The 144,179-nt window shown below is 43.2% G+C and overlaps 2 protein-coding genes across 2 annotated transcripts in view; one reads left to right on the top strand and one right to left on the bottom strand.

The window, feature by feature from the left end:
• Window positions 1–34,861: 34,861 nt before the first annotated feature.
• Window positions 34,862–139,595, top strand: sgip1a (SH3GL interacting endocytic adaptor 1a). The gene is made up of 25 exons (XM_056276475.1): window positions 34,862–35,006; window positions 35,770–35,814; window positions 87,483–87,546; window positions 88,333–88,357; window positions 89,001–89,057; window positions 89,802–89,849; window positions 92,008–92,190; window positions 95,619–95,630; window positions 98,556–98,567; window positions 101,169–101,193; window positions 101,322–101,359; window positions 102,255–102,273; window positions 103,748–103,822; window positions 108,735–108,815; window positions 109,666–109,740; window positions 116,506–116,624; window positions 116,749–116,875; window positions 122,675–122,734; window positions 125,386–125,497; window positions 125,785–125,940; window positions 128,192–128,327; window positions 131,953–132,155; window positions 133,801–133,865; window positions 137,555–137,719; window positions 139,462–139,595. The coding sequence occupies exons 2-25, from the start codon at window positions 35,805–35,807 to the stop codon at window positions 139,482–139,484; spliced, it is 1,890 nt and encodes a 629-aa protein (XP_056132450.1). The 5' UTR covers window positions 34,862–35,006; window positions 35,770–35,804; the 3' UTR covers window positions 139,485–139,595.
• A 4,328-nt stretch (window positions 139,596–143,923) lies between these two features.
• insl5a (insulin-like 5a) overlaps window positions 143,924–144,179 on the bottom strand; it is a 2,830-nt gene continuing 2,574 nt past the window's right edge. The window contains exon 3 of the mRNA XM_056277840.1: window positions 143,924–144,179. This exon is cut by the window's right edge and continues 81 nt beyond it. Coding sequence (XP_056133815.1) covers window positions 144,109–144,179 — 71 coding nt within the window. The 3' untranslated portion in view covers window positions 143,924–144,108.

Raw genomic sequence — 144,179 nt, 5'->3', positions numbered from 1 at the left:
TCCACACAACAGTCTTCCTTCTTCAACTTCCACCATTTGATCTTCGGCTGTGTCTTCACTCGCTTCCTCTTCTTGGTCTCCAAAGTCATCCTACAGACCAGATGCAGATACTCCTGGCCTTACTCCCCTTCCACCTGGTCTCTTGCACACACAGTATGCCTACCTTTCTTCTTTCCATCATGTCAGCCAGCTCTCTCCCTTTACCAGTCATAGTGCCAACATTCAAAGCTCCAACTCTCACCTCCACATGCCTACCCTTCCTCCTCTCTAGCTGCCTCTGGACATGCTTTCCCCCTCTCCTTCTCCTTCGCCCAACAGTAGCATAGTTTCCACCGACACCCTGCTGGTTAACAGTACCGGTGGCGGTCGTTGGTAACCCGGGCCTCGACCGATCCGGTATGTAAGTCTTATTTATGATCCGCATATTTGATTTGGCAAAGATTTTACGCCGGATGCCCTTCATGACGTAACCCTCCTCATTTGTCCGGGCTTGGGACCGGCAGTAAGGATGTACTGGCTTGTGCATCCTCAGTGGCTGGGTTATTGAGATAACATTATATTTAAATATTCATTCTGTGCATTTACCCCTATTAAGTAATCGCGTTTGCCACGCTCCGCCAGGAGTGAGGGGCGGGAAATAAACTACAATGTATCAGATTCGTCGCCCGTGCACGGACACCGTATAACCAAACATTCCGCGGGCTTCTTCTGAGTTTGCCGCCATGTGTCTCTCAGGAGGTTAGCTAGGCTAGCTAGCACCATAGCAACGAAATACGCCCGGCGAGATTTTGCGTCACTTCCGCCCGTGGCTAACCTCCTGAGAGACATGGCGGCAAATTCAGAAGCCCCCGAAATGTTTGGCGGTTATTTTTGCGTCACTTCCGCTCGTGGCTGCAACGCTGCAGACCGGAAGTCCATGCCTGTTTGTTGCGGTCGCAGCCACGATGACCGCAGCAGATTCCAATTAGATGCAATTAATTAATCAACCAATCCATCCATCCATTATCTGAACCACTTATCCTTATCTCAGGGTCGCGGGGATGCTGGGTCAAAATGCCAAACAATAAATACAATATGTCGCCTGCGTTGAAGTTGGATTAATCTGATTTACTACAGGTAGGACCGTCTCAGACAGTCGGGCTAACCCTTTCTTGCAGAGCTGATTGTGTCTGTTGTTGCCAAGAAAAAAAAAGGTTCCTTTAGTTCGTAGCTGTTAAACCTGATCTGCAGGTGTGTGCAACGTGCTCCAGCACCCCCCCTCCCTACACACACCTTGGATCGTGACAGGCACAGGAACCCGTATCGACCAGAACAGTAACGATGAGTGCACACAGTTGACAACAAGGAGATGTATGAACAAAACAAAAGTTGATTTGCTGGAGGAGGAAGACGGCAGCACGTGTAAGGTAACGTTGCGTTTCGTTTGGCCGCACTCGGGTCTCAAAGGAAAGGCGAGTGATTGTCGACTTCCTCGTTACGCAACAGTATTGGGTTTCAATATGGTGGTTTGTCAAGGGAAATGACTCGAGTTTTTTGATGGATGATTAAACGAGGGGCCACGGGGGGGGGGGTGAATGATTGAGCATTTTACGTTCAATTTACCTGTGTATGTTTGTTACTAAACTAAATGCAAGTTTCTGTCGTGAGTGCTTTTCAGTCAGACACATGCATGCAAATAACTGAAAGTGTAAGCGCGAGATAGAATGCACGAGTCAAGTACTTTTTTAATTTATTTTTTTTACTTAAGCCTACTTTTCCTTTTGTGTTTTTTTTAAATGAGGCTTGGTGTCTTACATCTAATTATTTTTCTTTTGAAATATATGTGCATCTGGTCGTGGTGTTTTGTGCAAATGGAATCAACAAATTATTTATGGTGCTATATGAGAAATCATTGCATTTGCATATTATCTCTGTTTAAGCAGATGATAATGGGATGCCAGTCAATGAGCACATCTGACTGTCCTGTGGTATGGCTTAAGAGACCTTTGTAGCTCTCGGGCCTTATTACCCAAACCAGAGGTCATGGCCTGTCGCTGGGAGTGCCTCATAGAATAACATCTTTCTGCACAGGGTTCGACAGCCAAACATCTTGGACCCATGGCATAAGTCAACTGATGGTAGCAAAAACAAAAAAGCTTTTCACTTTATTCGACCCTGTGATGGCCTGGCGGCCTGTCCAGGATGTCTCCCCGCCTGTCGCCCAGTGACTGCTGGGATAGGCTCCAGCATCCCACCGCCCCCTGAGTGCAGGATAAGCGGTTCGGATAATGGATGGATGGATGGATTTTATTCGACCTCGTTTGAAGGCATATAAGCGGTGACATGTGGCCATCTGTCTATTGAGGCTACAAAAACTTTGCAAAAACTGCGATGCGCTGTATGTCATCATTGGAACAGAACATTTAAGATGACAGAAGGAACAGAAAAAGAAATTTAGTCAGCAGTTTTAACATGAAAACAACATTGTGGAATGCATGTTGCTGGACTCCACTAAGTTGCCTTTCAAACAAAAATGGTGTTTGCTCAGCTGTTCTGAGCACTTTTAGAATTGTCTTATTTCATCGTAAGGTTGACAGAAAGCTAATAACTTCTGTCCCTAGAAGCATAGTGGGAATTTAAAGTGGTAGATTACCAGAAATGACTCTTGACTGCGTGCTCCCCGGTGACCCTCTTTTTCTTTAGACGTTCCATATTTCCTTAGCACTAGGGACTCAAAGTGGGCTCAGTGTGAGGTGAGCTCCATCTAAAATCAAATGTCAACAGACCCCGGTGTTTCTCTTTACATATTGATCAACCCAGATTACGGGTCTTCCTGGATCAAATTATGGATCTTCTTGATTTTATGGATCTTCTTCTTCTGGATCTTACGGATCTTCTTCTGATTATGGATCTTCTTCTGATTATGGATCTTGTTCTTCTGATTATTGATCTTCTTTTTATGATATTGGGCTCTGTGGTGGGTTCAAAGTGAAGGCTAAAGTCTTGTCTGATAGAGACAAGACCTTTCGTCTCCTTCAAGTGGGTCCCTCTGAATATGTTAGATAGTTTGGATATAGATCTGGAGAGAGAGACTCGCCTTGTAAAATACCTGGCATAGATGACATGCATACATCTGTATAGATTGCTTATGTACATATCTCCTGAACATTTTACCCATCCGATAATGTGTACTGTTATTGTCATGGTTACATAATAGACCGAAGAGTCCTGCTTGCTTTGATAAGAAATTGCTGGGCCCATTGAATTATGCAGTACCTCATCCAGCCTTATGAGTAACAACAATTAGATTTCCCATTCAGCAAGATAAAAGGTTTATCCCAATTTGAATATTTTAATGGTGTTTTTGAACACTTATTTCTCCATAATAAATTGCTTATGTTTGCGAAATTGGTTGCTGATGAGTCCCCGGGGTTTTGGTGAAAGGTGGCCAAGTTGTCCGTGGGAGGTGCAGGTTGCAGTGGACTTGGGCGTTGTGGCTCACCCCGGCAGCTCTCTTGGCAAACCTCGACAGCCGTTCACAAAAATCCAGCAACCTCCCAAAATGTATCACGCAACACCGAGACCAGTGAGAGAGTGACTTGAAATCTAAACGAAGTGATATGAAAGCAATCACTGGAGTCCCAAGTCATTGCAGGAGGGTGGGGGGAAAGGGAGGGAGGTGGACAAGAGCTCTGTTCTGGTGGTCTGCTGTGGCTGAGTAATTATGTTTAGGCGCCGCTGTTCTCCAGTCGTTCTCCTCAGGTCGATCCATCGTGCAGGGTGACTCAAGATGTCTGACACAATTGAAAAACAATTGCCATTTTTGAACATAACTAAGCTGCTTGATTTATTGTGCTGAGTGCATTACATAAGAGGCTGCTTGATTTATTGTGCTAAGTGTGTTACATAAGAGCCATGGTGTTGATGTATGGGATATGAAATTGGAACTACAAGGCATCAGCATTTGATGCAATTTGTCCCCGATCAATGAACCAAGTTTTTTTTTTTCCTGTTGCGGAAGTCCATAAATCAGGTGCTGTTGTAGTGGAATGGCACATGGAAACCCACATGCATTCTGAGTTTGGCAGGCTTATATGCATGTGCATAATTATGAAAAACACCTTTTTTTTTTACTTTTAAAGCAACACGTGTTGTGGCCATAGTAGTAACAAATGAAGACACTGCACTGATACACAATAGTAACACGTGCTGTGTTGGAGAGTTGACTTGTGATTTTGTTCTCCACAGTTTGTTTATTTATAATTAAAAACCCAAGAAAATATTAGATTAATCTTTCAGCTTCGCGACAGTAAGGCGTGAGCATCCCAGCGGTCTGCTGCATGTGGGAGTTCACGTGGAGGTTGAGGAATATATCGGAAAATTGTGGGGGACCGAGGCGAGGGCCAAGTTTGCAGGGCGTAATGAGCGAGCAATGACGTCTCAGTTTTGGGTGTACTTTGAGAACTGAGTCTGGGAAAATTCCTAGCCTCCCTTTTCCTGTGTTAAGCTTTGAAAACCCCCCAATTCTAGCATGAACAGTCAGCAGGTCCCTATCTCTTGCCTGTGTTAGGAGTCTACATTATTCTCATGTTACACCCACGAGGGAGAAGGTGTTGAAAAGGCTTGTTAATAGGTGTCTGGAGACGTAGATGTAAATCTCTGAGCAGCTGGGCAGTTCCATGTAAAAAGATTATTTGCAAAATGATCTGAACAAGCGCTTCCTCCAAATTTGTACCGTGCTTTTTGAGTATTTCAAACATTTCTGTGAATATATTACAGACAGAAGAGGGGCATGTTTTTTTTTTTAAGTAGGTTGAAACCACCTCAGACCTGTTCAGACCCCGCAGGTTGAAAGTCAGGAAGAGAGGAGATACCATATATACCATATATACAATACTGAAGATACCATATATACAATACTGAAGGTTTACTTAATTTTTTCAAGTTCAGTATGTACCAGCAAGGTGAAAGGAGGGCTTGCAAGCTACACACTCACAGGAGCTGGCTCATGGTCATGGATTGCTGTCTTTACAACGGGACAACTCGAGAAAAGTAAATTGGTTACCGTCGTAGATCTCTCACAGAAGCAAGCAATTTACTTAAAACTTGGGATTCAGAAGTGATGTTATTTTTTCCTGTAGTTAAAGACGAGAGTCAACTAAGAGTGTCATCTAGCCCAGGTCAGAAAAGTCTCTTCTGGGGTGTCTGGGTAGTATAGCGGTCTATCCCGTTGCCTACCAACATGGGGATCGCCGGTTCGAATCCCCGGGTTACCTCCGGCTTGGTTGGACGTCCCTATAGACGCAATTGGCTGTGTCTGCGGGTGGGAAGCACTAGCGCCTCGTCTGGTCAATCGAGGTGCCTGTTTGGGGGGGGGGGACTGGGGGTCCTCCCATGCGGTACGTTCCCCTGGTGAAACTCCTCACTGTCAGGTGAAAAGAGGCAGCTGGCGACTCCATGTGTTGGAGGAGGCAGCCCTCCCCAGGTTGGCAGAGGGGGTGGAGCAGCAACCAGGACAGCTTGGAAGAGTGGGGTAATCGGCCGGATACAATTGGGGAGAAAAAGGGGGAAAATTAAAAAAGAAAAAAAGAAGAGAGTCAACCAAGAGTGTTGCCTAGCCCAGGTCTGAAACGTCTCTTGATATTAGAGCGAAGTAGTAGTAAGGAATTAAGGATTTGGTGATGGAAAGGTTAGCAAAACAGGTTTGTGACTGGGATATTGCCGCTGTAATTATATGGCCCGACAAGGGAAACGAAGCGGGGGAAGGGAACAAGCATCACTCACCCCGCTGACAACTGTCAGTGTCTTGGAGGGGGGAAAAAAGAACGTTATTCGGCTGCAGCAGGTGTCTGTCTTAGTTTGTATGTGTATAACCTTTGTTAAGTCGAATGTTAGTTGGTAAGAGTGTGTTGTTGATCAGCTTGCTTGGTTAGCTCCGCAGGGGGAGGAAGAAGATGAGTCACCCATGCGTTACACCGTAGATTATTCATCGGGGAAGCCTGGTGCTACACTGTGGGGAGGAGTGGAGTATTTTCCCAGCCTGTCGGGCCACCAGCCAACAGGCCTCTCGGATGGCAGACAAACCAGTTTGACAGTCGGGACAGTTATCGCCCAGATGATCTGTCGCCCTTGCAGATGTTAACAAGCCATGCTAAGCAAACAGTGCGCACACGGCTTCAGGCTTTAAAACTACAGAAACGACGTTCTTCGGCCCGGGCTGGACAGCCGGCTAACCAGCTGTTCAGCAGGCCAAGTTGTAAACGGTCAGCATTTCAGCAATGCCATCAATCAGTGCTTATGAACAGACAGTCATCAGTATCGGCTGTCCTGAGCATTGCTCAGGTAATGGCATTAACTGCAAAACTTTGATTTTTAAACCACCGACATGCTTCAAAACCAGTTTGGAAGCAATACAGCATGTGCTACTTTTAACACATGCAGGCTATGGTAATGCATGTCAGATTGGTATCTGCCCCAGGAAAGTAATCGTGCTTGTTGGCAATTGTTTACTATGAGAGTTGAGCTAAAAGTTTGAATGCCGTTGGAAGTGGCACGTTCCCAACTGAGGAAAAGTCAAAAGTCGACTTTAATTCACGTCGAGTTTGAGACAAAAAAAATAAAGAAGTAAATGTTCTTTAAACATAAAATGGCATTTCATCTCTGGCATCGTCGGGCTGGTGTGTCTTCTCATTTTGGATGTGCGATTCTGCGAGTGTCGCAGAGTGCTGCTGTAGAAGTGCCTCATGCTCACATAAGACAGTTTACCGGAAGTGTGTGTTAGGGATTTAGGTGAGCTGTTCCAAAGTGGTGCATGCGTGGGTTGACCGAACCCCTCAGCGAGCAGAAGAGGAGAACATATGCTTTTTATTTGATGCTGGCGTTTGTGTGAAACAAGTCAGCGATGAGTAAGGAATAGCAAGGCATGCTGTGCCCTCTACGTAGGAGTTGGTAGTGTGTGTGTGTGTGTGCGCGCGTGTGTGCGTCCATGCTTAGAAATGTGTGTGGTGGTGTATGGATGCTAGTGCACATTTAGAATCTTAATATTTGTGTATGTGTGCACTTGCATGTGTGTGTATTTTGTATCTCTAGCTGCATTCAGCCAAAGGGAAGTTGGTGCCGGTGTGGTGGAGAGGCCTTTGATGTGTCAGTGCCGTCTGTAAGTGTGTAGGTGTACCCTACGTTCACACGCTGCACAGCGTGCTTCTTGGTAGACCTCGAGACGGCATGGACCAGAAGGGCACCCCAATAAATAAATAAATAAATAAATAAATAAATAAATCCTGTCTACATCACACAGCAATGCACAGAGGTGGACCACAGCTACCAACACCATGCACCAGTGTAGAGAGCAGCACAAAGTAAGGAAGGGGGATTAGAGGTTTGTTTTTTTTATCTTTTCATCTGTTTCTTAGTATGACCAAAAAATGTGAATGTCAAGGGCAGAGCTGATGTAGTTCAGCAGACTAAAATAACGTACTTTTGCTCTTAACAAATAGGCTAACACATTGTAATAATAAGATCTGCATCACAAGAGTTAGCTTAGCTTCTCGAAGGAAGGTACGACTGCATGCATCCCCTCCTCACCTCCTTCATACATATTGTTTTCGATCGCATATTGTTAAAAATGGCCATTCCCCACATTTTTTGCCACAACTGCAGATCCCCGTGTCAGTGACTTATCATTCTTTCCCCTCCATATCCAGAGAGTTGGGTATAGCTGGAATGAATCAATTCCTAGATGGACTCTGAGCTGGTGTCCGAACTCTAAGATAGAAGATCTACACCTGAATCTAGCCTACGATCCTCTCTGAAGGTCTAAGGATATGTGAGAAAGGTGAACTTCTTACCTATTCATTTCTGTTTTGTTGTCCCTTGTTTTCACCCCAGTTTTTCACTGGGAAAACAGTTCATCTATAGCTCAGGCTCATTCCTTATCAGCAGCCGGGCTGTGATATGGTTTGACAATATGAAAGATTTTACTATGAAACCACTAGATTGGAGGCTAAGTTTTATTCATTTTATAAGCTGCAATCCTAGTGATCTTTGTTTTTGTTTAATTTGCACATAATGAGACACAGGGAAAAAAAAACACTGACCAAAGATTTAGCTGAGACGTAATGGAGTTGCCATGGCAACTGCAGAGCTGTCTCGTCGTCAAAAAGAAAACATGGTTGAATCTTAGTTTTAGCTTTTGATGTTGTAATATCCCGTACTAAATTGTCCCTAGGTATGCTGGGATAGGCTACAGCATCTCCGAGACCGTGAGAGCAGGATAAGCGGTTTGGATAATGGAATGGAATGTTGTAATATCCGTTGGTAAGGGTCTTCTACAGCATCAGTCTGCCATTTCTGTTGTTTAGCTGCAGCAGCTGCACTTCTTCAAACTCATTGCATCCTAAATTTCCCTTATGGGTGTGGTGATGTAAAATGTGTCGCATAAATTTTCCTTGAGAAGTCATACCTAATGGTAACCATGAAAAGGCAAGTATTAACCATTGATGGCGTGGATATTTGTGGATTTATTATTGTCTTAAATACACCAGTGACTATCAAAACGGATATTTTTTGCATGTAAATCTTCAGGATTGTAGTTTTATGTTTTGCAATCCCAGCTACCGGGGTATTTTTTGATGCTTTAGAAAATCTCTCTATTTGGGAGCTTGGGGTTGTGCAGAGGACTATTATGTAAAAGTCCCAACACTGAGGTCCTTAGTTCGAATCCTGGAGTTGGCTCGAGCTTGGTCGGGTGTCACAAGGATTGCCATTGGCAGCAGTCCTGGACGGGGAGCCAGCATGGGGTTTTCTGTCTCACTATTGCAACTGCGGGTAGATCTGGGGGAAATAGAGCAGGCCTGTGTTACATAGCCCTGGAGAAACATGCAGCTTGCAAGTGAAAAGAAGTGGTTGGCTGGCGCCACATGTATTGGAGGTTGCATGTGTGGAAGTCCTCACTCTTCCCAACTACTATAGGGGTTGGGCAATGATGGGACCATGTGTATCCAGATGGGTGATAAATTAAAGGAAAAACCAACATTAAGTGTGTTAGTAAGGTGTTGGTCCACCACAAGCCTCCAGAACAGCTTCATTGCTCCTTGTCATAGCTTCCACAAGTTTCTGAACTCTACTGGAGGGATGAACACCATTTTCCCAAATGACATTCTCTCATTTGGTGTTTTGAATGATGGTAGTGGAGAGCGGTTTAGCACGTTGGTCCAAAATCTCCCATAGGTGTTCAACTGGGTTGAGATCTGGAGACTGTGAAGGCCATAGCAGATAATTTACATCATTTTCATCCTCATCAAACCATCCAGTGACCCCTCGTGCCCTGTGGATGGAGGCATTGTCATCTTCCTATCAGGATAGAAATGTTTCATCGTAGGGTAAAGATTATCAGTCAGAATAACTTTGTATTGATTTGCATTGAAGGGGACAAGTGGACCCACATCATGCCAGGAAAATGCCCCCCACAGCATAATAGAACCCCTGGACCCCCCCCCCCCAAGCACTCAGATGGGTGACAAATCAAAGAAAAACCTGTGTGTGTATATATATATATATATATATATATATATATATATATATATATATATATATATATATATATAACTTCTTGTCCTGCTGTCGGGGTCGCGGGGATGCTGGAGCCTATCCCAGCAGTCATTGGGGAGCAGGCAGGGAGACACCCTGGACAGGCCTCCAGGCCATCACAGGGCTATCTATCTATCTATCTATCTATCTATCTATCTATCTATCTATCTATCTATCTATCTATCTATCTATCTATCTATCTATCTATCTATCTATCTATCTATCTATCTATCTATCTATCTATCTATCTATCTATCTATCTATCTATCTATCTATCTATCTATCTATCTATAAAAAATAAAGGGAACACATAAGCAATGCAATGTAGCTCCAAGTCGATCACACTTTTGAGATATCAACCTGTCCAGTTAGGAAGCAACACTGATTTGTGAATCAATTTCACCTGTTGGTAAATTGTCTAATTTCCCAATTTGCAAGACAACCCCTATAAAAGGAATGGATTTGCAGGTGGTGGCCACAGACCATTTGCCTGTCCTCATCTTTTCTGGCCGATCTTTGGTTAGTTTTTCATTTTGCTAGTGCCCTCACCACTAGAGGTGGCATGAGGCGGTATCTGCAACCTACAGAAGTTGCTCAGGTAGTGCAGCTCATCCAGGATGGCACATCAATGCGTGCTGTGGCAAGAAGATTTGATGTGTCTCCCAGCACAGTGTCCAGAGCATGGAGGAGGTACCAGGAGACAGGCCAGTACACCAGGAGACGTGGAGGGGGCTGCAGGAGGACAACAACCCCTCAGCAGGACCGCTATCTGGTCCTTTGTGCAAGGAGGAACAGGAGGAGCACTGCCGGAGCCCTACAAAACGACCATCAACAGGCCACTAATGTGCAGGTTTCTGCTCAAACAGTGAGAAACAGAATGCATGAGGATGGTATGAGGGCCCGACATCCACAATTGGGGCCTATGCTCACAGCCCAACACCGTGCAGCCCGATTGACCTTTGCCAGAGAACATCTTGGTTGGCAGATTCGCCATTGGCGCCCTGTGCTCTTCACAGATGAGAGCAGGTTCACACTGAACACATGTGACAGATGTGAGAGAGTCTGGAGACGCTGTGGAGAACGTTCTGCTGCCTGCAACATCCTCCAGCATGACCGGTTTGGCGGTGGGTCAGTGATGGTCTGGGGAGGCATATCCTTGGAGGGCCGCACAGACCTCTACGTGCTAGCCAGAGGTACCATGACTGCCATTAGGTACCGGGATGAGATCCTCAGACCCATTGTCAGACCATATGCTGGTGCAGTGGGCCCTGGGTTCCTGCTCATGCATGACAATGCTCATCCTCATGTGGCCAGAGTGTGTCAGCAGTTCCTGTATGTCGAGGGCATTGATGCTATGGACTGGCCTGCACGTTCCCCAGACCTGAATCCAATCGAGCACCTCTGGGACATCATGTTTCGTACCATCCGCCAACGCGATGTCGCACCACAGACTGTCCAGGAGTTGACCGATGCCCTGATCCAGGTCTGGGAGGAGATCCCTCAGGAGCATGCCCAGACGTTGTAGGGAGTGCATACAGGCACGTGGAGGCCACACACACTACTGAGCCTCATTTTGAATCGTCTTGAAGAATTTCCACAGAAGTTGGATCAGCCTATGTTCTCATTTTCCACTTTGATTTTGAGTATGATTCTGAATCCAGACCTTAATGGGCTAATGATTTTGATTTCCATTGATCATTCTTAGGTTATTTTGCTCTAAACACATTCCTCTGTCTAATAAATAAAGATTTTCCGCTGAAATATTTCATTCATCGAGGTCTATATTGTGTTTTTAGGTGTTCCCTTTATTTTTTTGAGCAGTATATATAAATTTAGTCTGTTGCCAAAACATGACAATAGACTTCTTTCTTTATGATGATGGTTACAGGGCCATCTATTCTTAAGCAAAAAAAAAATCAGATAAAGGAAGTTAAGGAAACAGCTTTGAGTTTTCATTTGGTTGAATAATGGTAAGTTGGATTTCACACCGTTTTTTCTTGTATACCGGAAGTAATCTATGATTCAAGGAGAAAGCTCCTTTTCTATACGTACATTCCTTTGGGGGCTCTGGATCAATGTGCCGTGATGAGTATCACGTTTTCATGTTTAAACCTTTCTGATGGCTTATATGTCTGACTCTTTCCGCTTACTGCTGCTCCCCAATGGTGTCAAATGTACAAGAGTTGCCTTGAAGCGCTGCACTGCTATTTTAATGTTTTAGGAATTATGGCTCAGTATTAACTGCGTCATTGAGAAGCCAAGTCGGGCTCCTAGCAGCAGCACCGTCACCACATAAACCATATTAGCAACATCCTCGTGGGTGTCCTGCCAAAATAGAGCAAGCCAGTGAATGAGCCTTGGGAGGGCAGATGGACTGGGGAAGGTTTTTTTTTTTTTACCTTGTTTCAACTTATTCAGATATGGCTATCTATTTGCGAGGTCTCCTCCTGTGATTCACAATAGTAGTATGTAATCTGATGGCGGTCCTTTTCCATGGAATCATTTTACCAGTCAGACAGATGTCGAACCTGAAATCAAATCTTTAACCATAATCGGCGATGGATGGAAATATGTTTAGATGCATGTTTATCATTTCGGATGCACAAAGAACATAGGAGAGAGAGAGCGCAGTGTACTCGCCAGTGCTACTTCTGCTCCCTGGAAATTTTGCCACGCTGAAAACCCCTACAGTGAGTTCATCTGACTCCATTCTGTCATCTCTGCCTGGCTGTCCAAGCCAAGACCACTACTCACAGGAGTGGTCAATTGAGACTGCGCTAGAAAGTGTTTATAGATGTGAGCTGATTGTATAGCAAGATGTGCTGTGTTTATTTAGGCTCAAAGCCCCATGTGGAAATGGTAATTGGTGTGAGTAAGAGGCGCACACTGGACTGGTGTTGACATCAGGGAGACCGCAGACCAGACTGGCGCAGTATCAGAGGGCTGATCTCATCTTTTCCATCTCCTGTCCTGGGGCTAGAGGAGAGGACTTGGGGTTACAAATGGGGCTGGAGGAGGGGGGGCTAGCTCTTGGGCTCTAGAGGGGGTTGGAGCCAGGCCTGGGGTTTAGGAATAGGCTTTGGATTGGACTCGAGGTCAGAAAACAAGCCAAGATGTCACTGGGCCTCATTCACTATTATTTACGCTGAAATTATTTTACTTTGTGCTCAGAAAAAAGTGTGCACACAAAATTACAGCCAGATTCAAGACACGTGTAGACCAGCTAGTTTTTTGTTCTTACCCACATGCGTATTTTGGATCATTCTTAAATGATAGGTGTGTGCCCACAGTTTTCTCTTCGAGTGTCAGTCGGAATGTGTTTATTTGCTATTTGCAGTAAAACTACGTTGGAATTTCAAAGTGCAAGAGCTCAACAAGAAATGGGTAAAACGAGATTACAGGACAAGACGTGACATGGATGCCAAACAACATAGTAGATGATAAGAGACATTACTGTTTTATATAAACTCACGGATAAACTGGTTATTATGGTAGTACATGGTTAAAGTCCATGTACATGATGCTTAGAATAACATTTATTTAGACTACGCACATTGCTGGGAAAGAAACTGCTTCCAAAATTAGTACTAAGAGTATTTGTTAGAAAGATTATGACCACCCAGGATATATTAACCACACCCCGATTTCTCTTTATGAGAGGGACCCTGTTTCAGGCTCAGAGCAGGGCACAGAGATAGAAATGTGTAGGAGGGGATTCTTTTTTTTTTCACTTGTTTTTATTGAGTTGTCACAGATATTATTATTATATTATAAAATATTTTTTTAACGACTTCATTAACACTCTCCCAATATAACCTTATCTTTGAACAATTCCAGGAAATATGCCAATGGTCAGCCTCCATGCTCCCACACAGCGTCCAACAGTTATGTAGCAAGTTACCTGCTATTTATTTTGGGTGTTATGAAAAACCAAGTTAAATTCTTCCAGCAGAATTCCCTCCATACTAGTGAGTTTGTGGATGTACATTGTGTCTCACAGATTCGATACCATTCTTCCTCTAATTTGAATCTTTAATTTTGGTTCCCATTTTGCTGTTACGTATGTAGAGCGTTGATTCCCCCTGCTTCCCCCCAGTGCTTGGTAGAAAGCAGAGATGACCCTAGGCTGTTTCTATTTGTGTGCATCCACAATCCCCCCTATCATATTATTTGAAGTTTCACCTGTTTCCAACCTTATATATTTTGTAAAGTAGTCCCTTAACTGCATGTATCTCAAAAAATCTTTGTTTTCAAGACCATACTTCACCTTTAAGTCTTGGAAGCTCATAAATTCATCATTTTCTAAAACTGTACACATTGCTTTTATGCATTTTTATGCCCATTCTTTAAATATTGGGTCATATTCCCCTGGCTTAAACTTTGAGTCATATGCAAGTCACCTCGGTGTGCGAACCCCTCTTTTTGATTTATATTTTTCTACTATAATAGTCCATATTTCTTGTGCAAATGCTACTTTTGGATCCATAACATGTTTCAAAGTCCATATCAAATATTTTTCTCCCACCAAGAGCTGGGTCTGGGTCTGGTTCTGTTCTTCCCTTTCTTTCTATCGAGACTCATAGTCGGGTCTACACCAACAGGTCAGGGGTCTGAGTTGGGCTGTATAAAATATTCCCTAAGATTTGATAAAGCCATTCCCCCTTACTTTTTGTTAGTTGAAATGTCATGAATTTTATTCTTGGCTTGTTGCTATTCCAAAATGACTCTAGAGATCATCTTATTCCAGGCTATGAATTTGTTTTGGGGAACATTAATTGGGAAAGATTGGAATAAATCTAGAGCTTAGGTAGGATGTTCATTTTATTTGTTTGTATTCTGGAACTGACCCCTGAGTTAAAGGGATGGTTTACAAGATGGTAGTGAGACCATGTATGAGACCAGCAGGGCAGGGCAGAGCTGGTGCCCTGCCCTGCCCTCTTTAAGGGTTCAGATAAAACAGGACAAAAGCAGAGGTGTTAGCTTCATCTTAAAGGCAAGGCAAATTTATTTATGTCGCACATTTCAGCAGCAAGGTGATTCCAAGTGCTTTACATAAAACATAAATGGCATTAAGAGAAGCAACATAGGACAATAAAAAGACATTTAAAAACAAATAAAAAGGGAGTAAAAGTTACAGTGCAGTGTAAGATGGAAATAAAAAGCTTCAAGTTTTGTTTAATAAAAGGCAGCGACAAAGAGGAAAGTCAGCCTAGATTTAAAAGAGCTGAGAGTTGTAGTAGACCTGCAGTTTTCAGGGAGTTTGTTCCAGATACGTGGTGCATAAAAACTAAAAGTTGCCTCTCTATGTTTAGTTTTTGGCTGTGGGGACAGAAAGCAGACCTGTCCCAGATGATCTGAACGGTCTGGATGGCTCATAGTGTAGCAGAAGATCAGAAATGTATTTTGGCCCTAAACTGTTCAGTGCCTTATAAACCAAGAGCAGATTTTTAAAATCAATTCTTTGACAGACAGGGAGCCAATGTAGCGACCTTAGCTCTAGAGGGATGTGATCCACTCTTTTGGTTTTAGTAACGACTCGAGCAGCAGCCTCCTGAATCAGCAGCAGCTATTTGTGATTTTTATTTTATTTTTTAGAAAGACCTTCATAGACACTGTTACTGTAGTCGAGTTGACTGACGATAAATGCATGGACAAATCTTTTCAAATCCTGCTGAAACATAAATCCTTTAATTATTGATATATTCTTTACGTGATAGTAGGCAGACTTTGTAATTGTCTTAATGTGGCTATATAAATTCAGGTCTGAGTCCATGACTATACCAAGATTTCTGGCTTGGTTCATGGTTTTTAATATAACTGATTGTAGCCAAGTGCTGACTTTTAGTCATTCTTCCTTGGCTCAAAGACAATCACTTCATTTTTATCTTTGTTTAATTTAAGAAAATTCTGAGACATCCAATCATTTTGTTCAAAGCACTTAGTGCTTCTATGGGATTATAGTCTCCTGGTTATATGGTTATGTAAATCTGCATGTCATCTGCATAATTATGGTAACATAGTTTGTTGTTTTCCATAATCTGGACTAGTGGGAGCATAGAGATGTTAAACATAAGTGGCCCCAGAATGGAGCCTTGGGGAACTTCACATGTCATTTTTGTATGCTCATATTTATAATGACTTATAGACACAAAGTAGCCCCTGTCCTTTAAGTAGGATTCAAACCAGTTTAGTGTTGTCCCACCCAGTTTTCAAATCGGTCCAGTAATATGTTGTATTCAACCATGTCAAATGCAGCACTGACATCTAAGCCCTCATTCTGAAGGAAACCCATTTCTGCCTGGTGATTTACTGGCCTTTAGTCTACTGATTACAGCTTCCAACTCCTCAACTGTAAATTGTGACATAATGGTATCCTTCTGTATCTCACCAATAGATGGCAGGTCAAGTGAGTTAAGAAAATGTTGATTTTTAATTAAATATAATGAACAATTTTTTGACACAGGATACAAATCCTCTACACCAGACTCGACAAATTAAAACAAACAACCATACAAAAAAGAACTACAATATAGTTATTAAAATCACAATAATCTCACAAATAATCACAAATCACATAAATGCAATAGTCTCTCAAATACATTAGTCTCACAAATAATCATAGTCACACAATAATCACAATGGTCACAGCTCAGCTTTATAATTGTGTAAAAAGTCCTTTTGTTGACCAAAATTTATCTAATCTATTTTTAAAAGAATTAACTGAAGGAGTCTGCACCACATCCTCTGGAAGTTTTTCCCATGCTCTTTCAGCACGAATTGTAAAGAAGTTTTTTTCTCTTTTCAGAGTGACTCTTTAACGGGAATAGTTTTAAGGAATTCCCTCTTACCTATTATTCCGAAAATAGACAACAGGCTCAGCTGTGAAATCATATATTTTGTGTACAGGCTTATAGACTTCAGTCATGTCTCCTCTATGTCTCCTGTATACTAGAGTTGGTAGTTGTAAATTTCTTAACTTCTCTTCATATGACATCTCTTTCAGACCTGGGATTACTTTAGTAGCTCTTCTCTGAACCTTCTCAATTTTTTTCTATATATTTTACTTTATAAGGACATCAGACCGAGCTTGCAAATTCAAGATGAGATCACACCAAGGATTTATATAATGGTAAAACTATTTCCTTACACAAATTTAGAAAAGTTCTAATTATCGCCAGCATAGTTTGCTTTTTTAAGTTTTTCAGAAATGTACATGTGAAATTCAATTGAACTATCAACCACGACACCTATGTCCTTTTCCTCTTCTACTTGCTGAACCATTAAATCTCCAACTTTGTATTTAACCCAGTTGGCACTTGTTTTCCCAATGTGTAAATGTTTGCATTTTTCTGGATTCAATTTCAGTAGTCACCTATCACACTAGTTACTCATTCTATGGAGGACTGCTTGAAGATGGGCTGTATCAGTGTCCTTATTCTATATATTTTCATATTGTCCACAAAAAGGTATGAATCAGATTGTATCACACTTGGTAAATCATTTATATAGACAACAAAGAGTACAGGGCCTAACACAGAACCTTGTGGAACTCCAGAGGTCACCGGTTTCCATTTTGAAGTGGCCCCATTTACCACCACCTGCTGTTTCCTTTTATGTAAAAAATCCTGTATCCAGCCTGTAACTCTGTCGTCTATGCCATAGGATTTTAATTTTGACAACAGTCTTTTATGAGGAACTTTATCAAAAGCTTTTTGAAAGTCCTTTATATACAATCAACTGACTCCCCTCTAGCCAAAGCTGCTGACCACTTATCAAGAACGGTGAGAAGCTGAAGTGTAGTTGATCTTCCAGATATAAATCCATACTGCGTGTTACTAAAAAGTCTGTTTGATTTGGAATAGAGTTTCTTGTAGTACTTTTCAAACGTTCTTTCTGTCTCATCTGGCTCATGTAATAATTGATTGGTTTGATGGTCCAATATTTTAAGAATTGTAGTAAAGGCCTGCTGTTTACACAAGTGTCTGGCTAGAAGTCTAGTTGCTTTTAGACCTGTTTCATAATATGTCTGCTTAACAAATCTTGCCTTTTTTTTAACTATATCTCCCCTGAGGATCTCATCTGTCTCCCCCCTTGTTTCCTTAATTTGTTGTAATACCAACTGATCCTCTTGTGTTTTTGTTTTTTCTCCAGTTCTCTCTGTCTACTTTGTGTTTGTATGTGTCGGGCCTTTTCTGTGATGTTGTCAGGATGATCAGCTTTCCACAAATAACTGCCTTCACAGCATTCCACAGAATGACAGGGTCCACATCCCCATTATCATTCTCTTTTATATACCTTTTTATCTTGTACCTTATCTGTTCCACATTTGCCCTATTATTCAAAATACCCACATTGAGCAATTGAGCAATGGAATAAAAAATAAAAATACAGTATTTATTTTTTTCTACTATTTCGGGTCAAGCTGATCGCATTATGATCTCATACATCTACCATGCCGATTTTACTCTCTGTGACCCTGTGACTTTCAATTAGGAGGCAATTATTAATGGGAAAAAGTGAAGCATGGCCCCTAAAAGTATATAAAAAAGCCGCAGTGATTAGGGCTCCTTCATTGTGGCTAGGTAATGAATAAAGAAAATTAGAAGGTGTCATATTCTGATATAAAAATTGAGAAATAACCGCTTGCTGGCAGAGTGGGAGCAAGACATTTTTTCCTATTTGATATTGTTTATTATCACTATCAAACTTAATATTATTACAAACATAGGATGAATAATTTATTAAATGTATAATTTGTAAGAATCGTTTACAATTTTAGATATTGACTGTTCAATTTTAACAGTGGTTCTAATATGCTGATTCATTTATACAAAATTTGGTTGTGTAAATTTTCAAGACTCTGGGGCCTTAAGGGTTTATGCATATGAGTGGTCTGAGGCAGTTCTAAATTTGTTTGTATAGGAAGAACATATTAAGAAGTTATTGATAAATCTCGAAGTTTTGCTCAAAACATTTACGAGCAGGGTTTAAGCACAGATTTTTACATATGCACTGTTGGAGAATGGTTGTGAATAAATTGTTCATATGGACTATTGAACACTGGACTGTGGAAAACTAGCAATGAAACCATAATGCTACCTTTTAAAGGTTTTGTTGGCAGACCAAGTCTTGCTTGGTATAGAATGTCTTGAGGTTAAGTCAACTTATAGTCCACCTACCTTCGTGTGTGGCTAGTGCAAGGCCTAACAGACTTGGACATCATCTTAATAAATTATATATCTACTCACTATCTTGGCAAATCAATAGTTTACCAAGATTGTTAGTAGTTGCCAGTAAGCATCCCAGTTGCCATGCTACAGTGCATACGTAAAACTGTCCAAAGAGAGAGGTGTTATTTCCCAAGCTTCCTACCCAACAACCCTGTCTCACATATAAGGTTCTGATTCCAAGAGGCATCGTATAACCCAAATAGCATCAAACTAAACAAACCAAATTCTCCTTTTAGTGGTAAATCAGCCCACAAGTAATCAAGAAACTGTTTCTAGATTAATTGAAAGTGTGTGCTTTGTATACCAGTATGACAGCAGTGTGTGAGACTGGTATAATGAGGGACTGGCCGGGTTGTAAAGCACTCGACGTGGCAGTCTCTCACAGCCTTTTCAGTCTGCATACCTCTCCTTACTGTTTGCTGGAGTGTTGTTTTGTGTTGGCTTTACTCCCTACTTCTGGATTGGTTTGTTTGTGTGTCCATGTAATGACCATGCCTAATCATAGTCACTCATCAAGGCAGATTAGGATGGGGTGGGGGGTGGTTGAAAGAGGGCCACGGCTGCAAAGTGCAGGAAATGACACAAGGCCTTGGGCCATGAGACGTGACAGTTGGCACATAAGCCAAGGGAAGACTATCTTGAGGGACGGCTAAGTCACAGACTGAGGAGGTTTCTTCAAAGTTTGACAGAAACCCTGTGCTGCATACAGAATACTAAACAGGTCGCACAATGGATAATTACCCATCTTTTATCCTTTTCCATACTTTAAGTTTAGCACTGAACAGTTTGCCTGTGGAAAATATGTATAGTAATGTGTAGTGTTTGGTAGTATTGACTGGTGGATGTTAGGGGAATTTGGCTCATCTGGGAAGATATGCTACCTAATTACAAGATCAAGTCTTGGCACTAACATAAGACTGGATACACACTACAGGATAATTAGCCTGATTTGAGGCCCAGTTTGCCCCTCTTGAGAATCGGGGGGGGGGCAGTCCCAATATGAGATTGCTCGGAACCGCTTATCTTCCCAGATTGTCCTGTAATGTGAAGCATTTATGCAGTCAATCTTTAGTCACCCAGTCTACTTGCAAGCCAGTCAGGGCTGCCCTGATAATATCAAATATGCTTGAAATTTTTTACGAGAAATCTGCCGTGTGAGGGAAACCGAAACTCATAGTAGCCAATGAGAACGGAGCTGACTGAGAGCTCAACAATAACAGTTCAGCTTTGTTTAATTTCGAGTGCCATACATGTTTCAACAAGTTCAATTCAACTCAGTTGATGTAAACAACAGAGTTTGAAGTGAAAACAAAAGTTCAAGTTAAAAATTAACACCCAAAATGTCCAAAATTATTAGTGGTTGATCGCATTGCTGTGCTCCTTCTTGGTTCAACTTGCTGCAATGACGAGCCTACTTAGCATAGGTAGTAATACCCAGCTAGCGTAACTGAGATAGATCATACATAGATGATGGGAAAACCTGTGCACAGTCTGAGAATTTTTTTTTTGCACTTGTTGAAAGAACATGTTTGAGACTCATATTCAGTTGCTTGGCAAGTAGCCATTGCAAAGCTCTGTCTACCATTGGTCCCATGTCCAAAATCTCCCAAATGAAGCCAGTGAGTAAATTGATATAACGAATATGCACAGCAGAAAAAAAAACTGATAAAAATAAGACCCACAAAACAAAGCTGAATTATCCTGTACTTATGATGCTTCGTCTTGGCCTAACCATCTAGAGTGTGTTCTGAGGACAGAGAGAAAATGATCTGTGAAATCTGTCTTTATGTGTGCGGCCTCCCACATTTTAAATATTGGTTAGGATTTGAAGTGTCCGGAGCGTCCAGGTAGCGTAGCAGTCTATTCCATTGCCTACCAACACGGGGATTGCCGGTTCGAATCCCCGCGTTACCTTGGGCTTGGTCAGGCGTCCCTACAGACACAATTGGCCATGTCTGTGGAAGGGAAGCCGGATGTGGGTATGCGTCCTGGTCGCTGCACTAGTGCCTCCTCTGGTCGGCCGGGGCACCTGTTCGGGGGGGAACTGGGAGGAATAGCGTGATCCTCCCACGCGCTACGTCCCCCTGGTGAAACTCCTCACTGTCAAGAAGCAGCAGGGGATTCCACGTAGCGGAGGAGGCATGTGGTAGTCTGCAGCCCTCCCTGGATCAGCAGAGGAGGTGGAGCAGCGACCGGGATGGCTCGGAAGAGTAGGGTAATTGGGGAGAAAAAGAGGGAAAAAAATCCAAAAAAAAAAAAAAAAGGATTTGAAGTGTCCTCTAGTGTTAGCCCAGCCAAAGGACCATACCATATCTCCATTTGAAAAGTTGTTTCTCAGCAGCTCCAAGACAACATAGAAAACAATGTGGAAGTCTCATTTTGTACGGTCTTTGCCTATCAAATGCCATTTATGCCATTTTGGAGTGTATATTTATGAGGGTGACACAAAAGAGGGTGACAGGGTTTTATAACTGGGGCAATTAGATCAGAAGTCAGAGAAAGGTCTTCAACATTGTGACGAAGATGACTGTCGGCCCTTAGTGCACTTATAACCATGGATTTTGTTCATGCTATAATGTGAATTGGCTGACGGTGATGTCTGAGCAATAAGTTTCTCGCTGATGATTGGACCATAGTGCTTAAGCTGCAATGATCATCACCTCATTTTAGCTTGGGTTTAATCAGTGCAAGGTCAAATGCTTCTGGGCTTTCTCTGTACTTGAGTATGATTTGCATTCATAGGTGTTTTTTAAGGGTCCCATTATCAGCGCCCTAACCTAAAAAAAAGGGGGAATAGATGAACTTTAGTAATGTGTAATTTATTTTGTTTTGAAATCTGAAATCTGACGTGTCTTCTACTGTACTCACTTCTAGACTTTGCCTGTTCTGTCCCAAGCCTACTTCCATGCCTTTCTTTTTGGAGTTCAAATTGAGATGAGAAAAAAAAAGGAGGTTTGGGCCATGCCGTCATAAATATAAGAAGGGGCAGGCCACAAATTAATTTTAATGCTATTTGTCCTTGTGTCAGGCGATATGAAAAATAATCATAGGGAATTTGACGTGATATCAATGTGTGACCACCTGCTTACATGTAAAAATACCATAAAGAAGAATCCAGCTGAGGTTTATCATATTGAATTATTTGAAAATGTGAAATATGATATCAAGCCAAAGTGAGTTTTCAAATAATAACCCCTCAAATGTTCCAGACCTCATTTTGTGAGATTTTAGGTCATTATCATTAATTTCAGGAACAACATTTTGCATCACCATAGGACGATATCCAAATGTCATCCCGATACAATACTATTGAAAGACAGTAAACGATAATATTGAATTAACGCCCATGATTAAATTGTCATTCGATTCAGTTGTCTTGGTTTTTCATTTGTTAGATCACACTGGGCAAATTTGCAGCTAAGTGTTGTTTTCATTAATCTGTTTGGATGTGTCTGCACATCACCTGGGCGCCTGTTCTTGCAGGCGATAAACGCAGTTGTTGAATCTGTGAAGAGCTGACTAGAGATGGCATCGAAAAATTATAAACCAGGAGCACAGCTGCCCCCCGCAGGTGATAAATATGCGCAAAGATAGAGAGAGAGAGAGAGAGAGAGAGAGAGAGAGAGAGAGAGAGAGAGAGAGAGAGAGAGAGAGAGAGAGAGAGAGAGAGAGAGAGAGAGAGAGAGAGAGAGAGAGAGGAGAGAGAGAGAGGAGAGAGAGAGAGAGAGAGAGAGAGAGAGAGAGAGAGAGAGAGAGAGAGAGAGAGAGAGAGAGAGAGAGAGAGAGAGAGAGAGAGAGAGAGAGAGAGAGAGAGAGAGAGAGAATAAAATGGATAATTTGTCTATGGTTTTCATTTGGGGTCAGGGTTTTTTTTTTTGCTTTCACACACTCGTGCCCACTTCCCACAAGTGTCTGCTGTCTCGGAGGTGTCAGACACATTCAAGAAACAACAGCATAATGAACCTTGGTCGAACCCTGAATAATAATTGCCGTCTCTTTAAATGCCAAGGCGACTGCTGTACTCATAGAAATGTGTGTTTTGCTGAGATAAGTGCCGGGGAAGCTGCAGGAGAGAAGGCTTGAATGTGAGAGTGAAATTAAATGTCAGTGTCACCAGTATCAGTGCTGCGACGCTCATGGTAAATGGTTGCAGCTTAGGCTGTGAGGGACTGTCATAGCTAATAATGGGATTAGCATTGCCCTGAGAACATCACGGGGATGGATGAACGAGTGTGAATCTGCCGTGTGACTTTGAATTCACCGTAGATGTTTAACAGTGGTCCTCGGAACAGGCGGCCCGAATCAGACTTTTGTTACAAGTGAGATGACTTCCTGTGGTCACCGATATAGTATTATCCCCGTGTAATTAAGCCATTATTGCCACTGATGTGTCAAAGTTGTGACTGTGTGTGAAGTTTATAAGACAAATTTTCCCGTAAGATAAGTTTTCCCATCACATGGTGTCTCATTCGAGCGAGCAGGTGTTAAAAAGAGGCCTGGGGAACAGGAGGGTTGGTGAAGGACTGGGTGAGATGGCTAGTTAGAGTCAGGAATACTCAGTCATGTCCCATGGAGGTGTGTGTGTGTGTGTGTGTGTGTGTGTGTGTGTGTGTGTGTGTGTGTGTGTATGGGCTGTCATTACAACCCTACACTACACTAGCCAATTTCATTGATCGGTAGTGTCATTGATTAGTAGAACGGAAACCCACATACACGTGACCTTCTGTGGCACAACTGGTCATCACTGGCTGAGAGGTGAGAGACTGAGGGCACTGTATTAAAATAGACAGCAGATGGCGCCAACAGCAAATGTTATTGCTTTGCATTCATGCTGGGTGATAACTCCATATTTTGGTTTTGATGTGACTGCAGTTTCAGTCACATTAGTTGTCATTGTGGTTACTGTATTGATTACCTGACCTCCAAAAGAGAGCATATGAAATAAATCATACCTGAAATTTATCACCACTGTTCAACGCAAACTTTGTAGTATTAACACTGCCAAAACATTAAAACCACATACACGTGGGGAGTGAAGGCGAGTCCATCTGGTTCTATCCCACAGAAGAGCTCCTGTAGCTCAAATTGCTGAGAAAGTTCATGCTGGCTATGATAGTCAGGTGTCAGGACACACCGTGCATCACAGCTTGCTGTGTATGGGGCTGTGTCGCTGCAGACCGGTCAAAGTGCCCACGGTGACCCCTGTCCACCACCGAAAGAGCCTACAATGGGCACGTGAGCATCAGAACTGGGCCATGGAGCAGAGGAAGAAGGTGGCCTGGTCTGATGAATCATGTTTTCTTGTACATCATGTGGACGGCTGGGTGCGTGTGTGTTGTTTACCTGGTGAAAAGATGGCACCAGGATGCACTATGGGAAGAAGGCGAGCTGGTGGAAACAGTGTGATGCTCTAGACAATGTTCTGCTGAGAAACCTTGGGTTTTGGCATTCATGTGGATGTTACTTTGAAACGTACTTCCTACTTAAACATTGTTGCAGACCAGGCACACCCCGGTATGGCAACAGTGTTACCTGATGGCTTTGGCCTCTTGCAGCAGGATAATGCGGCCTCCCACACTGCACACATTGTTCAGGAATGATTTGAGGAACATGACAAAGAGTTCAAGGTGTTGCCTTGGCCTCCAAATTCCCCAGATTTAATTCCGATCGAGCATCTGTGGGATGTGCTGGAAAAACAAGTCCGATCCATGGAGGCCCCACCTCGCAACTTACAGGACTTAAAGGATCCGTTGCTAGTGTTTTGGTGGCAGATACCACAGGACACCTACAGGGGTCTTGTGGAGTCCATGCCTCGATGGGTCAGAGCTGTTTTGGTGCCACGAGGGGGACCTACACAATATTAGACAGGTAGTTTTAATGTTTTGGCTAGTCAGTGTATTATATTTTATATCTTTGCCGTTCCCTCCCCTATTAACTTGATCTGGTTCCTGTTGGTGTTTTACTATTTTTATTTTTTTTTAACAAGACAGAAGTGGTTAAGCTGTACTTAAGGCTCAGCGTTTTCGGTTTTTACCGATTTTCACCGAAAAATACCCGGATTTTTTAGATCGGTTTAAACTGATTATAGTCCGATTTTCTCCCGGATTTTTTGTATACTTTATTTTTTTTCAACCGATTTTCACCCGTTTTTTTAATATTCAAAATAAACACCGATAAATTCATGGATTTTTTTTTGTTTTTTTTTGGAAAAATAAAAACCGAAAACGCTGAGCCCTGGCTGTACTACATACAGCAGCACAGAGTACATACCGTAGATAACCTGGCAGCAAATAAAGACATCAACCGAAAGTGAAGTTTTGATAGTTTTATGACACTGAAATATACCAAAAACACTGGTGTGACGGTGTAACCTGCATGCATTTTCAATGCTCATCCAATTTTTTTTCCCTTTATTATCATTATTGCACATTTCTTCCATTATAAAGTGAAAGTGAAGTGTCTACTCTGTGTGTGTGTGTGTGTGTGTGTGTGTGTGTGTGTGTGTGTGTGTGTGTGTGTGTGTGTGCGTGCGCCTTTGGCTTCGCTGCCGTGAAGTCACAGTCACCTTGAACGTCCAAGTAGTCTAGATTCCACCGTGCTACATTATTATTCTCAGCAGGCCGGGCGCACGTGCGCGTCGGTGCACAGCCGTCCTTTGGTGTATGCGTACGTCTGTCCTCTGAGCCACGCAGTCATTCACAGTCCTTTGTCTCTCCTCTCCTTTTCCACCGTCTCCCTATTTTCCTTTTCCTCCAGACTCCGTCGTTCTCATCCGTTCGTTCCTCCTGATTCCTCGGTTTGACCGAGAGCATCCATGGAGAGAGCTGTAAATGGCTGAGGAGCTGTGTACCGGGTGGTTTCGCATTGTTGCAGGTAGGAGCATGTCCCCCTCACATTTACCCAGCGCTCACGGCTCAAACTGCAAGAATGTAAAGAATGTCAACTTCCCCTTTTAAACAAGGATGTGTGTGTGTCTTTCACAAGAGTACATCGATGGGAACTCTATACTACTGCTATGTTTTTGTGTGTTTGTGTGTGTGGCGGTGAACGTGCAAGACTTCTTCAACTTCTTCTCTTCTTGCATCCATGCGTGAGGACACGTCTCTTTGCGTGTCTTTTTGTGCATTACACTGTGCAAGTGTAATTTTGCGTGATGTGTTTGCTTGCATGCGTGTTTGAGAATGAGTTCGTATGCCTGTGTGTGTGTGTGTGTGTGTGTGGATGAGTTCATATGTGCTTTGTGGTGTGTGTGTCCTTGAAGAAGGCGCTGTCCTGAAAGAGAGCAGGCTCTCTTTCGGTGTAAGAAAGATGGACAGAATTTGTGAGGGAGGAAAAAGAAAGCGAATAAGGTGTTGTAATCCTACAAGTCGCACAAAGGTTGTTCATGGCATTTCATTTTCGTTTCCACCTTATTCTCTGCTCATATACCCACACACAAATTACTATGCATTCATTTCTGTCTTATCATTTCAGTTTTCAAATCTCAGTTGCAGCACAGATATTTGAAGCTGAGGCTCCATCCGTTTTAAAAAAAAAAATTTTGTTTTGTTTTTTTGATTTTGACCCGGGCAGCATGGTGGCGCGGCGGTTAGCGCAGTCGCCTCACAGCAAGAAGTTCCTGGGTTCAAGCCCCGGGGGTCGTCCCGAGTCATCCTCTGTGTGGCGTTTGCATGTTCTCCCTGTGACTGCGTGGGTTTCCTCTGGGTGCTCCATCCGGTTTCCTCCCACAGTCCAAAGACATGCAGGTCAGGTGAATCAGCCATACTAAATTGTCCCTAGGTATGATTTTGTGCGTGTGTGTGTGTGTGTGTGCGTGTGTGTGTGTGTGTATCAGCCCTGTGGTGGCCTGGCGGCCTGTCCAGGGTGTCTCCCCGCCTGCCGCCCAATGACTGCTGGGATAGGCTCCAGCATCCCCGCGACCCTGAGAGCAGGATAAGTGGTTCTGATAATGGATGGATGGATGGATTTTGACCCCTTTTTCTCCCCAGTTGTATCCGGCCAATTACCCCACTCTTCCTAGCCATACTGATCACTGCTCCACCCCCTCTGCCGATCTGAGGAGGGATGCAGACTACCACATGCCTCCTCCGATACATATGGAGTCACCAGCTGCTTTTCACCTGACAGTGAAGAGTTTCGCCAGGGGGATGTAGCACATGGGAGGATCACGGTATTCCCCCCAGTTCCCTCTCCCGCCTGAAGAGGCACCCCGACTGACCAGGGGAGGTGCTAGTGCAGCGACCAGGACACATACCCACATCCAGCTTCCCATCCGCAGACACAGCCAATTGTGTCTGCAGGGACACCTGACCAAGCTGGAGGTAACACAGGGATTCGAACAGGCAATCCTCATGTTGGTAGGCAACAGAATAGATCGCTACGCTACCAGGATGCCCCATCCATCAATTTACTATACCACTTTTATAGGTATGAATAGTGGTGGCAGCAGAACCTAAATCTCCCTGCCAGCTTCCTCCAGGCCGTCCTGGGATATCCTGAGGGATTCCCAAACCAGCTAGGAGATATAATCCTTCCAGTAAGTCGGCGTGGCTCTACCCAGGATCTCTTTCCAGTCAGTCAAGCCCAGTATACTTCCAAAAGGGAACATCATTACCACATGTCCAAACCACCTCAGTTTGCGCCCTCAATTTGGAGGAGCAAGGCTCTATTCTGTGGTTGTCACTGATGGCTGAGCTCCTCGGCCTTTTTTAAATGATTACGACCCCCCCCCCGCCCCGTCCTGCCTGCAGAGAAATGATGATCTCATAGTTACGTAATTCTCTTGGTCACTAGTCATAACTAGAGAGTGTGGGTAAGGGTTATAACAAAGGTTGACAAGTAAATCAGAAACCCTCTTTTATAATCCAACTCCCTTTTTGGCAACATGCAATACAGCGCTCGCAGTACTGCAGCCGATGGACCAATCATTCGTCAGTCTCATTTTCCTCTTACCCAACCATGTTAGCCTCACGTAGCCAGCCGAAATCTCGCGAGCTCAGTTGTCGCCATGCGAGATGTAGTCTGTAAAACAACCACTTAGAATCCGGCTTCAAGCTGCCGGACTCGATAATCAAACCATAGGGGGAGTGCTTTAGACCAGTGGTTCTCAACCTTTTTGGGGTCCTGGACCCCCTGCGTATTTTTGATCTACCCTGAGGACCCCTCCACCTGATCTTGGGGGAGGGGGGTTGCAATTTGTAGAAACAGTAGAAACTGCATTTTAAATTGCATTATAGCATTTATTCACTCTTTGGGGCAAAAATAAGAGCTTTCAGTTGTAACTTAGATATAGTTAACAAAACAGAATTCTTATGCAGTAACTTTAAGATATATGCAACAAAACAGAATATGTATTCAGTAACTTTCAGATATATGTAACAACAGAATTTTTATGCAGTAACTTTTAACAATGCAAACGGGAGCGAGATCTCTTATTAAAATACAATAAATTACACTTGTGAAACAGATGTAATTAGAGAAAAAAGTCCTGTTACCCTTTATAGTTTAGGTAGATAAAGGTCTCAGTCACATTTGAGTAAAATAATCCTATTTCTATAAATGTCATAGGATCTTTTTTTTAAAGATATTTTATTTTCACAGACCCCTTGCAATTACACCACGGACCACTAGGGGTCCGCGGACCCCCGGTTGAGAAACACTGCTTTAGACGATGATGTCAGTGAGCAATTTGATGAGTTGTTTGTTAACTTTTTTCCTCATTCACTGCTTTCTTTCACTCAAATTTGATTTTGTTGGTTTGCACAAAACACAACAATCAAGTACATAAATACATCTTTCACAAGGAAAGAGAGAGAAAAAAAGAGGATGTGCTAGTGAGGCAAGAAACCCGAAGAGGGCTTGTAATGAAGCCTCACCATATCAGTAAATTTTAATCATGACAAAAAAAAGAATAAAGAATAAATAAGAAACAGGAAAAACAAACACACAAACAAAATAAAAGTAAAAATTAAGATTAAAAAAAGAGGAAGATAAAAGCAGATGCATAGTTACGATGCAGATGCCATGCAACTAATTAGCCAACTGAGCACAATTTCTCTTTTAATCTCCTTTTAAAGATCGGTAAGGAGAGTGAGCTGCCTACTAGATGTAACTGGGCATTCCACAATAAAACACCTCTGGATTTCATAGAATACTGCCCTCTGGTGGTGTGACAACGGGGAACATGCAAATTGTTTGCTTGTCTCGTTGAATAAGAATGAAAATGAGAATTTTTGCAAAAATATTGTTGGAAGTGGTCTGGTAGAATGTAGCCTTGATATTTCACCTTGTAAATGAAGATGCATGTTAGCAGGATGTTAATATCAAAGGTAGTTAGTATTTTAAGTTTAAAGAACAGAGTTGAGGACTGATTCCTGGGCTTTGAACTTGTAGCTATTCTAACGAACCGTTTTTGAATTATATGGAGTTTATTTAGATATGTGGGCTAGGTACTGGCCCATACAATATTGCAGTAAGTAAGGTAAGAATATACTAGGCTATAGTATAAGTTAACAGGCAGGATCTGTTGAGAACATTTGCCTTGTGCTCTGTAATGTACCCTTTACACAAAATTTTGCTTTACAAAGACTTAGGTGTGCTAATGAACCAGCATTAACAAAACTTTTGACAAATGTCACTGCTTGTCGATTGCTGCACCTAACTCAAATGGACCCATCATTAAATTTATTAGCTGCAGCTATGTTTATCCTGCTATGCATACATCACTTGGTCCCAAGATCAGCCTGTAACTTGTTTTAGAATGTAGCAAAATTACCAAAATTGTGTAAGGTTTAGTTGAACGTTTTGATGATAGGGAGTGACAAAAAACCCAAGGATTCACATGAAATATACCTGATTCACGTTTGATTGTTTTTTTCCCCTAAAATATCTGCCTCAAATTGGCTTAACATTTATAGAAACACGGTTTACACCTATCATTTAATAATTTCAGACATATTTCATTTACCCCCGGTTCCTTTTTCATTCTTAAGTTTTCCATCTACCTCAGTAACCTCCACTGCCCTCTTATGAGGGATGCCATTCGTTCTTGACCCATTGTCAGGTTAGGTTCTAGAGTTAAATATATTGTTGCTATCACAAGGAAACTGGCTGTTACTCATATCTCTCTGGAGATATTCATGACAACAGTTGGCTAACATGTCTTGTCTTCTCCACTAGTTTTCTTTCGCCTACTTTTGATTCACCCTCAACCCTTTTTCTTCTCTCAGCACCATCTTTCTCTCTTTTTGATTCACATTATTAAATTAGCCAACTTTCATCATAATAGTTTGTTTTGCTTTTTTTATTTTTATTTTTTTAAACGTTTTTTTTGCACTGTTATCGAGATACATTCATGCAGTATGATAAAATTGCCCAGCTACTACACTTGGAATTGTGTTGATATATGAGAGAAATTTGTGTCAATGGGGATGGGCCTTATTGTTGATAGCGGGATTCAATGTTGGCCCAAACCTTTATGGGGCCCTAAGCAAAATTTTATTTGGGGGGGCCCCCCCACCGCCTTGGCGCCGCCAATACTATTGACTATTGTCATGCTTGATAATTCGCATGTCTACTGTAAATCTAACAAACTCATTATCAATTTTATTAGTGTGTGCTGTGTTGTTTACATCATACCAGTCAACCTGACATGTTTTGACCCTTCTATGATTTTTGATCTTAAAAGGTAGCAAACTCACAAGAGTGATATGGTGTTAATTTGCACTTTAATATTCAAAGTGATACCAAGTGGCATGCTGAACATAGTGTACTGAAAAGTAACAAAATAAACCATTGACATAATGGTCAATTGTAAGTTTGCCATTGATGTAATATATCACAGAAAAGAAAAATTTCAGACTCTCTTGTGGGACATTTCAAGCACTCCTGGGGGGCCCTCTGGTGGTCACGGGGCCCTAAGCAGGCACTTAGTTAGCTTTATGCCTTAGGCCAGCCCTGGCGAGGTTAGGTGTTGGCAATTTAAGAAAAATAAATATGAATCTTAGTGGGCTATAAATGCATGATTTTGTAATGAAATAAATGTTTTGGTCATTGTTAGAAAAACAGTTTGCCAATATTACTTCAAAATGTAGCTGTTCCCCTGCTCGTATCATGCTTGAGTTTGTACATGACATCCATTTGTCAGGTGTTTCAGTTTTATTGGTGTGTACTTTTGTCTGTAGGAGGCACCAATATGTCGTCAACGCCAACAACTGCTTCCACTTTCATTCCCGTACTCCTCCATTATTTAGCTGGCTTGGTAGCAGTGCTAATCCATTCCATTCTACACATGTAGACAGACAATTATTACTAAATGTACTACTGATGTGCAGATTGTATAGTAGTAGGAGTGTGTGTGTGGGGGGGGGGTCGATTCATTGTAAAATTGTATTACTGAGCGATGGTGATTTTAATGTTGCTGCATTTCCCCTGATTTGTAATGCTGAGACACAGTGAACAGATGCTGTGAAGAGGTTTGAAGGTCTGTCAATATTTTAGATTGTAATTGTTTGAATCTTTACACAGAGAAGCATACGCATAACATGTATGATGAAGACCCTCTCATGGTTGTGATTAAAAACCTTCGAAAAACGTTTGTACACACTATCGCCACTCCCTCTTTTCATCCACTCTCTAGCTCACTCGACCAGCACTGCTTTCTGTTGCTGCCCGATATGAGTCAACCATGCGCATGGGTGACTCGCATCTACGGCTGAGTCAGATTCGGCAGCGATAGTGTCAAAACCAAAACATTATGTATTCGGGTGTGAGTCTTGAAAGTAAACGAGAAGTTGATCGTATTTCGCAAGCCAGCAAATCATTCACTGCTGATCTCGGCACAGGAGAACTGGAGGAACACTGGATGAACCAAAAATAATTCACCTTATTCACCTCGCTGTCACATGGAAATGCCATAGTCTCCAATATCAAAACTCCACTATACGGTCTATTCCGTTGCAACACGGGGATCGCATCCCTGTGTTGCCTCCGGATTGGTCGGCATCCCTGCAGACACAATTGGCTATGTCTGTGGGTCGGAAGCCGGGTGTGTGTCCTGGTCACTGCACTAGCGCCTCCTCTGGTCGGTCAGGGCGCCTGTTGTGGGGAGGGGAAACTGGGGGGAATAGAGTGATCTTCCCATACGCTACATCTCCCTGGCGAAACTCCTCACTGTCCAACGTTACCCCTAGCTTGGTCGGGCGTCCCCACAGACACAATTAGCTGTGTCTGTGGATGGGAAGCTGGATGTGGGTATGTGTCCTGGTCACTGCACTGGCACCTCCTCTGGTTGGTCAGGGCGCCTGTTCAGGGGGGAGGGGGAATTGGGGGGACTAGTGTGATCCTCCCATGCGCTATGTCCCCCTGGCGAAACTCCTCACTGTCAGGTGAAAAGAAGTGGCTAGCGACTCCACATGTGTCAGAGGAGACATGCAGCCCTCCCTGGATTGGCAGAGGTGGTGGAGAAGCAACCAGGACGGCTTGGAAGAGTGGGGTACTTGGCCAGATATAATTGGGGAGAAAAAGGGAGAGAAAAAAATCCGCTATAAAAATACATTACCAAGAGCAGGATTAATCAGTCACAGCTGGAAATCGTATCGCTAGCTAGTACAATAAAACATTTCCCATGACTGAGCTATGTTTTCTTACTTTGTTTTATGAATGAAAGTCAATCAATAGAGCAGCCATTCACCTTGACTCATTTTATGTCATGAAAACTGCAGCGGTTAAACATATTTAAGGTATTTTAATAAGGGCTTGGAAATTATGATAGCCTGATCGCTGCCATTTCATGTCAAACTTGCTTGCTTTCATGCAAGGGTCCGCCTAAGAGGCTGTGCATCCACAGACTGACGGGCAAAACGTTTTTATTAGCTAGATTTTTTTAGCCTGAGCGCTGCATATTAAAAACTTTTCGGTTACACTTTATTTTAGGGGGTCGGAGGGAGTCGGAAAATATCTAATAATTTCCTAGTAATAAGGTGTATTTATCACGTAATGTCTTAGCAATAAGGTCGAAATTAACTTGTAATTTGGGTTAGGGTTAGCTGTAAAATTACCTGTAAATACTACCACCTTATTACTAGGAAATTACTAGATAGTTTCAACCTTATTTCTAAGACATGATAATTACCATCTTATTACTAGGTAATTTCCGACCCCCTAAAGTAAAGTGTTACCAACTTTTTTTCTATATTGCCTATTTAATTGACTTGGGCACTTGGTTTTAAAATGGCGGGAAAAACACTGGCTGTTCTGTCCGTGTGTATGTATTTCCCTTCTCCCAGTAAGTGGAAAAAAGGGGCGGTTTGTCACCAGGGCTGAACACCTGAGAAGGGGAGATGCGTACGCCTGGTGGAGATCTGTGCTCGTCTAGTTCTATTTGAAAAACTGCAATATGTGTTGAACTGGCATTAGAGTATTTTTGTAATGTCAAATTTGGAGGTACCTGCAGATTCCCAGTCCTAGTGTGAAGGCCACAGCCATGGTGAACATGTAGTCTTAGATTTGGCAAATGTTTCCTCTGGTCCTTGCTAAACACTAGAGTGCAGTGCAGGACAGTCGGCACCTTTTCTGGCAGGGCAGAGGCAGGAGAAGGGATGATGTGCGGGTGTGATTATAGAAGGGAAAAGCATGTGTTAGCTTAGACAGGGAGAGGATGACAGAGAAGACAACGAATGAAGGCCGAACTGGAGTAAAAGAAAAGGGGAGAGATGAAATGATGGGAGGAGGGAGAAGACGCAAAATGACAGGAGTAGAAAAGAGCAGGGAAGTCACCGTAGGACATAATGTGGGAGAGGGAAGCAGGGGAAGGAACAAGGAGGGAAAGGGAGGACGATGGTAGGTGGGGGCAGGGGGACTCCTCTCAGAGAGCATCTGCTGGGTGTTACGACAGAGGGATTTACAGGGGGAGAGAGAAGGGGGGGCTATGAAGGGAGGGAGAAGGGGAGGGACAGAATGATGGGCAGAGGAAGTATGGTTAAAAAATAAGGAGAAAAGGGGAGGGGAGTGGCTGAATAGAGACAGAGGTGTGTGGGGGAGCTACAGGAGATATGAGAAAGAGAGAGAGAGGTGCAGAGGGAGGGAGCCGCTGAGAGACACTCGCATGGGCTTCAGCATGACTTGGGAGAATGCACCCGGCATAGTGAGACACACAACTGTATGTGGTTAAGGCATGACTAACTCTCTGTACACTGCCTGTAACCAAGACAAATAATATATCACTATTACTATTTGTCCATTGAAATGTCTTACATGTTTGTCTTTACACCCTGTGTAAGCCTCCACTGCTGTAACCTGAGTTTCATTTCATCTCCACATGAGAGACTCCTGTTGGCATGACATTACAAGTTGTCATGGAACATTAAGGGTGATGCTAATTGGAGAGATTTGGTTACAAGATTTGTGTTATCAATAAAATATTAATCATGATTTATTTAATTCTCACAATAAAAACATGTAGCCTGTACAATGTTAAAATAAAACTCAAATTCTGTAATACCTACGTAATATAAAATGATCAGTCTGTATAATTAGTCATGCCATCACGTTCACACGCGTTGTTATTTTGAAGTCTGGGCACATCATTTAGGCTGTGCAGTTTCCGTTTTGTTTTGTTTTTACTTCCCTGTTTTTCCACAGAAAACGCAAACAGCCTCTCTCTCTTTCTCTCAACTCTTTGTCTTTGCTCCATTAGTGGTCATGCCCTGGCCTCTGGTTCCCATCTACCCTCTCATATAAAATTAATCAGCATGCACGCACACACACACACACACACACACTCCTGTCTCTTTCAGGGTAGGCAGTTATTGGCCCCTCCTCGTCTGTGGGCCGCAGCTGTAGCCCGAGTTACCATGACGTCACGCTGATTGATCGTTATCCTGAGAGGAGAGCGAGAGAGAGAGAAACTGATAACATAAGGGAGGTGGGACACAGAAACAAACAGGCAGACATGCAGTGAAAGGAGCCAGGATAAGAACGGGGCACGCAAAAAAAAAAGAGAGAGAAAGGACTACAGTGGCTGCAGGGGGGGGATAGTGTTTGTGCTGCAGTGTGTAGACGGAGGCTTTCCACAGTGTGAATTTGTGTGTTTACGGGTCTCCTCACCATGAGTTGTCAACCTCACGCACACCTGCTCGTTATTCTGCCTGTGAGAAAGTAATTCATGGGGGTCCATCGCCCGGCAGGGTCGGCACATTGAGGTGGCATAAGGTAGGGGCTAGTGTTTGTGTGTGTGTGTGTGTGTGTGTGTGTGTGTGTTCTCTACATGTTTGTCAGTGTTTGTCTCTATTTGGGTATGTGACCATATTTCTGAGTAGTTTTGTGTGTATTGTCATTTCAATACAGAGATAGAGAGAGAGAGAGATAGAGAGACGGAGATAGAGAGAGATGGGGAGGTTACTTGTCTAGCATTCTCCTGGGCCCTATAGTGTCAGGAGATTCAAGCTGTAAGCCGTGTGACTCGACAGAGAGCGTCAGGGATTGGCTGAGCCCAACTGTGACCTCAGCAAGCTGCTCCCTCCCTCCCTCTACACTCCACTCCCCCCCCACCTCCCCGTGCCACCACTTCTCCCTACCTCTCTCTCTCCGCCTCCCTCCCAACCACTCTTCCCCCTCTTCTTTTTTTTTTTTTCCTCCAAAAAGCTTTTTCTCCCCCCTCCTCTCAGCATCCTCGGCTGATTGTGCGGGTTAGAGCCGCAGTAGCAGCAGCAGCAGCAGCCATAGCAGCATCCATGGCTTAAGCCCCAGCTCTGATCGGCAGCTAGCCCAGCAAGCCCCCCCCCCCAACCTCCTCTCTCACTCCCTGGGCTAGTTGACAGGCGACGTCTGGGGGTGTTGGAAGCTTGCAGTTTGCCAGGGCGTTAGCCACACACACGGCTACTCTGCTGTTATCCAATCTACTGTATCTTTCCAATATTTATCAGTAACCAGGGGCTTCTCCTTTTCTGCCCCCTACCTCCTGCTTTCGTTCTAGGCTCCTTGGAGATAGAGGAATGCAAATCTGCAACCATGATGGAAGGTAAGATGTGATTCTTTTCATTTTTTTCCCCCCCTAATTCAGAGTTATTGTCCTATATGTTGTTGTCCCACTATGCCTCATCTGCTGGTAAATGTGTGTGTGTGTGGGCGCGCGCACATTGGGCTGTGTGTTTGGCAGCTTCAGATGTCATAAGCTGCCCTGCTATTTTGAGTGCATGCATTCCGGTGACTTGCATGTCATTCTGAGGGAAGGGCACAGTCATTTAGTATCTCTGGCAGAGATTCACAATGGCTAGGCTAATAAAACCGTGTATGTGCGTTTGTACGTCTTGTGTGTGTGCGTGTGTGTGTGTGTGTTTTTTTTTTTCTCCAACCGCCCCCCCCCCTTCCCATCGTAAAGGATTATTTGGATTTGTTGTGCAGGAGGGCTTATGTGCCCAGCTGGCTCACTCATATAAATTCTCTTTGTATGGTGTACCCTGACACACACACGGTGCATTAGGTATTTGTGTGCTGTTCACACCACAGTTGTGTTCAGTGCACACACACACACATATATATATATATATATAAATTGAGATCCATCTGTGTCGGGCTGAGAGCGTGAAAAAATACATTCTTAATTGTTGAAGTTCCGTGTCGCTTTAATTGATGACATCATGCGGGGCAGGCTAGAAATTGAAGGATGACTCCATATCTCCTCAGCAGGCAAATGAAAGCCTCCATCTATCCATCTCTCTGTTTAATCTGCCATTTTGCTCTCCAGTCTTCCCAAAATTCACATATCCGTTTTAGCTCTTGTGATCAACCTGCCCTTAAACACTCTTGCATTTTCTGGTTGGTTTTAAAGTCCATGATAGAGAGGCACGGAAATGGGCGATATTCCTTCTAGGCCAGTAGATGGGAACATCTTTCGATACAAATCTATGTCAAAGGATTTGTGTTGGTGGCGCTTGTTGAGGAACTTTACCATCCACGGTGAAATACATTTTCGCATGCAACATTAACTTTTGCTATATTGTCCAATGTGCTTAACTTAAATGAGGAAGGGAATGATTTTTGTGCATTGATTTTTTTTGCAAGAGAAAATTTCAGTGGACATTTTCCAATAGTGTGCAACGTCGATAGTTGAACTGGGTGATTATCATCGGCTGTTTTCAGCTGTGTCTGATCTATATCTGCTACAGGTCTGGTGATGCTATCCTAGGGGTCCGTTGGAGCACTGTGCGTCTCAATGGAGATGTTATAGAGGTTATGGTTATGCAACTATAGCCAACATTATAGTTTCCACAAAAAAAAGCAACCAAAATGATGTGATGTTGTTTTTGAGTGCACGATAAACACATCCACTCCCCCATCATCCCTCTGAAAGTTAATGTTTCACCATACCATTACTGAGCCGGCGTTTAGCCTCGCAGCATGCTGGCACCTCTGCTGGGCGTCAGTTTCCCCACAGATTTTAGGCACGGCTGCTCAATTCACCAACAGTCTTATAACGATTTTTATTGCTATCTTTGGTGCTTTGAATGCGGGCAGCGTGATATATCAGCAAGTGTTGATTTTGTCCATCTTTATCTAGTTTTATGGGCCATACACAGACACTCATCACAGTTATGCTTTTCTGTAGGTGATTGCAGGTTTGGACGCATTAGGTTGGAGTAGATAACGTAGAAATTAAACAAATGGCATTCTCATTACGTTAATTAGCCGGGTTATCTAATGTTTAGAATATAGAATAATTGAGGATGCTGTCTAATGCATGTTCGCCCCTGGGGCATCATAAGAATATGTACAGCTTTATTGGCTGTTGCTATCATACACGAGAAAGTGCACTTCTTATCCATGATCATCACAAGTGTGATGTCACAGCCATTGTCAATCACTGTCACTTTGTGTCAGATCATTTCCGAGATCATGCAGACCCATCAGGTACAGGCACAAGACATAAATGAAAAATAGTAAATTAGCTCTCTCAAGGTGATAGGTACATACAAATACCATCACCAACAGATTATGACCAGCTTCACCTTTGAAAGACTGCGTTTGCTTTCAGGCTATGGCTCCAGGGCTTCCTCCATCATATCTGCTTACTGTGTGTTTTGGAGGCTAAAGGCTAGCTCCTCCTTATACTGTATTACATGCACTGTTGGTGGGAAACCGTTTTTTTAAGGGGGCCGGGCAATAATGGAATTTCGTGGGCCGCTCTGGTGGCCGAGCGGAATAAACCGCCGTTCTTGCAGTCCGCTCGTCATGTGGCTGGGAGGTTCATATCCCAGACTCGCTGTAACCGGTCACGGCCAGAGCGTCCACGGGGTAAGGCATTCATTAGGCCACCCTTACCCGAGGGATAGTGGGTGTAGATCGGTGTAGTGATCGGGGACTCATCGTTCTCCAGCGACCCCTCTGGCCCACCCGGGCACCTGCAGCCAAGCAACTGAAAGCATTCTCCCTACGCCTCCTTCGCGGCCTGAAGTTGATGCAATCCATGCGAGGCTTCAGCGTGTAAACTAGCGAGAGCAGCCGACACGAGTTTGAAGGAAGCTGATGTTACGACTATCTCCTTCCTGTGGAAACATGAGCCAGGGGAGTTATTCGACAAGAGTTCCGGTCATATGCCAGTGGGTTAATCGGGTGGGATAAGGGGAAAAACTAGAAATAAATTTATTAAAAAAAATAATGGAATTTCATGATGTAGTTTGATGCACGATTTCGGTTCACAGTGCAAAATCAGAAATGCAGTCGCCTGATCACAAGCACAGCCAGAGGTACTGACAGGGGCAGAACATTGCCAGAGAGAGTCTTGCATGTCCTTGAGAATAAGCTGTCCTATAGACTAAATCCAAGGTGTTTAGGCCGGAGGTTCTGTTTTCTTTCACAGCAGGTAGTAAAAATGAGTTGCTGTCTCTGAGCCTCTTCTTTCCTCTCTCCTCCCACTCCCTCCTTTCTTTCCCTCACCTATCGTGGGAGTGATCTCCTGCCATGCCGGCATGTGTCATGGGCCAGGTGTTAGGTAACAGTTGCAGGGGGGAAAAAAGCGACCTTCTGCTAATAGTTTCCCTTCCATTAGAATGGCGGGCACAGGCTTAGCGTGGTCTGAGTGAGGGCTGGATTACAGTCAGGTGTTTAAAATTGGAAGCTAATCCTGGCTAGTACTGCTTTTTAAAGGCCCATGCTGCCCATGGTTGTCTCTGGGTAACAGCTGAGGTAAAGGACATCTATGGACACCTATTTAGTTTACATGTATGACAAGTGTAATAACAAAAAAAGTCCCTGGGGTGATAAGTATATTATTCAAGGCAAGGGGAACACAGTAAATAATCTGTTAGCATCAGGGATGGCCCTGCATGTGTCTAACTCTGCATCCAGGATGGCTGTGGGGCCACAGTGTGTTTGCTTGGCTTGTAAGTAGATCCTGGTTGAAGTAACACATCTCTGTTGTTCTGTACTCGGGATGGGCGCTTGCACTTGTGCGGGGCTAATTTTACTCACCGTTTAGTCAGTTAGCCTCCAGCTAACCATGCAGACAGACCGTTTTTGTTGGGTCTTGAGCCAAGGAGTCAAAGGTTGTTGAACTTTTGACATCACACGAGTCCCCTTGTCATTTAACATGTCCTTTTTATGGCATTTTCTGTTCAGTATTAGAGGAACGTTTCTAAGATCAGTCTCATTTCCCGCAGTACCCGTGTCCTGGGTATTAGCTGTGTGCATGGGTGTCTGCTGCTTTTTCCTTCTACCTTCTCGCCACAGGAATCAGGCTTCTGTAGGGCGGCGCGGTGCTTAAAGCTGGCCTTGGTTAAACCCTTTACATGAAATGTTACAAAACAGAGGTCAGAGAGGACATTCAAGGGCTCAACCTCATTTCTTAGATCTTAAGATATCACTTTATCTGACTACACCATCCAGTTATTTTCACTCCCACATCTTTATAATTGTGGCTGAGGTCGGAAGGGACTTTTTGGTCCAAAGTTAAGTGATGTGAGGTAAAGTTAATAAATTGGCTTTATTGTTTTAAATTTCCCTCCGACTGTCCGCTGTGTTTGTCGGCTGCGGTAAAGGATCCTGTAAGGATTCACGCGTAATTCTCAAGCAATCAATGATGTATTGTTTAGTGGAAATGTGCCTGACCATCAGAGAAGGTTGAGATCTGGCTTAGCTCACCTGTTCTCTAAATATTTTATGGATGTGAGTTAGGCAATGGGCAGAGGTGGAAAAATACAACCATAAGGTGTTTGTATATTCCTCCAAACAGTTGTAGATGTTAGTACACATTGTTAGTGCATTTTGGAGGTCCAGTTGTTTATATTGAGGAGTATAGTTAGGATTTGCACATGGGGTTATCCATAACTCATTATTGCTGTTATGACATGAAATATTACTGTCTCCAAACAAATCAACTTTTCAGTACCTTAAGCTGAATCTCCATCTGGCTAATATTTCTGTCAATGCAGATGTGTTGAATGTTTACTACCTTGCATCAGGCTCCATGGAAAATACCCAGCTTAGAAACTGTCATGAAAACTTTAATTTTAACTCAGCAATACCCACTGTGAGCACAGACATGATTTCCCTTGTTATTAGGGAAAACAGCTTCTCAACCCACACCCATGTTGTCTACCACTAATAGTACCAATTAAGGGCACAAGGTTATAGTTTTAGAAGCTTAACATTAGAACATTACCTTTCTATAACCTGGTATTACCCTCATATGAGGGAGGGGTGGTACTGAGGCTAGGACACTTCTGGTGCCATCCTATATCCATACCAGAGACTCAACGTCAGATGAAAATACATGGTTGCATAAACACACACACACACATGCTAAACTAACTGCTAGCCCATGCAGACCAGCAGTTCCGACACTCATCCTGGCTGGTGTTTGCTCTCTTGGAGAGGGAATCTTTTTTCTTTTTCTTTTTCTTTTTTTTTGATATGTTAGATATGTGTTTTTGTACTTTTGTAGTTTTTGTAGTTTTTTTGTTGTAGTTTGGACATATGTGTTCTTGTAGGTTCTGGATATGAGTTTTTGTCTTTGTGTTGCACTGCTGTGGGCTGGGGGCAACGATATTTCGTTTCATTTCATATACGCAAGTATATGAAATGAAATGACAGCTAAATGTTCCTGATTCCTGACATACACCCTCACTCAAATTCACATGCACATACATCATCATACAGAGAATTCACATGCACATGCATCATCATACATAGAATTCACATGCACATGGACCATCATACATACAATTCTCATGCACATGCATCATCATACATATAATGCACATGCACATGCATCATCATACATAGAATTCTTATGCACATGCATCATCATACATAGAATTCTCATTGAGCAGACACAGCATGCTTGTAGACAGGTGTTTGATCATCATAGTCCCCAGTTGCTGACTGCCATGCTGTTATCCATTTTCATCGAACAGGCCCGTTGAGCAGTAGAGGTGGGTGGTTGATAGACACAAACAGAGAGAGAGGCAAACGTGATGGTGGAGATAGTAGTGTCAGGGGTGCTGGTAGCTATACAGGGAATGCCTGCACTCAAGCAGAATATGGGTAACAGATGTGTTGGTGTTGTGCAGTAGAGCTTCCCTTATTGAAATAATCACTGAGTCCTATACATTGTGCATCAACATGGTGTCTCCAAATCAAGCTGAAACGCCCATACAAACGTGTTCCAAAAACCACCTTTAATGGTCTCGAATACCAGCACTTGAGATCATTTTAACCGGAAATTTCACAAGGAAGGTCCTAAGCATTTGCACAGATTCAATGGACAAGTTGGACAGACAACAGACAAGATTACTGATGACATCAGAAGGCTTTTAGGAGAAATTAATCCATGTCACCTGTCTATACAGATTCATTCCAGTCATCCAGATAGTGAAAGATCCCGCAGGGATTTAAAGCTATTCACCGGACGTTAGTTTTCAGTGTGAAGACTAGCATCTGACATTCTTGGAGACAAAATAGTGTGTGACATGACAGTTTTCTTTGCACATACTAGCATGCCACACAGAGGACTTTTTGAATATGTCAAAGAAGAAACGGGTCCTTTGTGGCATCATTCTGGTTACTTTCGCAGAACAGACATGCAGAGATTCAGGAAATATGGGTGGGGGAGGATATGTGCTTAGATTAAATTGTACTTTGTTTTGTTCACATTCTCTTCCACCCTATGTTTATTAACACGACAACACCCTATCATTCTCACACGGGGGACTCTTTATTCTGTATGCGATGTGTACACACACACACAGTCTAAGCTTATGTAGTGGTGTCGTAGATACAAGCACAGATAAACAGACATGTATATGTGTGATCCAGTGATAGCTGATGAATGATAAGAATCATCGTCTGCAGGTTGATGGAATCAAACAGCTGATGACAGAAGGCTTTGACAAATGTCTTTCCAGCACATGTCTACAGTCAACTCGAACAACGTGAAACACTTTTTGCCTTTGGCTAGACTGTGTCTCAACCTGTGTGAAGGTGCAATGACACGGGGAAGCTGTGAAAGTATGCAGAAGAAGATAGGTGAACCACCACAGGGTGTGTGAAAATACCATTTACTATTTCTTAGCGTTGTGAAGTACACGCTGCCTAAGTCTGGCTGTTTTTACCATTGGCTTTCATCACATAGTGTAACTATCTGTCCACATAGAGCTTGTGTCATGCAAAAATGTAAAAAAATTATTTGGTTGCTTTGAATGAAGTTCAAAGTATTGCAGTTAATATTGTCTGTTTCATAAGACGTCACTGTTCAGGCTTCCTTTTTTTCTCCTAGATATTTAAAAAAAACGGGATGGGAACTCTACTGTTAAGTATCAAAATGAATTCATAACATTGCTTCCCTTGCTCAAATGCCGACATTTGACTTAATAAAGTCTTCGTACTGTGCAACACGTTAAGAATATTCACCAGTTTCTGCAGTATGTCCTGAACTAGCGTGGACATTCGACTCATTCGGAGATTCACTTTTAATCTTAAAAGCAGCCCATTTCTGGCATCTGAGTGGCGTGGCGGTCTATTCCGTTGCCTACCAACACGGGGATCGCCGGTTCAAATCCCTACGTTATCTCCGGCTTGGTCGGGCATCCCTACAGAGACAGTTGGTCATGTCTGCAGGTGGGAAGCCGGATGTGAGTATGTGTCCTGGTCACTGCACTAGCGCCTCCTCTGGTCAGTCGGGGTGCCTGTTCAGGGGGAGGGGGAACTGGGGGGAATAGCGTGATCCTCCCACACGCTATGTCCCCCTGGTGAAACTCCTCACTGTCAGGTGAAAAGAAGCGGCCAGCGACTCCACATGGAGGCATGCGGTAGTCTGCAGCCCTCTCCAGATTGGCAGAGGGGGTGGAGCAGCGACCAGGACGGCTAGGTAAATAGGGTAATTGGCCAAGTACCACTGGGGAGAAAAAAAAAGGGGAGGAATACAGATAGACCTTCATCCTGAGAAAAACTGGCATGCTCAAACTTAAAATAATGATGATGTCTTGTGATAAGAGTTCAGCCATTTCATTCGCAATCTTTTCTAATACTGGTCGGCATGTCTTCCTCCCTGTACAGCTGGAATAGAGGCTGAAATCACAATGGAAAGTGTGTTTTATGTTTTGTGTTCACACTGCTGTGAAACAATTCTGATCTGTGTCCAATTTGAGGAAAAACCTGGGTCGTTTCACATTTAAGGTGCTGTATGAATGTGTCTCAAGCAACTTTTCTTTTTCCAATGGAAAATGGTTTTAACCTGAAAATGCCCATACAGGGATTAAAGGAGCCCTGCTGGCAGCCCCTACCGGTCATTTACTGTTTTTGGTGTGATTTGATTTGATCAGTGGCTAATGGATTACTCAGGAAAGCTGTATAAATATCTGTGTATCTGTGTTACCAGTGTCACCATGACATTATCTGCTTAGATGCTCCTGTTGCATGACGGATGTTTACAACAGGAATGGTTGAGTCCCAGGCCTATTGATGGATCTGGCCACATGTGTGCCGGCTACAGATAACAAAAGATAGTTCATTATCCAGATATTGACCTTCATGTTGCTGCAGATAAATACCCCGCTTGATTTCTAAACTATGTCAAAGTCTTGCGACTGATTGGACTTTGCTATCTGTTTGACTGCCTTTTTATCACCGTCTCTCGCCACCATAAGCATGTGGTCAGGTCACAGCCTGTGACCCTGGATTAGAAGGTCTTTTTCTCCTCTGAGACACTCGCACACGCAGGCAAAGGAGATAGTGGTTCGATGGCGGTGTCTCCAGACAGCGGTGATGGAAGCGACATGGTAGCTTTGAGAGCGATCCACAACACCACATCAGGAAAAAAAAGAAAAGAAAAAGAGACAGACGGGCTGAGAAGCTGCAAAGTAAATGCGGAGAGAGCGAGAAAATGAGACATGTAATTGGAGGAAGGACAATAAGCTCGGCGGAAAAAGACCTCGGGAAAACAGTCGGGAAGAATCGGGTAAACAGAATGAGGAGAGGGTGTGGAAAGAATACAAGATAACGTGAACCGTCCAAGCAGAGAAGAGATGGCTAGAGGGGAGGGTAAGACGCAGTGTAGAGACTCAGGTGCAGAGATAGCATGAGAGCAGAGGAGATAAATGGGAAGAAACGATGATAGCGTCACAATGCCAGCTGAAGGGGAGGGAGAGAGTGAGAAAGAGGAGAGGATGAAGTGATGCACTAAGGAGGAAGAGAGCACTGTAGTCATCGCTTCCCTGAATTGCAGTGTCTCTGTTCTGTTCAGTCACTTCCTGGCTTGCATGACACCGCTAGCTTTTGAGCATCCTGTCTGATCATTTGGTGGAGGGAGTTTAGTTTCTCTGGAGGCATCAGCAGCACTTTCTTGGATTCAGTAATTTCATTTATTTTTTATTTTAGTTCTTTAGTTTTTTTTTTTTTTTTTAGTTATGCATGTTCACTAAGAAGAAGAATTTGCAATACATTTTGATTGTAGTTGTTGGGGGATTGGGAAAGTAAATCAGACTTTCCTGCCCCCTTTTGGATAGTCTCATCTTGTTGAGGTCTTCATAGCGGCATATGCCGCACATGTCTGTAACCACTATCCATGGTTTTCACCTGTGTTTATTGGCCAAACCCCAGGTTAGTGCAGCTTAAAGCTGCTATGAAGAGTTTTTCACTGATTATTGAGCATAAGTCTTAATTTCATTCTGGTAAATCTGTAAGACTGACATGAGCAAATGAAGCCATCAGTGAGAAGATGAGCTATTGCTATATAATGAATCTGCATCGTCTTGTCTTGTGAATCACACTTGTCTCCGGGTCACATTCCCTGCAAAATCTTGCAAAACCATTTATGGCACACAGACAGGATGCATACCCACAATTGGAGTTACATGACGTCGTCGCTGTGCATCTCGGGAAATACCTGTTTTTCCAGAAGACCTCTGCACCCCTCACTCTTCTCTTCGAAACAAACACAGAAAGCAGCCAGAAGGTGACTGTAGATCTTTGGAACAATGAAGTCATTCTGCTGTTGAACACTACCGCTTTTGTCAACAGCGTCGCGCAAAGTCAACAAAAAAATTCGACACCCCTCATAACCGCTTTTAATTTTTACTTGCTAAGGCAATGCTTTTCTTGTGCGAAGATGTGTTTTGTTTATCACCCACAAACCTTGTCACGTCACAGATTTCAGCCAGGTGCCTCCATCACTCTCCGGGCGTTACGGCACATGGTGAAAACTGGCTTTGTTGCTCGCCTCTCTTCCTCTGCTTCAGCTTTGTGCTTCCAGCAACCAGCCCATTCAATCTGAGAACCTTTCTCTTCTTTCTTTCTTGGAGAGATTTTGCACTCTTCTCTTCTCCAGAGTGTCTCTCATTTCCTGTTGTCCTGTTGATGTGGACCCCCTCCCCCTTCTCCAGCTCCTCCCATCTGGACATTTCCCTTTCTATCCGCATCGTCTTTTATTTTGAAAAGCGCAGTAAGAAGGGACACAGAGATGGGAAGGGGGTTGATGGGGGATACCCTCGGGAAAGTTGGATTTATTTTGGCCATACATTATTAATGGATTAAATGCGTAATGCATTCAGCTCCCAAGCTGACTGTTAGTGCTTGGCTTCAGTCTCATCAGTTCTCTTGGATTTTAATTAGTGCTTTCAAGAAAGCACCATGAATTAAAAATTTAACCAAAATGGAGGAAATTTGTTTTGTTTTTTTTTAACATTGATCCTCTCCATTTTTTAGCAAAATTTTACGACACCTGATCTCACTCTGTCTCACCAGAATGCCTCTCTACTGGTGTACGGATCGATATTTTGCAACAGCGTACAACTTTGTGTTGTGTTATTTTGTGATCAGTGAATCTTTGATGTTGTTGTGCTAAGATGGGTTGTGGTGTGCCAGAGTAGATCTTGCAATAGTTTTAAGTTTAATCAGTTGGAGTAAGGGTTTGTATTTTCTGAGCTGAAAACACACTGGTGTGGACAAAAGGGTAGTAGAGCCGATTGTGATTTTTTTATTTTGATTTGATTATGATGTACTTTATTAATCCCCGTGGAGAGATTATGCTCTGCATTTAACCCATCCTAGCTGTGTAGCTAGGAGCGGTGGGCAGCCGCTGTGCAGCACCCGGGGACCAACTCCAGTTCGTCTTGCCACACCTCGGTCAGGGGCACAGATAGGAGTATTAACCCTAACACGCATGTCTTTTTGATGGCAGGGGAAACCGGAGCACCCGGAGAAACCCCACCACAGACATGGGGAGGACATGCAAACTCCACACAGAGGACGACCTGGGATGACCCCCAAGGTTGGACAAACACGGAGTTCGAACCCAGGACCTTCTTGCTGTGAGGCGACAGCGCTAACTGCTGGGTCACCATGCCGCCAAATAAATTCACCTAAAAAGAGACGACATCATGTGGTGGCCTTGAGGGGCTAAATCTAGGCAAATTCTTCCTGAATAAAATGTACACGATGATCAACCCCATCATCCAATTTGCTGATGTCAAATGGGGGGAGGTGGTATCAAAGGCACCAAGACTCGTATGATGTTGCAGTTTGAGGGATTATGTTCAGTGACCATCTAGAAGTTACACAGTGTGTTTAAAAACTGTCGAGGCTTCCACTGATGGTTAATGCCAGAGTAATGTGACCTTCTGTGAGCAACGGCTGTCATGTACATACAAGCAAAAGCCGATGGAAAACGTCCTTGGAAAAAGCCCTGGAAAATGATATCTCTTTAAAACGAGTGGGAACCCTGCGTTTGTTTGATTTGCTTGATATTAGCAGGCATACTTGTTGAAACAACGCCCTCTTGGCTGGTGTATTGTCCAATGGATCCCTTTATTTGTACTATCTGTGGATGTATCTGCTAGCCGCGGTCTGTGTCCATGTTCACTGTGTGGCTGTGTGCCAGAGTTGTACAAACAGCTGTCGATTCCAGTGAGTGGAGGAGGCACTGACGCAGTGACGTGAAGACACATCCACAGGAAGAGATTAGTAGCATGTGGACTGCTGTCGGGAGGGCGCAGAGATGCAACGATGGAGGGATGACTGGGAGATTGCTGGTCGGATTGACCGAGGCGGTGAGGCAGGGGATGGATCGAGGGAGGGAGAAGGGGGAGAAAAAGCCTCGGGTGAATGCGAGGATGGAAGGATGGAATAAAGAGAGGATGAATGAAAGAGAAGAGTGTGATTAAAAAGAGAATCGGTCACATCATCGTGGGTGCAAGCATCCATAGCCGGTTGTTTGTGAGATATTGAAGGCTTGCACGGTTTGTATGTAGACTGGGTTGTGTAGGAACCGTGTGTAGTGTGTGCAAAAGAGATGTCTGTGTGTACACCCTCTTTTTGTGCACCACTGGTTAAATATTTTGGTAACACTTTCTATGATGCTTGCGTCTATAACACCCTATAAGCATCTATAACGCCTTATAAGTGTAGCTATAAGTCATTGTAAGATTCATTATAACCATGTATACGCCCTCACAACACCTCATAACCACCTTTATGGTACATTATGTCAATTTAAAATGGATTTATGCATTATAAATATGTCATCATTAGCCTGTTTATCTGTCAGATGTCATAATGCATCATAGCTGACTTGTTTTGCTGAAGTTTTGTAGAGGTGCATAATGAGACCTCAGTGCTATTTCACAGTCTTCAGCAATAGCCGTTAGTCATTGTAATACACATTATAGGAAAGTATGGGCGTTATAGATGCAATAGATGTTCATACGGTGATATAGATGCTTATAGGGCGTTATAGATGCAAGCTTCATAGAACGTGTTACCAATATTTTTTCCCCTAATTCTTTCCTTGTATGACTGAAAAAGCACTAAGTAAAACAGGTTTTTGTAATTATCTATCTATCTATCTATCTATTATTGTTAGCTGTGACGTCCCTGCCATTAATGATTATTATCAGTAGACGGTGTCACACACGCATACACATACACGCTCTCTCACTCTCTCACTCACTCTCTCTCTCTTACACACACTTTTGTACACAAAGTATGTTTGCTCGCATCTGAATCTCAGTCAGGAGAATTGATATGTTTGCAGATATGACTGTCTAACTGATGTCGTTGGCCCTGAACACATGCCTAGATAATTTAGCTGTCTCTTCGTCAGTAGTCACTGTGAAATGGGAAGGAGGCATCGACTCAGCTTGCAGGTCTTGGAGAGGCATGCAACACTCTCATTATCCTGTGGTTTTGAATACAGCCCACCATCATTTTTCATCTTTCGTATGTTTTCACCCTTCTCGGTTGAATACTATGGAATAAAGATTTGACGGTTAAAAAAAAAATTACAAATAACTACCTTAAGTTTTTTTTTTCTTTTTGTGTGTTTCTATTGATCACTAGACTGTCATGTCCAAGGAACAGATTTTTCAACCCATCTGTTGTGATTCCTGCTAAAACGGATGGTTCTAGTTATTTTACTGGAAATTGATACTGAAATGATACTGGGGCCAGATCATTTCATTTCTCTTCACTGAGAATAATTCATTCATTCATTTATGTTTATCAATTTTGGATATTAACATGTGCAGCTGTCCAGTTGACGGAGTTCAAAACTTACTCATATGTCTCTTTACAGTATAATATACAACTGCTGGAGCTCGCTGGTTTGAATCCCCGTGTTACCTCCGGCATGGTTGGGCGTCCGTATAGACACAATTGGCCATGTCTGCGGGTGGCTAGCCGGATGTGGGTATGTGTGTCCTGGTCGCTGCAGTAGCGCCTCTGCTGGTTGGTCAGGGTGCCTGTTCGGGGAGAGGGGAGGGGGAACTGGAGGGAATAGCGTGATCCTCCCATGTGCTACGCCCCCCCCCCCCCACGGTGAAACTCCTCACTGTCAGCTGAAAAGATACAATTGGGGAGAAAAAGGGGGAACAATCCAAAAGGGAAAAAAAATATAACTGCATGCATATAAGTATAGACCTACATATTGTACATAGTACACGGGATAGAGTGCTTTGTACCGTTTTGCTTATGCAGCTTCACTCTTTCAGGGAAGTGGGAGCGGATGAGTATCCTCAGCACTCATGACGCTTTGAATGATGGGAATGAGTAATTGCATGGGGCTTTACAGTGTGTTATTGGCTTTCTGTTTGCTGTCAGATGAATAGCTGTGATTCATTATTTGGTGGGTAGCAGCCTTATCTCTGAGATTGTTGATTTATAGTCCAAAGATACTTGGGGGGGACCCGGGGGGGAAACCCCCACCCACCCACCATCGACTTCAGCAGCTTTGTTCTTGGCTTTCCTTGTGTGTGTGCGTGTGTGTGTGGGGTGGGGGTGGAGATGGTGGGTAGGTGTTGGCAGTGAGCACACTGAATCATCACTATTTTGATATTGAATAATGACTGTTGGTATTAACATGATGAATGTGTGTCGAGGTATTCATGCTTCTGGCTCCCCTTTGTACTTGGGTGTCTTTCTGTTTGAGAGAGGGTGTGTGTGTGTGTGTGTGTGTGTGTGTGTGTGTGTGTGTGTGTGTGTATGTATTTTATTTTTATGGCTATGCATATCTAGTTATGTATGTATGCAAGTCCCTGTGTACATGTGGGAATTAAACTGTGTATGCGAGGTACGCTGGATCTGAATAAACGAAAACAATGAAAACATAACCGATGAAGGATGGCCCGTTCGGTATTACATACATCGGGGCTTTGAGTTTGACTTGACTTTTCATTGTTCAAATGAAATTTTCCGGGCATCTGATCACTGCTGATGCTGATGCTGCAGAGGGTCCTCTGCCGGCCATTGTCCCGGAGACCGTCTGATGGATGACTCACGGCAGATAGGATTTCATTAGCAGACATCAGACCATCCACAGAATAGAGGAGCCATTGATTTTTACCTTATCAGCAGAGAGGGGGAGAAAGAGCATGAGACGGGGCAAAGAGAGCTAATGGGAGCAGGAGAGAGGGAGAGGAGAGGAAAGTGGGAGTCGAACACTGCAAACGAGGAGAAACTGCATGAGTGAAACCAAAATACCCAGGACAAAGGCGCTCATCGTGTCAGTGCTCACCCAGAGACGCTGGTGAGGAAAACTAGATAGCCAGTCTGTATCTGAGGAGAATGAAAGATGGCCACGCAGGTTGTTCGATTGTGTTATTTTTGTGAGTCACTGTGATGGTGCTAACGGATGACTGTTGTCGAAGGTATATTAAGAGAGGCTTTTTTTCTCACACTTTTCCCATTTACCCCTTTAAGTACAAGGGGTGCATTTTACAGTTGGTTCTAGATACATAATATCAGTGGGGTGCCTAGTCCATTTGTTAGATTGCTCATTTTGGGTCTGGCCTAAACCAGACCCAATGCCGTCATTAGCCAAATGAAGAAGGTCAAGCTACACATGGATATTTGTTCTGTTTCCTGGAATCACTTGCTAAAAAAAAAGACTGCGAGTGGGGATTTTGATGGTTGTGGCATACCCTGTTGTTAGTATTGTCCACTTATTTCTGTCCACTGTTGTGACATACCAAGGAAACCTCAGGTTGCAGGACTTTTTGTCTGACAGCCCAATTGATTGTGCTGAGAGAGAGAGAGACAGCAGAGAGAGACACTCTTAGAGACAGAGGAGAGAGAGAGACGCTCTCTTAGAGACAGAGGAGAGAGAGAGACACTCGTAGAGACAGAGGAGAGAGAGCGAGATACTCTTAGAGACAGCAGAGAGAGAGATGCTCTCTTAGAGACAGAAGAGAGACACTCTTAGAGAGAGAGAGAGAGAGACTCTGAGACAGCAGAGAGAGAGACACTTAGGACAGAGGAGAGAGCGAGAGAGAGAGACTCTTAGAGACAGAGGAGAGAGCGAGAGAGAGACTTAGAGACAGGAGAGAGAGAGAGAGAGACTCAGAGACAGAGGAGAGAGTGAGAGAGAGACTCTTAGAGACAGGAGAGAGAGAGAGAGACTCTTAGAGACAGAGGAGAGAGCGAGAGAGAGAGACTCTTAGAGACAGAGATGAGAGCGATGGAGACAAACTGATCAAGACCAGGAGTGAAGAAATGGAGAATAGGCAGAGGGAAGTACCGAGAGAGAGAGAGAGAGAGACAGATATTGATATCACATCCCTTACCCTGGACATCTGGACGTATAGACAGCTTGTCAGATTGTGCTATTCCTCCTGCAACACTGGCAGCAGAAAATAACTTGGACAGAGCATGTGAACCGATAGCCAAGATTATTTTTACACCTTTCTTTTCTTTTTTTGTGCTGTATAACGTGGCGAGAGGAAAATGTCAAGAAGACATGAAAGATTAAGTGGAACAATGGGTGGTGACTTGCAGATTGGATGAGTAGCTCGCAAGTTGTCCGTCGACATGTTTCGCAGGGTGCACCACAGCGCGCCCCGCTCACAGCCAAATGTTCACAGAGGCTGGCGTTCGCACGGATTGAGATTCTCCGCCGGCCATTTATTCAGCATGCCTTCATAATCACTGGGCTGGGCAAACCCAAAAGGCTGGATTGCAATTTGTCTATATTTCATGGTTAGGATGATGAGGAGGTAAAGTACAGTTTCCTGTCACCGCTAAGCTGACCACCATCCACAGCCGAAGACGATGTAAACATTTTGTCACCAGTGGGAGTGCCTTCCCCGTTCCCAAGGACACTCTGCATAACTGGGTCTTTAGTTGTACATCGACTCAGTAACACTCTGATCTATGAAGGCGGTTTTAAGTTCGTTTGCCTTAAAAGACAACCAAACTGCAAATTCTGAATGTTAGACAAGTTGCACTCCACCCATGCCAAAGACTTTTTTTCTTTTTCTTTTTTTAGAAAAACGAGGTCAGGGCGTATGGGTCACATATTCCATTGTCTATCAACATGGGGGTCGCCGGTTCGAATCGCCGTGTTGCCTCCGGCTTGGTCGGGCGTCCCTATAGACACAATTAGCTGTGTCTGCTGGTGGCGAAGCCAGATGTGGGTACGTGTCATGATCACTGCACTAGCGCCTCCTCTGGTCGGTCGAGGTGCTTGTTGTTGGGGGGGAGGGGAAACTGGGGGAAGTAGCGTGATGCTCCAACGCGCTAAGTCCCCCTGGCGAAACTCCTCACTGTCAGGTGAAAAGAAGTGGCTGGCCACTCCACATGTATTGGAGGAGGCATGTGGTAGTCTGCAGTCCTCCCTGGATTGGCAGAGGGGGTGGAGCAGCGACCGGGACGGCTCGGAAGAGTGAGGTAACTGGCCAGGTACAATTAGGGAGAAAAAGGGGAAAATTTAACAAAAAAAGAAAAACAAGGAAGTTTTGTTCCCTGTCCATAATGGCTTTGTCATAAGATGTAATGCAACACTAAACTCATTGCAAACATTTTCTTTTTCGCCGTCAGTCAAATAAAAAGTCAGATTGTTGCTTTTGTGTAAGGGGATGCTATGGGAATACAACCTCCCCATGTCAATCTGAATTAATTAAATCTGAAAATAAACGGTTGCAGTGTTACCCCCGCGAGCAACACTGCAGAAGAGAGAGATCCATTTTATTGAAGTAATAAATCCACAGTAGCAGCAAGTCAAAAAGAAAACGCTGTTAAAAGCACCGTAATTTACAGTCAGTTAGTTAGCGTTTGAACCCTAAACTTTTGCCGAGTGAAGGGTAAGTAGAGAAGAACAGACAATGACTACTGTGGTTAATCTTCGGTGGCCAGCAGATGGTTAAAGTGGCTCGCTCCCAGAGCGCCGCTTATTGGAGGCTCGTGTTCAGACCGGCCAGCTGGAGAACTTTAGACCCAGCTGAGCGGCAGCTCTCATCATATTAGCACCCACATGAACTTTCCAGTGAGATCGTAAACGACACTTTTCTTGGTTTAGTGCTGTATGGGCGGCTGACTTCACCATAACACTGAGTGTAAAGGTGGTGCAGGGCCCTCCCTCGAGGATGAATTGTTAAACCCAAATGCTTCTTAGGGGTGGGATGGGTGCAGTGCACAATGTAAGAGAAGGGCTTTTGATAACACTTTCTATGAAGCTTGCATCTATAACACCCCATAAGCATCTATAACGCCCTATAAACATCTATTGCATCTATAACACCCATGCTTTCCTATAATGTGTATTACAATGACTAACGGCTATGGCTGAAGGCTGTGAAACAGCACTGAAGTCTCATTATGCATCTCTACAAAACTTCAACAAAACAAGTTGGCCATGATGCATTATGACATCTGACAGATAAACAGGCTAATGATGACATTTATAATGCATAAATCCGTTTTAAATTGACAATGTATCATAAAGGTGGTTATGAGGTGTTGTGAGGGCGTATACATGGTTTTAATGAATCTTACAATGACTTATAGCTACACTTATAGGGCGTTATAGATGCAAGCTTCATAGAAAGTGTTATGACCACTAAAAGGATAGGTTGAGCTACATCAACATGCCAAATGGGGAAATGAAGAGGTTCGAAGCTCATCCTTGACCGTGTATCTTTAGACCTGTTGGCTGGATTAAGATGAATGTCCCACACTGTGCAATATACACTCACTGGCCATTTCATTATTAGGCACACCTGTCCAACTGCTCGTTAACGCAAATTTCTAATCAGCCAATCACATGGCAGCAACTCAATGCATTTAGGCATGTAGACATGGTCAAGACGATCTGCTGCAGTTCAAACCGAGCATCAGAATGGGGAAGAAAGGTGATTTAAGTGACTTTGAACGTGGCATGGTTGTTGGTGCCAGACGGGCTGGTCTGAGTATTTCAGAAACTGCTGATCTACTGGGATTTTCACGCACAACTATCTCTAGGGTTTACAGAGAATGGTCCGAAAAAGAGAAAATATCCAGTGAGCGGCAGTTCTGTGGGTGAAAATGCCTTGTTGATGCCAGAGGTCAGAGGAGAATGGCCAGACTGGTTCGAGCTGACAGAAAGGCAACAGTAACTCAAATAACCACTCATTACAACCGAGGTATGCAGAAGAGCATCTCTGAACGCACAACACGTCGAACCTTGAGGCAGATGGGCTACAGCAGCAGAAGACCACACCGGGTGCCACTCCTGTCAGCTAAGAACAGGAAACTGAGGCTACAATTCGCACAGGCTCACCAAAATTGGACAATAGAAGATTGGAAAACCGTTGCCTGGTCTGATGAGTCTTGATTTCTGCTGCGACATTCGGATGGTAGGGTCAGAATTTGGCATCAACAACATGAAAGCATGGATCCATCCTGCCTTGTATCAACGGTTCAGGCTGGTGGTGGTGGTGTAATGGTGTGGGGGATATTTTCTTGGCACACTTTGGGCCCCTTAGTACCAATTGAGCATCGTGTCAACGCCACAGCCTACCTGAGTATTGTTGCTGACCATGTCCATCCCTTTATGACCACAGTGTTCCCATCTTCTGATGGCTACTCCAGCAGGATAACGCGCCATGTCATAAAGCTCGAATCATCTCAGACTGGTTTCTTGAACATGACAATGAGTTCACTGTACTCAAATGGCCTCCACAGTCACCAGATGTCAATCCAATAGAGCACCTTTGGGATGTGGTGGACCGGGAGATTCGCATCATGGATGTGCAGCCGACAAATCTGCAGCAACTGCGTGATGCTATCATGTCAATATGGACCAAACTCTCTGGGGAATGTTTCCAGTACCTTGTTGAATCTATGCCACGAAGGATTAAGGCAGTTCTGAAGGCAAAAGGGGGTCCAACCCGGTACTAGCAAGGTGTACCTAATAAAGTGGCCAGTGAGTGTATATTTCTCCCGCTAAGGCTCTTTAATGCATTTTGCCCCCCCACCCCCTCTGCCGATCCGGGGAAGGCTGCAGACTACCACATGCCTCCTCCGATACATGTGCGGTTGCCAACTGCTTCTTTTCACCTGACAGTGAGGAGTTTCGCCAGGAGGATATAGCATGTGGGAGGATCACGCTATTTCCCCCAGTCCCCCCCCGAACAGGTGCCCCGACTGACCAGAGGAGGCGCTAGTGCAGTGACAAGGACACATACCCTCATCCGGCTTCCCACCTGCAGACACGGCCAATTGTGTCTGTAGGGATGCCCAGCCAAGCCGGAGGTAACACGGGGATTCGAACCGATGATCCCCCATGTTGGTGGGCAATGGAACAGGCCACCACACTACCTGGACGCCCCCTTAGTTTCTGTGTTGCTTCAGAAAAATCATGTAATAGTAACTCTAGTGTGAAAATGCGGTATACTGCTTTTGCCCCTTGCAAAATGTCTGTATACTCCGAAGAGCACAAATCAGTTATACTAATTTACACAGTTTGTGTCCTAGTCAGTTTAACTCTCCCTTTTCCCATGTTCACCATATGGGGGGACTCGTCTAAATTGTGAATTGTCAGAGGTGTATTTAATGTGTCCTCAGTGGATTTGTCTTCTTCTTTTCCAACTTAGCCTCGTAGAAAATAAGAAAGCCCGTTCATAGAAACCAGGGTTTTTAAATGATACCTCTGATCTCAGAAGGAAAGGATCTTCATATGTGAGTGTATATATGTATATATTATTTGTTCTGCAAGGGGGGAGCAGAGTTGACATTAGCCAGTGCAGGCCTCTGGTTGTCTCTACTGTTTATACTGTGAGTAGAGCAAAGTTATGGGATTCTTTATAGTGTGCGTGCGTGTGTGCTTGCCTGCCCCTACGGCAGTTTTTCAGTGCAGGGCCCACAACATCTAAATCCTTCATTGTTTCGCACATTAACGGCCCAAAACACAATGTCCCAGCAGACAGAAGGTTCTCCTTTTTAAATTCATTTCCAACAAGGTTTTAATAGCGCCTCAGGTTGACAGGTGTTCAAATGGGATGAAGAAATTTACTTTTTTTTTTTTTTTTATAAATTTTTTATTGGGGTTTTAAAGACAAAAAAATATAACAAACAAGAACAGAGGGGGCATATAACAGCCCCCACATCACATCCCCCTCCCTTCCAATAACACGGTCCCCTGAAAATAAATAAACATAAATAAATGAATAAAAATAAAAAATACACAGACAACATCAGGAGAAAAAGAGAAACGAGGGAAAAAAAGGGAAGGTACAAACGAGAAAAAGTAAACGAGGCTTGGTCTAAATTAATATAAATGAAAAATTTAAATTTGCATTTTTGTATATTCAGGAAAACAAAAATTAAAATGCATTCTCATTTTAATGGTTGATCTTGCATTTTTTTTTTGGTAAATGTTGTGCACATTCCTATTGAAAGATTTCCAACTTAAAGAGCATTGGTATTAGTTTTAAAAAGTAAGTAAGGGGGCTTTGTTTTTCCAGAGTGAACACTTTATCGAGTCGTTTTGGTGGAGGCAAAATAGTGGGAACACGCCCCAAGGGTTTAAAAAGCATTGGCTAACTGGGCGTAAGAGTGATGGTGTGTTCCCCCAAAAGTGATTCCAGATCTTGTGGTTCATAAAAGTTTCATTCTTTCTCCCTTTCTCTCTCTTTTCCTCTCAGTCTCACTATTCACCCGCTCCCTCCCTTTCCCAAATCCACAGAGCAGAACAGTTTGTGTGGATAATACGTTTTCAAGGAATGTCCCCTCCCAGAGATTCTTTTAATAGGCTCTTCTCCTGGTCTTAATGAACCAAGGACACCGCAGTCCATTGCCAGGCTGGATCTGACCAAACCTATCATTTGGGTGTGAGGAGGGGCAGGGCGGGATGGGGTGGAGTGTGAAACCTCCCAAACACAGGACGGACTAGGATTCATTGTGGGAGAGAGTAAGGGAGATGAAATCCACAGGAATTTGGGCCTGCTTTTCTATCATTGGAATAAGAAATGGGACATGAAGGAGAAGGACAGCAAGGATGGCAAAGGGGAGGAAGAGGTAGAAGGAAGGGACGCGGTCTCTCTTTAAAGATGGAGTCCTCCCATGCCGAGTCGTTTATTTTTAAAGCAAAGCTTGTCAGATCTCGGTGTCTTCTTCAAGCCAGGGAGAAATGTCAGTACGGAAGACACTCCTGTTTCTCTTTTCCTTCCATGCAGCCCATGTTTCTTTCTGTCCTCATTTTCATAATTGTTTTCTACAAACAGAGTAATTTCCTGTGTTCCCTGGGCACTGAGAAGGAGAACATGACCCGGCTCTGCCCGAGCCACTGATACATATCAGCAAGACCGCAAACAGTCAAGGGACCACATCATGCATGACACTGCATGCTGCTTCTATTGAAAATTTCATTTTCAGCAGACTGATATTCTGTTTGATAATCTCCGTCTCTGTCTAATTACGCACACGTACACACAAACAAACACACACACTCATTCCCTGTCTCTGGCATTGTTGCGCAATCAGAGGGCACGGTAGCTGCCAGACATCTGATTGGCTGCTGTGAAAGAGTAAAAAAAAAACCCCAAAAATGATGTGGGATCTCTTCGTCTCCTTGTTCCCCCTCTGTCTTTCTTTTGCTTTCCCCTCATCCCTCTTCATGTCTTTCACTCCTGCTGCTCCCTCGCTTGCCTTTTCTTTTGGATGACCCAGTTAGCAGTAACGGATCAGCAACAGAGTACCAAACACAGCACCCAGCACTCGGCACATGGGCCTCAGAGAGCTACTGCCGCCAAATACCACTGTATATTAGTATTGTGGCCGATCTATTTGTCACCCAAATGTATTTATATTTTATCTATTTATCTATATTTTATTTTTCCAAACAGCTCAGCTTTTTCCTTGCTGTTGACAAAGGCAAGGAAAGTTTTGCACAGTGTGCTGTGAGGCATTTTCAGCTCGGTATTCTTTCTGAATGGGGCGAGGGTACGAAATAGTTTGTTATAATTCTTAACATAAATTATGTCGCACGATGTGGTGGCCTTTTTCATGCACTGTTTGCCTTTACTCCTCCGCCTTAAAATGATTTCAGAAACCACAAAGAGGGCAGCCGAGATGAAAACAGATATTAAGGCTCAACTGTTTGAGTGAGTGACTTTGTGTGTGTGTGTGTGTGTGTGTGTGTGTGTGTGTGTGTGTGTGTGTGTGTGTGTGTGTGTGTGTGTGTGTGTGTGTGTGTGTGTGTGTGCGTGCGTGCGTGCGTGCGTGCGTGCGTGCGTGCGCGCATGTGTGTTTAAAACCTAAAATAAAAGGTCAAAATTGTCCTCAGTCAGCAGACCTGCTACCCAGGTAATGCTACTAAAGAGATGCAGGTCACAAGTCAGGTGAGCAGAAACTCTTGTACTTCTGATGTGGCCACTTGAAAGTACTGCATTACAATCAGTGTTTTATCTGGAACCAATTAATTTTCCAAGAAATATTGAAAATGCTGCACAGCCTCTACGTGCCTTGGAGGGACTTTACTCACCAATTGAGAGAGAGAGAGAGAGAGAGAGAGAGAGAGAGAGAGAGAGAGAGAGAGAGAGAGAGAGAGAGAGAGGATCCCTTCCAGTTAGTGTGCAGATGGTGTGTCCCTGGGTTGTGCCCCTGCATGCTGTGATTGATGGGACTAAATGAAATTATAAAGGTGAATTGGATGTAACCCTTGTAAAAGATGAAATGGAGAAAAAAGTAAGGTTTTGTCATTTTCTATTTGTTAAAGGTAGCTTGAAAAGTGCTACATAAAATGCAACTTGATTGATTGATCGATAGATATTTGGTTGTGTTTTGATTGTATTTCTGAGAATAATTTCCAGCCAATTCGGATAAGTTGATTTTTTTTCAGAAATGATTTGGGCAGTTTTCTAGAGAGTCTATAAAAAATTACACCGATCAACCAAAACATGAAAACCACTGATGGGTAAGTGAATAACATTGATTATCTCATTACCAATGGCACCTGTCAAGGGGTGGGGTATATCGGGCAGCAGGTGAACAGTCAGTTCTTGAGGTTGATGTGTTGGACACAGGAAAAATGGGCAAGCGTAAGGATCTGAGCCAAATTGTGATGGTTAGATGACTGGGTCAGAGCATCTCCGAAATGGCGGGTCTTGTGGCGTGTTCCCGGTATGTGGTGGTCAGTACCTACCAAAAGTCGCCCAATGAAGGACAACCAGTGAACAGGCAACAGGGTCGTGGGCACCCATGTGGGGAGTGAAGCCTAGCCCATTTGGTCCGATGGCACAGAAGAGCTACTGTAGCTCCAATTGCTGAAAAAGTTAATGCTGGCTATGATCGACAGGTGTCAGGAGACACAGCGCATCACAGCTTGCTGTGTATGGGGCTGCGTAGCTGCAGAGTCACCACTGAAAGAGCCTGCAATGGGCTCGTGAGCATCAAAACTGGACCATGGAGCAATGGAAGAAGGTGGTCTGGTCTGATGAATCACGTTTTCTTTTACATCATGTGTGCGTCATTTACCTGGGGGAGAAGGCAAGCTGATGGAGGCAGTGTGATGCTCTGGGCAATGTTCTGCTGGGGAACCTTGGGTCCTGACCTCCATGTGGATGTTACTTTGACATGTACCACCTACCTAAACATCGTTGCAGACCAGGTACACTCCTTCATGGCAATGGTACTCCCTGACAGCAGTGGCCTCTTTCAGCAGGATAATGCGCCCTGCCGCACCGCAAAAAATTGTTCAGGAAGGGTTTGAGGAACATGACAAGGGTTCAAGGTGTTGCCTTGGCCTCCAAATTCCCCAGATCTCAAGCCAATCACGCGTCTGTGGGATGTACTGGAAAAACAAGTCCGATCCACGGAGGCCCACCTCGCAACTTACAGGACTTAAAGGATCTGCTGCTAGTGTTTTGGTGCTAGATACCAGGGAACACCTTCAGAGGTCTTGTGGAGTCCATGCCTCAATGGGTCTTTTTGGTGCTCTTTGGAGCTGTTTTGGTGCCACGAGGGGGAACCTACACAATAGTAGGCAGGTGGTTATTGTTTTGGCTAATCAGTGTATGATTAAAGGGATGTTTCTGTTTTTGGCGTTTTCACCGTGTCCTACTTGAATAGATTTGGACAAACGGGTGAATTTTTTTTGTCTGTGTGTGTAGTCGAAGGTACATTGTTCAACATTGAGTTTAGCTTAGCTCAATTGCTGGATGCCTGTGGGAATCATTAGCAGCTCCTCTCAAAAGAAGGATAAATGCACCTCCCCCAAAGCCGATCGTTAATAGCCTACTTTTTATTCATTAGCCTAGCTTTAACAATTTTTCTTAACCAGCAATTTCAAAAGTACATGCAATATCCTAAAAATTAGATTATACTTTTGAACTATTTTTTTGTAATACGCATTTCTTTATGGCGGAAGACAACAGATGTGCATATTACAGAAAACTATCAGCTGTTTTTAGGATTTTTGCATGTACTTGTGAAAACGTTGGTCAAGAAAAATTGTTAGCACTAGGCTAACGAGTAGAAAGGATAATGGTGCGGAAAAGGTGAATTTCCCTTCTTCTGAGAAAAGCTGCTAATGATCCTGGTAGACATTCAACAATTGAGGTAAGCTAGGCTAAACTCACCATTCAGTGTACATTCAGACTGTATGCGCAGGCATAAAAAAGGTATCCACGAATTTGTCTGAATCTAGGTAAGTAGGACATACTAGTAAAAATCCCCGTAAACTGAACTATCCCTTTAAGTGATAGTCATGAGATCACACACAAACCTCCACTCACTTCGTGCTTCATGGTGTCCAAGGTGGGTTGCTGCATAACATCCCAACATAGATGGACAGCACAAGCACACACCTGTAAACAGCCTGGACCTTACATTTATAAATAAAAGATTCAAGCAAATTCAGAGGGGGCTTCCCCTTAGAGATTATGTTCTCATAATTCAATATTTATTAGCTGCCATGTTCAACTGTTTGAAATGAACTATGCTCAGAATAAGCACACCACAGGTACACATATATACCCCCATACAATAACCTTAATCGCATACAAAAAAATGAATGAATAAATAAGTAAAATCCATTGAAATAAGTCCATATTTTGTCTCCACCTCTCCACCACTAATCGCTATAACAATAATACACTCAAGACTATCATATTTGCCAAATAGTACTTGCTTTGTTCAGCATGATACTTTTGGCTTGGTTTTATTTTGAAGCTCCTAAAGCACGCATTTTGCTCATAGAAGCACTTGCAGAATATGTAGTATAATTTTCTGTAAAGAAACAGGAGGTGTTTGTCGTACCATGCAACGTCCGTTGCTGTGCTTTTTAGACCAAGAACTCTATTCCAAAGGATGTGCCTCAGACAGAACCTAGATAATGCATCCAAGGAGATTGTACTCACTGAGGCTGAGGTGAAGACTAGCTGGTTTGATCATTGGAACTGACAGTACCCAGAATTGCTGAAAAGCCGCTGAGCGAGGCAACCTATCCTGCTGAAGGTACCATTCTTGCCTCCTTGAAGGATAAGTATTGCGAGCTCATTACTAACAATAATTGAAAAATCTGATGAGGAGACTTGATGCTGTAAAAATGTGTCTCCAGAGATGTGTGTGTGTGTGTGTGTGTGTGTGTGTGTGTGTGTGTGTGTGTGTGTGTGTGAGAGAGAGAGAGAGAGAGATAGAGAGATAGAGGGGGAGAGAGAGAGACACGTTTCCTATCTTCTCATTGCAGTGTATTAAAGCAGTGCTGACCTATGAGGAGCCAACACTGATATATGGGCTTATCTTACAGACAGAGCTAGTGAGGAGAGAGGCAATTTATTAATTATAATTAGCCTATTGTCATGGTGGAGCTACAGTTGCATTCAAACACATGAGTGCAAGCACAAACCATGTGCATGCACACATCAGACACGCGTACACAACGTGTGTGGCCGCTGCCTTTTTATCCTTTTATCAGTAAACACTCTGCTCTACGGTGCCATCACGTGAACCTCGTGCTCATACACATGTGAAGATGTGCAAATACATAAAAGAAGACAGTTAACGGAGGAGAAAGGAATAAGAAAGGAGAGACCCAAAGAAAAAGGAAAGAAAAAGTTAAATGTTGCATGCCCATCATGTTGTGATCACCTGAGCCCTCCCCTATGGATCAGGAAGCAAATAATGTTTTTGTGATATCATCAGGTTTTAAGGGGGTTTATTATTTACAGTAGGTTGCATCTGTCTAGTGCCAATATTTTTAATATAACTTGAAAATGCAGCAGAGAGCCCTGAAATATTTGCTTTAACACTAGAACGACCTAGGCCGTCATTTTGATGGTTTTGGATTTTCAAAGTTAAATAACTGTGAAATGCATTATATGACACCGGTCCCTTTGTAACAATATATAAAGTTGGTCTTTATGTATTATCAGTTCGGTCTTCTGTTAGCTGTCATACACAATGTCGTACCAGTGCGAGCTAGGGGGCGGCAAGTCATGTAGAAGATTGGTCACTGGGTGCATTGGCAAGCAGAAATGGATTTGGCATGGAGTAGTCTTACTTTAAATTGAAAGGACAAACGGGCCTTTTGCCAGAATTATGTCTACACATACGCACATACGTCCACGCACGCGCACACACACGTTGTCACAGAGTTATGCAATGTTGATGTAAAGCTGTCTCAGGTGATAAAGGAAAGCTTCGGTAGGTGTCAGTGAGACAAGAAACAACCGTAATAACTAATGCCATTGAATAGATGTCGTAGAATAGATGTTTCATATCTCGTGTCCTCATAAATTATCACTTTTGCCATCAAAGCTGTCGAGGTGGGAACATCCACAAGCTTTTGCCTAGAGTCTAAATCACATTTGCTTTCTTACTTGATTTTTTTTTATATAATCTTTATTTAGACAGTTAATCTCTCTGAGACGCGGGGTCTCATCCCCCAGAGAGACCTGGTCAAGACAACAGCAGCAGTGCAACACAAAGTAGCAGACAGACAGGACATGCAATACAGAGACAAAATAGAACACAACTTATAAAAGTGATAAGTGCCAAAGTGTCAGCTAGTCAGATTTTAAATACTATGTACAAGAGCAAATCCTCACAGACCCTCTCTCCAGATTTCATAAAAGTAGTTTTAAATCCCTCAGGGGAATTATGCTGGCTAGCTTCAGTTCCTGCTGTAGCATGTTTCAGGTTAAGGGGGCAGAGTAAGAAAAGGCCTTTTGACCAAATTCTGTATGGACCGAGGGGATGGAGAGAATGATGAAGCCCTGGGAGAGTAGGCTATGGCAATGTTGTATACGTGACATGTAAGTTGATAAATAAGTGGGCAACAGTCCGAGGATGAATTTATAAATGAATGACTCATTAACTAAAGAATATAGAATACAGTGGTGTGTGAGGGATTTGCAACCGTTTATGAATCTCAGAGCTCCGTCACAGACGACGTCCAGCAGATGAAGAAAGTGAGCTGAGGCGTTCATGTACATAACAGCTCCGTAGTCTAGGGAAGGCAAGAAAGTGGCAGCAGCAAGCTGTTTCCTAGCATTAAATGAAAAACAAGATTTGTTCCTAAAAAGGAACCAAATTTTGATTTCCATTTCCTTAAAAGATGATCAATCTTCTTCTTTCGGCTGCTCCTGTTAGGGATCCCCACAGCGGATCATCTGTTTCCATCTCTTCCTGTCCTTTGCATCTTCCTCTGTCACGCCAGCCACCTGCATGTCCTCGCTGACCAAATCCATAAACCTCCTCTTTGGCCTCCCGCTTTTCCTCTTTCCTGGCAGCTCCGTCTTCAGCATCCGCCTCCCAATATACCCAGCATCTCTCCTCCGCACATGTCCAAACCAACTTTATCTCACCTCTCTTGCTTTGTCTCCAAACCGTCCAATCTGAGCTGTCCCTCTAATATACTCCTTCCTAACCCTGTCCATCTTCATCACTCCCAATGAAAATCTTAGCAATCAAAATGAAATTTAAAAGAAATTCTTTCATCGAGTGTGATGCTTAAATATTTGTAGGTGGTCACCATATCAGTAGGGGTACCTTGTGCAGACATGATGCAAGGAGGAACAGCTAGCACCAGCTTTTTTTTTCTTTTTTCTTTTTTTAGAAAAGAACACAGCCTTGGTTTTGTCTGCATTTAGCACTAGTCTGAGGTGGAACAGGTGTGACTGAATCGTGTCACATGCAGACTGCAGAGTTCCAGGGCAACAGTGCTTGCACAACAATATACAGTAGTATCATCGGCATAAAGATGTAGACAAGCATTAATATATTGACCTGCATCATTTACATAAGTAGTGAAAAGGGTGGGCCCTAAAACTGAAACCTGTTGCATGGAGAAAGGCCACTAAACTGCACGCATTGCTTACGGTTGGAGAGGTAATTTGAGAACCAACTAGCAGCTTGGTCTGACAGGCCTATATCTGATAATCTGATAATACAAATGCCGTGGACAAATCAATAAAAAGGGCAGTGCAATAGTTCATGCTGTCCAAGTCTTCCACAATATCAATTACTACTTTCATGGCAGAAGTTACTGTATTGTGCTGCTTCCTAAAACCAGACTGGCGAGGAGATAAAATGTTGTTCAAGCACATATTCCTTGATCTGGTCGTTCGCCAGCCTTTCACGGACCGTAGCTAAAATGGAGAGCTTAGAAATGGGTCTGTAGTTATTCAACACCATGGGATCACCGCCTTTCATTAAAGGGAGTTTTCTAAACATCAGGAATGACATTGTTTTGTATAGAGCGATTAGAAACATGCGACACTGGTTCAACTATAATGTCTGCATCCAGGCGTAAGAAGTAAAGCGGAAGATTGTCAAGGCCTTTTTGAATTTGTCTAAAAACAAATAGTCTGTTAAGATAACAGTGACGTGTTATATCACCAGACTAGGGTTGTATAATAATGCAATTTATCGTCTTCGAATATCGGGATGAAGTTTGGATATTATCATACTGCGATACACAATTTTCTCATCTAAATTAGTGATGAGAATCTACCACAATTTCTCACAAAATGAGATCTGAAATATTTAAGGGAGTATTATTTGAAAACTAGTTTTGGTTTGATATTATACATTACCAAGCAGCTCAATGTGGTGAACCTCAGATGGATTCTTAAATATGGCATTTTTCCAAATGTAGGAGATATTGTGATGTGTATCAATCCTTTCATGGGGGATGCAGGAATTGGAAGACCCAAATGCAGATGTGGTAACAGATGAAATGGAAGGTTTAATGGCAGGAAACACGAAGGTAACTGGAACACACAAGGACGTATGATGGTACACTCTGACAATAAACAAGCTTAACAGCCCAACTCCAATACACAGAAACCTAACTGAAAAGTCAACAATAGCTTTGGGCCAAATGGGTAACTGAGGAAAACCGGACAAGACTCAGGACTGGGATGGTGTCAGAGCAGGGCTAGACATGAGACGCAGAAAACAGGACTGGAGTGTCCGGAACTGGGAGCGGCCATGACAGATAATGTGTAAAATTCCTTATGATTATGATGATAATAATATTTTCTATATTGCCCAGCACTGCACCAGACTCGCATGTCACTCTGTACAGTTGTCTTTTGTCTGTTGTTTTATATTTACAAGGTTATGACGTGCGTACCTATAGTACCAAGGAGGAAAAAACAACTGGGACATTCAGGCAAATTCTGTAAAGTGCATGGCTGTGAGAGTGACCACATGCATTCTCCCACATACGTTCTCTACATTTACAACTTTTAATTCTCTGAATTAATAAATAGACATGAGTTAAGAGTTCAGTATTTCAAACAGGAAAATGTTACAAGTGTTTGCTCTCACAGAGAGACAGCTGTGTATTTTAGGAAATATTATTTGAACTGCCTCAAAACAACGGGGATAGAGCACATTAAAGTTATGGAGCGGGTTTTCCCTTGAACAGAGTTGTAGTAACCAGAGCTATTTTGGAGTCGGTATGCGCATTGGGAGAGTGTTTCATCATCATAGTGGACAGAGGAGATGGTTTTAACAAGATCCACTTCCTGTTTATGGGCTGGACTCAGATGGTTTCAGAGATGTATCCAAATTATGATAAATTGTTTGCTAAATTGTTTGGAGGCACGTTCACCGCCTTAAGTCAGAAACATTTTGCAACATAGTAAATATGTGGCTGTGTGAATATGTGACTAAATCCATGTTATTTTTACTTACAAAAATGAGTGTGCTCACTTATGAGTTAGCTAGTTACTAACTGAAAATAAATTGGTTAATTTAACAACACGCAAGACTTTATATGTTTAAGTGCGAGTCTGGTATCCTAACATTTCCACTTGAGTTTCTTTGCCTATCCAATACTAGTCCACAGCTAACTCTTTAAACCAGGCTTTACCAACCCTGGGGTCACGACCCCAAGTGGGGGTCACATGGAATTCAAATGGGGGTCGCCTGAAATTCCAAGTAATTGATCAATACAAATAATAACAATTTATTATTTGTATTGGGGGGGGGGGTACTGTACTGGGGGAACCAGCCCCCAGCTATGGGTTAAATAGTGCCACTGCCTAGTGGACACCTCGGGAGAGGAATAGGCTACGGGAGTAACCTCTACAGAAAATCAACAACCACAGTGCTGTTGTTTTTTTGTTTTTCTTGCCCTTTTGTATGTGTTTAAGTGGGAGAGTACTGCTGGCGTCGTGTGTGGCTGCCGGTTCTCCCTCTCCCCTGTATGTCTGTGTTATGTTTATCTGTCGTCTTGTTTCACCCCGTTTATTGTAAAGTGACTTTGAGTGTTAGAAAAACGCTATATAAGATTGATTTATTGTTATTATTATTATTATTAATAATTATTATAATAATAATAAAAACACCTCACACAATTTAAAACGACTAAATGTATGAATTTTTCTTGGAACATAGTATTGCAAACTTATACATAACAACAACAACAACAACTTTATTTATGATTGAAAACAAATGAATTTTTCCCACAGTCCAAAGACGTGTAGGTCAAGTGAATCGGCCATACTAAATTGTCCCTAGGTGTGTGTGTGGGGGGGCGGCTGTGATGGAATGGCGGCCTGTCCAGGGTGTCTTCCAGCCTGCCGCCCAATGACTGCTGGGATAGGCTCCAGCATCCCCGCGACCCTGAGCAGGATAAGGGGTTTGGATAATGGATGGATGGATGGACAAATTAATTTTAGCAAAACATGGTCTGTCCTGAATGTCTGGGGTCGCAAGAGGTTTGTGACATCAACCTTTTTAAGTTTTCATTTTCTGTCCATAACAAGAAAATGAATGGTGAATGATATGTTGTGATGAGCCCTGACTATATAGATGCACAAAATTTTCTCTTGCATCCTTTTAATTTTTAGCTGACCGCAATCACAGGAAATTGTTGAGTAAACTTTTTTTTTCCCCAGAAAGACTGGCTGTACTTACTACTTTAGCTACTGCACTATGTCAGTGGTCCCCAAACTTTTTAGGCAACACACCTCCTTCTACATCCCAACCGGGTTGATGCACCCCCAATTACCTACACCCTCAAAAAAAATGCAACGTAGCTTATTTGTAGCCACATTAAAGGGATCAAGTTTAATCATGCACAAATAATCAATTTCAATAAAGTTTCAATAAATTGCAACAAAGTTACACACAAGCTGTCACTTTTAAAGAGCCAAGAGGATGGGTGGGGGTGAGGAGTACACAGGCTCAGAGGCAGGTAGGCCCATCATGAGAGAAATTAGCGGTTACCATAAATTAGAACACCAGTAATTTGAATCAAATTGCAATTAAGTTACACACGATCCACCACGTAAAGAACAGAGAATGACACATGCACGGGCTAAGAAACGGATAACATGGACAATAAGGGGATCCATTTGATTACGCCGTTAGACCACCATTCCATTTTTCCTCTCGTGCACCCCACCGAGGCAGCTCAATCACCCCAAGGGTTGTATTAATTTGCATTAAATTGCATTAATTTGACTGATCCTATTTAGTCAGCTCCCCCCAGATGTGTCTTGCTTTTGCAGCATTTTGCTACAGCTTGCCTCGACCTACCATAACAAGAAACGCCATGTTGCCATGTCCAACTTCTGCAAAGGAAAAACTGCATCAGATGGCTTTCAATCAATGTGTGATTATGACTGAGCCGGACTGAAAAGCCATTATGTCTCTCTCTACAGGGCCTCACTTATGGTTTGGCATGATAATAAAGTAGTTCTGCATGCTGGCTTGTGCAAGCTTGTGAAGGACCAGGGACAAATAGTAGATGACAAATTGAATTAATTTTGTGGTGGTCTGCTAACAGACATTACATAGAACCTTTTTTATTATTGAAAAAGATTTCGTGTCCCTCTATACCTTCTATTAGGATTCTGTTAATCTTACTCAGATGTTGTAGCTGTAGAGGTCTGACTTTTCTTCGGCATAATCTTTAGCCATTTCCCTATGTTGTATTGTTCCTCCATCCCTGAGGGGAATAGTTTGGAAATTCAAACTTCTATCTGTAAGAAGATACGAGATAATTTATGCCAACCAGTTGTGCAAGTAAGTGTCTAGAGTGTCACAGCTGGATAATGCAGGATTAGGGACTCCTGTGATGCCTGCACAGTAGATTGTGACAGTTCGTCATAGCTAATGATCACATCCCATTTATTTCAAAACCAGCAGCGGAGAGTTATTCTGTCATTGTACCATAGCGACCACAAAACACAACCCGAGATAAATGGAAAAGTGTAACATTCTTGAATTTAACCCGTTTGAGTCTGTAAAAAAAAAAAATGCTCTCAGCTGTCTGAGCGTCCCAGGGGTGTTAATCTTTCTTGTCAGTCAGCCATATTATTATTCAATTAACTTCCAACCAGCAATCTCCTAAGTTGAGGTAGCTTGACAAAATATTTATAATGCATTTTTAAATGAGTTGGGCTCATGCAAAGACCCCTACTGTTGAATCTTTTTCCAGATGCTCATCTTTGGCGTGTTTGCATCAGTGATGCAGATGAAAAGCATTTGTATTCTCTCAACGGCATGTCTCCATCGATCTGTGCATCGAATTCGGTGCGCAAGTCAACATCTGTTTCGACTAGTTATTTGCCGAGTGCAAACAGTGTTGCATCTGTTTGGTAAAATCTATACCAACATATCTCTTAAGTGATTACCGCTTAGCATCTCTCTATTTTAAATGAAATTTTACAATGCAACTAATAATTCATCTGTCCAAACAAGTTAATTTCCAGTCTGTGTGGCAGGAGAACCATTACCTGGAGAAAGCCACAAATGCAGGCTTGTTTGGTGAACACACAGCACTCTGGCAATGTGTTTACTTTAAGTGCAGCGAGCATTACGTTGGAGACAGGAAACACGAACAAGACAGATGCCCCTCCTTTAATCCAGCCTCTGGGATCGCTGCTGCTCCGGCCGAACCGATCACTGAACATCACTCAGCTAAGTAAATGTGTCAGGTAGCTTAGAAGCACAACATGCATACGGAAGGTGAAGAATATCATGTTTTCCTCATCACTATTTCATCCTCTGGTCATAATGAAATTCAGAAAACAAACCTCAAATGACATCTGCGGTTCCTGTCAGATATCAATCAGGGGAAGAAGGGGCGGGGCGGGGGGGGGTCCTGCTTTCCGCTTCTCTCCCCTCTGCGACCGCTGTGGTGATTTGTTGTGATAGGGCATGGCTGGAATAGCTGAGGGACTGGTCTCAAAGGGGGAGTTGGAGGCCTGGCAGGGCTTCTCACACACACGTAACAGCACATTTTAAACATTGCTGTCAGTTGCTTCCTGGTGAAATAGGCTACACACAGCCAAGTAGCTGGACCAAAGCTACCCAAGCTATGTTTACCCAAGGTTCGCAAGCTTCAAACTAGATATTTCTAAATGTCTAATCATGACATCAGGGCTTTCAAGCTCTGTAATCATGCAATTTGTGTACTATGAATGATGAATGTTATAGACTATCCTACATGTCCGGATCCCTGTTGATTCACAATTTCATCATTAATAAAGTGATTTTATTGCTTAAATTCACACATTGCAGGGCTCCAGATGGTGACTAAAATGGTCGCCAGTGCGACTAACGTTTTAATTTTGTAACCATTTTTTTCCTGCCAGTCACCATTAGCCACCATTACCCACAAGTGGGGAAAAAAAAGGAAATGGTTGCCATACGTTTTGTCTGTCTACTGAACTCTCATTTCTTGCACCTGCGTCTGCCTGCCCTATCGTGTGATCTCCTGTACGGTTTCCAATACATAAACTTCTCTGCACTCCTGTCCTACAGTGGTTGAGGGTGGTTGAAGATAGTTTAACATCACTTTTATTGGGTTAAAAATTTGAAGTGTTAACTTTATGAACAGTGTTTAATTTAGTTCAGTGTAGTTTAGTTCAGTGGAGTTTGAGTTTATAAGTTAGATGTAGCTAACTGCGTAGTTAGCCAGTGTTGTAGTCAAGTCACTAAACCTCGAGGTCGAGTCCGAGTCCCGAAAGAAGAGTCTGAGTTGAGTCCCCATTACCCAAGTCATCAAGGTTGAGTCTGAGTCGAGTTCCAAGATGGGCTCCAGTGCTCCACTCTGGCACCGTAAAAAAGCTGACATATAGTATTAATATAGCGATCAATAACTTATGCCAAATTATTAGGGCCTATTACAAAAAACTAACAAAAACAAAAAAACAGTCTTTAGCAATTAACAAGTCCGAGTCCTCATCTCCAACTTCCGAGTCCAAATGCAGCCAATGCTTGAGTCCAAGTCCAAGTAATCAGTGCTTCAAGTCCAAGTCGAGTCACGAGGACTCGAGTCGGACTCAAGTCTGAGTCCTGGAGTCGAGTCTGAGTCCTGGACTCGAGTACTACAACACTGTAGTTAGCTAACGTTCGCCAACTGGCATGAAAACGTAATGCACAAATGAAAAATATCCAACTTTTTCTAACCCCCTCTCCATCCAAACCCAGCCTCCTCTACATCAGATCCCAACGATGTTGAGACCAACTTGGAAGTGAAAGTTCTCAAGTGACATTTGAGTCATCCCAGCCTGATTCAATCAGTGTGCATGCAGTCCTTTACAGATGATGATAACCGATTGCAGCAAGTGTCTTTCTCTCCCGTCCCTGTGGCTCCCATCCCTGCAAGACAGTATAAATCAGCCTGGCTACAAGAGTTTGCCCGGTCACGTTATCGCAAGGGGAAAATGTACTGCATTTTGTGCTCAAGTAGTACAAGAGATTGCTGGTAAAACAGAGTTCATTACCGGTTCGTGTGATTTTACAAATGAAACCGTGAGAAGCATGATGATGATGATTTCTTTCGAACATGTAAATAAGCAGGATATCGCATACAGATAAGCCATTGGCAATAATTTGAAGTGATCAACAAATCCACACATCAAACTCGGCGAACAAATCTCCGTATGCATCAGATTATTTGTTACATGTTGGAAAAGGAGTAGGAAGAAGTATACACTTATTTTTTCCCACCCCTTCTCACCTACTCTTAAGTTAATTCAGCTACTATGCATTACAAACTCAATTCCCACTGTACTGTATAGCCAAGGCTGTGTTTTTGGTTTTTACCGATTTTCACCAAAAAATACCCAGATTTTTAAACTGATTTTCACCCGGATTTTATGTTTCCACTGAGCCAAAAGTTGTTCCTGTTTGTGTGAGGTTATGTAACAGTGTCCTCTTGTGGCGAAATTCGGCATGGTGGATGGCTTTGAAAAATAAAAACCAAAAACGCTGAGCCTTGTGTATAGTTCAAATTCAGTGCAAGTTGTGCTGCACAATACAAACTCAACTACTGTGAACAATAAGAGAAAAAAGAACACCAAGCATGGTGACAGTAAAAACATAAGAACGGCAGGGATTGTGTCATCGCTCGATCCGCCTCTCGTGCCACCCCAATAGTGAAAGCAGTGCAACGTGCTGGTGATAAAGTCGCAGAAAAAGAGATGAGGGGATAGAAAATAAAATTCATCACAGCCTACATAATTGCAGTGGAAGAAATACCATTCTCAAAGTTTAGTTCTCAGATTCTGTTGATGATGAAGAATTGCATGGATGTGTCAAAGACGTGATAATGATACGGCATGTCACACTTTGTAGGTTGCATTACAGATGAATTGCAAAGCAGTGTGCTGGAGGAGGCTTCAAAGGCAAATTACATCTCTGTTATAAGTGATTGTGGACCAGATGTCTCAGGAAAAGACAATGTTATTGTATACTGGAGGCACTTACCTGATGGAACAGCTGGGACCCGTCTAGGGGGGTTGGCTGAACATGATCACAGTCATGCAGAAGGAACCTTAAATACTACAAGTCACTGTTTGAAAATGCTGATTCACCCAATCCAAACTGGTGGGTGCACAAAATGAGTGCTTTTGGAGCGGATGGTGCAAGTGTTAACATTGGTGCAACAGGGGGAATAGGGGCACATTTCAGAGGTGATATCTAGGTGAACAAGTCCTGTCCTTCCACTGTCTGCCTCATTGTCTGGAACTGGCAATGCTATGCACTCAAAGGTCAGTGCCAATGATTGAGAACGTCTATGACCTTTTGCAGCTTGTGTGGAAAACATATTACTTCAGTCCTAAAAGCAAGTGAGAACTGAAGGCAGTAGGTGCAGAATTGGGCTGTACAGTACGAAACCCTTCAGCTGTTAAAACTCAGCGCTGGCTGGCACACATTTATCGGGCGCTTGGTTTTCCTTCAGTCAAATTATACAACAGGGCAGGGGCAATACACTGTTGTGCATCATCACATGGAGCACCTTGCAGCCCCATCCAAAAACACTGACATAAAGGGAAGGGCCAATCATATTGTGCTGCAAATGGAAAACCTGTCTTTGGTCCCTTCTGTCACTTTTTGCATGATCTTTTTTTCAGAGGTTTCAAAACTCAGCCTCACACTTCAGAGAAATTCTCTGATCCTCTCACAAGCAGTTGCAGTTTAAAGCCACTGAGAGACGGGAAGCACCATTGTTTTAATTCCAGCTATTGTTGAAAACAATACTCCGAGCATTGTTTGTAATAACACACATGCCATTCATGTGGTCTGTTCTGAACAGATGATGTAAAATAGTCAAATCCATCCAGCCATTGGTTGATGCTATATGGAGCCTGTGAATGTGTGCCAGCTGTTAAGGGTGACAGAGCAGCACTGAGATGCAGGGGAGTGATGGAGATCAAGGTGGGGGGTGGGGGACATAGGCAGAGATATAGAGTGTAAAAGGAGCTGTCGGACAGATGGACGCATCCCCATTATCCTGGCGGCCAAAAACCTTGTTTGTTCATAGCCACCCCAACTGTTATTTTGCTACTGTATGGTTTCTGGCTCTGACCCACTTTCCTGGGAGGTGGATGACGTCACTTACTGAAAAATTTTTTAAAGGTCCACGCAGTTAGCGAGGGAAATTTGCTTGTGTGTATGTGCTGGTGCTCTGTAAGGTTGACAGCTCAGTATGCAGCCACCTGGATGCTACTGTGCCTAATTGTAGTATTTGCAGACTAATGTATGTACACACAAATACAGACAACCACAGACGCTGATCCTCTGTCTTTCTTTGGTCTCGTACACATACTGTCTCACTCACACTGTCTCATACACACCCATGCATGCATGCACATACAAGCTCACTGGAACATACACATATGCAGTACACACAAATAGTGGCAGGGTGATGGCTTTTGGTGCCCATTCCCTGGGTTCATCTAAGTGACTCGATGCTTTGCCTTAGGCTTTCTGTTTGTTCTGCTAGTTAATGAAAAGAGACACGCTCACGGGCAGCTCTTCTTCTTTGGTCTCCTCTCCAATATCATGCTAGTGGAGCTGCATAGACTCCGGCTGATGAAAAAGCACTAAGAGTCAACCTAGTGTAGTTAGCGGCCCGATTGTTTGTGCTTGCACTCGCTCTGTATTATAGGTGGAGTCCAGGTTTGTCCTTGTGCGATGTGTGTCAGTTTGTCCTGTGCAATTCGTTGAACTATGCGTGTCTCCGCTTCAGTAGTTTTTAATTACAGATTAATTCCACACATTTGGTGAGAAAAGGTCAGCGGATTGCTGTAAAATATCAAGCATGTTTGCTCAGACTGTTCTGCAGTTAAACTCTGCTCCTTCCTCTTTTTTCTCCTTTAATAGCTGTGTCAGAGCCTCAAATTCCTCCACATGGCATGTAGTGTAGTGTGTTTTGTGTGTGTGGGTGGGGGGGGCTCAGATCAGATGCACGTGTCCATTTGTAATATGTGTGGTTTTCTTTTTTTTTCTGTGAACGTGTTATCAAATCATGGGGATGATGTGATTTCTTTTTTATTTTTTGGTATCAGCTAGTCTTCAGCAACATCTCTCTGCTCACCTGCCTCCTCCCTCTGCTTCCATGACTTAAGTATGAATCACGCCATCAGTGGAGCCTCCTCCTGTGCCTGTCTCTCTCTCTCTTTCTGCCTGTCTATATCTCATTCTGCCTGTTCACATATCTGTCCTCCTGCCTATTTCCATATCCTGCCCATCTACAGCACCATATTGGCTGGCTGCCCGCCTGCTTGTTTACATGTCTGTCCACTTGTTTATCTGTCAGTTAGCCTTTTTTTTTTTACCCTTCTCCCCATCTGCTTGTCTGTGTGTCCCCCTGTCAGTCCATCTACATGCCTGGCTGTTGTCCTGTCTGTCTCGTTATCTACCCGTTTGTCTGCCTGTCTGTCATTATGTCCACATGCTTTTCCCAGCATAACGCAATACCCGCAACTCTTTTCCCTCTCATCATGCAGCCTCCCATCCCTCGCACATAGTACCTGTGTAGACTGCTACACACCTACTTTAGTGTGTGTCACGTTAACAACCATTACACAGCATTTTGAGCAATAGAGTTAGGATTAAGATTCCAGACCTCACATCTCATACTCACAAATCATAGAGATTGTGGATATAACACCACAAAACTTCATAATCAAGACCCTGTTATTGCATATATGTTCTGTGGGGCGTTTGTGTGTTTAAATGTTGCCGCTGCTACCCAACAATTGCCCCTCTGGGAGCAAATAATAAAACCTACTACTTACCTACTTAACTACATATCGTTTTGTCACTTCCTAAATCAATTTGAAAAAAACTGCATATTTGCGGAAACTAAAATTATTCTTTCAGTTCACTGGCTGTCTTGCGTGCAGAATTACTTTCATTTTGCATTTACGTTGTTTGCTTTCTGTTTAAAACATCTGAAATACGCGAGTCCTCTAGTAGACATAACAGTGTGATAACCTTCATTGCTTAACTGCCACCCTTGCTTTCCTGGTCATTGCATGGTAAGTTGGTAGAATGCTGAAGGGATGAATTAGATTTTCATGATTCCCTACGTGCTCGAACTTGCAACGATAGTTTCAAGAAACCATGAGCATCACAGTTTTTACTCGACACGTGCAATACTACTAATTCCTAATCTCAATGCTTGTATTGTCTTCCTGTCTGCTTATTATGCACAGCAGCGTAGGTCACCCATTCACTGTGTGGAGTGGCCCGGCTGGGTCTGGCCTGCTATGGCTGGCAGCACAGCCTTAAGCACTGTTTGTTTGGCTGATAAAGTGCCTGTCCAGCTGTCCTCCTTTGGAACAGCTCATTAAACCACTTCTGCTGCCCTTGCCCAGAAATAGAACTTATTCTGAGAGTGCGGTGGCGTGCTGTGTGCGCATCTGCAGATGTGCATCCATTGCATTTCCATGTCTGCGTGTCTCACCTGCAGATCTTTTATCCCGTAGCTGCCGATTATCATCTTTTCAAGTTGAGTCGGAAAGCAAGTAATTTCTTGGTTGATATGGACAAAGACACAGAACGCTTGAGGCTGGATAACCAAAACCATGCATACACACGCACATACACAACCATATACACTACCGTTCAAAAGTTTGGGATCACCCAAACAATTTTGTGTTTTCCATGAAAAGTCACACTTATTCACCACCATATGTTGTGAAATGAATAGAAAATAGAGTCAAGACATTGACAAGGTTAGAAATAATGATTTGTATTTGAAATAAGATTTTTTTTACATCAAACTTTGCTTTCGTCAAAGAATCCTCCATTTGCAGCAATTACAGCATTGCAGACCTTTGGCATTCTAGCTGTTAATTTGTTGAGGTAATCTGGAGAAATTGCACCCCACGCTTCCAGAAGCAGCTCCCACAAGTTGGATTGGTTGGATGGGCACTTCTTTGAGCAGATTGAGTTTCTGGAGCATCACATTTGTGGGGTCAATTAAACGCTCAAAATGGCCAGAAAAAGAGAACTTTCATCTGAAACTCGACAGTCTATTCTTGTTCTTAGAAATGAAGGCTATTCCATGAGAGAAATTGCTAAGAAATTGAAGATTTCCTACACCGGTGTGTACTACTCCCTTCAGAGGACAGCACAAACAGGCTCTAACCAGAGTAGAAAAAGAAGTGGGAGGCCGCGTTGCACAACTGAGCAAGAAGATAAGTACATTAGAGTCTCTAGTTTGAGAAACAGACGCCTCACAGGTCCCCAACTGGCATCTTCATTAAATAGTACCTGTTAGAGCCTGTTTGTGCTGTCCTCTGAAGGGAGTAGTACACACCGGTGTAGGAAATCTTCAATTTCTTAGCAATTTCTCGCATGGAATAGCCTTCATTTCTAAGAACAAGAATAGACTGTCGAGTTTCAGATGAAAGTTCTCTTTTTCTGGCCATTTTGAGCGTTTAATTGACCCCACAAATGTGATGCTCCAGAAACTCAATCTGCTCAATGAAGTGCCCATCCAACCAATCCAACTTGTGGGAGCTGCTTCTGGAAGCGTGGGGTGCAATTTCTCCAGATTACCTCAACAAATTAACAGCTAGAATGCCAAAGGTCTGCAATGCTGTAATTGCTGCAAATGGAGGATTCTTTGACGAAAGCAAAGTTTGATGTAAAAAAAATCTTATTTCAAATACAAATCATTATTTCTAACCTTGTCAATGTCTTGACTCTATTTTCTATTCATTTCACAACATATGGTGGTGAATAAGTGTGACTTTTCATGGAAAACACGAAATTGTTTGGGTGATCCCAAACTTTTGAACGGTAGTGTACATTGCACACACAACCAAATCTAGAACACAATATAACATAAAGGTACATTAGAGAAAGAGAGTGAGGTGGTAAAAGCACTCAAAGTTTAGCTCAAGAGTGTACATTTTATTCAAGCCAAGCAGTTTTAGATAAATCTGAGAGACCTACTGATGTGAGGCTTTTTAAAGCGTTGGTTTGTTTTTTTTAAAATGTCCTAAATACACGTGAATAGACACCAATACATCCCTTTTTTGATGTATGTACATCCATCCATTCATCCATCCATTATCTGAACCACCTATCCTGCTCTCAGGGTTGCAGGGATGCTGGAGCCTATCCCAGCAGTCACTGGGCGGCAGGCGGGGAGACACCCTGGACAGGCCGCTTTGACTATAGCCATTTTCCTACCTTGTTTAATGCCGCCCTCACTCACATTATGTTCTTCTGACATGCAAGCTTAGGCAATACATTGGACTTCCTACTTGGTATCACATGCTAATGCAATGTTTATCTCAGTGTCTTAAATGGGAAAAAATAACAGACAGCTTGACTGACTGTGTTCCTTTCTCAGCTTTCATCAAGTGTAATCTTTGCAGTCCACTTTCTAGAAAAGATCTAGTAGAAGGAATGGTTTAAAAGTTGTTAAATGTAGTTAAAGCTGCTTTTCTTTGCACCACATATGCTTTTATATGAAAAGACTATCAGGAGCCTTTATTGGATTGTGTTTAATATCTCGGCTCATGCTAAAATAACATGTTGCTTTGCCTTTATCCAGATCCAAAAACAGCAGTGGTCCTTTTCTAGTGTTGTTGCCATATGGCAACACCTGAAGCTCTCATTTGGGCCTTTGGTTGAAAAGTGGCTGATAATTCCTTGCTTGTTTTGATGCCATTTAGAGCAGTGTTTCTCAATAGGCCGACAGTCTTCAAGGACTCCTTTTGTGCCGATTTTCTATTCTGCCAGGCTGATGGCAATATTCCCTTGTTACAGGTCTAAAAACTCACTAGCAGTGTCTGAAATGGTATCGCCTACTAAAAGCATGTAGTGTATACTGCATACTATTGGGGAATGAAGGTTACAATTGGCAGACTCATATCCAAGTGGAAGTGAGTGAACCTTTGTAACATGGATGTTGTCACTTTTGAATTAAGCTAAAAACACCTTTTATCACGATGTTGATGAAAAAATACATTTGAATGTACCGATGCTGCCTGTGCCTCCTCTCGTTTCGCTGTACGCCAAACTGACTTGGAAAATCTTCCCCTGGCTGGGCGTTTTTACAGAAACGGCTAACAGCGAAGAATTATGGGATTTTGTGACCATTTAAGCTCCCAGCAAGGGAGCAAGGTTAAAATTGAACTAAAATTAACTAAAATTTGCATATCATTAGTTTGCAGAATGAACAGTTCAGACACAACTTCTGCTTAGATGGACGGAATACCTGAAACAACAGTTGTATGTAATTAAGCACCTGGCAGGATAGTCAACCAGCAGTACCGGGGGTCCGGTCCGAGACGAACAGAGTGAAAACCACAGATTTAGAGTAGCCTATTGGGTTTAGTGCTAAAGAACAGGTTGTCAGTTCACGGTATGTCCTGAAATGAGTTGGTAAAATCTAGGCAAGTGAAGTCAACCATCCATGAAAGTGCTCATTAGCAGCTCACTAACAATCCATGAGACTTTTCTTTTAACCCGGCACTTTTAGCCTCTCTGGTGCATCTCTGTATACTGATGCTGAGCTTTCTCTCCTGCTTTACCGACTCTTGGGCTTCAAGTGAGCATTTTCTTATAGCCAACTAGTGTGCTAGGCAGTGTTGTGCACAAACACGCTCGTGCTTTTTGGGGAACTGAATGTGTCCATTTGCAACTAATGAATGTGAACATGAGAGAGTTGGCGAGAGTTAACAACGCTCACACACTATGTTTTACAGCACCTCAAAATTTATGGCACCCTGGGTGCCTAATGCTAGGGCAATTCAGATGCAGCTGTCGGTACTGCTGAAGCCAGTTCATGTGGATATATATGAATATTTGAAGGAGTTTTATGAACAAATTGTGCCCACTGGGTCTGAAAAACAAGTCCGAATGTCAGCAACGAATTTGAACGACGCAGCAAGTTGAGGCATCCGACCTTCAGAGCAGCTCATTTAAAAAAAAGTGGAAGCGATGAACGTCATCTAGTTCCTTTTTGGGACTGTGGACTTGGGCGCGAACTAGTTCATTTTAATCAGTGTGAACTGAACTTTGAGCTGGCTCTTGTGACGTGTGAACGTGCACAATACTGGTAATAAGGGTAAAAAAGGGCATTTTCTTCATATTTCCTGTAGTTTCTTGGTGGCTTCACTAACTTATTTAAGGCAGTGTGGGCACTAACCTCTTCCTGTAGTGTTTGGGGTGGTACTCACAGAGCTTTTATAATGAAAGACTGTGTGGTACACAGGCTGGTGTCCCTCCTGTCCTGCTTTGTCTTTAGACTCTGTGGCTTTTCCTAAAGTTAGATTGGAAGGCAAAATATCACCCCGTGAGAGCGTTGTGAGAAAATATTTTGAAAATGCTTGTTCCCAGTGTCGCAAGTTTACAATCAAGTTTGGATGACCAGCTCAGCGGTGTCTCCCTCTCTCCACAGTCGTCCTGGAACTTGCCGGGTGACAAGCTCCTGCCCTGTGTTTGGCTCTAGGTCCTGTGGTGTTTTCCTTCAATTACATTACAAGGTCTTTAAAACAGACCACTAATCACGTTAGCACTTCCGCTCGCAGCCCCCTCAACGGAAGCCATTAAGTCATTAAACAGTATGCACTGTACACACTGTTATTATTCTGACTGCTAATTAACCCCTGCCTATACGCCTTCATGTGTTTTCAATTCCATGTCACAGAATTTGATTTAGCTGCCAGCTCTGCATGCATGGGCTTTTATTATATCGTGTTAAATCACGCTGGCGTTTGTCTGTGCATCTGATGGTTTCTTTGTATCTGTGTGAGAATTAACGCATTACTGTGTCTAGAGAAGCAATCTATGGGTACATAGTGGGTAATTGGAACGATTGCTAGCCATCATATCAGGTTTTGCAAACTATTAGTATTTACCAAAGCTTTTCCTCGTTAGTAATGGCTGGAATATTTTTGATTTTAAAGGTTCCTGTTTTTATGCCTTTTTTTGGGGGGGGGGATTTAATGCAGGTGGTAGCAGCAATACCATCCTTGTGTGCATACATATCTAATACTATGTACGTACAATGATATATAGAAATGGCATATGTAACTTTTTAACTAACTACTTTCAATGACCTGAATGAGGAATAAAAATGTTTCTGTAGTGGAATTTACCCCCCCCCCCAAAAACAAAAACAAACCAGTGAACAAGGACAGTTTAACAAAACCGTAGTGCCATGAACTACCAAGGCAGAGTGCAACACTTCACTATAAAAGCCGACATTTTACTAAATCGCTGGTCTATCAACAGATGTTTGCTTAAGCAGAAAAAGTAGGATATGTATATATATAACTTAATCTGGCATAGCGTCGGACGCTCGCTGGACTGCCCTCAACTAGGTAGAGCTGTCCCCCCCCCCAGTCTCTCTCACACACACACACACACACACACACACACACACACACACACACTGCATGAGGCTCCAAACACAGCACATTTCACCACTTATTGTACAATTTTAAGACCTCTTTCTTTGTTTTGTTTAAATGCAGACAAATATGCAAATATTAATAACACTGTCTTTCTAAGTGTGTGCATACCTTTATTCTTTTTCATTAATCAACTCTAGCATATGCTGCCATCACTGTTATGTTATGCCCTCGTTCACAACAGGGCTCCATGCTGTTTATTTATTTATCTTGTTCTGTATCATGCCCTTGGTAAATATGTATAGAGGCTGGTGCTGTAGCCTAGCAGAAGGCCACATTTCCTGTAAAGTGTACTCTAATACATATCTCTATTGCTGCAGGTATATGAATGCAAACAGGGACTGTTCTGTAGGTCTTTAAGGACACAGATCTTTGTGCTCTGCAAGACCAAGCTTTTGTCAGTGGCAGTGTCCATTCTTGCTTTGTGAGTGTATCTGGCATTGTGGGTATCTTTTCATTGCATTTTATTGTATGCTATGTCATACCAGGCATTCATACAGCATGGGGGAGGGGGGTACGTGAAATGAATTAATGCAGTGGTAATTCTTGCCCCTTTTGTTCAAGAAAGCATCTCTGGATTAAATTTCTGTTTGGGGTATAGTCAGGCAGATTCAGGAACTTAGTCTAATGGAGCAAAATTGATATGTAACCAAGGGGAAATAGATGTATCTCCAAGCTGAGTACACCGTACATGTGGTGCACTTAGCTGAGCTCTTGTCATTCATTGTAATTAGGGTACTCTCTGATAGGTTTCTTTGTACTGTGTTTCGGTTATAGACTGGTTAGAGCCAGTGATATGTTTGTACGTGCAGCAGATGCATACCTTCCTGGAAATACTGTGATAACTCAAGATGATGCATATCGAATTTGCACATGCACTCAGAACCATAGCATGGGCTTGTGCAAGGTGTGCGACTGCACAGGGCCTCGCACCTGGCCTGCAATCCTGCAGTTGTTGTTGTTTTTTTTTTGTTTAATATATAATTTTTTATGACTGCTCTTGACCCAACATGCTTCTAAAACAAAATCCCTGTGTGTCAGTTCCATTATGCATTGTTAAGGTCGCAGGAAAAAAAATCCAACAAATTATTCAGGTTTTTTTAATTTTTGATATTGCGTCGTTACTTAGTGCGTGCTCCATCTCGCTGCTCACTGCGAGGAAGAAGGGGAAACAATGTCAGCTGCACGAGAGCGCGACCGACCTTGTAAACATGAGTTGGATGCTAAGAAAGGGAAAAAAAATGAAAAAGAAGGACAAATTTGTCAACACTTCCAGAGATATGGTGAATAGCTATATGCATGTGACTGAGACCATAGGCTATGTGTACTGACAGGTCTGAAAATGATCTAAAATCTGAATGAATTGTAGGCTGAAATATTGAATTGTAGCTTATTGTAAACGCGCCAAAATAAAATGACAACTGAGCTGACACGATGATGTAAAGCCAATAAGTTTTACAGTTGATTTTTTTTTCTTTGAAAGGAGATATGGAGGTGTGCATGTGTGAGTGCTAAACCTAGGTTCCTGGCGCAAAAGTTTGTATTAAAATCGGTGTCAAGTTTTTATGTGTAACAACTCCACACCTGACAATTGTGTGTGACAACATGATTCAAACTCATTAAAGTGATCTGGATTCAGATTCCTCCAAAACTTGTCTTCAACTTTCCTGAAATTATCTTCCTCCCATATCGATGAGCCCGTCCTAAAATCCAAAGGGGAAAGAAAAAACGAGGAGCCAGAAGGGGGATTTGGAACTGACTCAAACGGAGGGGAAGTCAGTTCTCTCTACCAGCAATAACCCTATCTAACGTTCCAACACTACAGAATAAAATGCACAAATTTGCTGTTTTTGTCAAACTTGACAGGGATTTGCCAACCCGATTTGCTTCACTGAAACGTGGTTGACAGAGGATGTAAAAAACATCGATCAAGAGGAATACTCGTTCGTCCGATTTGATTTACACAGACAGTGAAAAGTGTTAGAGGTGGATTATGCTTGTTTGTAAACACCAGCTGGGCAACAGACATCGTGGTACGGGAAACTGACTGTTCCACTCATTATGAAATAATGACTGTTTCATTCAGACTACATTACCTGCCCTTCGAGTTCAAACGGATCAATTCTGATGTAGTAGTGGCCAGACTATGCACTTGCGGCGCGTCGCATAGCCTCCAGCAATAACAAGGTGCTGCGTAATTCTGCTGATGATCTGGTCTTCCTATTGAAGACATCAACAGGTGTGATCTCCACGCTTGCAAAATCTTTAACAGTATGCAACATGCCCGACAAGGCTGAATAAAACTCTAGATCAATACGTTGGTAATGTGGATGGTGCCTATGTGTCTAGGTCGTGCCCTCCTCTTGGACAGTCAGATCATAATGTCATCGACCTCCTACCAAAGTACCGTCAGCTGTTAAAAAGGGCTAAACCTGCTGCCCAGCATATTTAGGCCTGGTCAAATTACTCAGTGGAAGAGTTGAGGGGCTACTCTGAGGCTACTGAGTGGGACTTATTTCTTAATGACCTGGATTGTCTAAATAATTATGAATTACTGAATGACATCATTACTGCTCCTAGCTACACAGATCACAGCTAGGATGGGTTAATTTGCAGTAACTGAATTTCCCCAGGGGGACTAATAAAGGAAACTTAATTAATTAATGACCAGATATATAAACTTTTGTGCAGACTATGTTATTAAAACAAAGGAAGTCAGAATCTACCCTAACAGTGAACCATGAGTTAACAAAGAACTGAAACATCACCTAAATCTGAAGAAAAAAGTGTTTTTGCAGGGTTATTCCCAAAAAAATAAAAGAGCTAAACAAGGAGATAGGACATATGATCACAAAAGCATAGACAGGCTATGAGGACAAGGTTGAGGAGAAACTGAGAACTGGTAATGCAAGAGATGCCTGGAGAGGATGGAACAAAATGATGGGCAGGCAGCAGAAACCAGCCCCTCAATATGATGACCCCCCTCAGTCTTGCAAATAATCTGAACTCATTTTATTCCAGATTTGATAAACAAGACTTCAGTAATGAGTGGGAGGTTGTCTGCACTGGAATGACCCCTTGCCCTGTGATCCTGCAGGAGAGTGTGGTCATCCCTGTGTTTCAAACGGTCAACCCCTGCAAGGCTCCTAGCCCAGATCAACTCAAGGGGGAGGTTCTGAAGGAATGTATGGCCCAACTGGGATTTATCTTCAACCAGCTGTTCCAAATATTCCTCAGCACAAGCTTTGTCCCGCAGGCCTGGAAGACATTGGTCATCATCCCTCTACCTAAAACACCTCATTCCAAATCCCTTAATGACTTCAGACCCATTGCCCTCACACATCTACTTAGCAAATGTATGGAGCATCTAATATGTAAAGAAATTTCATCTCAAACAGCTGAGTTTGTGGACCCCATGCAGTTTTCCTACTGGACTAATCAAGATGTTGAAGATGCTACACTCACTGTCTTTGATAAAGTCCACTGTCATCTAGACCAAGCCAATACTCATATCTGTATTCCTTTTAATGGACTTTTCTTCTGCTTTAAATACAGTCCAGCCCCACCTCCTCTTAGAACGTCTGTGTGACCTGAATATCAGCAGCAATCTGATCTTTTGGGTCAGGGAATCCCTGAGAGAACAACTGTAGTGCGTCTGTATTAACAACACCCCTTCTGACTGTCTTGTTCTGAATACAGGTGTCCCTCAGGGATGTGTACTATCTCCGCTGCTATTCTCAATATACACAAATGAAGTGCAGTGTAATAGCAGCGACTTATCCCTTAAGTATGCAGATGATATGGCTGTGGTTGCCTACCATCAGGATAGGAACAGTGCTTCCTACTGCAAGTACATCAACAGCCTTGCGTCTTGGTTTGATGACAGCTTCTTAGACCTCAATGTCACCAAGACTAGAAAGCTGTGTCTAGTAGGCAATTGGAGACCAAGGAGTGCAGGGCCTACCTACAAGCCAGTCAGCATAAAGGGCCAGTAAGTGGAGCAGGTCACCCACTTCTTCAAATATTTGGGAACAGTATTTGACCACAGCCTCACCTTTCAGGACAATGTCAACTACATCTACAAGAAAGAAAGACAGCACTTCTCTCTTCACAGGAAATGAAGGAGCTTTAACTAGTACACACTGTCCATGGTCTACAAATCACTAACAGAGTGTTCTCACATCATCTCATGGTACAGAAACTTCTCAGTAAAGCAAAAGAACAAACTGACCCAGGTTTCAACCAGGCCAGCAAGATCATTGGACACAAACAAATCCAACTCCAGGACTCATTTTATCAATCTTCAACCAAATAGGCAATCCAGATCTACAATGACCTCGCTCATCCTCTCCACTCAGCATTTCAGTTGCTGCCATCAGGCTGCAGACTGAAAGTCCCTATACCCAGAAAGAACGGTTACAAGAAGTATTTTATTCCATCAGCTGTGACCGTCCTCAATAAGAGCCTGTTTAAATAGTCCCCTTGGAACTCGCCTGCTCCCCACCCACCTACACACAACCACACACACACGCAAATACTCTTTAACCCATTTCTACCAAGCCCCCTCCTTTTATCCTAACCCCCCTCCTTTTTTAGGCTGCTCTGCAACCAACACTATCACCTATTTTGATATACATTTGTATTTGTTGTTAGGTACAGCTGTGTAGTGTGTATTGATGTGATGGTTATGGCAGCGTTACATGCTAATGGAAGAAAAATCCCATCATAACTATTGCTGCCACTTGCCACTCAGTCAGTTTAAAATTTCAGATGACCTTATGTGTAACTATTGTGTAGCGTTGTGTATTGTTGTGTGTTGTCCCATTTCCCGGTGCCAAAGACAAATTTCCGTTTTTTGTAAATTTAATGGACAATAAAGTAATCTGAAAGACTATAATGGGGAAAAGTCCCAGCTGAGACTATGTGCTTGATGATGCCGTATTAGTCTACTTGTTAAAAATGTATTGCACCGAGATTACACATGCGGTAGAACTAGAATAGCTATGTGCGTGTGACCATGATTCATGCGCATGCATGTCAATGAGCAGGGCCTCGCATGTCAAATTCTCACAGCCCCTCCCCCCCATAGCAGCCCTGGATACACATACACACACACTCACACACAAATGGATGCACGCAAACACACACACACACACACACGTTGATTATTCATGTATTGTGATGACATTTGTCTCTAATTCATGAGTGGGGACACAGGTGTTGAATTTGACCAGGCTTGAGGCAGGAAAAAGATACTCTGTGTGTGTGTGTCAGGGGGAGCATCGGGTTCCCACTCTGCGTCTCTTTTTGAATGTGTGTGGGAAGCCAGAGAGATGGATTATGGGTCATGCAGTGATGAGTTAACAATTAGGGAGAGAATGTGAGAAAAGAAATACCCAGTGGGAGAATGGACTGGGAGTATTGGTCAGGGGCTTTTGAGATTTTTAAAAAAAAATTTTTTAGCATAATAATGGTTTGTTTTTTTTTACCTTGTAGCTTCTTTAAATTCTGAGTTTCCTTGTTCGTCCCTCTTTGAACCTATATGAGATGCACAGGAAAGTATTGCTGATGGTTTTGTGCATTTACAATCAGTACTGATGGGTAATGTAGTCGAATGTAGCAATAAAAGACTTGCTGTGTACTATATTGACAGAGAAATTGACGTTCTCCTGCTCACACAGCCTTTCCTACTGAAACTGACTACGTTAGTTTTCACTTTTGGCAGAAGCATGGTGTGTAGAGAAAAAGGCAGTGATGTTGACTTCCCATAGAGGGTCATGATTTTGTTGATGTCATTTTTTTTGGGTCCAAGCTGCACTGGTGCAGTTTGGGGTTCAGTGGCCTGTTGAAAAGCACATTAACATGAGTTTGATGAGCAGAGCAGCCCTTTGCTGTTTTTTTTGGGGGGGGATTTCCCCCCTCCCCTTTTTCTTTCCAATTGTATCCGGCCAATTACCCCACTCTTCCGAGCCATTCCGATCTCTGTTCCATCCCCTCTGCCGATCCGGGGAGGGCTGCAGACTACCACATGCCTCCTCTGATACATGTGGAGTCGCCAGCCACTTCTTTTCACCTGACAGTGAGGAGTTTCACCAGGGGGACGTAGCACGTGGGAAGATCACGCTATTCCCCCCAATGCCCCCCTCCCCCCGAACAGGCACCCCAACCGACAAGAGGAGGCACTAGTGCAGTGACCAGGACCCGTACCCACATCCGGCTTCCCACCTGCAGACATGGCCAATTGTGTCTGTAGGAACGCCCGATCAAACCGGAGGGAACATGGGGATTCAAACGGTGATCCCCGTGTTGGTAGGCAACGGAACAGTCCGCCACGCTACCCGGATGCCCCGCCCTTTGTGGGGGTTTTTTTGTCCCCAATTTTCCTTTTCAATGTGGCGAATCAAACCAATACATGTTTTTTTTTTCTGTTTTTGATTTCATAACCCACTGTGTGATCCACCGGGTCCCTTGGTAACTCCCAAGGCTGTAGTGTTTATTTCTGTTGTTTGGCTATCAATTTATATAGATCGCTAAATGTTGTTATGAGCGGAAAGCCTTGAGAATTGTGAGGCCCTATTTGCACCAGTATTGACCATGATGATGTTTCAGCTCTAAAAGAGTTTGCTTGCCCTTGTATAGCCAGTCACTCAATTATACATGAAAGTCTTGCTTTTAATCCGCGGGCTCATAGGTGTGTCCCTCAGATGCTGGACGGCTGATCCCAAACACACACACACACACAAAATATATTGTGCAAAGAGTTTTTAGAGTGTCTCGCTCAATATATCACCTCTCTCCTCTGCTTTCTCCTCAGGACTGAAAAAACGTACCAGGAAGGCCTTCGGGATACGGAAGAAAGAGAAGGACAATGATTCCACGTAAGTTGTGTTTCTCCTGCTTGTCTGGTGACTGTCAAAACAGAAAGCATCTGTCTGCTTCTACTGCTGAAAATGTCCACAATGCAGCGGAAACCTCACACAGAATCGGGTATCTTTTTAGGATGGAAAAAAAGAAAAGAAAAAAAGACACAAACACAATGTACGCAAATTGCAGAAAAACAACGTACACAAAGAGCCAACCCCCCCCCCCCCCAAATAGTACTATTCTTTCAACTATAGCTCAGGTACTACCCTCCACCACCCATGAATATTCCCGTAGAGTTAAGTCTTGAGTTTAAGTAGGCTTGGCCTTCGTTTATACCAGCATCAGAATCGTGTTTATTGGCCATGTAGGTTTGCCCAAACATGGAATTTGACTCTGGTTTCGTGGCTCTCTCAGTGTACTTAACATAGAATAACACTACAACACAACAATCTTCAGCTGTATGCACAAGGATGGCTTATACAGGTGAAATAAGAGGTGATAAAGTGCAGTGGTGCAGAGAATATATATCAGAGATGCGCCGGTGTCCACGGATTCCTTACACGGCCTGTTTCCAGTCACAGTGACGCACATGACTGGAAACAGGAGAGGTTTGATACGGAAACCTTCAACCCTGGCTTCAAAATGAAGAGCAGCACATTAATTCACCAATCCCATATTAACCAATTATTCAATTAAGTACAATCAAGAGCCTCATGATTTCTTTGCCCCCCCCCCCCTCTTTTACCATCTCCGGTCTCTGCTCTCTCTCATTTCCCCCGCTTTCATTTCTCTCTTCACAGGGGCTCCCCAGACAGAGATGGGGGCGTGAGTATCAGAAAAGCTTAATCATTTCAAATGGCTAATTCTGCCCATTAATTGTCTTCCACATGTCTGGCATACCATATGTTTTATCTGGATAAATTGGAAATAAATGATGTAAAAACCACGCAAAATACACAGTATTTACTCTTCATGTATGAAGCAACACTCAAAAACAGGTGTAAATCGTAATCCGTTTCCATTTTCTTGTCTGTTTCACCTGCCAGGAGCCTCTAGAGGTTGAATCGGTACTGAACATGTTCACGTCCTCCTTCACAGTAGACTTGTAGCTGTAGTGTAGTATGTATGTGTGTAGTAGAGCTTGTATTTGGACACATACAACACAAAACAGCATTTCCTGCCGTAGCCAGTTTCCAGCTTTGCTGCCGCGGCCATACTTTCATTGGCAAAGAGGTTTGAAAAACCCTCTGAAAAGTTCATCTGCCTCATTTATGGTGTAGCGTTGTGGTCTAAATCTCAAAGCAGTATATGGGGGGGTCATTGTAGTCTTTTCCAGGATCTGTGCTAACATAGAGTAGACGCTCATCTAGTGGTAGTGTAGCAATACGTGACTTTATTGCTCTTGTATACTTCCACTATTTAGTGTGCTATTCATTATGTTATGCACGTATTTTATTCTTAGTCCCAGAAGAAGACCAACGGGGCCCCCAATGGTTTCTATGGAGAGATTGACTGGGACAGATATGTAAGCAAAAGCAAGGAATTTATCCTTTAAATTTTTTTTAAATCAGTATGTTACCCACAAGTTTAATGTCCTATCAGCATGCTTCCTTTTTATGACACTTTCTTGTGTTATTGTCATGGTGAGATGTGTATTGAGAATCGTAGTGTACTTCCACCATAATCTACTGCTGCTGCCAGCAGTATTGATTAGTTAAGGCTATTATGGCTATTGAGTCATTGTGGCTATTATAGCTAAGTCAATATATTCTTGACAGATTTGTTGAAATTACAGATTTAAAAGATTATGCACCGTGAAAAGTTGCATATTCTGAATGAGTCATTTTATTTTTGCTGTCAGGAAAGTAACTCGAGCAATGGGAGATTGTAATTACATGTAGTTTACAAGCATTTACTTTGAGGCTTTTTTTTTTAGTCTTATGACATTTGACTGCTATATAAGTCAAGATCTAGATCTCATATTGGTCAGTAGGATATTGACAGATTAACAGACACAGGAGGCTGTAAATATTAGGTACTATCAAGAAAGGGTGTCAACATTTGTCATGATTATAGGTAAACGGTGTAGGTTAAGCTCCATTTGTGTCATTATTAATTTAAATGGAATTCAGTATGCTATGTTCTGAGTCCCATTGGGTTTGAGTGTTTTGCTTGTATTCCTTTTGTGTTTTCATGACTATAGTTACTGTAATATACTGACGAAAACGTACTACATAGATAACATTTTAGGCTGATCTGTGTGTTTCAGAACTCTCCTGAAGTGGATGAAGAGGGCTACAGCATTAGGCCTGATGAAGATACAGAGATGGGAGATATCCTTGATTTGCGCAAGGGTACTTTGATATTATTCATTTTAGTTCTTTTTTTTTTTTTTTTGCCTGGTCATTTGTCTCCATAAACTATTTCAGTTTATCCCTCGGCTAGCCTAAAATTTGCACTGAGAGCATTCCTCATTCAATTTGTTGGATTTGTGAATATTAAAAACGAGATCAATCTATTGATTCTGCAGGTAATTTGCATTTCATCCCCTCCTCTCTCCTCTGAATAACTTTTTACGATTAGGTACCATCTCAGTCAAACAAAAATCGATGCGGGGATCTCCGGTTTGAATCCCCGTGTTACCTCCGGCTTGGTCGGGTGTCCCTCCAAGGCACAATTGACCTTTCGCAAAGTCCCGCCCCCCTTAGTTACTGTTGCTATGCTCGTCAAGCATTTCAGAACTATCCAGGAAGTAGCCGGAAAACACCAAAACATGAAGGAAGAAATCAGCGCATTGTGTGGGTAAAAGTAACCGTAATAATACGTTAGCTGTATTAGCTATCAATAATAGCTAGTAGCAAGCTTAGCTTGGAGCAGACAGGTATTTTTGTTGACTTTGGATGGATTAAGCTGGCCATGGGGTCTGCTATACTGCGAAATCTATTGCCGACATTGCGCTTCTTGCGTTCTTGGTTTCGGGAAGGGAAAGAAAATTACACACCCTCGAAACCTTTCAGATATCTAGTATCCGATTTGCAGATCCCATTGGCACACCATTTCAGCATTTTGCTGTGTGTTTGAAAGCTTGACGGACCGTTGCTAAGGTAGGATTGGACAAGCACTGTTCTGGGGCGAAAGGTCAATTGGTTGTGTCTGCGGGTGGGAAGCCGGATGTGGGTATGTGTCCTGGTTACTGCACTAGCGCCTCCTCTGGTCGGTCAGGGCACCTGTTCAGGGGGAGAGGGGGAACTGGGGGGAACAGCATGATCCTCCCATGCGCTATGTCCCCCTGGCAGAACTCCTCACTGTCAGGTGAAAAGAAGCAGCTGGCGACTCCACATGTATCAGAGGAGGCATGAGGTAGTCTGCAGCCCTCCCCGGATCAGCAGAGGGGGTGGAGCAGCAACCAGGATGGCTCAGAAAATGGGGTTATTGGCCAAGTACAACTGGGGAGAAAAAGGGGGGAACCCCCCCCCCAAAAAAACAAACCCAAAAATCGATGAACATGTATTTTAACAGTACTCACAAAAACAGGCAAATGCTTTAGAGTGTAATAAGGATAATAATGACAATGATCATGTGCGGTATCTTCATTCCTATACAAAGCACTGTAATTAGCCTTTCACAAAAATCTAGATAAAAGGACTGAAAACAAAAAACAATAGATAGCACCTTCATAGCAGCCCATGAGTCACACAGCTGATTCACAACACATAAGTAGCATTTCACTGAGAGGTGTTTGTGAAAAGCTCCAAAGTATGGAAATATCACTGAAATCAATTCACTTATTTGAGCCCATCAGCTAGTATTGAGCTGAAAGCCATGCATTATCATGTCCTAGTAGTTCATTAAAGTGAATGATGTCCATCTCTCTGCAGTTACCTCCTGATAGCCTGGCCACATACTGAAATATTAGACTGCTGTAGACAGACAGACAGACAGACACACACACACACACACGTGTAAACCTAATAATAAGAGGCAGACTTGCACAAAAATAATCTTTTAATTGTGCTAAAATGTGCCAATCCAGCAAGGCCTTGATTGGCACTAACAAAAGAATCATTCATATGACAGAAGCATGTAGCCCACGTTAGCTTGCTCTGATTTAGCAGTGGCAAGTTTGGTTAGCTTCATAATTCTTTGTTGATTATTGTAATTATTTATTTGTTATTTGATTATCATTATTGTGTTGATTTTAATTATTAACATAATTAAGTGCTGTCCCTACTCTGTTCCCACTCTTGGATGTGGTACAGGTCTCAGCATTAGAGGTATTTTTGTTAGGGTTAAGGCAATTATTTTGCCGGCATTCAAATCAGTTATGATTTTCTGGATGAACTGACCACAATGAAAGATGCTCAGTTTTTTTTCCAACTTCAAATAATTTCAAGCCAGTATATTCAAAATGTCTCATATAGTGAAATGTGTATAATTTGGACTAAACAACCAACACTGTCCTTAACTGTCTTTTCCCACCTGATGTCAAAGCTAAAACCCACTTCTTCTCCTCTGATGAGTCCGAAGAAGAGGAAGACCATCGGAAAAAATTCAAGATCAAAATCAAGCCGATGCCAGCAGATTGTGCTGTGACGGCACCTTCAGTAGATGAACTGAAGGCCTCCATAGGCAACATTGCCCTGTCCCCGTCTCCTTTGGTGAGTAATTCTTACAGCACTGCCTCATCTCGCCGCTGTTTGCTTTAAGGAGTGCTGTGCATTGGTGTGTGTCCATTTGTAATTGGTTTGCTTTGTGTGTGTTTTTGTGTATGAGCATGCCTTTCTGTTATCTCTGCTATCACCGCTGTATTACAATACATAGGACTGGTAGCAAGCATTAATAGGCATGCAGTGCTATATGCAGCCTTGTGGGTGCGTGCATATTGCAGACTGCATTAATTCACGTCATCTTGAGTACATGTAGATATCGTGTGTTGCGGTGTGACAACTATTCTCAAAAGTGATTGTTTTGAAGTATCCTGCATGCTGCGTTCCCACGGCGAATGTCTAGGATCATTTATCAAGCCAATTCCATCTGTATCCCCAATTCAAAACCCCTATTTAAATCCTTTTCTTTTCAAACTGTTGTTCAGAACCCAAGAGTAGCCTCTGGTGGGTCCTCAGATTGCCTCCCTCACTAGTTTGTTGTAGTGGGCTAGTGTTAAATTTGCTGACACTTGTTGTGTTTAGGTCTCATGCTGACACATAGGGATCCATGTCCATTTCATGAGGGTATGTCAGTTGATAACATCATATTTTGAATGTCATCTGTTTAATCTGTCTTGCCTGTGGTACTCGGGTGATGCTTGCAATGACTTCCCCTTTGACCTCAATACTCTCGCGATCAGTACAAAAGACTCCAATACAATGCAGGTGCTCAGTCGCATTAGAGACCATCTGACAATTTGTAGCTTCCGATTATGGGGTAAATGCTCTTGTTCGAAGTATAGTGCAGCTAATGAGTTCAGTTTTTTTAAGAATACCATAAGGCTGAAATACACAGGGGCTCGCCTTCAAAAAGCTGCCCATAAGGTGCCTGAATGCACGGTGTGGCCCATTCTCTCCTGTGGGGCCTCCCGACTTTCCAGTGAGGCCACTTAGATTGGGTGTCAGTCTTGCTCTGAATTATTCAAGTAGGAAAGAGGATGCGCTGATCTTGTGTGTTGGTCTGCTGTACAGGGAAGACAGTCTTTGGTCATATGAGCCTTGGGATTCAATAATTTATCCTCTGCTGTGCTAACAGTGTAATCGACTGTAATTGGCTTCTAACAATGAAAATCTACTTTCCTGAGCGGGCGCTTTGATGCAACAAACGTTTTTGAGGTCAGATGTGTGTGTATGTGTAGTCCTTGAGGCCGTGATAAGGCGTTGTTTATTTTTGACATCTTTGCTTTTGGAAAGAGGCGCTGGATAAATAGGACAGCATCTAATAGCTTGGCGATGGCTTGTTTTTGTTTGTTTTTTTGGACTAAGTAGTTCACCCAATCTAGCATGTCTTATTGGTGATTTATCATGGATTTCCTTTCATTTTTATTGTTGAGCATCTCTGTTCTGTCTAGATCACTTCCCCCAGTTGTACTTTGCATCTTTATGGAGCTAACAAGCACCTTGGGTTGCTAGGACAATTTAGCAGTGCCCCGCTCTTCCCTCGCTTATGGATTTTAAACGAGTCACACGGTTACCCCCACTTCCTGACAGCTGTGCACCTGCCCAGGTTTCATTGGCGACAGATTGACCGGCCTCGGAATGGTCTGTAGAGGAAAGGTTAAAGGTCAACAGGCATCTACAGGAAAACACAGTTCATTTCATTTTGCCTGCTAAACTATCCATTCATCCATTTTCCGAACTGCTTATCCTGCTCTCAGGGTCGCCGTCATGCTGGAGCCTATCCCAGCAGTCATTGGGTGGGCGGGAAGACACCCTGGACAGGCAGCCAGACTATCACACAGGACCGACATACACACACACACACACACACACACACACACACACACACACACACACACACATTCATACCTAGGGACAATTTAGTATGGCCAATTCAGCTGACCTACATGTCTTTGGACTGTAGGAGGAAACCCACGCAGACACGGGGGTTCGAGCTCCGGGGTAGTCCAACACGAGGTTGGACTACCCCGGAGCTCGAACCCAGGACCTTCTTACTGTGAGGCAACTGTGCTAACCACTACGCCACCGTGCCGCCCGCCTGCTAAACTACTTTAACAGAAACCCTATCCCCAGTCTTCAGACTAGTTACAACTATAGCACCATTGTTCAAAAGAAAGGGAAGAGGTCACTGCTATTGATGCAGTTAATCACTGAGGAGGGACCATTACCTGCCATTATCCCATTATCATGTTCCAGAGCTCTGGGTTTGTGCCTTTGTATGGAAACATTCATTGCATCTAATTCGAGAAATGTCCCGATTACGCTTTAGCGGTCTGCATAGGCACAGTTCCCATGGTAATATTTGTCATTTTTCATTATGCATTATTCATGTTTATAGCCCATTTTGTGAGCAGGATGTGAAGGTGCATATTAACTGTTTGTGTGTGTGTGTGACCACATCCAGGACAAGAGTTATTTTGTAGAAAGACAATTTCCACATGAACACACACCATCTAACTCCATGGATGGATAGTGTTGAGAGTAGCATGAATGAATGATGATTTATTTCAAACATGTAAATAAGCAGGATATAACACACAGATAAGCCATTGCCAATAATCTGAAGTGATCAACAAATCCACACATCGAGCTCGGCGAACAAATCTCCATATGCATCAGATTATTTGTTACATGTTCGAAGAGGAGTAGGAGGAAGTATATATTAATTTTTCCTACCCCTTCTCACCTACTCTTAAGTTAATTCAGGTACTACACATTTCAAACCCATTCAGTATGGATTGAATGAGTGATTGACTGAATTGAAGAACCATCTACATTCTTAAACCTGTTATGTCTATCAGCTTATAAGACATCATAATTCATAGCCAAGCTTTAAAAAGTCCATACTAATACAGTGTCTCGTCTGCTTTTCTGTCCCACCTACCTATTTCTGCCCTCCTAAAACATTTTTTTTATCTCCTTTTGCATGTCAATGGGGCTAATCTCTATAGAGGAGTCCGGTAAGCCTTTGCTTTGCATGGAAGACTCATCCTCTCACCCCATCCTTCTCTGTATACTTATGTTTAGATGACTGTGTTTGTCATAAAAGCTTTGTTGCTGTTGTTGTCGTTGTTGTCATTGTTATTTTTTCTAATCAAGCCAAATATATATATATATATATACACACTCACCGGCCACTTTATTAGGCACACCTGTCCAACTGCTCGTTAACGCAAATTTCTAATCAGCCAATCACATGGCAGCAACTCAATGCATTTAGGCATGTAGACATGGTCAAGACGATCTGATGCAGTTCAAACCGAGCATCAGAATGGGGGAGAAAGGTGATTTAAGTGACTTTGAACGTGGCATGGTTGTTGGTGCCAGACGGGCTGGTCTGAGTATTTCAGAAACTGCTGATCTACTGGGATTTTCACGCACAACCATCTCTAGGGTTTACAGAGAATGGTCCGAAAAAGAGAAAATATCCAGTGAGCGGCAGTTCTGTGGGTGAAAATGCCTTGTTGATGCCAGAGGTCAGAGGAGAATGGCCAGACTGGTTTGAGCTGACAGAAAGGCAACAGTAACTCAAATAACCACTCATTACAACCGAGGTATGCAGAAGAGCATCTCTGAACGAACAACACGTCGAACCTTGAGGCAGATGGGCTACAGCAGCAGAAGACCACACCGGGTGCCACTCCTGTCAGCTAAGAACAGGAAACTGAGGCTACAATTCGCACAGGCTCACCAAAATTGGACAATAGAAGATTGGAAAACCGTTGCCTGGTCTGATGAGTCTTGATTTCTGCTGCGACATTCGGATGGTAGGGTCAGAATTTGGCATCAACAACATGAAAGCATGGATCCATCCTGCCTTGTATCAACGGTTCAGGCTGGTGGTGGTGGTGTAATGGTGTGGGGGATATTTTCTTGGCACACTTGGGCCCCTTAGTACCAATTGAGCATCGTGTCAAGCCACAGCCTACCTGAGTATTGTTGCTGACCATGTCCATCCCTTTATGACCACAGTGTTCCCATCTTCTGATGGCTACTCCAGCAGGATAACGCGCCATGTCATAAAGCTCGAATCATCTCAGACTGGTTTCTTGAACATGACAATGAGTTCACTGTACTCAAATGGCCTCCACAGTCACCAGATGTCAATCCAATAGAGCACCTTTGGGATGTGGTGGACCGGGAGATTCGCATCATGGATGTGCAGCCGACAAATCTGCAGCAACTGCGTGATGCTATCATGTCAATATGGACCAAACTCTCTGGGGAATGTTTCCAGTACCTTGTTGAATCTATGCCACGAAGGATTAAGGCAGTTCTGAAGGCAAAAGGGGGTCCAACCCGGTACTAGCAAGGTGTACCTAATAAAGTGGCCAGTGAGTGTATATATCCACAGGATGTTGCAATGAAACCTTCGATGTAGAAAAAAGACCAACAATTCAGGCGCTATAATATATATATATATATTTATGTGTGTGTGTGTGTGTGTGTGTGTGTGTGTGTGTGTGTGTGTGTGTGTGTGTGTGTGTGTGTGTGTGTGTAGTTAATGTACTGCTCTCATTATGATTTTTGAAATGCCATCGCTTTTTCCTACCGCTTTGGTGTGAGTCTGTGTGTCTCGGTGCCCCTTTGTATAGATGTTCACATGTCTAAGGTTTCTCAGCGTTTAAATGAATGTGACCTATGTGTGCGTTTGTGTTCAAGGGTGGAAGTGCACATGCATGTGTCAGCATCTGGCCTTTAACAGGAGTAAGTTTGTTCTGGAGTCATGATGCTCCACTGGCTCGGCCTCACTTGCAGTAAAAGAGTGTTGGCCTTGGAGGAGGCCGAGGAAAGGTCAAGAGAGAGCGATGAAATTGAACAAGTGCCGATCACTCAATTTTTTTGTATTCCGACAGTATTTTTTCTCAAAGGCTCAGTATTTGGCATAGGCACATTAAATCTATGGATGTCAATGGAAAAATCAACCATGTTTTTCATATTTTATACTAAACTGTAATTTGGTAGATGCAAAGCACTGTACAATATTTGGCATCTGTTGACTTTATAAACTGTCACGAGTTGCAAAAACGTCAGTTAAACTGGCAAAATTGTACACCTTTGTAAGATAAACCCAGCCTAGAAAGCCTCTTTGCAAAATTAAGAGGAACTGATCACATTTACGACAGATTTCCATGGATTTTGAGCATTTTATGTAGCTTAATTACGAGTTTGGCTTTGTTGTATCTACACTGGAAGAAATGTGTTTTCATTATCAGACAGTTATAAAGGATAAAGCAAATCCAAATTCTCTAAGGGTAAAAGTTCTTTGGATTGGTCACCCCACAGAAATTGTAAGACCTAGGCATCAATTTGACATCATCAGAATCCTGGAGGACACCAGTGTTGAAAATTTTACCGCGGTGGTAGCTATGGTGTCTATTTGTTTTTCCTTTCTTGTTTTTTTTGGTAAATGTCATAGTGTGTGCCAAACTATTTTCAGATAAGTAAAGACCTGCACATCCAAAAGGTCGCAGTCTGGAGCTCCGGTACAGACAACGTCATGTTGTTTTTGCTGATAACACACGTCAGACAGTGATGGGTGCCCACATACAGTGCTGTCTGTAAACCTCTGGCACCATGTCCTGTCCAGTGCAGTGGGTCCTCACTAGCCTGGCCCCGCCCCCTGTTACATCACGATAATCACTCATGGCTCACAGCACAGCTGGAGCGAGTACACGAATAAGGGATAGAGGAGTAGATTGGATGATGCAAGGCAGGGAAAAGTAGGTTTATGCAGAAAATTCCAGTAGTAATGAAAGGATCAGGAGGCAGAAGCAAGGCGAAAGGAGGAAATGAAAGGAAACTCGGAGCGAGGCGTAAAAGGGATGAAAACGTGTAACCAGAAAAGAGCCGAAATGAAGAGATGGAAATAAAAGATGAGGATGGGTGAAGGAATGGGAAACGGAGTGTGGGGTGAAGAAGAAGTCAGAGGCTGAAGTAGCACCGCAGGATAGTGTCAGTAAAGTCTTGTAACAGATGGACTCTCTTGAAGCTAAATTATTCAATTTTTTAAAATTGATATCGATACACATGAACATACAAACACGCATACACAACTAAATCATGTAGGACTTACCTGTCTTATGAACACCTGAGCAGAGAACCAATGCATCAGGGCTGACTGAAATGCATAGGATGTATATTTGCCTGTGACTAGAAAAGCTGCCTTTAAATGAGATGAGGACAAACGGGGATGAGAAAGTGTTGCCACAAATGGCCACTCTGGCGAACTTGCCCCCCTGCTCGCTGTTCCTCCAGATGTCAGTCTCCACATGTAGGCCAATGTGATGTCTGCTTTACTGATTTGTCACTCTCTGACCAGGTATCTCTTCTCTCTTCCTTTTTGCTGGTCACAGAGACGTAGCCCGGTAAGTGTCCCTTTCTTGTCTCCCTTGGGTACATTTGCAACATGCCCCCCCCCCACGTTTTTGCTTCCTAGCTTGTCTGTGGAGGTGGAAGATGGAAGCTGGGTATAGTGGCTGAATGATGAGTCAAAAAGTGCTAGCTTTAGTTTTTGGAATTTCTATTGGAAAAAAAGAAAGAAAAATTCTTGGTAATATAAGACCTTATGTGGAATGAAACATGTTCAATAATTTTTTTCTCCTCCATGATATCAGCTAAGCAGTATTACTAATGCAATGAAGTTCTTGTTTTTTCATCTTAATTAGCTCCACCGTGATTTGTGTGGTGCCAATTGCAGCAGTGAACTTTTAATTTTGACAGCTGGATCCTTTGATGTTACTTCAGCCACTCCCCTCTGTATCTTCTAGTCTGGTCTCTCTCTCTCTCTCCATCCCCATTCTTTCTCCTTTTCCGTCCTCTATCCTCCTCTACCTCTCGTATCCTGTAGGTAGAGCACGCCACGCGGGGTGTTTTAGAGCCACCTTCACAGCCGATAGAGTGCACTGTCGCTAGTTGACAAAATTTTCCTTCTCTCGTTTACGCTTATCACCCTCAATCTTTCGCTCTCACGCCTTTTCCATCTCAAACTGGCACATAACTTATTACCTGGGATAGCTTAAGGCATTAAGAGTACTATATTGCATGTGACGTCGACCGTCCGATATTTCTCCCATGTGTTTTTTCCCACTCGACTGCTCCACAAGTCGGCTCATGGCAGACAGCAGCAGTTTTAACTAGTTGCCATTTTTTTTCCATTTGCTGACTAGTTGGCTACCATGTTGTTGTTGTTGATGTTCTTTGCTGTTGTGCTTTAGTGGCGATTTATTGAAATATTACCACTGCCGACAGAAAATTTTATATTTGTGGGAAGAAACCGTTCCTCATTTATCCTATGAGGAAACCATCCTGGTAATGTGTCACAACTTTCTCTGCTTAGTGGCACTTTGTGAGATGTTAATGATAGTCGATGTTTTTTTATTTTATGTTTATTTTTTTCATAATGTCTCGATAACACTTTTAGGTAGATGAATCAGTGAATGGATGAATGTTCTGACGGGGCTAATCCTATACCATATGAATTGAAAGAATTTCAAAAACGGCAAAATCAAAATGGCCCTCATGCAGGAATTTTTCATTAGGATGATGCTATCAGTGAAATGCATTGCCAGTAAAATCAACAACTTAAAAACCCATAAAGGAATAGATCAGGGAATTGATTTTGTCATCATTTTTTTCTCTTTTTTTTTTAAATCCAGAAGCTGCATCTTTGGAGATGTTGAATGCATAGTCTGTTGCAGAAGCTGAACTTTGCACAGTGTCACTGGCTTCAAGGTTACTCTTTTCACAGGTCTACGTCGTTTGCCTTTTATTGGATAAACGGTGGAGGAGAAAAATGAGCAAACCGTTCCTTTTCTTTTTGGTGTGGCTCTCTGTGTGCGTTAGTCATTCCTGCCCCGGTGGAACCGGTTGCTAAGCAGGAAGATCCACCGGTCTCATCAGATTAAATCATCCGGAGGCTCGAGTTCATCTTCGCTACTGGACAAATTTAGCTTATTGTTCTGTTAAAAGCGCATACCTTTAGGGGCGTCTGGGTGGCGTAGTGGTCTATTCCGTTGCCTACCAACATAGGGATCGCTGGTTCGAATCCCCGTGTTACCTCCGGCTTGGTTGGGCGTCCCGACGGACACAATTGGCCGTGTCTGTGGGTGGGAAGCCAGATGTGGGTATGTGTCCCGGTCGCTGCACTAGCACCTCCTCTGGTCGGTCAGGGTGCCTGTTCGGGGGGGAGGGGGAACTGGGGGGACTAGCGTGATCCTCCCATGCGCTACGTCGCCCTGGCACCTCACTGTCAGGTGAAAAGAAGTGGCTGGCGACTCCACATGTATGGGAGGAGGCATGTGGTAGTGTGCAGCCCTCCCCGGATCGGCAGAGGGGGTGGAACAGCGACCAGGACGGCTCGGAAAAGTGCGCATACCTTCACAAAGTTAACGTTTCATAATTTAAAGACAAAAAAAATGTTTTTGCTGTTGTTTTTTGTCCTATGTCCACTGTTATATATTTATTTTCTTTTTAAGCTAGGTTGTAGGGTCATTGTAGGGCTGGGCAGTAATTGACTATTATCTTTTTTTGTCTTTCAGTGGTACTGTACAGAGATGAAATCCAGATATTGTCATATCATGATGCACAATTTTTTTTGGTCTAAATTAATGATAAGAATCATAAAAATCTAAAATTTCTCACAAAATGAGGTCTGAAATATTCAAGAGGCTTGTTTGAAAACTGGCTTTGGTTGGAAATTATGCTTTACCAAACAGTTCAATGTGGTGAACTTCAGCTGGTTTCTGGAATAAGGTATTTTTGCATATGTAAGCAGATATCATGATCCTGATTGGGGGTATGATACTTTTTTTTTGAAAGAAATAAATAGAAATTGGCAAGATTGTCTCTGTTTATGCACCAGTCATGCCGATGATTTGATTTAGGTATACAACAGTTTCTATTCACAGTCTATTTTTTTTCTTTTACCCTTAAAATTTTATTCTTTTATATGTTTTTTCTCGTTACAGGGATTAATAAAAAGGAATACCTCCAGTAAGTACCCAAGAGGCAGTTCTTTGGTGCACCTCAGCTAAAATGCCCAGCTCACATAAATAATGGTAATTTAGTCCAAAGTTGTGTGTTTGCCAGCTGAACTGAGCGGGTTTCATTTGTGTGACTAGCTGAAGAGATCGCCAGACCGAGACGCACCATACACACCGTGCCTGCTGCGGCTCCTGCGCCGGCTCCAGTGTCCCCGCCCGCAAGGTACGTGCATGCCTCCGTGTCCACTCACAGATGAGGACGGGGTGGCAGCAGGTCGTCTGGTCCTAACTGGAGGGTTGCCGGTTCGATCCTCGGCTCCTCATGGCAAAAATGTCGAAGTGTCCATGAATGAGACACCTAACCCCCTAACTGCTCCTGATGAGCTGGTTGTTGCCTTGCATGGTTGACACCACTATCTGTGTGTGTGTGTGTGTTTTTGTGTTTTCAGTTATTTTCAGTGACATTTTGGCCCGTATTATTAAAATCACAAAATAAATAAACATTTAAAAAAAAAATCCCTGAGCTGTACATAGCATATTTCAATTCATTGAGAGCGGTTCAGTCTGTCATGCAGGGGTGGACTCGCCTCAGTGGACTTAATGATCTCAGCGCAGTAGTGCGGCATCTTTACTCACCTAGCTCCTTGTGTTGAGGTACCCTAGCAGAGTTCCTGAACAAGTCCTCCTTTTTACAAAAAAAAAACACAAAAAAAACCCCAACATTCCAACATTTTGGTATTTGTAAACTTAGACCTTAAAGTTTACTGTCCATTCTTTCACTTGCAGTTCATATTAGTTCCTTGTCTTTTTTTTTTGTTTTGTTTTTGTTAAGGGATTCCCTCTATGTGTGATTTGTTGTGCAGCAGTGAAGTTTTGTTATGTTAAATCGGCAGCCACTCTTGGTTTGTGGGTATGGGTCTCTTAATCCCTTTATGACAAAAGTGTATTTTTATGACCCAGATCCCACAGAAAGGCACTAAATTACCCCCCCCCGCCCCCTTTAAGAGCTCTGGCTTTATTGGGTCCTTATAAAACCAAACATGGTTTTCAGTCTCTATATATTTTAACAAGCCAAGTTATCTGGCTAAATGTTTTCTGGATTAACCTGATTTATTTAAACTCGGTGGCAGGCTAGCGTCACATGACTTTTAAAAACTTTTAGCCGCAATTAGGTTGTCCAAATGAAGGCCACAGGGGAAAAATGATCACAGCCACATTTTCTTTGTTTTGAGAAAATCAATTTTAACGTTTCAAAATGCTCTCACAGACTTCACATAAAAATTATGGTTTGATTTTATATCTTTTTCGCGGATCTGGTCATGTGATCTGACCAGGACCTCGCCAGCGACACTGATCGTTTTTCCTTTGTACACATTGGACATTGATCGTTCTTTCATTATACATGTTTTAAAAAATGTGTCTGACTCAGGACTTTAATCGTTTTAGGTGTTAATAATTTGTGGGAAGAAACTATGGCGCTTGGGGAGTGGGTTACGGGCAACAACTCTTAAAAATCAAAATTGTGACTCTGATCGTTTTTCCCCTGTGGCCTTCAAATGAATATTAGACATTTGGAATGAGGACACGTGGTTGTTTGTCTCAGGCTTGTTTTCCCAGTGTGCACATCAAGAATAATGTACTGGGAGGACTAATTTGCCTTTATTTACTTACTAGATGACTATCTATGATTACTATCTTTTATCTAAACGAAAGAAGCTTATAATGTGTGTGCGTGCGTGCGTGCGTGCGTGCGTGCGTGTTTGTGTGGGACTAAATGCACATTAGGAAAGCTGAGTAAATGTTCTTCACCCTCATCTGAAGCTTCAGTTGTTGTTTGGCCCCAGAGAAGTGATTCTAAATGTTTGCAAAACAATTATTATTGCTTTAGTCATTCAGCATTTTTGGGATGAAGATGCTTAAAAAAAAACGAAAAACGACCACTTCTAAAAGGACAAAAATAAAGGGGGGGGGCAAACTAAAGAAATGTTTGAAATCCAGAGTTTTACTAAGAACGTGAGTCACCTGTAACATCTAAATAGCACCTTGTGGTTACCCTCCCAATGCTACAATACTACACTACACTACACTACACTGCACTGCACACTACAGCAGGTCCAGTAACCAAAACTATGGTTGACACTTGAATGGTTATTAAAGTGACCCATGAGATTATATATTTGCACTTTTTAATTAAATGGGATTTTTAAGATATATTATGGATATAAGTTATTGAATCTTATGGGCTCAGGTACCGCAGATGTGCAATCATAAACGGCTAGAAAATGGCCGTTTGTGCCTCCTCTGGCTGCATTCATTTCATTCTGTGTCTATATTACTTGTGTGAGCGTTGTGACTGGGTTGCGTCTGCCTGAGCCTCGCCACTTCCTTAGCAAACTCAGATTTTGTACTTCCTGATATGTCGATAGATAGTCCCTGATTGGCTGACAAATGTCACTTTGAAACAGCGGGTGAAATTATGCTCTAAAAATACCTGAAGCCACGCTGTCGTTTCACTGAGCTTTCCTTTGTCCCATCTTTTACCTTCTGCTGCAGCAGTCAGCAAGCACCACTCCCTGAAGATGCTACAGCCTTATTTGGGCCTCCGTTGGAAACGGCCTTTGGGGAGCATAAAACTGAAGGTGACTCTTTCAGATTTTAATTCAGTGTGTGTGCATGCATGTGTGTGCGCATGTGCGTGCATTTGTTTACATTTGCAGTTTCTGTTCCTTTTTAGTGTCTTCTCTTTTGTTTAAATGGCTGTTTTCTGTAGTGTGTGTGTGTGTGTGTGTGTGTGTGTGTGTGTGTGTGTGTGTGTGTGTGTGTGTGTGTGTGTGCGTTGACAATTAACACCAAAGTTTCATTTAGGTTTTGTTTTGTTTTTTTTTTTTTTGTTTTTTTTTTTCAGTTCAAAAAGCAAGAACACTGTAATGAGGGTGGTTTCTGGAACACTGCATATTTGCCACTGAAAACAAAACCTTGCTCACCCGTCATAACCAGTACCTTCTCTCGCTCTGTCCCAGTCCATCTCTCTCTCTCTCTCGAAGCGGAGCAGAAGTGCGAGTGAGGACGGAGTAGCAGCGTGTTGCTGGGTTTTTTTGGTAGCGGTGCTACCGCCCTCAGTGGGAGAATATGGCCGCTGTGGGAGGTGGAGGGACGATGTTTGAAAGGTTGACATGCCGGCACGTGATTAAAGTGGCTCTGGTGGTCAAATGCTGGGTGGAGGAGTGCTGCCTCGCGGTAGGCGAACATGTGGGATATGGAAGCATAAAATCAGCATCCAGGATGAACAGTGCTGTGGTCATGTTTATCGATAGTGTTGATAAAGCCAACCTGGTGGTGGACCGCGGTGTGGTGATTCAGGACACATTGACCCCTGTTCTGCCGCTGGCTAAACCTGCCACAAGAATCACCATTTCTAATGTTCCCCATTCATGAGTAATGCCGCTTTAGAGAAGGAGCTTGCAAGATACAGCTAGTGTCCCCGATAAAAATTGTCTCTTTGGGTTGCAAGTCTCCTCACTTGAGACACGTTGTGTCCCATAGGAGACAAGGCTTCATGATTCTGAGAGATAATGCGGAGGATTTGGATCTGAAGCTTAAGTTCAGGATCGACGGTTTTGACTACATTGTGTTTGTTACTTTTTCATGATGAAATGTTTTGGCTGTGGGTCAGAGGGGCATTTAATAAGGTCTTGTCCCGACAGGAGTGAGGGTAGGTCTGATCCTCAAGGGCCACCTTCGTCTTCCGATGCCACCATGAGCGGTACATCTCCGGCTGAAGATGGCGCTGCCGAGTCGGCACAGGGCAGACAGGACGCTGGGGAGCGAGGGGCAGGAGAAATAGACTAGGTGGTGAAACAGAAAGAGACCGAGGCTGGAGAACACAAGGAAAACAGATGAACTGAGCAGGCAGGAGAGGAAGGTGGGCAGGTTGAGTAGGTTAAAAAAAGTGATCACGATGAGAAGGTGACAGAACTTGAACAGGTGGAAGCTGATGGAAATGAAAACAGTGAGAACGGGGGGTGTAGCAGATTGGCCAGGTGAGATAAGAAATTGTGTTCGGAAGCAGCAAATACAGCAGACTGCTATTAGAGTGGCAGAGTCTGTACTTGAGGAAGAGGGAGAGATGCTGTCGGATGATGAAATAAAATCAAAAAAGTCTATTAAAAGGAAGCCCACAGAGGGTAGACAGGACAATTTAAAAGCAAAGAGGGTTTCAAAAGGTAAAAAGCCATCCTCCTCTTCATCTGAGAAGGACACACAAGAAAGTGACTGTGAGTTTGTTTCCACCACCCATACACAGGTGGACACTGAAGGGAGCTATGCTTTCCTGAAAATCAGGAAGTTTTTACAGGTCACCAAAGTTTTGAGGGCAGTCAAGGTGGAAAATTGCTTTCCAGACTTGCAGCTTTTTGTTGACTCAGTCAGACATTTTATGAAAAACACAGGAGATTTGGAAGTAAACACATTTACTGATCAGGAAATCTTCAGACTGAAAAAACTTATACGGAAAGTAAAATTGCAACTCCTTGATGATGCTCAAGATGAATTTGGTCAATGAGTGTGTTGCACTCATTGATCTTCCTCATACTGCTGCTGGAGGAGCCACTGATCCATGGAGCCAGGCTGGATGCCCACGCTGGTGTTCTCCAGGACTTTACCAGAAACTGGTTTCCACCACGAACATCACCCTACAGAGCAGAGCTTCTACACAGACATGGCCTTTTTTCCAGAACCAGGGGTGGTATTGTGCATAGTGGGAGTTGATGAAGATGTTTTTCTTTTTTTTAATTTGTGTAATGACGGAAAGTCCTGGCTGTATTATTGGCTTTGTTTCATTTTATTTCTTTGGCATGTACATTGTGTAAACTCAACATCCGTTGCACGTTGTCCGTCTTGGGAGAGAGATCCCTCCTCTGTTGCTCTCCCTGAGGTTTCTTCCTATTTTTTCTACCTGTTAAAGGGTTTTTTTAGGGAGTTGTTCCTCATCCGATGCGAGGGTTTAAGGACAGGATGTTGTGTTGCGGCAAACCCCCTGAGACGAATCCGTGTTTATGTTGGGCTATTTTATTTTGAATTTCTGTTTTTTGCAAATACTTGTTTAGACCACTCAATGGTCTTTTTTTCCTGACACTTTTTTTTGAATGAGCTGGATGATAAAGAGATGGTTGTGTTTGAGTATCAGGTGTTGGACTGTAATGTATTTTGAATAAATGTACCTTTTTAAAATCAAATCTCTCTCTCTCTCTGTCCATCTCTCACTCTCTCTCTCTGTCCATTTCCATCTCTCTCTCTGTCCATCTCTCTTTCTCTCTGTCCATCGCTCTCTCTGTCCATCTCTATCCCTGTCCATCTCTCTCTCTATCCATCTCTCTCTCTATCCCTGTCCATCTCTCTCTTGTTGTCTCTCTCTCTCTGTCCATCTCTATCCCTGTCCATCTCTCTCTTTCTCTCGCTCTCTCTGTCCATCTCGCTCTCTCTCTCTCTCTCTCTCTCTCTCTCTCTCTCTCTCTCTCTCTCTCTCTCTCTCTCTCTCTCTCTGGCCATCTCTCTCTCTCTCCTTCTCCACCAACTCTGGTCATTCCTCCAGTTTAATCCATAACAGCCCAGTCCCTATTTCCAACCATCGTTATTCAGATTGGCGCTTGGTTGTCACATCGATGTACAATGATGCTTGTTGCCACGTAGATTTTGCTTTCTCTCACTTTCCTGCAGCCCAGCCCGGTTTAGCCGTGAAGGCGAAGGGAGAGCTCTTAGCCATTATGCAAACATCAGTTGAAGCGTAACTAATATGAACATAACAAAGATTCCCTTTTTATTCATTCATTCAGAGATAAAGGAAACAGCTTTGTGGGTAATGCAGCAAATGATAAAATATTTCTTCCTGTATTATGTCGGTCTTCTTTCACATGGCTCTTTCTCAGTGAGACATTAAGCTGTGTGTACAATTTCTTGAGCAACACCGATGGTATGGTAGTACCATACTATGGCACTACCATTCGACTGCAGTCTTGTTTTAAACATTGCTCTTTCCACAAGTGGTGAGAGTGATAGCAAACTTGATATTGAGTGAAAAACTGGAATGCATGGCTTCATTTTAATGATGGACATCAGTCCTGGATGAAATCTCAATATTTCTACACAGATATAATGATATTGTGGAGTTAGAAAACAACGAGACAGGAGACGTGAGAGTAGACGTAGTCGAGGTAGTTTACTAGCTCCAACTTTGCATGTCATACGTTCGTCAACGACACTGAACTGTGTACCGGAAGCGGAAGTGCATTATCTGACCCCTCACCTCTTCCCTTAAAGGTACACTGTCCTCTTAGGTGAATGTCTCTAGTTATATAGATGTGGGTCACCACAATATCCAAAATATCCACATTTACTGTAATAAAACAAACATTGCGCCCCTGCTGGTTGAACTGCTCAATATGCGTGGGATTGCGAATGCTTACCTTTCCGAACAATTTTTATCCACAGACACGTCACATGTGCAAAAAAAATGTGAATACCACTGCCCCCTGCTGATCAGAGAGGCAGTCTGATCAATATCAACGACTCCCCCTTGTCTATGCCAGGAGCATAGACCCCCCCCCCCCAAAAAAAAGTCCCATCTGAGTATTTTTCAAAGGTGAGAAAGGGGCAGCACATTGTGATAGTAGGGGGGTTTGATGACAGGGATAATAGGTAGGTCAGGTGTTGTTTTGTATTCCCTTGCCTGAAAGATTGGCCTTTGACATTTCCGATCAGAGATCATTGCTGACCTCTGTGTCATGTCTCTTGCCAAACCTGTTCAAAAACCATCTGAGATTTCAAGCCCAGATGTTAAAGGGTAATTCCGTTTTTGTTTTCTTTTTACAATCTGGGTCTTATATTCACAGTTACTGCCAAAAATGTAATGATTATTATTGTTCACATCGAATATGATATCATTTTACTTACCAGCATCATTGTGAAGATTTGATACATGGGACCACCACCAGACACAGCTTTAAAATGACGTCTTTTGGGCGAGCCTTAAACTTGTCCATTCATCAAAAAAAAAGGCTCCTGTTAGACTCTGTATGTGATTTCCCATTTTTATTTATGAATTCTCAGTTTTTCTGGCTGAGTACTTATTCGAACAGGTACTACAGTGGGTCATTCCTGCAAGTTGAAACTGGAAGTAGCTCAGCAATTCAGTGGACATTGTTATGGACATTTTGGGTATTGACTATTACGTTCACTTTCATTTTCACTTCGAAATGCATGGTTTGAATATTAGGTTATATTGGACTAGTTGAAACATGCCCCCAAATGATTCAAAAAGCTGTGTCCTGTGGTGGTCTCTTATCTAAAATCTCAGCTATGAAGCCAGTAGCTAAAACAATATCATAATTGATATGCATGATGGCCAAAACTACAAAAGTACGACCCAAGTTATGGAAAAAAAATCTGAATTATCTTTTAAGAAAACACCAATGGATAATTAGTTAACCAAACCATGTATTGTAGTTATTATAACACTGACACCCCCCTCTATATTCTGTCCCTCTTTGAACATAGCTGATCTGTCTGAGTCTGATGTATGGGGGGCACCTCTGTCAGAACCTGAATCCTCTCTGAACAGACCTTTCCCCACAGGAAGTAAGTTATAATTGTCCCCTGCTCGTTGTGCTGCACATCCTCCACTTCCTGGAATGACTGCACGGAAACATAAACTCACTTCATGAATCCCTCCATCAGCTGACTAATGCATAGACCAACAAACTAAGCTTGGGAAGGGAGAGACTGTGAATGAGTGTGGGATTAACCCTCTCTTTTCTCCCACAGCCATCCCTAACCGACTCCATTTCATTAGCCATCACACAGACAAATGATCCAATGTTGATCATCCCTTACTTGATTAGAGAAATTCAGACCTTCGCTCTGTTAAACCCTCCACTACCTCCTCCACCTCCCCCTTGCATTTGGCATGGTGGTGAATGTACTGTCCCATGGATGCTGCATTTTATACCTTCAAGTTTACCTAGAATAATATTAGACCAGTAGTTTTCAAACCTATTCCAAGAATCCATATTTTCTAATGATGTTGTTGCAGGCTTCAAATCATTGAACATGCTCTTCTACAGGCTAACTTAAAGCACCATGTTTTTGAGAATGCTAACATCTGTGGGTTTTTCTTCAAAATAAGTCGTTGAGGCAAAAACAATTAGTTTTTAAGACATAGCTTTCTAGAAAGTAATTTTGTAACAGCAATGGCGCTAGAGATGAACCTTGTGGTACACCTTTTTTCATGATCATAAAGTCTGACTGACTGCCCTGAAAAGAGAGACACCGATGTCTATGGTGAAGATATGAATTGAATCAAAGTAAAGAATGTTTTGAAAGACCTCTACCACAAAGTTTGTCAAAGAGGACAAGGAGGATGTAGTTCCCTAAAAGCTGTTTCTTAGACTGACAGGCCTCCTGGTGGCCACACTGATTGTCATTGCAGCACCGCCTCCGCTTCCACCCAAGAATGTCCCGACTTCTCCCCCTACGACCAGCCCTCCTTCTCCAGATGCTACTGGTAAGCAACCCTATTTTGTCCCCGTCTTAATTTTTACTCCCCTTTACAGTTTATCACACTGTCTCCTGGCCTGGGAGGTCACTCTTTATGTTTAAACAGCATCTGTTGTCTTTCTCCCTCCCTCCCATTTCTCTACATCTTTCTGTAGATCTGTAGGTCTGTCTTTCTATCAGCCTGTCTATTTAAGGATACTAGTGCTGATATAAAGGGATTAACTTCTTGAATCATGTCGCTGAATGGCCATGTATCCTGATCAACATTCCTAGAGTAGCATTTATATTATCAAACCCCACTCGCACTTTTTCTCACTTTTTCACTAAATCCCAGTTTAGAAAGAAAATGCTGCAATATTTCAAAGATTCAAACAGGTGTAATGTATCAAGCTATGTAGTAAATCCATTTAGATATTTCTATTTTTTATCTACATTTGGATTTTGATTGATTTTTTTTCTTCATTGGGATCTTAATACCAGATGAAAATGGGATCTAAGAGACTTTATAATTCAACTTCAGAAAAAAAAGTTACTGACCTTAAATTGTCTTTTTTGTTAAATTTACAGTAACCAACAGTGAGATGTGGTAATTGTAGCGATGTTTGACAACTCTAGATCCCAAATATAGATTTAAAATTAAATACTATTGTTGTTATATCATTACATTCCACACTGCCAAATAAAAAAAACGTGGTTTAAGCTGTTTTCCCGAAAGCCCCAATAATTATACCTCTTTTTTAAACTTGCTGCTAACTACCACCTTCTTTTTTGCATTTGGCCGCCACGCTAAAGATGTGGGTTGTCACTTCTGACTATTTAAGAAATCAAATCAAGTAATCCATCAGTTATTCTGATCATTAACCGAGTTAATCAGATCAGGAAAAAGTACTTTTAAGTGTTTTATTGCACAGAAATTGTGTAAGATGGCCTACAGTTTATACTTTGGTTCCCCTTGTTGCCCACTATACTGTAATATCTCCTTCTTTCTGATATTTTTTCATTATTATTATTATTTCTGGTCCATGTTCTTATGATGTATCTGTTTTTTATTACATCTTTGGTGACCTTGTACAGTGTACAGAAAGGTGGCAGTCAAATGAAATTAAACATGTTGGCAGGATGCTGCAGCATGGACGTTTTGCTGTTGTAGGCAAGTCCAGCTTTGCAAGGCTTGCAGATTACTGCATTTTCTTTGCTTTTTGGTTGAAAATGATCTCAAAGTTTGAACATTGTCTTTCTTTTTTTTTTTTTGGCTCCTGCTTCTTTTTGTTCATCGTTGGTTTCCTCATTTTCATTTTCAGACTCGAATAATCGGTTTCCTCATCTTGTCTGAGCCATTCACTGCGCTACTTCTGTATGCCCAGGAATGATTTGACATGCATAAAGAGATGAAAAGAAACTTGGAGACCGTAAACTGTAATCGAGGATTTTTAGTAATCAAGTTAATAGAGTCACTCAATTTACTCATGACAGACCTATGAAGATGTAAAATATGCATCGTATCATTCTCCCCAGGGAAGTCTGACCCAACAGTAACCCTTTAAATAAATGGATATGTTCATGGTCTGGTTATTCGTACATTAGCTATTGACTTGAATATGCCAGCAGGCTGTTTGCTTGCATGTAAATCATCAGCATTATAACTTTAAAAGCTGTGCCTTATAATTGTTCACCGGTCGTCTGTATTTCAGATGTGTCGATAGAAGCAGAAGTTACTGCCAGGAAGCCTTCGATAGCTGACCTGGATAACATCTTCGGCCCGGAGGAGGCGTCTGCCGCTGGCGAAGATGCGGGTGACAAGTGGGTCTGCTTTGGTGAAAAATCCCCTGACAGACCGCCCCTACCAAAGGACCCTGTGCCCCCTCTCCCCTCCCCCCCCCCTCCTCCAGAAGAACCAGCACCTCCATTACCAGCCTCCCAACGTCTGCCTGGAGACCAAGCTCCGCCTTTACCTACACTGCCACCTCTTCCAGAAGATCCCGCACCCCCCCTGCCTACCTCCCCACCCCCAAAAGAAGAGCCTGTGCCACCTCTGCCAACCTCCCCGCCCCCCGCAGAGGAGCCTGAGTCTACTGCACCGCCTGTCTCCTCAGTCCGTACCCCACCTGAGGAAGCTACTCCTCCCGTAACTACTTCTCCACCTCCTGCCCCTGAGGAGCCTGATCCTCCCACTCAGCCGTGCACCTCCCCTCCACCAGCCCCTGTCCTTCCTCTTGACTCATCCCCCTGTATCCTACCAGCCCCTGGTCCTAAAGCAGCCACTCCACCTGCATCCACACCTCCAGCATCCACACCTCCTGCGGAGGAAACGGTGACACGCTCCGTCCCACCACCCCTTGTCCTGGCTCAGGAGGAGCTACCCAGGAGTCCAGAGGCTGCCCAGCCCAAAGATGACACGGATGAGACGGTCGTCTCACCCAACACGAGCCAGGGAAGTCAGAGTTCACCTCCACCACCACCTCCTCCCACATACCGGACGGTGGTGTCTTCACCGGGTCCCACCTGCGGAGCCGGCGGCATGGGGAGTGGTGAGTCGCTCATCAGCTTGCACTCATCCTGGGGACATAGACAGTGTTAATTTTCCTTTGGTTTTACATTTAGATGGAGTCCATAATCTTTTGACTGGAATGTCCCCAAAATGTAGTTAGATTTTAGTTGTGTCACATTAATATAATTCAGTCATTTGCCAACTGAGTAAAAAAACACTTATAAGTCAACTAAATTAATTAAAATATAACTGAAGAAAAATTGGGGTGTCCGTGTGGCATGGCGGTCTATTCCGTTGCCTACCAACATGGGGATCGCCGGTTTGAATCCCCATGTTACCTCCGGCGTGGTCGGGCATCCCTACCGACACAATTGGCCATGTCTGCAGGTGGAAAGCCGGATGTGGGTATGTGTCCTGGTCACTGCGCTAGCACCTTCTCTGGTCGGTCGGGGCTCCTGTTTGGGGGGGTCTGGGGGGAACAGCATGATCCTCCCATGCGCTATGTCCCCCTGGCGAAACTCCTCACTGTCGAGTGAAAAGAAAAGGCTGGTGACTCCACATGTATCGGAGGAGGCATGTGGAGTCTGCAGCCCTCCCGGATCGGCAGGTGGGTGGAGCAGCGACCAACACGGCTTGGAAGAATGGGGTAATTGGCTGGATACAATTGGGGAGAAAAAGGGGGGGGGGGTCCGGAAAAAAAAAGTTAGGTACGGCAGCATTTCCTGTACTGTAAAAAAAATAGAATTAAGAACATTTTACTGAATGAGTGCAGGTTTGTTTTCACTTTTTTATGCAACATTGTTTATACAAAAAAAAAAAATCACAACTTATTTTAAGGAGTAGCTATCTCCAGCAGTGTTTCTCATGTCATTGCAATTTGGTATGTAATAGCATAATATAAAATGACAATAGATAAATGGTAGATTGGTACAGGGTTTTCTAAGGCAGACCCACCACCTCACATATTTCCCAAGAGCTCCAACCTCAGCAGATGTGGATTTTTTCAACAGCTCTATTGCTCAAAACCTTCTTTATTCATTTAAAACTAAAGTCAAACTCAGCAATTTATCTCTAGGTAACCAAATGTGGGGGGAAAGTAAAGTCTCTTGGTGTCGAGACCGGTTCCAACGAGCCTGTTCTGTGACTCCATCTGAATTTAGGCCATTGAAACTCGCTGAATCATACAGTTATATAATGATCGCAGTGCTACAAGGACAGTCGTTTTATTTGTTCGTCATACTGGGTCTGGGGCTCTTCACACAAGTGGAATTGTGAATACGCTGTGACACTTTGCTGGTCATTATATTAGCCAGATAAATGCTGACACTAATTGCATCCATATAAACGAGGTCTAAAATAGGGAGTGATTTAATTGGGCTTGAGAGGCGAGCTATCTCCATTGTTCACTAAATGTATAAGATGTCTCTCCCTCTGTAAATCCCATCATGGCCTCGGCCTCTGGGCAGATTTCCCCATACTGTATGACATGCTTTACTTTTCGGGTGTGACTATTAACTGGAAACCAGCAGAAACAGCCGTTGAGCTGCATCAGGGTTTGTTTTTATTTCCAGTTTCACTATGAAAACCTAGTCCAGAAATCTTACTTTTTAAGAGGAAGCTATGACAATGGCGGACACGGTGCCAAAAAGACGCGAGGCGAAACGCCAAGCGGACAACGCTCGTTCCAAAAGGAGAGTGAATCTGGGGTTGGCTTTCACCCGCTGGCGAGCGCCGAAGAAGAGGATGGGAATGAAGAGCGACGTGGAATTGGCCTGCACACCGGGATGTTCTGGCAACTCCCGTCGGGGGGGGGGGGGGGGGTCCTTCTGGTGTCGTTGAGCCGGGGAGGAGGGGCCAGCTTTGAATGTTGTGTTTGTAAACCACAACTGACAAATCCTACTCGTTCTACCTTTAAGAAGAACAGAGTGAAATTATGAAATTATACAGCGGGTTTAAATCGGGACTTGAAGCCCAAAGGTAAAAGCCTAGTTGCCCCTTTTTCGAGAAAACGAGGTAAAATTTGTCACGAAGAGCTTCAAACCTCAAAACTATGGCACACGTTGAAATCTTACTCTTAAAAACACACCAGAGATTGATTATTAGGTCGCCTAGGATTCTTTGTGGGACTTATAAATAAAAGTTTCTTTTAATTCATTGTCTGTTTCAGCTTTGCTTCGGAGAAGCGAAGTCTTTCTAGCACAGAACATACAAACTAGGACGAGTCGCTTTTTTCCAGTGTTCTCTATAGAGACCAGACACTGTGTTGAACTGATCTAAAGGTCACTCCGTGATGACAATATACAGAAAGAACAGGAGCCAAAGCTTGTAGACCGAGCCCACTGCTGACACAGCATGTCATCGGGCCTGGGATAAGAGTGTGAATTCTTGGTTGGAAAGCCTTGTGCCACTATGGGAAAATTGTCTGCTTAAATAAACACTGAGGGCTTAGCTGAGCACTGTGCTGCTTTGAATTAGTCCTCCCAACCAAATTACAATATTGTCAAATGGTTTCACTGGTTGTTGTTTTTTTCTCTTGATAACTACATTAATCATCGAACTCTTTTTCATCTGAGTGCGAGTGACTGTTTGCCCCTAATTTCTGCGTATATTTCGCCCCATTAAGCTCGCACTCGGGGTCACGTGCAAAGCCCTGTGCACCCTCTGGTTTGCTGGGCCACACAATTATTAATGACGGAATAATTTTGGATGTTCGGCTGCAGTCTACACAAATCAAAGTAAAAAGGCAACTGCTGAACATTTTGCAGAGCTCTCAATAGAGCTACTAATACCTTTGCAGAATGTATTAGTAGCTCTAGTTTCATATGAGCTAAACCTTGACCTTCACAAATTAGACAATGAATATCAAATGGGGTGGGGGGGTGGAAAATTGAATTACAAAAATCTCCTGGGATCTATCAGTATTTATTTTATCTTAATGTTTTTCGTAAGATTCTTTGCCAAAGCTTTTGTTCAAATCAGACAAGGCTTGTCTCTGTCTAATTCGTTAATTTTCATCACATCATCATTTTTGTTAAGCGTGCTGACTTCTGTAGTAATTTGTGGAATTTGCAGTTGTGTTTGCGCAATCCCAACGATAGAGAGCCAACCGGGATGAGACAGAATCACCAGTGCTGCTGTGTCACCTTGCCCACAACTAAAGAAAAAGACGTGATATAACCTCATGTTTAACTACACTGTAGTATCTGTTGGTAAAGGTTTTCTGTTAGCTGGTTCTGCCATTTTTGCTAGTTAGCCACAACACCGTTGCTTCTTTTTCAGTCTTGCTGCTAAATGTGTTATTCTTCCACATTTGCTGCTACAACAAATACGTAATTACACAATGCACCGCATCAGCCAAGAAAGTCCAGCCAGACTGTTAACATTAAAATTGGATTCAGACATTCGTTGATTAGATGTTGTCTTAAATATGCCATCCATAAGAAGTGTCAAGGGCATCCAGGTGGCATAGCGGTCTATGGGGATCGCCAGTTTGAATCCCCGTGTTACCTCCGGCTTGGTCGGGCGTCCCTACAGACACAATTGGCTTTCTGCGGGTGGGAAGCCGGATGTGGGTGTGTGTCCTGGTCACTGCACTAGCGCCTCCTCTGGTCGGTTTGGGCTCCTGTTCGGGGGAACTGGGGGGAATAGCGTGAGTCTACCACGCGCTATATCCCCCTGCCACAACTCCTCACTGTCAGGTGAAAAGAAGCGGCTGGCAACTTCACATGTGTCGGAGGAGGGAGGCATGTGGTAGTCTGCAGGATCCCCGGATCGGCAGAGGGGGTGGAGCAGTGACTGGGATGGCTCGGAAGAGTGGGGTAATTGGCCAAGTATAATTGGGAAAATGGGGGGAAAATTAAAAAAAAATTTCAAAAAGGATTGCATGTGAATCTTTTTTTTTTCTTTTTTCAATTGTCTCCCTTTTTCTCCCCAATTGTATCTGGACAATTACCCCGAGCCATCCCGGTCGCTGCTCCACCCCCTCTCTGCCGATCCGGGGAGCGCCCCGACTGACCAGAGGAGGCGCTAGTGCAGCGACCAGGACAAATACCCACATCTGACTGCCCACACACAGACATGGGCCTATTGTGTGTGTAAGGACGCCCAACCAAGCCGGAGGTAACACGGGTATTCGACCCGACGATTCTGTGTTGGTAGGCAACGGAATAGCTGCACTGGACGGCAGCGTTATGGCAGTAGTGAAGCAAGTATCTAGAAAGTGTGCCAATTTCAAGACATCAGTAATAAAGGGACAAGCGGCTGATTTTCTGTTTTCCTCTGCAGGTTCCTCTTCCCCGGTGAGACCCGCGACTCCGTCGTCCGTCAACCCCAACCCTCCACCGCCTCCGCCCCGCCCTCCCTCGCGACCCAAACTTCCCCCGGGAAAACCCACTGTAGACTCCGTAAGTGCGGCGCTTGCTTTAAGCTTGAGTATGATATGCAAAAGTGAGACACAACAGTCTTAGCCAAGTCCCCTCAGTCACTGCATCCATGCCTCTGTCCTCACCTGCACTATTCTTTCTCCAGAATCGGCCATTCAGTCCCCCGGTCCACTCGGCTAGCCCGCCTCCAATTGCCCCCCTGGCGCGGGCAGAGAGCACCTCCTCGATTTCCTCCACCAACTCTCTAAGCGCTGCCACCACCCCCACTGTTGGTAAAGAGCTCTCCGTGTCTGTGTCAGGTGTGTTTCCCATCACTACCTGTCTTGTTGTTGCCTCCCGGCTCCAGCTGTTGTTGTCCAGTATTACTCTCTGTCTTGTGAAGAAACGAGTGCTGCTCTTGCAGCGCCTGACTATGTGGCATCTAACCGCAGACTACATCGGCACATTGTGAATATCTCCCGGACTGGGGAGTAATTGCAGGGTTGCATTAAATAAACACATACACCAAGGGCGTCCGGGTAGCGTAGCAATCTATTCCGTTGCCTACCAACACGGGGATCGCCGGTTCGAATCCCTGTGTCACCTCCGGCTTGGTCGGGCGTCCCTACAGAGACAATTTGCCGTCTCCGGGTGGGAAGTCGGATGTGGGTATGTGTCCTGGTAGCTGCACTAGCGCCTCCTCTGGTCAGTTGGGGCACGCCTGTTCGGCGGGGAGGGGGAAGTGGGCGGAATAGTGTGATCTTCCCACGCGCTACGTCCTCCTGGCGAAACTCCTCACTGTCAGGTGAAAGGAAGCAGCTGGTGACTCCACATGTACCGGAGGAGGCATGTGGTAGTCTGCAGCCCTCCCCGGATCGACAGAGGCAGTGGAGCAGAGCCCGGGACGGCTGGGAAAATAGACCAAGTACAACTGAGGAGTAAAAGGGGGGAAAATCCCCCCCCTCAAAAAAAAAAGACGTGCACCAACACTCTCCAAACACTCCGGGACTTTCATTTGTGTTAAGGTCAGCTAGTAATGGGGTCTTTTTATCTGAAGCAGTATTTATTCAACGCCGTCTGTCTAGTTTGGATTTACACACACATTGACACCCGCGGTGGGCAGCCTCCATGTGGGAATATGTGCCAAGGATGCTGAAGCAGTGTGTTGTGGGAAAAAAAAGCAGGTGTGCTCAGCGACCCGTCCCCGGTTGAATAAAAGTTTAAGACAAACCACTCATTACACGAGCTCTTTAGAGTGGGGCATATGCGGGGGCCGCTGCGGTGGTGTGTTGTGAGCGTTCGGAGCTAAAGCTCTGTAGACGGTGACGTGGACTGAGTCACGGGCGATTAAAGAAACACACGCCGCGGGCCCCGGCGGTTACATAAGAGCGTCTTCGCGGTGTCTTGTGGGAGGTTTGTTTCTTCAAGAGGTGGCAGAGAAACGGAGAGCGAGAAATTCCTCTGGTGAAGTCGCGCAGGGGTATTATACATTACCACTATTCTGGTGTGCTCACTACAGTAGTCAGTCGTTATCAACCATCGGCCATAGAAAGCGTAGATACATACGTTATTTACTTGTTGCAGACTGGGCCGATGCAGCCAAAAGCCTGCAGGGTGGCCGGTGTCGCATGAAACGATAAAAAAGGAACATTTTTAATTGCTGATGTTTAGTAATAATCAGAGGTGGCAAAAGTACACACATTCTTTATTTAAGTAGAAGTACATATACTTGTGTAAAAATAGAATCTGGTAAAAGTAGAAGTACTGACTCTACTTCTTTACTCAAGTTGAAAGTAAAAAATACAGGCTCTGAAATGTACTCAAAGTATAACAGTACTTTGAGTACATTTGCAAGTGGCTTGTTTTGTACAGGCTCGGCCATTTCACCATGCCACCTTTATTTTTAGCCAAAGTTGCATTATCACTGTTTTAATTTAGCTGAAGGTGCAGATTAATTTGAGAAGTCTAGCCTGAAAATAGTCCTTGCTGAAAAGATCGTTTTATGAATTCAAACGTCCATGACTTCCATCAAGGCACCGTGAATATTAGCCAGAGAAGTAGATCATTTTATGATAGGCCTGTCCCCTGAAAATATGAATAATAATAATAAAAAAAAACATGTGACAACACCAGTATAGTCCTTTTTTCCCCAAATTGCTCAGCTCTACTTTTATCTTAACCGTTCCAACTTCAAATAAAATTACGTCCGTCTGGTATTGTGAGACTATCTGAGACCATCTCCGCTAAGCGTTTAGAGACGGACTTATGAGTCTACAGGGTTATGATGTTAATCATCGATAATTCCCCCCGAATGCATTAAAACTAAAGTAACAAGCCTGTTGTGAAAATGGAAGTAGAAAGTACAGAAATTTGTGTTAAGATGTAGGGAGTAAAAGTGAAAACTTGTCAGAAAAATATTCAAGTAAAATACAGATACCTGAAAAATCTACTTAAGTACAGTAACGAAGTATTTGTACTTGGTTACTTCCCACCTCTGGTAATAACCACCTAAGCCCATGTGTGTTTTGATGTTCTCGTCACATTATTTGTTTGCAAGTGGCTTGTTTTGCTTGTCATCGTTGATCCGTTCATTTCCTGTACGCATGAATGAGTTATTTAGATCACTTGTCCTCATGAATATATGTGAATTTCTAAAGTTTTTATTTTTAATTTTTCTACATGTGATTTGCATTGTTTTTTTGTTTGTTTGCTCTTTTTCTTTTATTTTCCTCCGGCTTGTCAGAAGACGATGCTTATGTAGACAAACTCCCCACGTTTGAGAGACACTTTGATTCGTTTGCAGGTACAGTAGCAAGCCCGTCCGCGAGGAGTGGCGGTGGGGAGGGGGGAGGTAAGGGGGAGGGGGGAGTGTTCCCGTGTGAGTTTTGAATCTGTCTGACACCAATTAACACACACTGCCTTTGACACAGAAGGGTAAAGGCCTTTTTGGAGTTTGTGTGTGTGTGTGTGTTTTTCAATTGGCCATGACCACTCAAAAGAGTACAGTAAGTATTGGGGTAGTTGTGTAGCACTGGGCTCTTTTCTTCCCTTCCCAGTTGTCTTAAAATGCTATAATTAGTTAATATAATAATCATTGGAATGCATCACTCATCTTCATGAGCTCATACCAGTTGTTATAAGGAGAAAAAAAAACAGAAATAGAGAAATAAAGTACAATTTAAGGCGGTTGTCCCAATACTTATTCTTTTGTCTGGACTGCACCAAAGCCCGAGGTCTTCCTAACCTTGATAGGGACATGGCACACATTTGCTGTCTGCCGTCTAATGTGTCAGGAGGTTTTAATGAAGGAGTTGTTATTTTATCCTCGTTGTTCTGCTCTTGTCAACTCATGCCTTCCCACACAACGCATCTCATAGTCTCTGTATCTCCATGCATAAAGACATTTATCTCCCCCGTCATCTGACACTCTCTTCATTCACTCGCTTGCTCACTCGACCGCCGCTGTGCACTCTCTCTCTCTCTCTCTCTCTCTCTCTCTCTCTCTCTCTCTCTCGCTCTCCTCGAGTTGCCCTATTACTGGTAGACAAGAGCTGCTGTTGAAAAAAGACATGACTATTTAACAACCTGCATTAACAGGAGAGCATTTGAAAGACAACTGAAAAGTTAATGCCACACAACCCCCCCCCCGCCATTCTTTTATCTACCCACACATGAGCATCTCTATCTGTTTTTCATGACTGTGCATCTATGGCATCCTTGCCTGTGTCACCATGGCAACCCTTCAGTTTCTGTTCTGACAACAGCCGTGTGTGTGTATGAAATTCAGTGCAGTGGACTTCTAGATACCTTTGCTCTGAGAGCCTGCACCATAACTTGTGTGTGTGTGCGTGATTGTGTGCATGGGAGAAACAGAGTGAGTGGATTTTTGTGTGTGTAAAAGGAGCACGTTTGAAGAGTCGTTAACTATGGGCCATTAAGATCTACATATGCTCAATCACTCTTGTTCTCTGTCTTTATCGTCCACAGTCATGCACACTCAGGGACACACACACACACACACACACACACACAGAAGGTCAGGGTGCTCCTCATGGGGTCGTTTGGAGTCTGGCATGAGAATAAGGCTGTTGAGTGGCTATAGCTCTTTCATATTCACACCACTGAGTAGAACCAAACAGCCTCAGGTTCAGCCGAGTCCACAGCGCCCTCACCCGAAAACCCCAACTCTTATTTCACTCGCTCACTTAACCCCTAACACCCACCCTTGACACCTCTCACTCGACCGCACTTCATCCATTGAAAAACAAGCCCCTCTCCAGTCCGCCCCCGCCCCCCCCCCTTCTGAACACCTGCCTCTTTGTTCTTCTCATCAAGCACACCTCTACTTTCATTTCTCAATCGATACTTGTATCGGTTCTCCCCATTCATGCCCCACTCATGCCCCTTGTCCTGCCAGTCCCCAACACGCCTCCGCTGGGGAGAGCTTTTGATGTGGTGGAGTAGAGAAGACAGACGGTCACGGCTTCAAAGCAGAGCTGCTTTTTCTTTGTACAACTTTGATCTGTTTTTTTTGTAGTTTTTGCAGTCGTGTGTATTGGTTATGATATTATTTTACTCGCTGGCTTCAGTGTGGAGATTCCGGGTACAACACCACTGTCAGACGGCTTTTCAACAGCATCTTATGGGGCAACCGACACACAAGCCTTAAATCTGTCCTTTCAATAATGACGACAAAAACAATATCGCCTCAGGATGTGTGCATGATGACTTAGTCGGTGGTTACTACTACCTATGGTAAGTGTAGGCTGGTCATTCCTGCAAGTTTAACCAGGAAGTAGCTCAGCAGTGGGGTTGACCATTGACAATAATGATAATGTTAAACATTTCGGGTAATCTTAACTTGCTTGCACTTTCATTTTCAAGTCTGAATAAGTGGTTTAGATAATTGGGTTGAATTGGACTTGCCTAATAAATATGTCTGATGGCCGTGTTCAGCTCTGCCATAAAATGTCATTGTAAAGCTCAGTCCAGCGATAGTCTCATATCCAAAATTTCCACAATGAAGGCGGTGAGTAAAATAATATAATCGATATGCACGGTGGCAAGAATTACTTGTAAAAAACAAAAACAAAAACGGAACTGTCCTTTAACTCAATGTCTTTGCTCCAACAGCCATTCTGCATTCAGTTCATTTTATTGAAGAACACATGGTATGTGGAAAAGCAACTTATAGTGATAATATTCTTGTGATACTAGTTCTCTGTTCCCACAATCCCTCTGTCATTCCTGCATTCTTATTCTAGCTTCATGGCTGCCCCCTGCTGGGTGCTTTCAGAGACAACAGCCTGCCTCCATCTGTTTCATAATGCATAGAGAGCAGGCAAGGTGGAAAATGGGAGCATAAAGTATTAAGGCCAAGAATAGTTGTCCTTGGTGTAGATAAATAAGGTACGTGCAAAATGAATGATCTGACAAGCGTCCAGAGTCGCTAATAAAACGGTGTTAGGGCCAGCCTCCACTCTCTGGGTGTAGCCTGTTCTGTAGAAGAAATGATAGCAACCCACTTTCCATCACACTCCATTCCATCACATGAGATCATCGGTTAACATGTGTTCACCAGCAGTCAGGCAGTGTCAATGAAAACAGCTGTACCTAATCCCTATATATCAGTATTTCTTCTGGCAATCCCGTACAGACTTTGCCAGGCTTTTCTTCCCGAGTCCCACGTCAAGAAATCTTGACCAGATTTCTTCGCCAGCAACCAAATGCCCCCAACCTGCCCCCCCCCACATCCTCACCACCGCCCAACCTCTTACTCTTGACTAAATCCTGCCTTGCCCCACGCACAAATGCAAAGACGCACACGTTGCCCGTCCCGCGTTCACCCCTGGCAGTGTTTTCGGTTTGCTGTGGCCCTTCTCTGCCCCCATCGCCTCACTCTCCACCTCACTGTGACGTGTGACGGACCGGCCATGTGAGACTCACGCTGCTGTCCTTCTCTCCCTCTCCTCTCACCCCTTTTTTATCCTCATCCACAATCCTCTCCCTACCTCCTCTTCCTCACCCCTCCTCCTCACCTCCTCTCCCCGCCTCCCTCCTTTTCCCTCCAACCCTTGACCCCACCCACACAGAGAATGACCAGCCATCCCTGGTATGGTTTGACAGAGGGAAGTTTTATTTAACCTTTGAAGGTAAGTTTTCACTGCACCGGGGCTTACTGTGGCGTGCACGCGCACTCGAGGCTCATCTGTGCAAAGCTTTTCCTATCTTCCCTCCCTCCCTCTCCTCCTTCCTGGCTGACCCCCCTCCCCCATCCTCCCTCTCGCATCACCCTCCCCCCCACGCCCACTTACGCCATTTAACCCCCTGGCTGTGCTCCCTCATCTGCAACGTCTCTTTCTCTTTCACCTTTTTCCTCCTCCATCTCCTAACATTCAACTTTCACATCATCTGTGATGGCCACCTGTCACCCCCCCCCCCCCATTTCGGGGGTCGTCATCCTCCACGTACTAAACTAATCGTTTTGTCTGCGCTTTTGTCTTTGGGCCCTTTTGGTTAACAGTTTTGATCTTTGGCTCTCTGATCTTCTTCGATCTTGTCGGAACGATTCAGTTTGTAACAGCATGTCTGGAGTCAGCACCATCTCTCTGTCTTGATCTCTAAGTGTCTCTTGTCCCTCGTTTTTTTTTTTTCTTCCATCCTCCTCAGCTTTTCAGTGTATGCACATTAGAGCGGTCAGCCATGTTTATGGACAAAGACTCATGTAACATGTAATAACGCCATTTTTAGGCTGTCATTAATTTCATGTAACTTAACGCCATCAGGTCTGCGAAGAGCAGAGAGAAATGAGCCGCCATGACACATTAACGACTAACCCACAGTCATCAAACCAGTGTTGCTTCTCGCTTCATGTAGTTTTGATCTTTCCTTTCCCTTCATTCTCACTGGTGTGTTCGCCATGTTTTGTTCCTCATTGTCATCCTCACACTGTTGGTTAGGAAGAATGAAGGAAGAGTGCGGCTTGCTTGGCCAGGAGATGTAATAAACATTAAGGACAGCTTTTCTTTGTTTATATATATATATTTTATTGGTGAAAAGCATAAGCAAAAAATAAACAATACCGGGTAAAATACCGGTTTACAGGTCACCATTTTTCATATTTGGCACATATATACATATTTATTTATATATGCTATATATATATATATATATATGCTCTATATATATATATATAAAAATATAAATGTATATAATATAATAATGTAATATACACTACCGTTCAAAAGTTTGGGATCACCCAAACAATTTTGTGTTTTCCATGAAAAGTCACACTTATTCACCACCATATGTTGTGAAATGAATAGAAAATAGAGTCAAGACATTGACAAGGTTAGAAATAATGATTTGTATTTGAAATAAGATTTTTTTAACATCAAACTTTGCTTTCGTCAAAGAATCCTCCATTTGCAGCAATTACAGCATTGCAGACCTTTGGCATTCTAGCTGTTAATTTGTTGAGGTAATCTGGAGAAATTGCACCCCACGCTTCCAGAAGCAGCTCCCACAAGTTGGATTGGTTGGATGGGCACTTCTTTGAGCAGATTGAGTTTCTGGAGCATCACATTTGTGGGGTTAATTAAACGCTCAAAATGGCCAGAAAAAGAGAACTTTCATGTGAAACTCGACAGTCTATTCTTGTTCTTAGAAATCAAGGCTATTCCATGCGAGAAATTGCTAAGAAATTGAAGATTTCCTACACCGGTGTGTACTACTCCCTTCAGAGGACAGCACAAACAGGCTCTAACCAGAGTAGAAAAAGAAGTGGGAGGCCGCGTTGCACAACTGAGCAAGAAGATAAGTACATTAGAGTCTCTAGTTTGAGAAACAGACGCCTCACAGGTCCCCAACTGGCATCTTCATTAAATAGTACCTGTTAGAGCCTGTTTGTGCTGTCCTCTGAAGGGAGTAGTACACACCGGTGTAGGAAATCTTCAATTTCTTAGCAATTTCTCGCATGGAATAGCCTTCATTTCTAAGAACAAGAATAGACTGTCGAGTTTCAGATGAAAGTTCTCTTTTTCTGGCCATTTTGAGCGTTTAATTAACCCCACAAATGTGATGCTCCAGAAACTCAATCTGCTCAAAGAAGTGCCCATCCAACCAATCCAACTTGTGGGAGCTGCTTCTGGAAGCGTGGGGTGCAATTTCTCCAGATTACCTCAACAAATTAACAGCTAGAATGCCAAAGGTCTGCAATGCTGTAATTGCTGCAAATGGAGGATTCTTTGACGAAAGCAAAGTTTGATGTTAAAAAAATCTTATTTCAAATACAAATCATTATTTCTAACCTTGTCAATGTCTTGACTCTATTTTCTATTCATTTCACAACATATGGTGGTGAATAAGTGTGACTTTTCATGGAAAACACGAAATTGTTTGGGTGATCCCAAACTTTTGAACGGTAGTGTATATTAAATGTTTTCGTATGTATTTTTCATATTTATATTTCTATATTTTATTTCATATTTATTTTAGATATTTCATATTTATTTTTATCTATGTAGCTTTTCTTATCTATATACTTCTCAGATATTTTCTTTAAGGGTGTCCAAATGGCAAAGGCCAAAAGCCAGGGGAAAGAGCATACTTTTCTTAATGTTTGACTCCTTTCTGATAAGGTTCTGGGGAGGTAACAGCTATCAAGACAGATTCAAATTATATAACGATTTAAGGTGGATGTTTTGTTAGTCATGGACATTGGTGATGAAAATATGTTCCTTCTTTGCTCCATGGCTCAGTTTATTTTAGTGTGTGTGTGTGTGTGTGCTTTTGTTTTCTCCAGGTTGCTCCAGAGGGCCCAGTCCCCTCACCATGGGGGCCCAGGACACTCTCCCAGTTGCAGCTGCATTCACAGAGACAGTAAATGCCTTTTTTAAAGGAGCTGACCCCAACAAGTAGGTCCAGAAGTAGCTTATTCAGACCTGAATACATTAAGGTAGTCACAACAACTCTATTTTGAGGGGGAGGCGATATGTTGGCGAGTAGGGGTGTGTGTTTGTTTGTGAGCTGGCTGTATTGACGCATGAAAAAAATGAAATTCCCACCTGGCATATACAATCTAATAACACGTTTGAAACAACCAACTTTCATTTACATGTCAGCATTTTCTCCCCCTTTTTCTTTCCCATGCGTTCCTCCTCCATCTCCCCTCTCTATAACCTTTACCTGCTCTTCTTCTAAGGTGTGTTGTGAAGATCATAGGCGAGATGGTGTTGTCGTTTCCAGCAGGGATTACACGGCACTTTGCCAATAACCCCTCCCCTGCCGTGCTAACCTTCAGCATAACCAACTACAGCCGGCTGGAGCATGTGCTGCCTAACCCCCAGCTCCTCTGCTGGTAAAGACACTACTGTAATCTCACCAACAACCTCTTTTTTTGGGAGGGGGGGGGGGTACTACACGATTATTTTTGCAGATGAGGCAATACCTCAGGAAAGAGGTACTGCACCAGAAACAAAAGTAAGAATGTCGTATCTTTTTTTTCTTCAAGATAGTATGCACTAATCATCACAGATTGCCGAAACATCTAGTTAAATATTAAATGCTTAGTTATTTATCTTTGTCATTACAATGTGCTTGTTAGCGATACGACTGAAAATACTCGATAATTCTCCCAGTGCATTGCACTGTGTAATACCTAGATTGAAGGAGCTTAATTCTTGATGTGACGATGTATTTAGTGAACACAGTGTACTGTCGCGATAGTTAAGGAACATCATCTACATGTATATAATGCAAGAGTGTATGTTTGTATGTTCGCTTAAAACTCCAGAAATACTCATTGTAGAACAAAAAGAATGGTATCTTTAGAATCGGCACTTTCCAAGGATTGTACAGTTGGAAAAATATTTCAAAAACCAAGTAAACATTTTGATTTATTTGCGAACTTGTAAATAAGTAAATGTGAAAATGCAAGAATTGTGACTTTGTTGGTGTATGCACAAAGCTCACATTGAAGATGACACACCAAAAAATATGAGAACATTATTGCCAATAAAAGAAAATACCTGTATACTACACTATACTATGCATATGATCTCCATCAAACTGCACTGATGTGAAGCTACTGATACCAGTAATAGAAATAATTAAGGGTGGTATCTTATATTTGTTATTTTTATTGTGCACAATATGCTCGACGTAAACTCAAAAGTATACTCTCAAGTAAACAATGCAAGGGAAATAAAATTGTACGTACAAGATGTGAAAGGATAATATAATGATAAAAATATAATGGGAGTGTGAATAAGACAAGTCAAAAGTGTTTACACTGAGAAATAAATGTTTATATGATGAGGTTGCTAGTATAGCCAGCAGTGACAGCTCGTAGCTCTAACTGTAATCAAAAACTAAATATCACAAATCTTATAAAAATGAGAATCATTTTATTTGCCAATTATTGTGTGACAAACCTACCAAATTGCACAGTAATCTAATATTGAATGGATATTGTATATGGGTTCCATAATGATAATATGCAATAATACATGAACCTGCTGATAGCACATTCTAGAAAAATTATAGGAATGAAAAATGGCCTGTTCTTTGACAGATACACACTGCAGTCGCACACCATATGGATGGTATACAATAATAATACATGCGATAAGGGCATCTGGGTAGTGTAGCGGTCTATTCCGTTGCCTACCAACACGGGGATCTCTGGTTCAAACCCCCGTGTTACCTCCGGCTTGGTTGGGCATCCCTACAGACACAATTAATCGTGTCTGCGGGTGGGAAGCCAGATGTGGGTATGTGTCCTGGTCGCTGCACTAGCGCCTCCTCTGGTTGGTCAGGGCGCCTGTTCGGGGGTGAGGGGGAACTGGGGGGAATAGCGTGATCCTCCCATGCACTGCGTCCCCCTGGTGACACTCCTCACTGTCAGGTGCAAAGAAGCGGCTGGCGATGCCACATGTATCGGAGGAGGGAGGCATGTGGTAGTCTGCAGCCCTCCCCGGATCAGCAGAGGAGGAGGAGCAGCGACCAGAACGGCTCGGAAGACTGGGGTAATTGGCCAGGTACAACTGAAGAGAAAAAGGGGGGAAATTAAAAAAAGAAAATAGTAATGATACATGTGATAACATCCAGTATGTGCACTTCAGATAGTGAACCAAGTCAGTGTGCAGTGACAAAATGACGGCTATCGGTGAAATAGCTCTTAAATGAGATCTCCTGATCTCACACTGAAAAGTAGTCCATGTTAAAAGATGAGGAGTGATGAAGATGATCATGCCATACTAAGGTTGACTGGCAGTTTAATCATTATTGGGCTATGTGAGTTTTCAGACTAAGTGACTTGAACAGAAGTTGGAGTGAAACCCCCAAAAAATGCTCCTGTGGTGTATAAACAAACTCTGCTGTTTTTCAGTTTTACAGTGGAATTGAAAGTTGAAGTTTTCAGTGATGTATTAAGGCGGTTTCATGGTTCATCCTGTTTTGTTTTTTAAATCCGAAAGATTGTTTTGGCAGCGGTGAGATACTGCTTTAATGAGCGGGATCTTGCACTCTACTGTTATAAAGGAAGACAGCAAATGTGTCGGTGAAGATAAAACATTTTTTGATCTGGCTTTGTGTGTTTCACCCACCAGCGACACCACCACACAAGCCAAGGCCAATGCCAAGGACTTCTGGGTAAACATGCCAAACCTGATAACCCACTTGAAGAAGGTGGCGGAGCAGAAGCCTCAAGCGACCTACTACAACGTGGACATGCTCAAGTATCAGGTGAGCTGAGACCTCTGCAGTCGTAACATGATGTCAGTGGGGAGGGGTAGTGGCTATGACCTTTTATAGAAGGAATCATCTCACAAATCTCTGATGCTAATGAAATTGATCACTGCAAGGAAATTTTTCAGGCCTTTGAGTCAATAATCTGGCTAGAAAAATTGGTTTACAGGCAATATTCAGTCATAAATGAGTTAACATTTGAATCACTGGAGGTTAAAAATGATACAGAACACTCTATCTGACTTTTAAGATGGCTATCTCTGCAGTTGGCCTATGGATGTCTTCATGTATGTCTCATGCCTATTAAGGTTACCCACACAGGCAGTTTTGGGTGTGCGTGCATATATCTGCTTGCACAAATGGTAATTTTCATTGTGTGCATTGCTGTGTGCTTGTGTATGTGTATATGTATATGCTTGCATGGCTAAGATGGCGCCGCGCTATGGAGACATGGTGCTGCTCTGCCTGTTGGTTTGTTTGGGTTTTTTTATGTTTTTGAAGATTCGATGTGTCGACTGGCAAATCAAATATGATAGGCTTGAATTGCTTCATGTTCAACAATCCATGGTTCACCGGATTCGGTGGTGCTGATACTCAGTGACTTTAACCATGTCAACCTGAAAAAGACTCCACCAAGGTTTAAACAGCAGATCCATGTCGCCACTAGATCAATGTTAACAGTGTCATCTCTGATGCATTTCATTCCATGGCTTGGGCACCCCTGGGACAGTCTGATGTTAACATGATTTTTCTAATCCTCAAGCGTCATCAAAAATTTAAAAACACAAAACCAAGTACTTCAGTGGTGGTCTCCCCAGGCTATGGAGAGGCTTAGTGACTGTTTAGATATTAAAGACTGGTCTGTCTTTAAGGAGTCATGCCACGATTACGCCAATTCTATTATGTCTTACATCCATTTCTCAGAAACTGTGCTTTCCGTCCAAGAGAGTGACTGTATTTAATAACAAGTCATGGTTCGGCAGAGAGGTTCAAATGCTATGTAGGAAGAAAACCAATGCATTCAAAAGGGGCAATAGAGAACCCTAAAATCTGAATTTGAGCAGCCAGTGAGGAAGGATCAGGCCAGTTACACATGCAAGCTGGAGAAGAAGCTCCAGGACAAGACAAGGACAGCAGAGGTGTGTGGCAGGGACTGCAGCAAATTACCAACTATAAGGCCAAACACTCAGTCTGTAATGATGACCCCAAGCTCCCTGATGTACTTAAAGAATTCAACTGTCGTTTTGATGAAACCTCAACCCACCAACAGAGTCTACCTACAGAAGAAGCCCCCCTGAGTCCACCTTTTGTGATTGCAGAGCATGAGGTCAGGGGTTTGCTGCACAATCAGAACAGCAGGAGAGCTGCAGGCCCTGATCTCGTGTCCTCAGCCACTTTAAAATGGAGTGCCGCTGCACTTGCTTCTGTTCTGACTTGTGTTTTTAATTGGTCTATCAACCAGTGTAAAGTACCAGCATGCTTTAAAGCTGCAGTAATAATTCCTTCCCTAAGAAGCCCATTGTTAGCTGTTTAAATTACTACAGGCCTGTTGCCTTAACATCTGTTGTAATGAAAGTGTTTGAGCATATAGTATGTAAACATCTGTCCAGTGCTGTGCTAGATCCCAGTCTGTTTGCGTACAGGGCCAGTAGGTCAGTGGATGATGCTGTATCTCTCTGTCGCCACTCCATCTTGCAGCATCTACAGGCACCTGCCATCCATGCTCGGGTACTGTTCATTGACTATAGCTCAGCTTTTAATACAATGATACCGACAAGGCTATATAACAAACAACACACTTTTGCAGCTAGGTTTCCATCAGTCTCTCTGGATCTTGGACTTGGACAGAACACAGGTTGTCAAATTCAACAATAGATCTTATAACTAGGCCGCTCTGATGGCCGAGCAGAATAAACTGCCGTTCTTGCAATCCGCTCATCATGTGGCTGGGAGGTTCGTATCCCAGACTCGCCGTAACCAGTCACGGCCATCCTTACCCGAGGGATAGTAGGTGTAGATCGGTGTAGTGTTTGGGGACTCGTCGTTCTCCAGCGACCCCTCTGGCCCATCCGGGCGCCTTCAGCCAAGCAACTGAACGCATTCTCCCTACGTCTCCTTCGCAGCCTGAAGGTAGTGCAACCCATGCGAAGCCTCAGCATGTAAAATAGCGAGAGCACCCGACATGAGTTTGAAGGAAGCTGGTGTTACGACTATCTCCTTCCTGTGGAAACGTGAGCCAGGGGAGTTATTCGACAAGCACTCCAGCCATATGCCAGTGGGTTAATCTGGTGGGATAAGGGGAAAAACTAGAAATAAATTTATTTTAAAAAAAAGATCTTCAAACTCATTGACTCATTAGCACAGGTGCCCCTCAGGGGTGTGTCCTCTCACCTCTGCTCTACTCATTATACACCAATGACTGTATTTCATACTTCGACACTAAAAATTACTAAGTTTGATGATGATACAGCACTGGTGGGACTGATTTCCTGTAATGATGAGACAAGCTTCTAGAAAGGAGGTCTCCTCTTGTCGACTGGTGTAGCATAACAATCTGGAACTGAACATCAATAAAACTAGAGAACTTGTGCTTGAATTCTGTAAAAATCAGGGAGAGCTACTACTGCCGGCCATTAACAACCAGGTGGTAGAGAGAGTGGATCATTTCAAATTCTTTGGGACTATAAGTTCCTCCTCCCTGAAATGAGAAGAGCACTTCACCACCATCCAGAAGAGAGCTCACCAAAGACTGTTCTTTCTAAGGCAGCTTAGGAAATGTGGGGTGTCAAGGGTTGCCATCTTACAGTTCTACAGAGCCGCAGAGGTGGAAAACCCGGCTTCAGGAAGTAGAAGTAGTAACCTGTATTTGCTCCACCCATGGACTAAACTAGCTGATTTTACTAATTAGTTCTGCTACCTGGCTGAAGTGTTGTGCTAATTAGGATCAGCTGGTTTAGTGCATGGGTGGAGCAAATACATGGTTAGTACTTCTACTTTCTGAAGCGGAGTTTTCCACCTCTGTAGAGCCGTAACAGAAAGCGTGCTCACTCTCTTGATAACCGTATACGGTATGGTAATTCTACAGCCTATGAGAAAAAACTGGTGGACAGAGACGTGCACACAGCTTTCAAAATAATGGGCTGCAAACTCCCTACCATTTCTGAATTATACCATATCCGCATTCAGTGGAAAGTTTTGAAAAAATTTAAAGGACTCTTCACACCCGGCAAATCCCATATTTAGTCTTCTCCCTTCAGGTAAAAGACTCCACGGTATCTCGCTTCCACAATGGCACTTAGCCTGCAGCAATCTGCATCCTAAATGCTTCACTGACTGTACAAGTATAGACTCCTTCAGCACATGCACTTTAATTTGTCCCTTTAAGGGCATGGGACATATGGTTGCGTTAACTGAATTATAATTGTAACAGTATGTTTTTTGTGGACACTGTTTGTCTGTATTGTGTGGTTATACGTTTACTGTTGTTATCTTTGAGCACACCGAAACAAATTCCAAATCAACTGTAAAGTTGATATGGCAATAAATAGTTGAATCCTTGAATCCTGCATCCTGTCCGCTAGTGTTGACATGTGTGCGCCGGGGTCTCTCTTTGTGTGCCCAGGTGTCAGCACAGGGCCATCAGTCAACTCCTTTGAATCTGGCAGTGAGCTGGAGGTGTGAGCCCACCAGTACAGACCTGAGGATAGACTATAAATACAACGCGGAGGCCATGTCAACGCCCATGGCCCTCAACAATGTCCAGTTCCTCATCCCTGTTGATGGAGGGGTCTCCAAACTGCAGGCTGTACTGCCCCCTGCTGCATGGTAGGATTTAGGGTTTATTACAATTACTAGTGTTAGTTAGATGTATGGGCATAAACCCTGTGTGCGCAATTTGATTTAGTGTGTATTACGCCATAGATAAATCAAATTGGCATATTAGACAAAGAATTGATCTCATGGAGCAGTTTCACTTGAAAAGTAGAGTTGATTGTTATGCAGTAGCAAGGGATCCAGCTAGCACTCTAACTTTTGTGTTTATGTATATTCTGTTTAGTCCTAAAACAAGCAGAACTTGCATTAGTAACTATTGACATGGGAAAGTGTTCGAACAACAGATATTTACACTTCTTCTTTTTTTTGTGATACTTTGGTTGTGCTGAAGGGACTTATTATAAAAACTTTGTACCAAGTCCAGTTGATGTGTCTATCCCTAAAACACACCTACTCAGTGGGCTTTACATTTACAGGGTTAGAAACAGGTAAATACAGTAAACAACAGTAGATGACACCCTCTACCCTTTGACCTTCGATTTGAATGAAGAGAAACGCCACAGAACATTTCAGGTACAAAAAAAACAACAACAAAAAACCCAGGAAAAACTTAAGGAAATGTGTCAGAAGGATCCCTCTTTGAGGAAGGAATAGCTGCACAATGTATAGGTCCCACGCGGACAGAGTAGACAATGCAGCAACCGATTTAGCTGTAAAAAAAAAAAAACAATAAAAGCACAAATGACTACACCTAGTGATAACAAAACAATGCAAAAAGAAAAGTGGATGCTGGGATCGCCCTGCATGCAGAAGCACGTGAAACGTCTTCCCCAGACACCGCCACAGAACAGCGCTGTACCCTGTCGCAGCCGTGTCTAAGGCTGCGCCGACACCGACGGATAAATTTGGAAACGTGTCTTTCTTTATACATCCTGGCATTCCATCCGTACCAAGCAGGAGTTTTCAACCACCAGAAGTCTTTTCGACAGCGCTCTCCAGAGTGGATAAGATATGAAAAAGCTGCTCTCACATTTCTTTTGAAATGTGAGGTATGATTATGACCCAGGCTCTAGCCATTTATCGGCCTGTGCATGTCTAAAAGAAGAGAATTATTTTTCTATTGTTTTGGCATTTTGGTGTGAAGGGCAAACTTAAAGCACTAGTGTGGACACAACACATTCAGCCCATTTGCAACATAGAAATGGCTTATTGTGTTATCTACAGTGTAGTCTGGGCAGGGTCTGTGTGTTGCAGACCCCTGGAGGAAAGAACGGCGCTCTCGTGCACACAGCGTGCAGACCCAGACACCGCAAACACATACACAGAGATGGAGGACAGGGTGAGCCAGAGCTGTCACAAATGATGAGGAAAAAGTCATGAACAAAAGACAAAGAAAAGGCAGACATGAGTACATGAGTCTCCAAGGAGGACAGGACAGGGTCTGGGTCAATGGGAAGTGGGAACAGAGGAAGCTTTAACGCCCCCCCCCAACCTAAGACTCTTTAGACCTCTATCTCTGAATTTCATTATTGATTAAAATGTACAGAGCATTTTTTTTTTTTGACAAATGATCTTCATTGAGAACTTCTAACCTGAGAAATTTTAAAAATGTAGAGGTCAGTCAAACAGTTTAGGGGTGCTTGATGTTAAGCTTCACTTTTTTTCATAATCACTTTTTTTTTTATAATCTTTCCAGGAATGCGGAGCAGCAAAGAATTCTGTGGAAGATCCCTGACATCTCACAGAAATCTGAAAACGGAGGTATTTAAAATGTTCACTTGTTTTTTGTTTTTTTTTTCTTTTCTTTCCAGAATCAGGTTTATTGGCCGTGTAGGTTTGCACAAACATGGAATTTGACCTTGGTTTCGTGGCTCTCTCAGTGTACTTAACATAGAATAACAACACAACAATCTCCAGATTTATACGCAAGGATTGACTGTATACAGGCAAAATAAGAGGCCATAAATTGCGGTGGTGCAGAGAATATATCAGAGATGCAATATTCAAGAGCTTTTTTGAACTGTGATTTAGTGCTCTGGCAAGATTCAGCATATATTGTCTCCCCTTGAAATATAATTTGTGAATAACAGCAATTAGATATGACCCTAAACTTAAACCAGCAGCTACAGTGTTTCATCCCACAAAGTGTCACCGTGACTTCCTTAGGACACTGACGCCTCCCTCTGTCAGGCTATGGTTTTGCATCTGCAATGACTTGAACAAACCCTTTAATCGTAAGATTATAAGACCGCGCCATTGAATGCTCCTCAGCCTGCTCGCTATTCTCTTACATCTGCAAGGGCTCGCTTTGTTTGTCAGGGGTTAGCGACCCCATCGTGATTTTCAAGTCAAGCTTCACAGTGTAAACCTAAAGCCATTACTTGTTCGTATCAGTTTGGCATTTAACATAGTGTAATTGTATTCACAAGTTTGGACAACCCCGGTCAATGTGTAAGTTTCAGTTGATAGTTAAGAGGAGCCAACCCAAACTCCGCATAGCAACAAGTTAAACCTGACAACCTTCTGCAAATTTTAATGCATGATTACCACTGATGTGCATATATTGTCAGCTGAACGATAATCAGCCAAAATTTGTGAACCCTTTCAAGTAATTGTTTACTACCATTATAAAGAGTGATTACTAAGGACGGTGGCGCAGTGGTTGGTGTGGTCGCCTCACAGCAAGAAGGTCCTGGGTTCGAGCCCTGGAGTAGTCTAACCTTGGTGGGTTGTCCCGGGTCGTCCTCTGTGTGGAGTTTGTATGTTCTCCCCGTGTCTGCATGGGTTTCCTCCGGGTGCTCTGGTTTCCTCCCACAGTACAAAGACATGTAGGTCAGGTGAATCGGCCATACTAAATTGTCCCTAGGTATGAATGTGTGTGTATGTGTGTGTGTGTGTGTGTGTGTGTGTGTGTGTGTGTGTGTGTGCGCGCGCCCTGTGATGGCCTGGCAGCCTGTCCAGGGTGTCTCTCCCCGCCTGCCACCCAATGACTACTGGGATAGGCTCCAGCATCCCCGCGACCTTGAGAGCAGGCTAAGCGGTTAAAATAATGGATGGCTGGATGGATGGATTACTAAGGACCTAATGGTTGTTTGGCTTGTTAGGGCTTTAGGCAGTCAGAGAAAAAGACACACCTTCATACTCTCTACCCTGTCAGCCTGAGAGGTTGACCGACTAAAATATATTAACTATTCCAAACTAGGAGAAGGCTATAAAAACTCTCCAAACATCTCCAGCTAGCAACTACAAACAGTGTCAAAAATGGAAATTAAATGTAAAAGTTGAACCCAAGACAACAACCACAGGGCTAATACAAACCCCCTCCTCTGAAAACTGATCAGCTCTGCACAACAGATCCCTGCAGAAGACCGGCTGGAAACCAGCTAACACGGAGCAGATGCCTTCAGATTCACAGTGCGGCTCACCCAACACTAGAATGGCCTGCTCAGCAGAGCTGTCAGAAGGAAACGATGGGTTACGTCGACATAAATGTTGGCAGTAAAAGTATGCACAATAAAATAGATCTTTTAGGATCACTGTTCTGTAGACTGATGTCATGAAAATGGAACCTAACAAAATTGATTCAGGGGAAGAAAAAAAAAGTCTTGACGCATTTGTTGAAAAGCAAAGACCAGTTAAGTGCAGAGGTGAATCTGTTATGCTTTGGGGTTGTGTGCCAGCTAGTAGAATATGAAATGTATTGCAGAAATTCAGCTACGTAGATATCGAACAAGCAAAGCATTGGAAGCAAATGTCCCGGTCAAGACACTGAAGCTCAAAAGTAGTTTGATTTTTTTTTGATTTTTTTTTTTTTTGTGAGATGACAATCATTCTTGAAAATGAACCATGAATTATTCATAGGTAGGAAAGATTTTTTTTGAGGAATGGCACTCATAGTCCCAAGATCTACAATAAAAGTCATGAAAATTGGCCGGGAGATCTCAAGCGTGCAATATGTGTTTGGAGACATGAGAGTATTTAATAGCTCTACAAAGAAGAGTGGAGGAAGACTTAGTTTACGACAGGAAATGTTAGGAATCTATTGTTATTGCTGGGGGGGGGGGGGTTACTGGGTAGTTTCTAACTGTAACTTTTGCTTGTGCCATTTTAACCTCTGTTCGCTCTTTTCAGTCTATTTGCAATGGATAGTAATCATGCATTAAAATTTAACCAGAAGCTGTGATGCTTTGCACCGTGTGAAGGCTGAGGCCCCTTCTGGTCACCTGATAGTGCTTGACCCCTTCTGGTCACCTGATAGTGCTTGCAGCACACACTAAAGGGGAGCCCAGTGTTTTGTGTTATGACCGTGATACAACGCCTCGCAGCTGAGCTTCCTTACCTGCCGGGGTCCCATTACGATAGGGAGATATAACAGGCAAATACTTGACTGTAGCCACTTCCAGACTCTGATGGCTGATGAATTTTGGTCTCTCGGGGGGCTTTATTTTCCACTGTGTTGCAACACAAAGCGATAAACGAGGAATGATCTGGCAGAGTTTAATGACCATGGTAGGTGGCTGTTAAAACGATTTCCCCTGAAATCATCCTTAAACACCAAGTAAGCTCTAGTGTTTAGCGCCACCTATGTGCATGTAGAAAAGGATTGCAGATGAAGGGGACGGTGTTGGTGGTGTGGCTTAGACTCGGGGTGGCAATGCATCGCCCCGGCTTCTCACAAGTCTACCCGGTGAGTTCAGTTGGCCAACGCCGGCGTGTTGCATTTCTGTCCGCCTTACATAGCATCGGTCTAGCGCACTGGACCCCACGTCACCTGTCACCTATGTCACATGGGTGTCGGTGCCTTAGAAAAAGCATATATTTGGGGCGTCCGAGTGGTGTGGCGATCTATTCCGTTGCCTACCAAGACGGGGATCACCGGTTTGAATCCCCGTATTACCTCTGGCTTGGTCGGGCGTCCCTATAGACACAATTGGCCGTGTCTGCGGGTGGGAAGCCGGATGTGGGTATGTGTCCTGGTTGCTGCACTAGCGCCTCCTCTGGTCGGTTTGGGCACCTATTCGGGGGGGGGGGCTCCTCACTGTCAGGTGAAAAGAAGCGGCTGGTGACCGGGATGGCTTGGAAAAGTGGGGTAGTTGGCAAAATTCAATTGGGGTGAAAAAGGGGGACTTTTTTAAAAAAACAAAACAAAAATAAAGAAAGATAAGGCAGATTTTCTCCCTCAAAGAGCCCATGTGATGTCTCCTTTTTTTTGTTAAATCTATCATGAACGCAATCGGTTCTACATCCTTGGTGCATACCAACACCTTTTCAGCTCAAAAATGTAAAAAAAAAGAAAGAAAAATAATAAAAAAAAGATTACCCCCTTAAAGGCTGAAGTTAACGTGAGGACAGCAGTGAATATTTGCCATCCTCCATCTTTCTTTCTGACACGGCGCCACACTGAGAATATCAGGGGGATCTAACTCGGTGTTGGTGACCTTCCCCCCCAGGTGTGGGATCGTTGTTAGCCCGCTTTCAGCTAACAGAGGGCCCCAGTAAACCATCTCCGCTAGCAGTGCAGTTCACCAGCGAGGGTAGCACCATGTCGGGCTGTGACATCGAACTTGCCGGTCCAGGATACCGCTTCTCGCTCATCAAGAAGAGGTTTGCCGCAGGTCAGTTCCTCGTTTTGATCCGTATGGTGGGTTTTCCCATTCCAGGTATTACTGCTGATGAGAGAGACATATCCAGCCCCACAGCCCTACATACCAGCTGAATAATGTGAAGAATTAATACATAAATTTGTTTTATTGTATTTTATTATATTTGAGACTCAACTTCTTAATAGTAGAGAATTCTCTGGTTTTGTTGTTTGTTTGTTTTTTATAGATAATACGTTATATAAGCTCTGCAATTATATAATTTACCATATCAAAATAATGGAGAGTAGTGAAAAAAATACTCCACTAAATGAAAGACCTCAATGCCAAAGGTCAAAGGTTTTACATCAATGCAGTAAAATCCAGACCATAATCATTTCTATTTTGGTTGATACCCCGTTTAGACTGGCAGCCCAAATCCAATTTTTGGCAAATCCAGATTGGAATCTGGTTTCGTTTATGTAGTCTGAACAGCAAAAACACATTGGAATCTGGTTTTTGCATATCAGATTTGAGCCACATTCAGACGTGGTTTCATATCTGATTCACATCGGATTTCTAAAGGTGTGTCTCAGTATGGACGCTCTAGCCACTCGCATCGGATTTCAAACCATCTATTATGTCACTCGCAACGCGACACAACAGAACACATGTTAACGTCAGATTCTGAGCGTGGAAGTTCAAATCCACATGCAGCGAGAAGGAGGACCACCTAAAAAATGGAGAACAATAGTCCCTGGACAGATGAAGAAGCAAACTGTCTCATAGCTCTTTGGGGGGATGCCACAGTCCGTTTTCCCACCAGTCAACACTTTTCGGGGTGCACCTCACCTCGCGCTGCCTGGCGAAGGCTGCCGTGACTGCAGCACGGAGCATTGTGGTATAGACCAGCCTCCTCCGTCGCTGTCTGGTGCGACGGAGGAGTCCTGCACCGCGACTTGACAGTGCCCGAAGGGTGCGATGACATATCTCCATGGTGTTTTGTTGTTGTCCGTCTGCACAGAAGTCGCCAGCATATTACGTCACACGACACACGTGCAGCGTACCCACGCCTACGTCGTTACCGCAGCAACCAATGCAGATCGGTCAACGATGTGGCTGCAGTCTGAACAAAGCCAAATCCGATCTAATAACTTGCAAGTAACAGTCTGGACGGTCAGTCCTAATGATCAGATTTGAGAAACAAATTGGATTTGCCTGCGGTCTAAATGGGGCCTTAATCATTTTATAAGGATAGATATCTGTATTTCAGATGATGTTTACCCATTTTGGAACCAGGTTCCTTTCATATGATTGTGTCCAGGACTTTGAAAGAGGAGTTTCAAGGTTAAATATACAACCCAAAGTACTGTTTCAGCACTGTAGGTTATTTAAACGATCATTATTGTTATGATCGTCGCTGTCGGCATCATCATCATCATCAATAACTGTATAGCACCTCTCAAGCATGAAACGCAACGTGTTTCATAATAAAACTAAGACATGGTAATAAAATGGACAGCAGCTAAATTGGTAGGAAAAATGTGGGGAAAAAAATGAAATGGATTATGGAAATCAAATTTACTACTGTAGCTGCAGAGGGAATGGGTTTTAATATTTTCTCTTGTTATGTTGTGCATTGGTTGTGAGGTCATTAAGCCCGCATAGAACCACATTGCATGGTTAGCCATAGCCAGCGGTCTGGATTTACTATTAACTGGTTTTTAAACCGTAAATGACATGAATTTAACCCACAAATTTCATTCGTGATTTTTCAGGAAAATACTTGGCAGACAACTAACCCATACTACTGAGAACAGCGCTACTGAACAAAACAAAACTGACAATGGTCTCCATGGACTGAGGTGGACATAAAGGAGAGAGGACAGACCGACACCACAGATGGACTGATGCTACATTAACCTTTTAATGGACCCACAAAACAGGTCATGCAGCCTACCCAGCAGTATTGTATAACTTGCATATAGCTTTGTGGAACTGTTTTAGGTCATGTTATTATTGTATTTGTATAACGTATTCATTTCAGAAACATCTCTTTTGCTGCAGTTAAGACACCTGGGTTCCCTCCTTCCAAGGTCTGTGCCCTGTCTCCATCCTTTCCTCTGGTCAATGTGTGGTGTTGTTCTAGGATTTCACTGCAGCTGCCTGACCAGAACCATTGACAGATCGAGTTTGGCCGTACTTAAAGTGGTCGGCTGTAACACTTACTTCCATAACATCTCTCTGTTGCGGGATGCCCGTGATTTCACACACCAGATGACAATTGCATGTAATGTAGGCGTGACAGTGGATTAGGGTTGTGGAATAAACGTGGCTGCCACAGACAATGAAAACAGCCAAACTCTTGTCTAGCAATGGCTCCATGCCTGACAACCCAGACATAACCTCACGCGGGTCGACCTCGGGTGCGTCCACCAGATAGACCAGTAACTCAAGAGATGAGCGCTGCTAAGCCCGGGGCTACCTTATATATTATGAGCCTTTCCAGAAGCGTATGAAAACAACAGCCCCCTAACAGGCCATTTAATATGGGCTTTGTTGGGTCTGTCTGGGCTCAGATGTGAGGAGACGCCCTCCCTAGTTGTGTCCCTCTGATGGCGGCCTTGGGTGACAGTTTTGCCATTAAATTAATGCTTTCAGCTGATGCAGTCTGACATGGTCTGCAGTTCCACACGTCACAACGGTGATGAAAGCCGGCGGCTCTCTGCCCCGCGCTGGCTGTTGGATTTGGCGTTTCAGTACATCTAACTAGCTGAAAGCGCTAAGATACCACCTACTGGTATCATGGTGAGATACCACCTACTGGTATCATGGTAAGATATCACCTACTGGTATCATGGTAAGAGATCACCTACTGGTATCATGGTAAGATATCACCTACTGGTGTCATGGTAAGATATCACCTACTGGTATCATGGTAAGATATCACCTACTGGTGTCATGGTAAGATATCACCTACTGGTATCATGGTAAGATATCACCTACTGGTACTACAGGGTCAAAAAAATTGTGACTTTGAATCAGTTCGTGAAGACCACATCGATGTTTTTTTTTTGTTTTTTTTTTACAACGAATGCACTGATCAAAAAATACATTTTATCTGTAATATCCAGTCAATGGGAGGTTTTTAGCAGTTAGGCAGCTGCAATGATGAACGACTTCCTGGTCACAAAATGAGAACTTTTGTTTCCCTTGAATGAAAAAGAACTGTACAGTGTCATTTTAAATCAACAATATTTATCTTAAAGGGCGTTTGGTGTTTTCCCTGTATTGTCACATAGCCTTTCTGGTGTTCCCGGGACAGCAGTGGTAGACTCCAGAGTACATAACAGCATTCTATTTTTATTTATTGATGACAATGATCTGTTGTAAAAAGTATGTGATTCTGTGTATGAATAGAGTTTGAATGGTATCAAAATTCAAAACACTTAAAGGTATAAATATTTGAATTCTTTTTTTTTCTTTTTTTCTTTTTTGTTATCTGTGTAGTTGGGTAAGCTGTGTACAGTATAAGGTATAATTTTTTGAATTCATTTCAGATATAATTTTTTAACTCAAGTGCAACAGAAGATTAGAGCTATATATGGGTGGGGGAAATCTAAAGAAAAGATAAATATCTTCCTGGATGCTGTGTCATGCTTTGTGGAAGCAGTATTACGTAGAATTAGTTCTACCATGGGCAAGACGATGATGACGAAACGATCCAAAAGTTTCCCCGGCGGCAAAGTATAGAGGTTCGCTAATCACGGTGCCACCGCCAGGACCAGAATTTTGTCTGGGAACAGCTAAACTGTTTTTAATCAAACCTCATAGGGGGGGGGGAAAAAAAGGGAAGTAAAACGGCGCACGTTTATTGACCAAGCATTCTCGAGTGCCGGTCCTACCATCAGCCCATGTTGTTTACTTCTGCAAAACTTGACTAAAACCTTGCATCCTAAGCTTGGACCGTATGTCCCCAGTCAGCTTCTGACCATTTTATACCCCGTTTCTTTTAACCTCGGTGTGTCGGTGGTACCCGAAACCCGTCCTGAGTGCTTATTATTCATAGACGGCATGAGCACACCCCCGTTGAGCCGACCAGTGCTTGAATCCATGGCTTTATTTTGCAAAACAGTATAATGGTCTCTGTGAGATGACATGAGTGAGGTTCTGGAGCGTGGATAAAGATGACCAAAATGCTTTTTTGTATTTTATGTGTGTACCCCAGACAGTCCTCTATAAAAGAGAATACGCTGAATATTTTTAAAATGGACAAAAAAAAAATCTTATGATGTTTCATGTAAAGAACGCTGTGCTGATGTTGAACTCCCTGGATGCTCTGATACTCAACCGAAGAACAAAAGTGTGTGTGTGTGTGTGTGTGACGTTTAGCCCAAGGTCTCTGTACTGTACGTAGGCCTCATCAAGATGTCAACTCTGTATCTCTGTTATTGGTAACCATTCATTGTCTTCTCAGAGCTGCCGTAGTGGTATTTTAGGCTGGATTTGCACAGGAACAACATATAGCTGGGCTGTGGGATTTGCTGCTTAGTCACAACACCATAATAAACTTGAGAATGACTTGAGAGGACAGCTGGCCTCCCATCAGTGCTCTCGTTCAAAAGATGCATTACTTTTGATTGACCCTGTTTTTCAGACCTCCGTGCGTCAGATTAGCCGAGGTTGTTGGACCATATTAAGACTGCAACGAAAAGCTCAGACTCGGGTTGATTAGAGTAAGAGCAGCTCAAGTCCGTTGCTCTTGATCGGAGCGACCGTCTTTCCCCGTGCAGACCAAGCATGAGCGAGAGCACAAGCGGATGTCTCTTCCAATGAATTTGAAATGTTAACCATGGATTGATGAGCGGTGCCATTTAGACATGGCTTATTAGTTGGGGAAACAACACTTTCTTTCAGTCATGTCAATGCCTCCTCTAGTTGACTGCATGAATCACCGGGTGTTGCTGTTGGTGAGATTCCTGGCGATGCTGGGGGAAAACGTGTTACCTCTCGGGTGATGCTGGAGTCATCAGGTCAACACGTCACTGTAACATTATCTACATTTTAGGTCATCAGACAACATCAAATATTTAATCTGCATTTGCGCCGCATTGGTCACTATAACATGCTGGGGGGGGGGGGTTTTGTTTTTTTTTTTTTTTTTCAAAAATATTGGAAAGTAGAATCCAACAGGCGTATTGCAGTACAACCTGTTGTCTTTCAATCTGGTAATCAAATCAACATCTGGGTTTTTTCGATGGCGTTAAAAGTGGGTCAAGATTTACTCTCAAGCCGTCTGTCTCTAATGGAACACTTGTGCAGCAGTAATTCATTATGGCATGCAGTAAGGGTTGGGCATCCATGACCATAGGTAGTACTGTGGTGATTGTTGACATGTCATGCTGACAGTCTCGGTGACCTGTGTTATTGTTGAGGAGAGCAGGGAGATGTGTTTGTGTGTGCTCTAAGCCAGAATGCTTTTTGGTTCTGTGCAGTTAACTCTCAAACACGTGCAAGCTGTTTGTACAATACTACATGACGATGCTAAGTAAGATGAACCGAGGAACTTAGTTTGCTTCTTTCCAAACCAATAAAAGTTATAACAGTGAAAGCTCGCGTGTCTGTGGGGTTCTTACATTGTTGTCCCATCGTTTAGCACAGGGATCAAGTGTGTGCACATCCATCACATGGAGGTAAGAGAGAAAATGACATCTATTCAATGTCGTATTGAAAAAAAATAAAACGGCGCACTCATTCATTGTGCAAGCACCGAGCGTTAAAAAAACGTTAATATTAAACCACATCATTTAAGCTAGATGCAAGAACATTTATTTGATGTGACTAGCAAAATGATGCAATACAATTCAAGTTTTTTTTTATATATATATAAATGCATTAAAGCATAAGTGGAAATTTTGATAGCTTGCTATTTGTGGATGTTTGCTTGGACTTAATAACCAGGGCTTGTGCAATACTGTCCTCAGTAGACGGACTCGGGGTGGGTTTGATTAAAACGCTATAAAGGAGGGCGCTCAATAGCCATTACCCTTACCATCCCCAGATAAAAGTATCTGAAGCTAGTTTTGGACCTAAACTCTCAAACTATAAGAGACGCATTCATAGCTAAATATACAGCCGTAGATGGCCACACACGCACACAGTCCCCAGCTCTCCAAAGTCTCCTAGAGCTCAAAGCCATATACTATACAGACCCCTAATTGTCCACATTCGCTACACCAAGTTAAACAAAATATCTCTCAAAAAAAATGTTTTAGCGATCTAAAAATAGTGGAATTGTATGTGACATCAAAATACACCAGTTTTTGATTTTCTCTAATGTCCACATTGTGATTTTATTGGTACAGTGGCTAGCATGTGGATGCGGTTGGCTTGTTGGCTGATGATGACTCGGGGGAGAGGCGGCCTCAGCAGAGGAAGGTGAGGTCGCTCTTTCTGCAGCCCACCTGGCAGCACACTGTGGTCAGTATGGTGTTGA

Source organism: Lampris incognitus, chromosome 3 (assembly GCF_029633865.1).
Source record: "Lampris incognitus isolate fLamInc1 chromosome 3, fLamInc1.hap2, whole genome shotgun sequence".
NCBI classification, from domain to species: domain Eukaryota; kingdom Metazoa; phylum Chordata; class Actinopteri; order Lampriformes; family Lampridae; genus Lampris; species Lampris incognitus.
This window is presented reverse-complemented; position numbering and strand designations above follow the sequence as displayed.

Bases quoted from the DNA above. Each gene is read 5' to 3' on its own strand.
- sgip1a (XM_056276475.1), top strand. The intron at 116,876-122,674 runs GTAAAGAGCTCT...CCACCCACACAG, and splicing joins TGCCACCACCCCCACTGTTG to AGAATGACCAGCCATCCCTG. The intron at 122,735-125,385 runs GTAAGTTTTCAC...TGTTTTCTCCAG, and splicing joins GTTTTATTTAACCTTTGAAG to GTTGCTCCAGAGGGCCCAGT.